Genomic DNA, 108,050 nt, shown 5'->3' on the forward strand with positions numbered 1-108,050 from the left:
TGACAAATTTTCCCCACATATTTATATGACAACCATGTGTATATATATACAAACATATATATATCATGTTGGACGTTGAAAAAAATACTAAATATTGCACCGAAACAAAACAAAACAAACATGATTTCGATCTCTTAATAATATTATTGTGCTGACAAGGCATGTGGTGTTCATGGTCTTGTCTTCTTGCTCTAGTTTCTTTTCAGAATTTTAATTTTCTTGAGTGGGGTGATTCTTCCCACACCTTTTGTGACTAGAAAACAACCTTAAGTCTGTGGACTTCCAAAATAGTAGGCCTTTTTAATGGAACTGTCTTTCCTTTTGCCCCCCACTTCACTATTGGAGGACTAGAATACCCACAATAAGAGAATGTAGGTTTTGACTAGATGGTTCTGAAAAGGGTATACAATAATTAAGATGCCTTTCAAATGTCCCTTGATTTATAACACACCATAATGAATCTTCCTTAATGTTTGAATCCACCTTAAGAAAGACAATTTAGACAACTATGATAATTTAGGAGGACATTGGTTCAATTCCTATTTATGACAATCTTAAATTGAGAATTGAAGGTCATGATGATTGTGGAGTCATACTAGTTTTCGATATAAAATAAAATAAATAATGATAATCTTAATATGAATGTTTGTTTCATTGAGGTTAGGAATAATATAAAAACTAACAATATTTAATGGCAATGAAACATTTATACAAGATCTTTAATTTAAATGTAGAGTATTCAAATAGAGGGAATTTAAATTACACACACAATTCCTCATAAATTACGCATTACTTAGAAACTATCAATGGCTTATTTATGCAATAAATTAAAGACTTGTTTATTAAACCATTCTACCATAGATTCATGCTGCTGTAGGACTCCCATGTTTTGGCAGCTGCAATATTCCCATATTCTTCATAATGCCGCTGCCAGTTGAAAAATAAATTAATTAAATCAAGTCTTAATTATGACATTGATTAAAACCTAATTTTTAGGTTAATTTTCAGATTATTTTTATATGGTTGTGTCTTGAATATTGTCCATATGATATGAATATGTTTTCAAATATATATATATATTATTGAAAATTGAAAAGCTTTGAATGTCAAATACACAATGAATGATGAGGTTTTTAAGTTAGATGAAAATTCAAAGTGTGTTAAGGACTTAACTTATCTTTATGTCAAAGAAGGGTAAAATAGTTTGTTTGCTTTAAAGAATTGTAAATTATAGTAGGCTAAGATTTGAGCTTATATCGAATAAAAATTGAGAAAGTTTTACTTATCACATTGTTGAAGTATTATGATTATTCAAATCCCTTCGTATTATAAGGGGTTTTGAGTATAATTTGGGATATGATAATTTATCTCTTAAATGACCCGAAAAAAGAAAGTAAAGATAGATGATGGCTTAATATTTGTCAAGATGCATGTTGTTGTACGTATATGACTGTTTTCTTTTAAATAAATTTATACACATGTACGTAATTATAGTTTATTATTAATGAGCCAAATTAATTTAGTTTTGTGACGTAAATTTTCTTATTTATTCCATTATTTCATGAAATATCTATAAAATTGATGACTAGTATTGGCCCAACCTTGTTAAATATTATGTAATTTTATTTTATCATATCTTTATCTTTTTAGATTACGGTTATTATATAGATAATTAACTATTATTATTGATTTATAATTCTGTTATTTTTTGAAATTTTCAATTCAAAGTCACATATAATGTGTGGACTATTTATAAATGACCAATCTCACTCACCAATATAAATGAGAAAATATTTAAATCAACACTTTAAGTAGACTAATTTACACGTAAAGATAAAGTTATAAGAACCTGTTGAAATGATTCTGTGTAAGTTTATGAATCATTTGTTAATTTTGAAAACTATCAATTTTTATTTGGGGTTCGATTATAGAATATTGACATCGTTTGCATTTGAATTTTGATCTCAACCCTAAGGGGAAAAAGATAAGTGTCTACACATACTATTGTTGAATATTCAATCATCAATATCATCCCGAGAGCGTTTGATGAAGCAATTTTCAACGAATCAATCGGTGATAATTGAGAAAATAATATGATGATAACTTCTCTCATCTCATCAGAATCCACATTTCCTCATGAAAAAAAATTTATTCACATTATTCCTATCAACATAATAGTTCGTTAGTGGGTAATCAAACAGACCCAAAGTTGTCTGCCTGTAAAGAAGAGGTCAGAGCTACATTGGAGTTTTCTCAAGAACTTGGAGATGATTAAGATCAAGTTTGGAGTGACAGTGTTGTTGATGGTCCATCTCTTATTCATACATGGAGAAGAATTCCAATCAATATAGAAAAATTGGGAGCTTTATCAAAAGTGGGGATTGTGTTAGATGTAGTCACAAAGGAATCAATGTTTAAGGTGAGAATGCTTGCTCGTTGAATTTTGCTTCATATTCATTTGTGTTGATTTTGTGTTGGCTTTGTAATTTTATTGTTGAATTATTATGTTTTTTTGCTTTCAAAATTAGGACAAAGGGTTGTTTTGTCCTAATTTCAAACTCTTGTATTTTTCTTCCGTTTTGGGATTTTAATTAAATGACAATAAATCATTTAAAAAAATATATAAGTCAAAGCGACAATGAGCAGTTGCACATGTCAAAAGGTTGAAATTTGGATGGCTATTGGATAAATAAATCCCCTCTCTATGAGGTGGCAATGGTGGGAAAATGTTTTCTTCGAAACACCAAATGATACTTTGAAAGAAAGAGTTGCTTTGGGTAGTTAAAACATTATTCAATGCAAAGATATCTATTGGTAAGATCTAAGTAAAGTTAACTTGTTTTCTTATAATTTGGTTTCTCATAAAATGGATTGAGTGTGGATTTAGTTGAACCAACAAGTTGTTATACCGTTCAATGTCATTGTTAACCTTGCATTCGGATTCCCTTCTTTGAGAGTCATTGTTTCGCATTTTTAGATAATGTCTCATTTTGCATTGTTGATTCAACAAGGGTGGTCTCATTTTCTAAACGACCTAGCTAGGGTGTCTAGGGTTATTCTTTCTCCATGGTGGTTATAGTGGTTGCGAGAGAAATTAAAATCCCCAATTATTCTTAATTGGGAGAGTTGTTTCTCTTCAACAAAATTGGGAGATCTAGTTGTTGATAGAAATGGAGTGAAGCGACTTTTGTAGAGTCCTAGCTAGAATGTGACACCATATAATTTATATTTATTGTACTCCTGTTTTTGGAGTTAGATTTGTTTCTTTTATGTTTGTTCCAATATACATACTTAGACTTAGATATTTTTAGATACATATACTATATGTGTTATTTGAATTTAGTATCAAAATATTCTAATTCTTTTTAAATAAATGTTTTTATTATATATGAACTCCTAATGTATTTTAATAATATATTTCTAATAAGGGTTTTTTGAAAATAATCTACTACAAAGCTAGTTATCTAGATATATAACCAAAGATAGAACCAAGCCCAATCATACTAAAATACCATTTCAATTAAAATGAAAAACAATTACCTGATTAGAGTCGCCATGCAGGTTTTGATGATCATCATAGTTGAAGATGATGGAAGAGACATCCGGATCTTGATCATCAACCGGCGCCTGTTGTTCATGAAACTGCATCTCATGAGGGTTATGATTAATTGAAACAGACTCTTTGGTTGTATCAAATGGACTCCATAACCCAAATCCTTTAGCATCAACAATATTCTTTTCTCTAGTCCTCTCTTTTGCCCTCTCTCTAGCTGCCTTTCTTGATTCCTTCGCCATTGGATCGTATGCAGATTTTCTTGAAAAAGCATGAGTCTTGATTCTCTCTCTAGAAACATTCCCAGAACCAGTACCCTTTGAACCTTTCTCTTTCAAAAGTTGTTTTTGTTTCTGTTTCTGTTGTTTCTGTCGGTTCCCATCATCAAGGGAAGAAACATCCATCCCAGAAACAACTTCACATGATTCAGAAGTCGAAGAATGATTAGCTGAAACCTCGTGAATAGCAGCTGTCGATTTCAAGAGAAGCCATTCGATGGTCTTACTCGCCTTATCAAATCCCAACAAATCTTGAAGATCAAAGAACTTGCGTGCAATGTCTAGTGAGAGTCTCATTCTTCTATCCCTCGGCCCTTTGGCCGTATTAATCTTACTATGTCTGTCTTTTTTCAAAGATCTAGTAGTAGTACTCTTGTTCGCCGGCGAGACCGGTTGTGGGTCGGCGGCAGGCGGAGGCGGTTGGTGGAGAATTAGGTCATGGATGTGTTGGTGAAGGAAGAAAGTGTGGTCTTGTTGTGGTTCTTGAAGGAAAAAGTTGTCATCTTTATGAGGTATGAAATTAGGGAAGAAGTTTGGATTGATATTGCTATTCATGGAGTATGAAGGGTACATGTTCATAAAAGAAATTAACCCTTTTTTTGGTGCGACAGTACTCCCTCACTAGGTATTGATCAAAGAGGTAAATAAGGACTGGTTCTAGCTTGAGGTGGATATAGATATATGTAACTTTATAATGGGTTCTAAATGGCAAGAAAGAAAGAATGAAAGAAAGCTAGCTAATTAGGTTACATCTAATGGAGGAATGCAGAAGAATAGTGTATTTTTTTGTGTGTGTGTGTGTGTGAGAGAGAGAGGGAGAAAAGATGGGATGGGAAGGGAAGTGAAGGGGATGAGTGAATACAGTACTATGATGTTCTACAAAGACCTATGCTAAAGCTTTTTAGATTAGGTTTATTTTCATATAAAACTACATTTTTTGCAAACAAAACAGAATTAAATAAAGCCTCAAAACAAGGTCTTTTTCTATGATGGAAAGCAATGGGTTTGAAGAACTTACTTTGAACTTTAGACCTAAATCTAGGCTTCCTTCGATATGGGTTATTTGAAATTATTCTACTCATCATTAGTCACATCGCTTAATGGACCCTATATATATTTTAATAAGTTTTACACTCACTAATAAAAAAAGAACAATTAGTATTAATCTCAAAACCGAAAATCGATCGTTATAGGCCATGGGTCATATACCAATCACCTTCAATCGGTATAACGTAAAAGGTCTTTATTTCTATGTAAAAAACATTTTTATCCGTCAAATTGAACTATGTGATGGGCATATTGTAAAACCCGACCATTCTTATAGATTGTACATATGAAAAGATATATAATTGAAATTCAACCCTAGCTTCTGTATTTCTATGATGTCTCATTTTCCTTATTTACTTAGTTATAATATTTAATTTTATTTTTTGAATTGTCGACTAAAAAAAAGTATCGTTAAAACACAACAACAAACCATAACAAAATAAACGAAGAACAAAAATGTAACAGAAAAAACAAAAAAAATGAGAATTTTAAGAAAAAAAAATTACTTAACAAAGAGATCGTACGCCTAGTCCACATTGTTACCAGATCTCACCTCAGACATAGTTGTAATAATACTGTTGTGAATATACTTTATCGGTCCTCTATAGTTATCAAAAGTTCTTCGTTCCGTTACAACCAAATAATTAAAAAAAGAATAACGGAATAAAACCTCACCGTTTTAGACTCAAAATTCTCAACAATTACCAATGGATTTTGGCATAACTTATTAAGCCCGATCAAGATCCAAATAAGGCTCCAAATTTCAAGATCGAACTACAATGAAAAGACAAAAAAAATTTATCGATAACCTTAGATCAATCAATCAATCAATCGAATATTGGACTACAATGAAAGAGGAGCTGGAAGGAGACTCCTACAATATTAACTCTCACTATAAAGCTCTTATGGTTAAATCTGTTATACGATAAGAACATAATGGATAGCTCCTCTCTATATTTGGGTATTTCTATGAGTCTCATATTTCCTTATTTACTTTGATTACAATTATATGGAGTAATTCTTCAAAGGACGTTGCTGTGTTTGAAATATGGATGTCTCCCGTGCATCAAATTAACTGAGGTGATGGAATTAGTTTCCTTTAACAATAGAATCGACGGTTTCTCGAGCATTAATGGGAAACACTGAATAATTTATTTATTTATTCTATGACAAGTCAGTTCATCTTGTTAGATTGAAAGATAGATCATTGCAGTAGTCAAGTGTTGTTTATATATATATATATAGGGTTTGTTTGGATCCAATCCCATAATATTAAATTAAAGAGTACAAAGGGTAAAACAGTAATAAAAAAATGGTATGTCGATCGTCCTCAATTGGTAAGATGATGATGAGCAGGAGAGAAATAACTCCAGCCAATGAAATTGAAATGTTGGGGGCAGTAGACAGAGAAGAAATAAAGGATATGATGTTTGAATTAATTTAGTCGTTCGTTCCTGTTCACGTGGGCTTGAGAGAGAGACAGCTAGATAATATAAATATGAAACAAATTACGAAAACAAGGTACTTGTTCCACATATGATCTTGTTCGGATCGACAGACAGAGTCATGTGTGTGTGCCGATGAACTAGGGTTATATGAAGAGGGAGGGACCACGTACGTGATAACAGTGACTAACCCTAGCCCTAGGATAGATGAAAGGACAATAATTTCAAGTTAGGGCGGGGCAGACAATGGCAAAACCCTTTCGATTGAGGTAATGGGTAAATGCCAATGCCAGCAACCAGCCAGTGCTACTACTTTGACTGGATATTTTACTCTCTCTCTCTCCCTGTCATCTCTTTCTATAAAAAGTTTTATGCTCCTCCAAAAACATATAATTAGGGTTCATACATGTTAGGAATAAATCCTTTATCTTTTTCAGATGGTAATTGTAAAAACTATTTTTGGATTAAATACTTAAAATGTATTTGATATATAATGAACATATTTTTTTTAAGTGATATGAATAATAAAATGATAAACAAATTAAATATTTATTCAAATAAACATAGCACCAAACAAGGCCAGGTCTGGTTTGATTTGTTATCTAAAATATCTTGTTTGATGAAAGTATAGGTATTTGAATTTTTAATTTGTTAAATTATTATAATGTATTTTTGTATTTAAAATTTAAATTTTAAAAAGATAAAGTAAATGTATTTTGATGATAAAATGAATGATTTGATTATTAGAATGTTAGTAAAGTGATTGAGAATAATCCCACAAAAATCTCTATATACCCACATCAAACCAGTTCTAAGATGTGAGTTGTTTAGAATAATTTAGGGTTTTTTTTTTTTTTAAATGTTATTTTTATGCATAAAGTGGATTATTTAGCTTATTTGGATAAATAATTCATATTTTTTATGATTTCATAAAGTTTTATAAATTATAAGTTGTACTCTATATGAGTTAAGATAAGACTATAAATACATTCTTACATGAATATCATTTTAGGGTTAGACTATGTTGTCTCAATTATTAGCTAGGTATTTATAGTATATTTTCTTCACTCTCAATTAGCATTATTAGTTAGGTATTTATGTTATCATAGATTGTGTGTTCAAATCAAAAATAAAAAACTTTGTTATAAGTGTGAGGTGAGTAAATAATATATATATATATATAATGTATATATATATATTCATGTTCTTTTTTAGGTTTAATATGGTGTGATACAAAAATGTTGCTTAGCGAGTATTTTTTTTTTAGTTTATTTTGTTTTTCTCATGAGTGTAAAGTATATGAGTTTGAAGTATTATAAAATGAGAATTCGAAAATATTTCTTACCAATCTATGCAATTCTTAATAAAGTTTAAACTTTACTTAATTCTAACCATTTATATGTTTTTTTTACTGTATTAATAAGTTTTTCACGGTAAACATGTTTTGGTTCATTAAACATATATAATTTCAATATGATTAACATATCTTGACTTGTTCAATATATATTTTACCCATAATTTTACTAGTTTATTTAAACATATATTTGAGCTAATTTCACATATTATAGTTGGGTATATGAATGAAAGTGTTATTGGGTTAAAATATACATTTATTTGCATTGTAAATTGATATACCATGATACCCATATATATATATATATATATATATATATATATATTAATAATTTATCAAAAATTCATTTATATTTTTCAAATAACCCTAAATTTATTTTAAAAAAATATCTCAAAAATCACAATATACTTCTTAAGAGAGAGAGAGAGAGAGAAGTGCCAGTACTGTGTCTTGTTCTGACGCGTGCCTATCGGTTTTCACCTTTTTCTTTTGAAAGACTGTCTCCTACTGCTACATTCATGGACACTTTTGATAAATATATATTATAAAATAATAAAATAAAACATGGACAGGATTAAAACCATATATTATATGACATCATTCAATCGTATAACGGTTACATCTCTCAATTAAGATCATTTGATAAGTACTTATGTTTTATTAATGCAACAGATCCGTTATTTATATTGAATATCTGCCAATATCTAGGTAAGGCCTTGTTTGAATAACCTATTTGAATAACCTAGCTAGCTAGGCTAAGATCAAACAATGCCCTAGTTTATAAATAGTCATTTTCTTTAGATAAATTTTCTGATTATTAAGGCCAGACTCGATCCCTATGATCTATTCTATGAATCATGTTTAACTAGAGAAGGGTATGGGGGTGTACTATTAGACATCCTTGAAACCCTAACCAATCACTTCTTTGCAAGTTGTAATCGTTAGGGTAGGTTCTGCTGTTGCATGCCCCATCATTTCATAGAACCCACGGACTTGTTTGGATTTCTATTTATGCATGCCGCGTTTTAAACTAAAATCTTTCCTTTTCTTTCTTTTCTATCTAGAGATCTATATATTTTGGTGAATGGAAATAGCTAGAAAGGTGAGTCTCTTCTTGTCCTTGGTATAGACCGGTATTAATGGCATGCAGGACCACTTTCAAAGTCTAGCTGGATTCATCTTCGATCTCTTTAGGGTTGCTTTCAAATAGAGAGGGATAACTATGGCAGCAAAAGGAGAAAGGGTTTAATGTTTGACTACAAAGAATCACTAAACTCTCTCTCTCTCTCTCACACACACATATAAAAAAATAAATAATAAATTTTCCTTCTTTAGTGATCGGTTCACGGGCTTATTGAAGCATGAGTTCCAAATCAAGTTGCTCTTGTTTAATTATTTGGATAATTAGTTGTTTATTTTTATATATTTGAGAAGATTTCAAAGTTAAGGTGAAAAATCAAACAAAATCAAGTGTTCAGGGCTTATTCAGTATAGATTCATTTGAATAAACCTTGAATTATTTAAAAGAATTTGATTATGAGGAGTGTTTTTTTTAATAAAATAGTTTAAGAGATATTATTATATATAATGATAAAAATAATTTGTTAAAAAGAAATAGAGATTATTTTAATATTAATGGTTAAAAAATTAAATGATGTAATGAATGAAAGAATTATGGAAGTGATTCTATTATACTCATGTTTGAAATAAATAAATATTGCTAAACAAATTCCTAAGTTATGACTAAAAGAATATGGTAACATTTCAATGATAAAAATACAACATTAGAAAGCTATACAAATCAATAAACACAAACACAATAAAAAAATTAAAAAAGTGATCCGGAAATCATCATAATACCTTGAAATGTACTTATATCACGACTATCTTGGTTAATCTTATGTACTCAACATTGATATTATCATTTGCATTCTTTATCCTTTTCCTAGTCTTCTCCATAAAAAAAATATAATGTTTTCACTTATTTATCAACGCAAGTATTTGCATCGAAATCAGATTTCCACAGGCGATAACGCTTTCCAGAATATGAGGGAAATTATCGATGCCCCTTTGGCCATAATATTGGGTCGACAGATCTCTTAACGTGTTAGATTGATTCAACTCATTCGCAATCATAACATTGACTACAATCCGTATGAGATAGAGAAAAAAAAGTTAAAATTTTTGACTAGAAGTAGTGGTCTAAAATTTAAAGCAAACAAGGTATAGACATTGACAAGAAAGTTTGTCCCACCCTTAGACATTCATGTGTTTTGGCCATGTGAAGCTTTTTTAGGTTCCATTATGGTGATGTGCATGCTGTTTCCTACTGCAGCTAAACTGATTTAACTTTTAAAACCACCACTTTGATGAAAAGAATTCTCACTATTGCTAATAATAATATTAATAAACCCATCTTATCATCAAGTCTTATCATAGTTTTTGTGCCACTACAAATATTGCTCCCACATTATTATACCAGTACTCTCCAATAAATTAGCTCTCAATATCATCACCAATATTAGCATTGAATTTAATTAAATCATATATATTCATCTTTTATTGGCCATGTCAAACATTAACATTTAAACTTAACCCTAAGTTTGAAAATGTTAGAAAACTCAACTTATTAAGATCTTGTTCGGTTTGTTACTATATTTTCATTTATCTTCTTCTTATCAATGACATTAATCAAATTTTTAATTAAAATATCAAAATAATTCAATTTTGTAAAAATAATTTTTACATTAACATGTTATAAAATAAGTACTAAATTTAATTTAGTCTTAGGTGGTATCTTTTAATTGTTTTTTTTATCTAGGGTTGACATGTCTATAATTAATTTGGACACTTTGGCTTTTCCACTTTGACCCATTTTTATTGATGACTAGTGTTTGGAAAACTATTCATTCATGTGAACATGTTTTGAAACAAATGGTATGTTTGTTGCACAAATGGAATTTTAATGTTAGATTGACATCATGAATAAGAAAATAATCATTAGTTTCATGTTTGTAGACCCTTTCAAACATAATTTCAACGTTTTTAAGAGAGATAGTTTAAGGAGAATTTTAAAATCCTATATATGTATATATATTATATTAACTTTAACATGATCAATTGCTGCTATTAACATGTATATATATTTTTTTCAAATTCATTAACAAAACACAAAAACAAACTCTCTTTATATATATATTACTAAGATTCCTTTTTGAATTAATTATTTTTTAAAATTCTCCATATATGTAATAATTTCTCAAAAATATATATGTTATAATCAAAATTGAATGAAAAATATCTCAAAAGTACCAAAGAGCCCAATAAAAGGCAAAGAATTATTGTCATCTAAAGCTTTGTATTGTGTGTTCAAAATAAAAGAGACTGATTTTAACCCCTCAATTATTGATATCAACTAGAATGTATCATGTGCATTTGTACGAGTAATAATATAAAAAATCGTGAAAAAATATTACGGTAAAAATGTTTATGGGCAGGTCAACCCACAATCCGACCCAAATATCCATGCATTTACTCTCACATATATCCAAATTAACCACAACTTTTGACCCGACAATCCAGACACTTTAAAAATTAAGCATCAATATATATATATATATATATATAGATTAGTTAGTTAAAAATTTGAACTTATATTGCTAAAATGTCCCGCGTTCATCAAATTAGTGTTGAATTTAAAATATAAAGTGTTATTAGCCTAGTTGGTTAAAAGGTTATACTTGTTTTTGTTATGTTGCAAATTTGAACCATACCTATAGCATTTTAAATTTTATTTTTAATTATTTTAAGTTTTTGGGCGGGTCAACCCACAATCCGACCCAAGTATCCATTTACTCTCATATATATATATTCAAATTAACCACAGCTCTCGACCCGACAATCCGGACACTTTAAAAATTAAGCATCATTATATATAGAGAGATTAGCTTCTTTTGCTTACTCAATTACTTATATATATATTTATTTATTTTGACATTCAAATTAATTTAATTAATTAATTGAAATAAAAACTTAAAACAAGATAAAAAACAATTAATATAAAAAACAGTTAATATAGTTATGTACGAAAATAAGATATTTTAAAACATATTTAACAAAAAATAATTTAAATATTCATGTATATTAAAATAAAATAAAAAATTATTTAAACACAACGACAAATAATGACATTAAAAGAAAACATAAAAAAAAAAGAAAAAACGGTACTTAATAAATTATTGAGGTCGTAAATTCTCGAGAATATAATAACAAACTTTAATAGCTCTCTTGAACGAATCTTAAAAAATGTCATAATAATAGTATTATGAATGATACACATAAAACGATTACGATCATTGAATTTTCGACGTTTTCTTTTAAACCAGATAGTTCACCAAAAAATAAATGAGATAGTAACCCAAATATGTAGGTATGTTATATCAGCCGCATCAATTCAAACTTTTTAGAATCTACTAAAAAACTCGGACAACATCCAATAAATCTTAGTAATACTTCATAAAAAGACTCCAAATACTAATTACTCATCGATAATGCAAAAGTATAAGAGCGGTTTAACATTTTCAACCCACCACAATGACAATTTTTTTGGTTAGTATCCATATTCATGTGTTATTTTCAAATTAGGTCAAGATTATAAAAGATTATTCATTGAAGAAAGAGCTTTATTGGAAAAAAAAAATCATACGAAAAAAAAATCATACGAAAAAAAAAATTAAACCTTCTAAATTGTTAAACGTGTTTGCACGCGCCCCCTTTCAGAACCTGCAACTAAACCCTTACCCCGCCATTATCTTTCCCGCCATTTGCTATTCTGATATAAGTCGGCCATTATTGGAAAATGGATAACTGAGAAGAAGCATACGAAGAAGACGAAGAAGAAGCGCTGAAAGGATCTATTTCTTCCCGTTCAGAAAACCTAGAAAGCTCCAACTCCGAGAATGGATGATAATATACTGGAGCAGAACAAGCTTCCTGAGCTAAAACTCGGTACATCATTAACCTATTCATCGGTGCTGGGAAACTTTACTGTTTTTGTTTAGATTTTATGAATCATCTACTGTTTTATGCAGATGCCAAACAAGCTCAAGGTTTTCTCACGTTCTACAAGACGCTACCCCAGGATTCAAGGTCTCTTCGGTTCTTCGATCGCCGTGTGAGTTGAAGTGCTAATTTTCATATTCACTAAGCATAGTTTTACTTCATGCATTGATGTAGGTGTTACAATTTTTAATCACTTATTATGTTCTATCAGGATTATTATACAGCTCATGGAGATAATGCTAGTTTTATTGCAAAGACTTATTATCATACAACTACTATTTTACGGCAAATTGGTAGTGGATCTAATGCACTTTCTAGTGTCAGCATAAGTAAAACCATGTTTGAGACTATCACTCGTGACCTTCTCCTTGAGAGAACAGACCATACCATTGAACTTTATGAAGGGAGTGGGTCTAACTGGAGATTAGTGAAAAGTGGAAGCCCTGGAAATCTAGGTAGTTTCGAAGATATTTTATTTGCCAACAATGATATGCAGGATTGTCCAGTGATTGTTGCCCTTTTCCCTAACTTTCGAGAAAATGGATGTACTGTTGGTTTTGGATACATTGATCTTACTAAACGGGTACTTGGTTTATCGGAATTTCTTGATGATAGTCACTTCACAAACGTGGAGTCTGCTCTAGTTTCTCTTGGTTGCAAAGAATGCCTTTTACCAATGGAGACTGCCAAATCCAGTGAATGTAGACCTCTGAATGATGCATTATCAAGATGCGGAGTTATGGTAACAGAAAGAAAGAAGGCTGAGTTCAGAGGAAGGGATCTGGTGCAAGATCTCAGTAAGCTCGTTAAAGGATCTGTAGAGCCAGTTCGTGATTTGGTATCTGATTTTGAATTTGCACCTGGAGCTTTGGCAGCATTACTCTCTTATGCTGAATTACTTGCAGATGAGAGCAATTATGGATGCTATACTGTTAGGCAGTACAGTCTTAGCAGTTACATGAGATTGGATTCTGCAGCAATGAGGGCTTTAAATGTCATGGAGAGCAAAACGGATGCTAACAAAAATTTTAGTCTGTTTGGTCTCATGAATAGAACCTGTACTGCAGGAATGGGTAAAAGACTACTTCATATGTGGTTGAAACAACCTCTGTTAGATGAGAAAGAAATAAATACTAGGTTGGATTTGGTACAAGCATTTGTGGAAGATTCTGCACTTCGTCAAGAACTTAGGCAACATTTGAAACGATTATCAGACATTGAAAGACTGATGCGCTATCTTGAGAAGAAAGGAGCTAACTTGCAGCATATTGTAAAGCTATATCAGGTGCTTAATTTAAATATCTGGATGCTCTATATTCTAGAACTTTTATTTCCTTAATCTTTCTAAATTTCAAGTTTCCTGTATCCCACAATTCAGATAGGATGTTAGTTCTGCATTATTGTTCTGAGTTTGTTAGTATGCATGCATCTTTGACTAGTAGCAGAATTTACGTGCTTGATGTATCCTGTTGAAGATATTATGTTCTAAGAGAATTTGTTTTTGTAATGTTACAGTCCAGCATCAGGCTTCCATACATCAAAAGTGCCTTGGATGGCTATGACGGATCATTTTCAACATTAATTAAGCAGAGATACTCTGATCCTTTGGAGTACTGGATTGATGATAATCACTTGAATAAGTTCATTGGCCTTGTTGAAGCTTCAGTGGATCTTGATCAGCTTGAAAATGGGGAATACATGATTTCACCTGGTTATGACACAAAATTGTCTGAGCTGAAGAGTGAACTAGAGTCATTGGAGGTGCAAATACACAATCTGCATAAGCAAACAGCTAATGATCTTGACTTAGCTGTTGATAAGAGCTTGAAGCTAGATAAGAGCACACAATTTGGGCATGTCTTCAGAATTACAAAAAAGGAAGAGCCAAAAATAAGGAAAAAGCTCAACACTCATTTTATTGTTCTTGAGACACGGAAGGATGGGGTAAAGTTTACAAATTCCAAGCTCAAGAAGTTGGGTGACCAATATCAACATATTCTCGAGGATTACAAGAATTGTCAAAAGGACTTGGTTGCTCGAGTAGTTCAAACTGCTGCCACCTTCTCCGAGGTTATTACTTGCACACTTTTTTTTTTCTTGCTTCTCCGGGTCTAAAGTCTTTGTGTAGTTCAAACTGCTGCCACCTTCTCCGAGGTTATTACTTGCACACTTTTTTTTTCTTGCTTCTCCGAGTCTAAAATCTTTGTGGATATTTATTTGCAGGTTTTTGAATCATTAGCTTCTCTTCTTTCTGAACTGGATGTCTTGCTTGGTTTTGCTGATCTTGCTGCTTGTTGCCCCACTCCTTACACAAGGCCTGACATCACTTCATCAGTAATAATTTACAACCTCTATTTTAGAATGGTATATAACCTCATTAACTGTCTGTCTGTTTCTAATGTATCGATGCATTGGCTACTACAGGTTGTTGGTGATATCATTTTGGAAGGGAGTAGGCATCCTTGCGTAGAGGCTCAAGATTGGGTGAATTTTATACCAAACGATTGTAAACTAGTGAGTCAGTCCCTTGTAGTCTGAAAAATAATATCCTTTTGTGATTAAGCTTCTGATACCATTACCATCTGATTCTGTCAATATAGGTTAGGGGAAAAAGTTGGTTTCAAATTATCACTGGACCTAATATGGGTGGTAAATCCACATTTATTCGCCAGGTTTGGTGTTACTATTCTACCACATCTTTTTCCTTATGGTTTATATTGATGTTCTACATATTTATCTAAGGTTCATGCAACTAGAAGTCTCTTTTTTAGAGATCTTATTAACATGTTGATACGTGTTAGGGTTTTCATAGAATGTAGACAGAGTGAAAGGTCATGACTGATGAACCCTTGACCAACTCAAGCTGAACATATAACCAACTCGCGGAGGACACGTGATATAACCTTAATTCCATATAGTTCAGCCCTCCTTTATTATCTTCTTTATTGTCTTTATTGTACTTAGTAATGGGCTGTAGACTTATTTAGCCCATTTATATAATTTCAATATTAAAAGGCCACTGATATGTATCGGTTAGTTTTATGTCCAATTCAGGTCGTAATTATTGTATTTTCTCATCTCCTTTAATTCCAAAAAAAAAAATCACTATTTTCTTTTATATTGGTGTGCTTTAAATTCAACACGCATCACATGTCTCTTGTTAGCACTTGCCTCATATCCTTCTGTTTACAAGTTCCATATTTTTCACATTTTACATGTTAGATTGTTGCACGGATTGTTGTGATGGTATTTAGTAATTGCTTGATGATGAGTCTTACCATTTTATTGTACATATAGGTGGGTGTGAACATCTTGATGGCGCAGGTTGGTTCATTCATTCCTTGTGAGAAAGCTAGTATATCTGTTCGTGATTGTATCTTTGCTCGTGTTGGTGCTGGAGATTGCCAGGTATAAGATTTGGAGCATATATTATGGTACTTATTGATCACTAAGAAACTTGAACAACTTGTTGCTCATTGCACAATTTCACTCGCAATAACAACTACTCTTGATGCATGTAATAAGACCTATACTATTTGACGGAGAATATATTCAACTTGAATCTTTTCATTTAGTAATAGTTTATAGCTGTACTGAGGTTGGTTAGATGGGTTCCGAATAACCATCCCGAAAAGATTCATCCTTGAGAAATCATAAGTTGAAGAATGGATCATTTGATTCAACAATAAAAATTCAACCTCAATTGAAACAAGTACTTTATAAATCAAGGCCTCAAACACACGTGAACTTAAAATTTGTAGCTGAGTTTCATTTCAATGTGATTTAGACAATAATTCTTTGTCCATATAGCATATTTGTTTAAGGATGCTACCTCCCCCCACATGTCATCAATTGATTACTTCTTTGATTTGTTTTGTATTTTTTCTTTTTTGATCTGTCACCACCTCACAAATTGTAGCCACATGAGAAGTTTTGACTGCCTTCATAGTTCATCCTAGCATTGTCAGCTGTTGTGCTTAGAGAACAGAGAAAATGAGTGACAATATACATATGGTAGATAAATGCTCTATTATTAAAGTAAACTAAGTCGCCTTCTTTGTGACCCTACTGACTTAAGTGTGGACTGTAATAATAACTAATATAATAAACCTAAGGACCTATTTACTATTTAGAGCCCTAACTACTAACCCTACTAATAATTTACACAATTACATCAGTATCCCAAAATCCAAACTGCAATTAAAAAAACATTTTAGAGTCACAATTTGATCCCGGCCATATTTCACTTTAAACACCTACTTTTATGTAGAAAAATGATTTGAACTGTTATGTAGAGAAAAAGAGCATCATAGAGCTAAAGAACCAGAAGTTCCAGATTTTGAGGTTCTGCTGAGTTGAGGGATGTTTGCACAATGGTTTAAAGCTAAGAGAAAAAAAAATATAATGTTAACTGATTATTTGACCCCAAAAGTTTTATTGCAGAACCAACAAATTTATATACTTATTTTGCAGCAACAACTTCCTTCAGCGCTTTTTACATGGTTCTTCACCAGTGTTGCTCACTTGTTTTGGATGAACAGTTGGTAGTTTTGACAGCTAGAAATATACCAAACCCAAGGTTTTAGTTAGTTTGACTTGATGGAATGAGCTTAACTTACAATATTTTGTTCATTTAGTCTAAAATTACATTGAGGGATGAATAAGAGTTATGGTATTGACTACTGTTTGTTCTTCCTTGATCTAGCTCTCATAAGAAGGCTGCGATTGAATAGTTTCATTAACAGGATGCTTAGAGTTGGCATCCTGTACTCTATCTTATTTTTGGATAAATTATATCTACAAATGAACTTACTTTACTGTGCATCTTCATCTGTTTTTCTTCTATGTAATAGCTACGAGGAGTTTCTACCTTCATGCAAGAGATGCTTGAGACGGCTTCCATCTTGAAAGGAGCTACTGAGAAGTCTTTGATTATCATTGATGAATTGGGACGTGGGACATCAACATATGATGGGTTTGGTGAGTTTTCTTATAACTTATGTTCCCGAGAAATGTCCTGAATACATCATGACTGTCATTACTTCCAGAAAGCTTCAAAATTTTTAAGCCATATTGGATTACTAGACAATTATATAGAGAGCTGACCACATGATGGCGGAATGTGAAATAAGTGAAAAATATGGCTTAAAAGTTCACATCCTATGCTTGAGATTCTGCACTTAAATAAGGTTTTCTATGTTTTCTCAACCTTTAAGGTCTTGTTTTATGAAGGGTTATTATTATCCCATCATAAATCAAATCATTTAATTTATTTGTATAACATTTAAAAATATTGAATATACAAGAAATTTTAGTCATTTAAAAAATAATTTGAACTACAAAACTGTATGCTAAATGACTAAAATATCCTTTGTATTTAATATTTTTAAATATTATTAAATATAAAGTAAGTCATTTGACCTAAATAACCCCAATCCTAAATAATCCACTTTTTCATCAACAAATTTGTTTTTTTTTAAATACCTAGGACTCATTTAGCTTATTGGTAGAGCGCAAAAAACTCATGTCTACAAAGTCATTGATTGATTCTTCATATCCGGACCATTTTCAAAAATACATGAAAAAACCACATCAAACTAACTCTTAAGTTTCTTTTTGTAATGTTGTATATCATAAGTCTTACAAATCTGTATAATGATTTGGAAAGCCAAAAACTTTTGATTTTAGTACAATGTTGACCCTTTAAAAAAAGCCAAAATTCTATGTCGTTCCTCAAGTCATCACATTCTTACTTGGTATTTGTTTAGACCACTTTCTATTCAAGACTCCCTAAGAGAAATGCTAACAGATTCTTCATCTTACGACACTATCAGGTCTGGCTTGGGCAATCTGTGAGCACATTGTTGGCGTAATTAAAGCTCCTACTTTGTTTGCCACCCATTTTCATGAATTGACAGCATTAGCTCATGAAAATTCTCCTGGAGATAATAAGAATAGTGTTGGTGTGGAAAATTACCATGTCAGTGCTCATATAGACTCATCCTAAATAATCCACTTTTTCATCAACAAATTTGTTTTTTTTTAAATACCTAGGACTCATTTAGCTTATTGGTAGAGCGCAAAAAACTCATGTCTACAAAGTCATTGATTGATTCTTCATATCCGGACCATTTTCAAAAATACATGAAAAAACCACATCAAACTAACTCTAAGTTTCTTTTTGTAATGTTGTATATCATAAGTCTTACAAATCTGTATAATGATTTGGAAAGCCAAAAACTTTTGATTTTAGTACAATGTTGACCCTTTAAAAAAAGCCAAAATTCTATGTCGTTCCTCAAGTCATCACATTCTTACTTGGTATTTGTTTAGACCACTTTCTATTCAAGACTCCCTAAGAGAAATGCTAACAGATTCTTCATCTTACGACACTATCAGGTCTGGCTTGGGCAATCTGTGAGCACATTGTTGGCGTAATTAAAGCTCCTACTTTGTTTGCCACCCATTTTCATGAATTGACAGCATTAGCTCATGAAAATTCTCCTGGAGATAATAAGAATAGTGTTGGTGTGGAAAATTACCATGTCAGTGCTCATATAGACTCATCCAATCGAAAGCTTACTATGCTGTACAAGGTTAGTTCATGCTTCACCCTCGGTTTATTTTACTGCTTCTGTTTCCATCTCAAAGAAGAATGAGTGTTAGCAATGGAGCTACTTGGGCTTATAACAAAGAGAAGCTAAAAAGCTCCACTAGTTAATTTCTCAATTCTTTGATATATAGTAGCATTAAATAAAGATGACAAGCTAACATGATATTTGATTACAAGAAGTCTTCATGTAACAAATTAATGTGTGGCCAAATAAGATGTGCAAAAAGTTCTCTTGCTTCTTAGGCCTTGTTTGATCTCAAAACATCAACCAAAATATCAGTTTACCCTTTATTTTTATAACGTCTTAAGTATTAAATACAAATAATATTTTAGTCATTTAACCCAATTAATCTACTTTTTCATCGAACAAAAATCGGATTATATCCAAAAAAAAATTCTGCATCAAATAACTCTTATTTCCTAATTTTATTGTTCTTACTTCAATAAGAGTTAATTGTATTACTCTTCCTGAACCATGTGTTTTGATTATGCCCTTCAAACCCAGTCTCATTGAATTTTTCCCTTTGAACATTTGAAAAAATTATGATTTTACCCCTTAACTAATTGATACCCTCAAACAATGTCAATCTTTTAAGTTTCCCAAGTTGACCTCGTTTGACGAGTAAAATTCAGAATGGGGTAAAAAATTGGGAATAAAATACCAATAATCTCCTTCAATAACTTTAGGCTATGTTTATTAGGGTTGGAATTGGTTCCCAATTTTGGTTGAGAAAATGTTTAAACTAGAATTAAAATTCCAATGACGACCTATACACTTTCTTTCACCCCAATTCCATTCTCCACTCATTGGAATTACAATTCTAGTGATCTCCATTTAAAAACACAGGATTTGAATAATATCTTATTCTATTCAGACTTGTGAGAACATGTATTTAATACTATGGCATTGTTCGATTTTACTAGGTTGAGCAAGGTGCTTGTGACCAAAGTTTCGGCATTCATGTAGCGGAGTTTGCAAATTTTCCTGAAGCTATAGTTAACCTTGCTAGAGAAAAGGCTGCAGAGCTTGAAGATTTCTCACCCATGTCTTCTACTATTGTCACAAAATCTGCACAACAAGAAGTAATTAAGCTCTTTCTTCTTCTTCTTCTTCTTCTTCTTCTTCTTCTATACATAGTGGTTTAGGAAGTTAGAATTTATATTAGTCGTAATTGATTTGCAGCTGGTTGGATTGAAACGGAAGAGAGAATTTGACCCTGAAGACGTGTCTAGAGGCTCTGCACGAGCTCACGAGTTCTTGAAAGAATTCTCTAAATTGCCATTAGAGAAAATGAGCAAAGAGGAGGCTTTAGAACAAGTAGGGAAGTTGAGAAGCAACATGGAAAAAGATGCTGCAGACTCTCTTTGGCTTCAGCAATTCCTTTGATAAATATATATATTATTTTCAATCAAAATGGGGCTTAGGAATGCTTTAACTTAATGATGCAATTTTTTGTATAAACGGCCTTTTTAATCCAAATATTATTAGCTTTTTCAGAAATTGACATTTCACACTAGTTTGTTTGTCTTATTCTCGAAATTCTCAGGTACGTTTAATCTCGCTCATTGCCTTGGCTTTGTTCCAGATTATCCGGCTCATTTCCTAATTGCTCAGGTATGTCCGAGTTATTCAGACGGGTCTTTCAATTCTGATCTCAATCAACCCATTACCTTCAAAATTTACAAATATCACCTGATTAATAATAAACACAATAATAGACAAATGGCATAGCTTATTCAAAAAAGAATGTGAAATTGAAACAACAAATAATAGTAGATAAATTCATGACAAAGTCTTTGGATTAACAAAACAAACTAATTCTCAAAAACTAACAAAAAAAATATAATAGAAAAAACCATCCAAGGTCATAATCCAAAATCTAGGTTCGCAACCACAAAAAAAAATAATCTAATTTTCGAAAATAGTCCCATCTTTATCTTCACTTACGGGCTGTTAATCCAAGCAACAAGCTCAGCGATGCACTCTTCACTCAAAACATGTTCAAACTCGTCTATATCCAAATTTGGACATGAACCTAGGATTGGAGGAGACATGACCGTTGGATCAATGAACGGTTGGATTGGAGGAGGCACGATCATTGGCTCAATCAACGATTGGTTACCAATAACTGTGTCGTCATTTAGTAAGGCATGCAGCTCATCGAAGAAATTGGGGTCTTCTACAATTAAGTCGAGATCTATTGGGCCTTGATGGTTAAGGGGGTCCTCCATTAATAACGTGTCAAGTTCGACAGATGGAGCCTCACTTATGAAATTTTGAAAAGAGATTGCCTCAATCTCATCTTGTTTTGGCTTCCCTTCAATATTGTCAATGTTTAAGTTCCCTTGAGGAACACAAAATCGCTTTTCCTGGTGATTCTCAAATACCTGGTTCTCGTTGAAACTTAAAACATCTAAAGTTGACCTCTTCGTACCCGACAACAACTGCCCATTTACATTTGGTTGAAAATTCTCAAGAAACATTGGATTTGTTCCCGATAACTGCTCAATTCCATTTGGTTGAAAATTCTCAAGAAACATTGGATTTGTTCCCGACAACTGCCCATTTTCATTTGGTTGAAAATTCTCAAGAAACATCGGATTTGTTCCCGGCAACTGCCCATTTTCATTTGGTTGAAAATTCTCAAGAAACATTGGATTTGTTCCCGACAACTGCCCATTTTCATTTGGTTGAAAATTCTCAAGAAACATCGGATTTGTTCCCGGCAATTGCCCATTTTCATTTGGTTGAAAATTCGCAAGAAACATCGGATTTGTTCCCAACAACTGCCCATTTCCATTTGGTTGAGAATTCTCAAGAAATATCGGATTTGTTGGCATTGCGTACATTTCATTACCATTATAGTTACTTTCTGGGGAAAAAGTTGGAGCGCCAAAATTATTGCACAATGCCGGTGAAAAATTCGATTTAAAGCGATGACTTAAGATTGAGCGTAAAGACGAGTCTTTGCCATTGGGATTTAACATCAATTTGGTTTCAAATTTTTTCTTGTGGAGGCGACTTCTGTATTTCTGAAAGATAAAATAATTTCAGTATAATTTAATAAACTATTATAATGTCACATTTTAATGTAATATTTGTACATAATCAATTATATATATATATACCTGAAGGTGGCTTCCAAGGTGACGAATAGTGAGACCCGGCACATTCATATAATTCAGGATTGCCCTAGGTGCAGCTCCTGAAAAGTTTTTTTTTTTTACCAAAAAAAAATATTACTAAATCATAAAAGATACATAAACATCAACTAAAGTGGATTGATGGATTGAAAGAGTTCAATCGATTTTAAAGTCGAAGAGATTTATTTTAATAATATAACACACAACTTACTTTCACCTAGGACGCGAATCGCCTCCATGAACATTGTCTCAAGTGGTGGAATCCACCTAATGCGAGGCATCTTATAAAGGGACGGTGAATTTTCTTGGTTTTCATTCTCATCTTCATCTAGATTCTCATCTTCATTTAGGTATCTAATTTTCCAAAAGCATTGAACTTCACTTAGGTCAATTGGCTTCTGAAAGATGAAACTTGCTCCTTTTCTAAGAGCTTTCTTGGGCAGAACCTCATTTTCATGGCTTGTAATTACTGTGTAGAAAGAAAAAATAAATGTTAGTATTTGAATATTAATAAACATTTTGTTGAGTATGTGAAACATAAAAACTTACAAATAATCATAAGATTCTTATTCATCGAACGGATATAACCCATGAAAGTGTAAATGTCTATCTCATTTATTTTCACGTCGACCATGATTTCGTCAAATTCTTCGCCTGATTTCTCGATTAAAGATAGTGCAAAAAATGCTGATTGAACTGGTGTCACTGCAACACAAAAAAAAAATTATTAGATATGATAATATTTATATAGAAGTATGAAATAATAGTTAAAATAAGAATATGTCTTGGCATTTTAGTGTGAATAAATTATTATTAAATTTTCTTTTAACATTAATAATTTTTTTTGTTATTTTTCTTCTAGATGTGTTTCTAATTTTATTTTATTTTATTTTATTTTCATATAAATACTAGATTTTTTTTAATAGAAACAAGCATTTTTAAAATGTTATTACAAATGTTAAACAATAACTATATATTTATTGAGCTAGTTAATTAAATATTTAAATATAAAACCTTTTTCTAACTTAGATTAAAAACTAAAGAAAAAATAAGAGGCAAAGTAAAAGTTAAGACAAAATTATCCAATAATTTCACAGGAAAAGAAAATAAATATCCACACATAAAACTCTAATTTATTTACTATGCATATCGGTTAGGGTGGGATGGCCATAATTTATAATTGTGGTGGGCTAGAATAAAAATTATGATTAGCTTAAAAAAGTAATAAATTTTTTTTTATAAAACGAATATGCAAAAATAATTTTTATTATTTTTTAATAATTATATAAATAATTTTTGATAACTTTTAAAAGAAATTAAGAATGATGTTACATTTCTACAGTAAAAAAAATAATAATAAAATAAAAAAAAAAATCGGAATGGGCTTCACCCGAATCCCTACATAGATCCGTCTCTGGTTGATTACAACCACCAATTGTGGTTTTGATTTCTAAAAAGCCACAATATTTTTTTAACTATTTGACGACGGTAACAAATGAATTTTGGGAAACAAAATATTATCTAAAGAGATGTAACACAACATAAATTTCAAACAACCAATATTACGATTTTTATAATGTTGATGTCTGATCTTTTATGGTAGAAAATGGAATGATATATATGTTAAATCAATATAAAGAATTAGGATGAATGTTAGAATTTTGTAACAAAATAAATAGATTGTAGAATTGTTAGGTGATATAATTTCGATGGCGGATGACAACTACGCTAACAGTCTAAAAAAAAATCATACAAAATAGTGTTATATATATATATATATATATATATATATATATTTACACATCAAACTAATAATAAAATGAAAAACAAAATGTTTAAATTAAATAGCTTATTGAAAACTACCTTGGAATGATATATATGTTAAGTAAATATAAAGAATCAGGATGAATGTTGGATTTTGAAACAAAATAAATGGAGAAAAATAGATTATAGAATTGTTAGGTGATATAATTTCGATGGCGGCTGACAATTACGTTAGCATCTAAAAAAATTATACAAAATAGTGTTCTTTATATACGCATCAAACTAATACTAAAATGAAAAACAAAATGTACAAATTAAATAGCTGATTGAAAACTACCTTTGGCGTGGTGCATCTCGAGCATTGATGTGGTGTATCTGAGAGCCGCCTCATCTTCATCTACTAACAATATATTGTAGATTCGAGTTGATGCAACCGTAGGAAGTCCTAAGCTTAAACTAACTCCTTCCATTTAGAATAAGCTTAAATTCTTTACCGTTTCAATGGAGGAGAATGAGACGAGACGAGACAGAGCGTAAGAGAAAGAGACGAGTGCCAGTACATATACTCTGGCACGCGATGCTTAAATATTTGGAATAAAATTTAAAAGGATTAATATTGTATAATAATTATTAAGCGTAATTAAATTTCTAAAAAAAGATAGGAAAAAAAGAAAATGCTTGATTAACAAAAATAAATAAATAATTATTGAATAATAAGTAAATTAGGCTATGTTTTAGTAATATTTTTTTTCAAGAAGAAAAATAGGTAACTATGATAATTGGGAGATTTAAAAAAAATAATATATGTACTAATGAAAGCAAATTAATAAGAGTGGAAATGTTTATTCTTTTTCATTTTAATTTAAATCTCTTTCTTTATAAAACATTTAATTTTATCAAAGTATATTGACACCTCCTTTAAAAAAATGTATTGTCTTCTTTTAGATAAAAAAAACAATTACGAATTGTCCAAATTTTGTTTGTGTATAAAAATAACATTCTAAATCCAAATTCTAACCATGAACATAGTACTTGACTTGATGAAAAATAATTATTTGGATCCACAAAGTAAATTTGAGTGTTAAATATCTCAAAATGAATTTTAATCTTGTAGGATCAAGACTTGCTTTCAACTCATACTTGATCTAGACTCCTCATTATCAAATACTCAATTTAAATTTATGGACATAAAAAAAAAGTAGTGTTGAGTTAATATATATATTTTTTTAATTTTTATTTTAATAAAAAAAATCACAAAACATGAAAATAATAAAACATATTATCTAATAGATTATCAACTCATAAATTCTCATCAAGAAAAATTAACTTTTCGACCGATTTCATCGATTTTCCATAACAAAACGGACAAATCGTCGTAATAATATAATTATAAATAATACGCATCAAACAATTTTTTTCAATTCAAATAGCCCACCATAAAATAATCCAGATGATAATTCAAATATATAGGTACGTCATATCAACCATTTCAATTCAAAATTTCCAACAACTCCCTAAAAAACTAAGACATCGTCCAACGAATCTCAGTCATACTAAAAAAAACCCTCAAGATATTAGTCATTCCTTTTTGACAATGCACAATGAAGTGAGTCATTATAATACATACAACTTATCATCTTGCAACCATATATAATTTTTTTTAATTTGATGATACAAATATTCATACTCTGTGTAACATCCCAAATTTAGTTACCATTATTCGCTAGAAAAATATACTACAATTATTCTTAACAAATTATTGAGACACTATCTCAAACTCAAAGTTATCTATAGTCTATTAATATTGTTCCTACTTATGAAAGTTCATCTTTAATATTTTCAATACTTTGGACACATTATTGATTATCTCCAAAATGATTCTACCATATAAGTAATTTATCTTATGATAGTCAACATGATTTTTTTATACATAAATTACAAATACCTCAAATAACTATTAAATCATCACAATTTAAGTCCAAAAAGATTATATTCTATTAGTTAACTCTTATAAAGAAGTGAATATTTAGTTTTCTTGATGTAAGACATCAAAATTTTCCAAATTTCATCCTCGTGTTTTCAATCCTAGTCATTTAAATTGTTTAAAAAAAAAATACAATTTGTTGTGATTTTGAGAGTAATTGAGATTTTTCAATGAAAAAATATTTAATATTCTATCCATTGCTCCCAATTTGTGTCATTTAAAAGAAAAAAAATTATAACAACAAAAATTAAATAAAACCAAAACAATACATTAAATTTAACAATCAAATATATATAAAAAAACACAATCATAACAAACACTGCACTAATATGATCAAACTTAAATATCTTAATTAAAAACAAATTTACAATTGATATCAAATTTACTTAATTTCAACATTTGTTTGGTAACTGAGATATACTTTATATGTATCAAAAAAACACAATCATAACAAACACTGCACTAAATTGTATTATTAATAGTATTTTGATAATAATAGTAATAAATAATAAGAAGAAATTTGTCTTATATTAATTAAATTACTAAGAATAATACTAATATATAGTAATAACTACTTTTTCTAAAAAACTATGTATAGTAATAAAAAATGCAGAGAATTTGAAAAATAGCTTTCGTTTTTTTTTCTTTTAATAATTAATTAAAATAAGTATAATTAAAATTATTAACTATAAATAATAATTAAAACTATATTAAGTAATGAATCTCAATGTTAGATATGATAATAATTAATATTACATTTATTAATTACTAAAAATAATTATATTATTAATAGTATTTTGATAATAATAGTAATAAATAATAATAAGAAATTTATCTTATATTCATTAATTAATTACTAAGAATAATAATATAAATAATTACATAAATTAATGATTTGGTAATAATAATAATATATAGTAATAACTACTTTTTCAAAAAAACAATGTATAGTAATAACTATTACCTTAATTAATTAAATTATTAACATTAAATAATGATAAACAATAATAGTATATAATCATAACACAATAATAGTATATAATCACAACTATATATATTATTTATAATTATTGCTATTTTAAAAGTTAAAGATTTTTTAATAATTATTTGTTTTAAAAGAAAAATAATCATATTAACAGATCAATATTAATATTATTATTGTCATTATAATAATAAATCATTTCTATTTTCTACAATACATATGATTAAAAATATAAAGAGAATTGAGACAAAAACATAATATATAATTATTACTAAAATCTGAATGAGAGAATAAAGTGACTTTCATTATAAGTTTCAACTGCTTATTTTTTTAACTAGATGATTTATAAAAAAAATATATAAAGAGGATAGAAGCCTATATATTTTGATTTTTTTATTATTATGTATGATGATATGTTAATATAGATGTGTTTAAATTATTTTCATTTTTTTTATAATATTTAGACTATTTTTATTTTAAAAGTCCACGTGAGAGATATTAGCTACCTCCTGCCCATAATCCCAAATAAAATAATTATAATCTCCTCATATCCTGAAAAGGTAATGGTAGGTTAGTTCATATAAAATTCAAGTAAAATATGAGTAAATCATGCTATTATTAAAAATTAAATAAATAAAGAATTTATTAAGAAATAAAGGTTGAATAATTGAAAACAAATATCTCTTATTTATTATTATAAAATAAAATTTTAAAAATATATAAGAGTTTAGTATCATTTCATGCAAGTTTAGTGCTCAAATTGGGCTTTCAGCCTGTTTTAAGGATGATATCATCACAATTCTATTGTTCATTATTGTGGCTTGTTATTAGTGAATTTTTCACTTAATTATTTTTATATTTTATTATATTTTTAACTATCTAATTATTCAATTAATTATTTAAATATTATTATTATTTTGTTTTAAGAAAATTTTAAATTTAAATAAAAAAATATTATAATAATTCAACAAATTATAAACCTAAACAATATACTTTTTATCAAATAATTTAAAAAAAAATCCTCAATAAAAGCCCATAAAATAAACAACATTAGTACATTGATTGAAGGGAGTCTATATATACTTTTAATATGTATCCACAACTATTAATAAAGTTTGTAAATATTTTTCTATGAATCAAATATAGATATATATACAAAATAACAAAAAAAAATGTTTTCAAATAGTCAAATTTTGTTCCAAGTTCCACCTATTTTATTTATTTTTCTTGAGAAAAAATAATACAAACAAACATTTTATATAAAACTAAGGCAACTTTTGTGTTTGGATGAAATGACTATTAACTGGTGATGAATAAGTTGTTTAATGTATACTAAATATGTTCATTATTTGAATTGTAAATAAATTTCTTTACAATTTAATAAAATACAGGTTTTTAAACAACTAAATAAAAGTTAGCTCAGTTATTTTCAGGTCACACAATTATTTTTTTAATAAAATTGGATTAATATTATAATTTATAGAGCTAAATTGCTCTTTTCATCCATCTTAAAATTAATTGTTATCAATCATACATTGCAGCTTATAAATTATAAATTGTAAGTAATAAAAAAATTAAAAAAATAACCACGGCATAATATAATATAAACGATATATTGATATTTAGTTAAATAATTAACTTAATCTTATTGAATATATTGATAATTAATTGTAAGACAAATTTTATTTTATTTCAACTTTAATTGTGTCTTTATCATTCTTAAAATAGCCAAACAAGTAACATTGTTTGTTTCCGATACTGTACCCGTTTTAGCAGACTAAATTAGAAATATTTATCCGACCAAGTTAAAATTTAATGATGATTTCTTACAAAGATTTGTAACTTATAATTAATATAAATAAATAAAAACTAATAATTCATGTGACATACATTCATTCTCTCTCTCTACATTATTTGCGGGTCAGCTACATGAAAGTTTAAAAATCTTATAAATTAAGTATAAGACAAAATTGAAATTGTTTATTTGAAAATAAAAGCTAATAATGTGACTATCAAAGGCATGTGGTGCATCTTATAGCTCATACTAGAAATGTAGAGAAGGCCACGTCATATCAAGAAGAGATATTTTCTTTTTTGGAATATTTATTTACTACTGTTTCTAACTCAAAAGATAAAGTTTATATTATATAGGTAAAAAATATCAGTAAGAATCTATTTTATTTAAACAATTTATAATATAAATAATTTAATAAATTTAAATTTTATTTTGTTTTAATTTATTTACTTAATATATAAAGTAGTAAAATATATGAATATAAATATGCATATTCCTTTAATTGAAAATATAAATTAAAATAATATTTTATTTTGTGTTTGATTGATTTTGAGTTTTGTTGAATTTTTGTTAGAAAAATCTTATATTATAGATTGTTTGATCTTGGTTTAGGTAGAATATTGCTCAAAGAGAATATTATTTCAATACCTTATCTTGCATGCTATTATTTTTTTTAGTAACTTGTTTTTATTATTATTGTAAGAATTTGACCCTTATCAGTTTATTTAAAATTTTACTCTTGTCATTTAGTTATGAATATTTCAATTATTATAAATTGTAATGAAAATTATAATGTAATTTGTGTTTTTTATTACAAATAATTAAACTATAATATATTTTTTTGCTTAATTATTTGATAAATATTATATATATATACTAAGAACATGACAACCACTACAAAAAGAAAGAAAGAAAGAAAGAAGAGAATCATTAATCACAAGTAATTCAACCATTTTTAATAGTGTTACTCTACATAAAAGAAACATAATCCATATGAAAATTTCTCAAAGAAAATCACAATTTAAGTTTTCATCAAGTAGTCTTTCACTAAATAGAATTATATACATACAAAAATAAATCAGAAAATTATCTTCTACCATGTTTGTGTAAGAAGAATGATCGCTAATTAAATCAATTCAGTTGTGTCTATCAAGCCTTGAGATCACCAAACCTACATCTTCGTTTGTAAAACTTACTTACAAAGCCATTAAATTGACACCCTTGCACTCCCAATTTTGCATTTGTAACAACAGAAATGAGAGGTACATACTATGAAAAAGATTCATGTTCCATTCTTCTATTATATTCAACTTGGTTAAGTCTTATTTGTCATTGCTTTTAGAAATTACGTTGTAGACAGATAAAAATAGTAAGATGTTTTAGTTTTTAATTAGTTTAATTAAATTAAGGTAAAGACATTTTAATATTTTAGTTGATATAATAAGTAATTTAATAATTATAATGATATTGATGTGAGAACTTATAAAACAAAATAATAAAACTCTCAAAAATAAAACGAAAAGCCCAAATCAAACTGTTCTAAGAGTTCCTTTGATTTTGATTTTTTGGAGTATTATAAAAAAAAAAAATTGGTTGATAAAAAAATTAATTATTTGAATTTTTAGTTAATTTAATTACTAAAATATCTAAAAAATAATTAGATAAAATCTATAAAATAAAAATAAAAAATCACATCTATTAATTTGTGTATTTTAATTTTTTTTCTCTATATAAAATATATCGAAGTAAAAAATAATAATGTTGTACTTGTCTACCCTTCTATATGTTGCTCCATTTCTCTTTCCACCAATTATATTGTTATGTTTTATTTTGTTTGACCTTTCTATTTAGTGAGATTTAAATTTATAGTACTTTTATAATTCAAATAATACTTCCAATTTTTTTTTGGGTTATCTAGGGATAACAACTGATACTCGATACTAGTGTATATCCGATGGTTGGGTTCAGGTATTTAAAATCTGGTTCGGGATCGGGGATGAGTAATATTGGAAACTTAAAGCCAATACTCAAATATATTAATATTAATATTCTTATATACATATATATTGTTAAAATTTAAATGACTTTTCAAATTCTACATCTTAACCATCGTTACAATAAATATATTATATTTTTTTTCTATACCCAAAATCATAAATCATGCTAATATATTATAATAAGTTTTCATTCTCATTATTAGTCACGACTCTTAATCTTCATTCTTCATTTTCTTTCAACATTTATTCAACTTTTATCTTCAACATTTTCTATAGTTTTTGTTCTAACTCCAGGTCTCCAATAATAAAATGATTGTTATATTATTAAACATAATTTTTTATTAGTTTTTTTCAAATTTCGATATTATTAGTTTTAATGTTATTTATTATTTAATAAAGTTATGCTTGTTCTATAACTTTTATAACTTTATACCTTTTATTAACTTAATTCCTTTTTCGTAGTTTTTTTTTTCTGTTTTAGCAGCAACAAAATTGATATTTCTATAATTTCTATGAGACTATTTAAAAAGGAGGTGCTTTTTTTGTGATGATGAATATTTTGAAACTTATGTTTAATTAAGGATTATGTTATATTGTGGCCACGTTTGAATTCTTTCAAGGCAAGGTGCGGCTCGAGTAGGTGCTTTGGTTGACTTTGATTCATCAAGGGTCCAGTCCCAGAGCTTCCGTCAAGTGGGCTTGCCCCGCCCGAAAACATTAGTGGATTGACTGCTTTACTCCTTAGCCTTGACGGCTATTATAGAAGCTTTTATAGGAGCGGCAACACGAGAGAAGAACTTTTCCCTCGGCTTGGTTACTTACTTCGTTTTAAGTTTATTTATATTTTGTAGTATGGATTAATTTATATTATGTAGTATGAATGAATAACTGTTGTTTAAAAATAAAATATTTTTTAATATTTTTTTTGTCAATTATATTTTGTAATTACATAAATATTAGTTTTAATTTATAATAATTTTAAATTATTTTAGTTAAAAAAAAATATTTTTTTTAATATTTAATATATTTAGAAAATAATAAATATAATTTCACACTTTGATCAGGTAATGGGGTATTCATCGAGTATCGGGTACCCTACGAATCGGGGATGGAGATATAAATAGAGATACCCGTCAGGTTCAGGGTCAGGTAGTAAATAAAAATTGGGTTTATGGATAGGTATTTTACTAGCCGAAGGGTAGGTACCCGTTGACATCCCTAGTTATCTGAGGTACATTCTCTCCAATCGGGTACAATGAAGATGATATTGTCGAATTTGTAGTTCTTTTTTATTTTTATAATAAAAAGTTTTTAAAATACATCTTTCATCTAGAGACCTTTGTACCAAGGTATTCTTTCACGATTTTTATGATTTTATGAGTTTCTCGTTATTTTTGACTATATATATATAGATCTTTATCAAATATTCTAACGTTATTTTTGGGTAGAGATTCTTTTTATTAACTTGTTTTTCTTCAAGGCTCATAGCTATGGAACTCAAATGACTCCCTCTTTTGAGTCATTCTTAAGAAATTGTTAAGAAATTGTGATTGTTGAATATTTTTATTTAAATTTTAATCTTTATAAATTTGTATTATTCAACGTCTAAAATTTTATTTAATTCATTTGATATTTTACATGTTAATTTTTATTATTTATAAATTAATAGTTTATACACCTATTTATTTTATTTAATGAAAATTAATTTATTATCATAATAATAAGAGTTCCAAATGTTTATTATCATTTTACTTGACCCTAGAGAAAAAAAATTACCACACCACTAAGGGTAATTAAAAAATAAAAATAAAAACAAGTAAAGATTATAGTATTTTTTTTTGTAATTTTTTTTATCAGAAATAAATTAATCTGAATACATTTTTTTTTATAGATGATGATAAGGTAAGAAGATAATCCAGAAACTTATTCTCAAACACATATTTAATTCATCTCCAACTCAAAATAAAAATTCAAACTCAAAAAAATATTCTTAAAATATTCATTTATTACCCTAATTTTTAACTTTCATTCCGTTTAAAATTATAAATTTATAAAATTTAAGTTATAAAATATATCGTAAAAATATAAAATATAATTAGATAAAATTTCAAGTATAATACAATTTAATAATTTAATTATACCTTTAAAAGATATTATAACATTTTATCTTAAAAGTAAAAAAATATAAGTTGAATGATTAATTTGCATATAAATATAAAAAATTATAAACAAATAAATAATTTAAGGACCAATTTTACAAAATTAATGGAATGAATGATAGAAGAGAGAATTGATGCAAACCATTTAGCGTGTTCGATTGAAAGAAAGAAAAGAATAACGGGTTTTTCATATCCGTTGGATGGTCTAAATTGGGTTAACCGAAAAAATAGACTAGAAATGATATTGCTAACACTTACAGATTGTTTGATATTGTTTTTTTATATGATTTTATCCAAACTCTAATATTTTCACTTATTTCACTTTATCTATTTCAATTATTTTATTCACTAAAATACAATTTATTTAATATTTTTTCTATCAATTTCTATCTTATTTATTTAAAAGGTAGAATGATTATTAATTTTTTTTAAATAGTTAAAAAAATAAAATAAAGCAAACAACTTTTTTTTTATATCAAAAATCAAAATAAACTTTAAAAATAAAACTAAAATATCTTCATATTGCCTTCATGATAAATGAATCATATGCAAACAGAACATGTGTGAAAGCATAGGGACCACTTCTAGAAAAAAAAAAAAGTGTTTTTTAGCCGTGTGAGCTTACATGCCCTATATATATATATATTCAAATATCCTCAGTTTTAAATGAATATGAAAACTAATATAACTTTTTGGGTATATGACTATTTAACTAATCCATTATTTAAATAAATTGTTTGGTAGAAATTTTGATATAAGTTCGGTTGAATAATCTAAATCTAAAAAACCATATTTTCATTCTCATTTTATATTATAATATCACTCAATTTATTAATTAAAGTACTAAATTTTTTATATTTTATATTTTATTTTAATATTTTTAAGTCTTTTTACCTTAAAATATTTTTTTTCTCAAAATCAAGACTAATTGTTATTTTTCAAATAATTCAAATTAATAAAAACACTTATTTAAGATCAAGGCCATAGAGTTTCTTTTGATGAAAATAATTAAAAGATGTTATTAATGCCTTTACATGATTACTTTCCTGATAAAATATTTTATTTTTAAATAAATAAATATATTTGTAAATATTTTAGTTAATAAATTAAATAATATAATTAATAAAAAAAAGTAAATCAAAATAAAAATAAAATTGACCAACCAAATTAAAAAAATTTAATTAGTAGTTATAATAATAATAATAATAATAATAATAATGTGATTTTTTATATGCTAAGAATTATTATTATTATTGATTTGTTTGTAGTAAGAGTGATTACTGATTACTAATTAGAGAGAGATTCCCTGGGCCTCATTACTTTTGGTTCTTCTCCTCAATCATTGCATTACTTTTCCCTCCTTTATGCATATATTCTTTCTTTGCCAATACAATTCAAATTCAAATGTTTTTTTTCACTAATAATATAAATAAAACCTAACAAAAACAAGAAAAGAGAAAAAGGAAATAAAGCAAATTAAAGAACAGAATAAAATATCAATTGCTAGATCTGAAAAAGAAAAATAGAAATGCCATAATAAAGAGTACCGACCGACATTTAAGTATCTTAAGCGACTTTATTTTAATCTATATATTTTTTTAAAAAGAATAAATTGAGATATATAATGCTATATCGTTAAAAAATATTATAATTGGTTAATATGACGTTAAGGTGGGTTTCGGGAATCACTTAGTTTGCATCACCAACCAATTATTAGAGTTTCATAATCTAATAAAAAAATTACAAGAAGCCTTGAATTTATTGTAAATTTTGAATAATAATAATATATATAATTGAACTTATGAAAAAAAATATAAAAGATACTAAACTTTTAGTACAAGTTTTATAAGTGTTATAAAATTTGATAATTTTTTTTTTAGCAAAGTTTAAGTTTATTACAATCTTTACATAGTTATATCTCTCAGAGTTCAGATAGTAATCAATCACTTAAACCTCGCCAGGTTATTGGTTATTTTAGATTATTAAAAATGGTTATTTCAAAAATATATTAAAAAGCTAACCTGACGTCCTGTATCATATATATAATTTTTATTTTTGTTTATAACATTTTAAGTGAGAATCAAACTCGTGTATTTAGTCTAAAAAGTTGAATCGTAATATTTTGTCTCGAGAATCAAACTCGTGATATTTGATCTTTTAGAATTTGAAATTACACTTATCACTCGAACTATTTGATATGAAAATAAAGTTATTAATTTTATTACATTTTTTCTATTTTATATATAACTGAAAAGATTATTAAATTTTGTGATAATTTGTAAGATATATCCTTAATTATTAGAGTTAATAGTGTAAAAATTAATTTAAATATATAATAAAACATACTATTACAAATTCTCACTAATAATATTTTTAATTTAAATAATGAGAAATATATTTAAATATATTATTAAAAATAAAATGATTCTATTTAATTATAAAAATAAAAATAAAAATGTCTTGTCCAATAAGTTTGTCATGCTTGTATGGCCATTTGCTTATGTTAACATAAGACATATCAAAAGGGATTGTCAAATCGGTTATTTAATAATAATCTCAACATTGTGGTGTCACTATATTAAAATTTAAAATAAGCTTAGGAAACAAAATTACATTTAAAGTTAATTATCTTACACTAATAATGAATTGGAATTTAAATGATAATGGAGGGTTTACTTTTAATTTTATTGCTGGTTTGAACATTTACATTATATAATTGTTTAATCTTCAATTTTTTATTGTATTATAATTAAATTTGTTAACTTTCATTAAACATTCGGTTCATTTAAATTAGACTAATATTTTCATAAAATCAATATTGTCATTTAAAATCTTAGTTCAATGTGTTCAAAATCATAAATTTTTATTAATTTTGCTATTTGTATAATTAATATAAATGAATAATATTAAATAAAATAATAAACATTTTGAGGTTTTTATTTTTGGTCTTTTACCCCCAATTATCATTTATTTCAAGTTAAAACAACAGGACCTATATGTAATTTAACATTCAAATTATTTTTCAGCCACGTCCACATCTCATTGATTTGACATAAAATACAAATATATACAATAATGCTAAAATTAAAAGTGGGACAGGGTTATAGTACATTAATTTAAATTGATATTAATGCGAACAAAAGCTTTAATTCAAAAACCTACCCTAAAACAACTTTAGACTTTGAAATGTTTCAAGTAGCCTCAATATATTATACACATGTCATGTATAATAATATAGTATTCATTAATTAAACATTTTAGCAAAAATTCAGATACAAATATCTAACCTTCACTTTACTTCAGTGTTCTCAGCACAAAGATGATTGGTTAAGTAATATTATATTAACATTTTTTCTTAAATAAAATTACATTTCATTAAAAGAAAATGATTTAAGCATAATATAAAAATGAGTTATAAAAAAGAGCTAAATAACCGATGCTTACTGTATAATTTTTGTGAGAGACGAATGGCAAAATGCGTTTTTATGAGTTTTCTCGTGGAGATCCCTAACATATCTGTAGCCCAAACTAACGATTTTCTGTTGACTCACCTTGGTGTCAAATACTTTTCATGGTGGATGTTCTCCGGTTTACTTACAACAAAACAATCCATTTATAAGCAAAAACAAATTAAAAAATAAAAAATTACACCAAATGTACTTACTTGACAAATAATATATATATTTGACAAGTGTATTCTAAAGTTATCAAACTTTACTAATATCTCTTTTTAAAAAGTTCATGCGCAATGATTGAAAAATGAAATTATAGTTTAAATATGTAGACTAAAACTTTGACATCAGAAAAATCATAGAATAAAAAATAACTCTACAATACAAACCATGTTATGCAAAGAAAAATAATTTATATCTAATCAATTTTTCCTTCGCATGACAATCAAGTCACCAACAAAATTTTGTTAAAAATAACTTACGATACAAAATATGGCCGTGTTCCATTGGGGTTATTGAAATAATCTAAAGAGAGAAAAAATTGACAATGGACGATGATTTTGAGAATGTGAATATATATATATTTAAAAAGACTTAAAAAATGTATTGATATATAAATAAAAATAAAAATAAAAGATATTTTAGTATTTTGATTAATTAATGCATTTATTTGATGGACGAGAAGGAGAGTGAAGTCATGTTTGATTTTTTTGTATTATTATGTTATAACTTACTATTTCTAAAAATTCAAATGTTAGAAATTTAATTCTTATTTAAAACACTTGAGTTTAAAAAAAAAATATTATAATTGTGAGGAATTATACTAACTTTGTAAAATAAAACAATTTATCTAGTCAACCCACCAAGGTAGCCTAATAGTAAGAGTCGATTTTAAATACTAAAATGTCACCGGTTTGATTCCATCTGAAATCTGAAAGCGCTTTAATATATGGGATGTTATTCTATTTCTCCTTTAAGTAAAAAAAATTAAAAAAAAAAAAACTTATCTAATCGAAACAAAATTTGTCAGAATCTGTTACACACCATAAGCCAAATTCACAAGTATATAACATTATGAATAAAAGAAACTACAATAGCCACAATTGTTGAAAATTCAACCATTACATTAAAACAACCCAGAAGAACAAATATTGACTTATTGTTTTTTCAGTCCCGCCAAACTAACTATCCAACATTTTTCAATAATATTCTTCATAACCCAATTAATCCCAGTAAAATTCAAATATACTCAAATAATACAAAATAAGATAAACATAGTCCCTCTTTAGCCTAAAAGAAAAAAAAAGTTGTATATATCCAGTGTCTCTCCGGTCTTGAGTTTGACACGAATAGTTAACACACGGGCTACATATTTTCCGAAAACTCTCTGTTTTCGGAGTGAAGACTTGAACCTGAAACCTAATTAATACATGAGTTCATAACCATGAACTAGGAGACCACACAACTTAATTATCTGAATCCCTATAAAATGCTTTTATAGAATAACATCATAATAACTTGTATAGTTGAATACCATATCGAGCATGAAAGTGTGAATGAGTATATATGTAAAATTAATGTCCTACTTACCATAATGTGGGTAAAATGATCAACTGAATTTAGTAACATGAATAGAAACAGTTGAAAAAGTTTTGGTCATCACACGCACACACTGACATGAGAGAGAGAAAGAGAGATTTGTGTGATGCACTTCGAATGTGACAAAACGACCCATCCCTTCAACCTCCTTCCTAGTGGTCCTATTCCATTAATACTTTTGATACCCACCCACCATCCTTATCTCTCTCTCTTCTCAAACAAATCACACCGATCCCCTCCCACTCTTGCAGCTTCACTGCAACCTCCATAGCCATCTTCTTCCTCACCACCAAAAGGAGGAGCGAAATTTTCAAATAATTGAAGAAACAACGGGAAACGGAACAGAGAAATCATGACATCAACAGCTGCTCAAACCCAAACCCCATCATCATCATCATCATCGGCTACAGTATGGAGCAGAGATGAAGAGAAGGCTTTTGAGAATGCAATCGCTACACACGACATTAATAATCTAGATACTGGTATTTCAAGTAAAGAAGAGAATCGTACATGGGAAAAGATTGGTTCTTTAGTACCAACTAAGACAATTGAAGAACTCAAACGCCACTACCAAACACTACTCGACGACATCAACGACATCGAATCCGGTCGAATCCCACTTCCTAATTACATCGGAGAAGAAAACCCATCTTCTTCTTCCACTAAAGACTCATCATCACATCACCATGGCTGCGCCGCCACAACCACCGCCGACAATAAGAGGTCATCAAGCGGCGGATATGGAGGAGTCTTTTCGGGTAACGATTCTGGAGGTGGGAAAAGTGGGTCGAAGTCAGAACAGGAAAGAAGGAAAGGAATTCCATGGACGGAAGAAGAACACAGGTAATTAATTTAGTCAAAATTAAGTTTGAATTTAAACAAATTTGAGTTAAAAATTCTGGTTTTTGATTTCATCAAAGGTTGTTTCTTCTTGGATTGGACAAATTTGGAAAAGGGGATTGGAGAAGTATATCAAGAAACTTTGTAATATCAAGAACTCCAACACAAGTGGCAAGTCATGCTCAGAAATATTTCATCCGTTTAAACTCCATGAACAGAGACAGAAGGAGATCCAGCATTCATGACATTACAAGCGTCAATGGAGGTGCTGACGTGTCATCCTCATCATCATCCATCGGACAACAACAACAGCAGCAGCAACAACCTCCCATCACCGGTCAGCATCCACAGCCAAACGGGGGCTTAATCGGACAACAACAGAGCATGATGATGAAACACAGGCCACCTCATCAACATGGGATGCCAGGTGGCATGGGTATGTATGGTGCACCAATGGGACATCCGGTGGCTGCACCGCCAGGTCATATGGCATCGGCTGTGGGGACTCCGGTAATGATTCCACCAGGACACCATCCTCAGTATATTATGCCTGTTGCATACCCAATGGCACCACCAAAAATGCATCAATGAGAGAATCAAGAATTTCAGTTAGTTCGTGAGGTAACTTTGTAGAAAAAAAGAAGAAGAAGAAGATGAATAAATTAATTAATTGAAATGAAATGAAATGACATAATGCATGGGCTGTTCAGTAAATTCAATCTGTACTGTCCATTTTTGTCTCATTCACATTCATGACACCATTGTTGAAATGAATGACAATCAATCATATGATTGATTCCATTTCCCACAAATGTCCAACCATCCTCAATCAATCAATCTGTTTTTCTAGAAATTTCATCAAATTTGCAAAAGTTTTCACTTTCATCATAATAGTAAGGAGAAACTGAAATGAAAAATGATTTGCCAAATAAAGGGATCCTTCAGGCCATATTGGAGTTTATCCCACTAGAATAAATGGGAAATTAGAACTTGTTAGATGAAAAGTTATTTGGATTTAATACATGGCCATGTTTAGGCTAGTAACTTCATCACAAAATATCTCAAAAAATCACTAATTTTATAATAAAAAAATAAAAAAAATAATAAGTTAGTCATCCAAATAACCTAAAGAAATCCCAAATAACCCTTTGTCCCATTAATCACCATCAACTAAATTCATTTTTTTTTTATCTTTTAAAATATTAAATATAAAGAATATTTTAGTTATTTAATCCAAATAGTCCATCAAACAAGATTTTTGTTTATTTTATTTGATTTAAAATGGGGTTATTTAAAAAACACCCTTCATCAAACAAGCTCTAGATTTTTCTCATGAATTAATGACATGACAAAAGGATTATCTCTAAACATGTTTTCTTGATGATGACATGACTGTGTTAGCTATAATTGAATTGGAGGATTTTTTAATAAGCTCTAGATTTAATATGCAAATGAATTTTACTTGTAACAAAGAGAGGAGAATATATAAAAGTGCAAAATTTTGCATATGAATAAATATTTCAAGAACCACAACAATTTGACAATCTTACATTATAGAGACTTAAGGATTCTACTATTTAACAAGTTTATTGATGGGAAAAAGAGAGGATTTGATAGAAAAAAAAGTGCCAAAGTTTGTCCCACTTTGAATACAGCCTTGAAAAGTTTGATTCCAACATAGGCCACAGGAGGTTCAGAACTTTCAAGAATAGTAAGTAATCCAAATTTGGAAGGTAAAATTTCCTCCATTTCACATTTACCATTTCATATTACAGAGATACTAATAGTTTAAGAAGAGGAGCACATTGGAAAGAATTGATGCCAAAAACATATATGTTCCCTTGCAAACAAAATCAAAAGTTGTTTAGGTAATAGCATAGCATGAATTCATAATTTAAAAGAATAACATCTCCCTTGACAAGATGTCCAATCAACTTTCTCTTCACTCAATTACTCAACTTCAAAGCCTTGTTCGGATTGGAGTTATTTGAATAACGAGAAAAAATAATAATTATGGTGATGATTTTGAGGAAATAGTGATTATTTTTGTTAAAATACTTAAAATGTATTTATACAATGTTTTGAACATTTTTATTGAAAAATATCCCTAAGTCCAAAATGGAAGATTTCATACCTAACATAAAGGCATCACTCAGTCCATTGTTTCTTGCTCATTTAGTTATGTGGGTTCCAAAATTAATGAATATATGATGCCAGAAAAATTAAACTGCCATGTCATATAGAATAGTCTCACCTATGACATATCAATAACTTTCTTAGTTACAGAGAACAAAAAATTTAGTTGGATCCATTCAAACAGGCCAATCATTTTAGCATTTTAGATTCAAATTAATTTTCACTAAGCTAAATGAAGATATCACCTCTACTTTATGTGGATAATTAAAATAATATTACAAGACCTCTCAATATATGTGAACTTAATCATATAACTAAACCAAATATTATATTGGCTTTCAATTGTTTTTAATGATAAAACACTTGTCACAAGTAATAGGACCTCAACTGAATCACATATTATAATTTTTGTGAAGTCAAATGTTATTTTAGTCTCTGTTTATCACTTGTAGCCTGAATAAGATACTTTTGATATTTTTAATACAATCACCTCTAATATTAGTAATATTATGTTTTTTTATTCTATTCTAAATTACTACAAACAATACCCTAAGAGTTATTTTAATTGATTGTTGTCATATTATTGTATTTATCCAAAAATGAAATGTTATCATTAATTTAGAAACTAATTTGAAAGTAGAAAATTCATTTAGCCAATATGCACAAAATAATAAGATACTTACAGACAAAATAACAATATTTATCCAAAAATAAAATGTTATCATAAATTTAGAAACAAATTTGAAAGTAAGAAAATTCATTTAGACAAGTTGCATACAATAATAAGATACCTAAATACAAAGAAAAGATAAATCATTATGCCATACCTATATAGCAAATTAAAGTAGTAAATTTAGCTACATAAGATCAAATTAGCATAGCAGAAAGAAGCCTAGATTTTCGGCCTATATATTTTTTTTAGTGATCTCATTGCTCTACTTTTCTGGGTCCGTTCAATTTTTATATAAGTAGTTGTTTGTGTTTCTTAAGTGTATTTCTACAATTGTACGGCCATGTGAGTAGTATAAAAATTGAGTTTGTGTTAATTGTACGGCCGTGTGAGTGGATAACAAGAACATCCAAATGTCTTTAAAAAATCATAGTCGGGAGAAGAGTTAAATATAGTCTCGAATGTTGAACGTTGTTGTAATGTTTGAGTAGGAAGACGATTGATAAAATATGTCATTGTTTCAAATGCTTCACTCCAATAATGTAGTGACATAGATGCATTAACAAATAAAGTGACACTAGTTTCTGTAATATGTCAAAATTTTCGTGTTCAGCAATACTTTTTTGCTCACTAGTATGTGGCCAAGATAAACGATGTAAAATACCATGATTATCCGTTAATGATTTGAAATTTTAATATTCTCCTCCCCAATCAGTTTGCAATATTTTGATTTTACGATTAAATAATTTTCAACAAGTCGAAGAAAGTTGATAAACGTATTCAAAACATCCGACTTTTTCTTTAGCGAATATATCCATGTGAATTTGCTAAAATTATCCACAAAATGTACGAAATAACGACAACCAATAGACGAAAATTCAAGAGAAAACCCCCAAACATCCGAATGAATTAGGTCTAAATGAGCCATAGATGTAGATTTTGAAACCCAAAAAGATAGTTTATGTGCTTTCTCATATTGACATGATCCACAAAAAGAAATAGTATTACTACCTGAAACTTGTAATTTTAAGTGTGATATAACTAAAGATGTAGTAGCGTTAGAAGGATGTCCAAGTCGTGAATGTCAATTTTGAGCCGGAGATCGAATACCAATAAACATTTATTTATTAAAACATGTTGAAAACGAACTTTCAGTAGGTTCAATGCAGTAAAGTCCGTCCTTGAGTAATCCCTTAAGAAGCACTATCTTTGTATCGCGGTCTTTAATAAGATAAACATTTGGGTGAAATTCAAAAAATACGTTATTATCTGATGAAAATCTCGCGACACTCATCAGATTTTTAGTAATATCCAGAACGTGTAAGATATTACGTAAGTAGAGAGATTTTTGTTGATTTAAAATTTTAGTGGTACCAATATTATAAATATTCAGAGACATACCGTTTCTGACTTTAATAGTTTGAGTAACTGTATAAGGAGCATGTACGTGTAGATTATTAAGATCGGAAGTAATATGGTCGGTATAACCTAAATCTGGACACCAGGTGGGATCTATAATAGTAGACGATGTAACTAACATTGTCGTAGGATTTGTAGAAGGATTAAAACGAGGGCACTCGAGAGCACTATATATGTCCTTGTACATTACATATTTGACAAGATGAATTATAAAAATAATTTTCGGAGCGATCTCCAATTTTATAAAAAAAAATACATTGCAGATGATTATTGTCTCGGTTCTGTCTTTGGTTCTTTCTGCCTCCATGCCCATAAATATAAGCAACATTCGCCGAAACGTTTGAGGGCGAAATATTTTCATAATGAAATTTTCTTTTCTTGAATATGAGTCGTTGTTAATGAATTTTCTTTTCTCAAACTCGTCTCCAAATCCGTTGAGTAAAGTTAGTTGCAGGTCTTGATCAGAAACATATTGTCCGACAGCGATAAGTGCATCTGACAGGTTTTTGATATGTTGAATGAAGTTAAGAAGAGAGTCACTACCTTTGTGTGCGTTTAGGAGTTGACTCTGTAACTGAAATAGTCGGCTCTTTGATTGAGAGACATAGATTTTCTCTAGGGTTTCCCAAAGTTCTTACGCCGAAGATGATTTTGAGACGTGTTGACGAATCTCGTCAGTCAATGTTGAAAAGAGTCATGCAAGTACCCTTTGATCTTGAATACTCCCTTTGATCATATGTTTCTGAAAAAAATTGGGAGGAGTTTCAAGATTCCCTTCTACTATATTCATAAAATTATAACCTATCATGATTAGAGTAACTTGTTATTTTCAATAGATATAGTTATGTTTATCAAGTTTTACGTTTCCAGGTATTATTAGTAGAACTAAGAAGTGATATTGTTCTTTCATTGAAATTGTTTTTGAAATATTTTCCTTATGCTCTGATATCAAGTTTGATTTCTAGAATTGATAAAATAAATAAAAACTATTTGATTTAAGTTCATACCAAGTTTGATTTTTAGAATTGATAAAATAAATAAGAACTATTTGATTGAGTTCTTGAAGAAAAGAAAGATTGAAATAATATGATTGATTGAACAAGTAATCTTATATTTATAATAAAAATAATAGAAAAGATAACTAATTTAAAAAAACTTAGGAATTAGTTATTATTTTAACTTCATTAATAGAATTAATATCTCCTTATTTATTTAATACTTTATTATTCACCCTAATTAGTTATGATTTATGTACTCTTAGCTCTGTTATATAATTTCTCATCTTTTACTCTATATTTTGATATGATACAATATGATGGCGTAAAATTTTTTTATACTAAATAAAGTATCTATAAATAAATTTGTTGTCACATATTTGTGATTATGTTTGCCACAATAAAAACAAGTTACTCTTTTGATACTATAATTAAATGTAGGTGCTTAAAATGCTCCTTAATTATGACTATTTGAATAAGCAAACTCCAACCAACCAACAAGATAAAATTTCTTTGTATTGAATTAAGGATGCATTAGTATGACTTAGTGATCTTAACAAACATTGGAGTAAATTATACTAAGGATGAAATTTAACCCTCTTTTTTAAGGATGCATTAGTTCAAGCTAAAGTGTTTTTTTTTTTACATTAACTTCAATTCAAAAGGTTTTGTTTTTTTAGATTAGGTCTACTAGAAATCATAATCAAACAATTTATAAATTCAATTATGATTAAAAAAATAAAATTCTACCATTTATTATGTTATGATTAAAAAATAAAATTCTGCCAATTTATTATGTTATGTACATAACAATAACACAATATTTAATTTAATAATAAAAATATTAAAATATATTTTATTTAAAAAATATATATATTATTTTATCATTATATACTAATAATTGTTTAAAACTTAATATATTTTTAAATATAATTTTGAAAAAAAATTAATATATTTTCAAATATAATTTTTTTCAAAATTTAAAACTTTATTTATAATTTGTAAAATTATATATTATTGAACTATAATTTTATAATATATTTTAGTTTTTTATAATATTGGTAAAACAATATATTATAAAGTTTTAAAAAAAATATATATATTATTTTTATATATTTAAATATATAAAATATATTTATTATAATTTTATTATATAAATATATATTTTAATAATACTTTTCAAATATATATTTTTTTTAAATTTAAATTTATAAATAATTATAATAATATTGATATTTTTGTTTGTTGTTCGATGTAATAAATAATTAATTATTATTTTTCTTTAATTTTTAAATTAAATTAAATTCTTTAAAATGAATTTGAAATTTTTATATTATTAGTGTAACAATATATATTCGAAAATAATTAATGAATATTTTCAAATATATATTTTTATCAAAATTTAAAATTAATAATTCATTTTAATATTATAATAATTTAATAAATATTTTAAAAACAATTATAAAAACTTAATTAATTAACAAACAATAGTTTAATAATATATTTTTAATAAATAGATTGATATTATTATTATATTATATTGATAAAAAATATATATTATAATTTTGTTTTTACGAAATTAAAAAATTTATAATATTATTGTTATTTAGTATATTGATAATAATGTAACAAATATATTTTAATAAAATTTTAAATTTTTTTAAAATATTTTATATTATTTCTTTTTAAAATATTTTGTTAATTAATTTGTTATATTATTTAAGAAAAATTAAAATTAACTAAAAATATTATTATAAACAAGTAGATTATATTATTAACAAGAGCCTGTTTAAATATTTAAATAGAAAAACGGATAATATTTAAGATACTTAATTTTTTTTAAATTAAAAAATGAATTTGTAAAATTATATTTTATTATACTAAAAATTTATAAAAAATAATTTAATCCATATCTTTATTATTATATTTTATACTTTTATATTTATTTAAAAAAATTAAACAAATTACATTAAAAAATCAAATATTATCTAATCTCATTTTAATCGCATTATTATTCATCACAATATTTAATTTAATAATAAAAATATTAAAATATATTTTATTTAAAAAAAGAATACATGTCTTATTTTATTGTTAAATATTAATAATTTTTTAAATATTAATAATTATTTAAAATTTAATGTAATATTAAAAAAATAATATATTTTCAAATATATTTTTTTCCAAAATTTAAAACTTTATTGATAATTTATAAAATTATATATTATTGAACTAAAATTTTATAATATATTTTAGTTTTTTTTATAATATTGGTAAAAAAATATATTATAAAGTTTTTAAAAAATTATATATATTATTTTTATATGTTTAAAAATATAAAATATATTTATTTTAATTTTTATTATATAAAAATATTTTAATAATATTTTTTTGAAGTATATTTTTTTCAAAATTTATATTTATAAATAATTATTATGATATTTATATTTTTTTTAATAATGTAACAAATAATTAATTATTATTTGTTTTTAATTTTTAAATAAATTAAATACTTTAAGTAAATTTGATATATTATTATTATAAGTATAACAATATATATTTGAAAATTAAAATAAATATATATTTTTATCAAAATTTAAAATTAATAATTAATTTTAATATTATAATAATTTAATAACTATTTATAAAAGAATTATAAAAATTTAATTAATTATTTATTTAAGTTTAAAAAGAAAAAAAAAATAATAATATATTTTTAATAAATAAATTGATATTATTATTATATTATACTGTTAAAAAAATATATATTATAAAAAATAATTAATAATTTTTTTAAATTTATTTTTTTTACGAAATTAAAATTTTTATAAATAATTATAATATTATTATTATTTTAGTATATATTCATAATAATTTGTTATATTATTAAAAAAATAAGATTATTTAAAAATATTATGATATGAACTAAAAAAAGAATAGACACCCGAAACTGTGTTAGCTCATTTTAATAGACAATAATCTTTATTTTTTAAATTAAAAAATAAATGTAAAAATATATTTTACTAAACATTTATAAAAAAAATTATTTTAGTTTTTTATGATATTATATAATATTGGTAAAATAATATAAATAACAATAATTATAATAATATAAAATTTTTAAAAAGTTACAAATTTGTTTTGTAATATTATAAATCACTTTATTAATATTTTATGTTAGTTTTTCTAATAAAATAATAATTTAATCCATATCTTTATTATAAAATTTATATACTTTTAATTTATTTTAAAAAAATTAAACAATTGAGTTTGTTTTACAATTTTCATTATATAAATCTTTATATTTACTTTTTTATTTTATAAAATAATAATTAGTTTTAAAATATATATAATTTATAATATAATAAATTATACATATTAATAATATTAAATCAAATATTTAATTATTTATATTTATTACTAAAATATTATTTAAATAATAAAGACTTTATTAATATCTTTTAATTTATTTTTTAATTAATATTTATTAAAGAATTGTATAATGATTATAATATATATATATATATATATATATATATATATATATAAACTATTTTTAATTTATATTTAAATTGAAAAATATATATAATTTATTTATTTTTTTGCATATTTATTATTTATATACTAATAACGTTAAATTTAATAAAAAAAAGTTATAAAGAAATATATTTTTATATTAGTAATAAAATATTTTTAGAATTATTTTGTATAAAAAAACACTTTTAAATAAACAAAAAAAAATTAAATATTTGTAAGAATTTTTTATAAATTAAACTTTAAAATAATAAATAATATTATTTTTAAATAAAAGTTATTAAATATTTTTTAGGTTTTTATATTATTAGAAATAAATTAATATTTATTTTCAAAATTTAAAATTAATTAAACAATTTAATATTATTTTGATGTTTATAAAAATTTAATAAATAGATAAAAAGTTAATGAAAATTTAATTATTTTTTGATTTTATTATTACATGACATTAAAAAAAATTAAAATTCTTATTTATATTATATATTAGAAAAAAATATAATCTTTTCAACTGATATTTTTTTAAAATTTAACACTTTATAAATAATTACAATAATATTTATCAAGTTTCTTTGGAATAATCTCGTTATGAAGAATATATATATAAAAATATCAATCTTTTTCTAATATATATTTTTTACCAATAATCTTTTTCTCAAATTATATCTAAGATTCACTAAATAAAGTAAAGGCAGATGTATAAAGTTTTTTATATTTTATGCACAAGATAAGGGAAAATGCAGTATAAAAACAAGAACACAAATATATAGATATCAGCAATACAAACAAAGTTGTAAATGCATTAGATGAATGAAATGCGTGAATAACAAACAAAAATGACAACATTTTCAGCTCAAAATACATATTTTCGAGCACAACAATTAAATAGCCTAACCACAGATATAACCAGATAGTCTAACTTGTCATCATGACCTGATCAATTCCCTGAAGGGCCGAGTTCGCAAAGTACCTGACATCGACATCTGGGTCTTCAGATAGCTCTACCAAGCATGGACGGATTGTCTTCTCAACCACCTGAATTTCAAAATTTTCCAATTATTCAACATCTTTATTTCTTCCTTCTCTGTCCTGTAACATTTCATAGGAAATAATTTTTTTTTAAAATAACAAACTTACAGAATGGTCCACAATAGGAATCAGTGACTGCAACACCTTTGCGACATTGAATTTGATGTTAGGAACCCTGTGGTCAATTGGGTAGTTGGGTAAGCAAAATCAGCAGCTTGACAGAAAGACAGACATGTTAGTAACAAAATGGGATAGTAAAAAGAAGATTACTTGTCTTTCGATGCATCAATGACTACTGGTAATAGTTCGGAACATGTTATTTCTGGACCCAAAACGGGCGCAAGGAGAGAAATGGCATGTAGAATGGTCATCCTATACAGATAATGAGAGTTGTTTATCATTTCCAGCACCTGTCAAAAAAAATATAATGTTACTGGTATAAAATGACAGTTACTTCAACAATCTCTATCAAATTTCCCATCCTGTTCCTAAAAGGAATTATCCAGATGCAGAAACCAGTGTGGTGTCGTACCTGAGGAACTATATGTTGCATTGCCCACTCTGGACCAAACTCCTCAGCTAGGCGCTTAACATTATTAGCAGCAGCATCTCGAATGGAGTAAACCTGGAGCAATATGTAATTATAAGCAAGTGGAGTAATTTGAAAAGATTTACTCTAACAATATTAAGAAGTCCACCCACACAAAGGATATAAATTTGATTTAAGCAATAAATTGTAGAAAAATGCCAGACCCCCAAAAGGTGAGAATCAAACTTAAAAAGCTAAAAGAGAACGCTCTTAGTGCCTCAGTCATATGGCAATAGCGATGGATACAGTAACAAAGCAATTTTCATACCTTATCCTTCAACCATTGCATGCAAAGGGCACCTAGTTTATCATCAAAAAACCCAACTCCCAACTGACTAGCCAACAAGGGAATGTATTCAATTATTGCAAGGCGAACTCTCCAATGTCTGTCCTCAGCGAGCTCAACAATTGCAGGTAACAAGGACTGGGATAACAGATCGATACCAATTACCTGCAGAAGAAGTCTAGTTTTAAGTTGTTGAGCAAAGTGAGAAAAAAGAAGAAAAATAAGTCTTCAGACAGTAAGGCTATAGCCAATATATTTTCATAAATAAGGTCATACAACCATAAGCAACTCAGAAATAAAGCTCAAAATTGTTAGCGGAATGTGACATTTAGACTTACCTGATTCACTTGATCAAGTTTGCTGATAATATTCAATCTAACATCAGGGAACTCATCTTTCAGAAGAGAAAGAAATATTGGCAAAAGCTGCTCTATTGTTGCATCCTGTAGTGAGATCAAGATTCTCTTATTAGATATTCCTCCATGGCCTAAACAATAATATTGATCTGGAAAGCAACGTTAAAGGGGAGAAGAACGGCTGGATAGAGTTCAAATCATCCCAATAACAAATTATTATTTATTTACAAAAATAACAATGCAAACTATTGCATGCAACTTCAGTTACACATATTATACATACTTCAGCATTCACATTACCACACTTCTGAGCATTATTACATGGGAATAATAAAAGCACATTATGCTTATTGGAAAATATTAGCACACAAGAAGCATCAAATGAGAATCACAACACTAAACAAGTAATATTCAGTGGATAAAGTGGAATTGTATTGTTTACTAGTGTGCATGTTTTTTTCTATTGTATTTAAAGTGCATAAAACCTTCTTTTTGTACTTGGGTGTCCACTCAAAGTTGTTCCTGCTCAATATATGTGTAATACAAGTCAATAATAAAGCACTTGTGTCCTCAAGGAACTTCAATACCAAAACAAAGTTAAATCTCAAACCATGAATAAAATTAAGTGTGCAGATATATACATATTAAATTCAGGCAATCACATCGATAAAAGAGGGCTTGGAAATGTTAGCTTGTTATGTCTAAAAGGGCTTTTAGGAAAAGGAGGAATATCAAGACTTTGTAGGAATGGAAGGGAAAAGGCCATAGTAGAGAAGTTGGCTAAATAAGGTCATGGAAATTAATGATAGGGCAAAACAGAAAGGAGAAGTGAAAACTATTGAGCAAAAGCCTTGTTTGATCTGGGGTTATTTGAATAAAAAAATGGTTATTTCAAAATAACATTGCTTGGTGTCAGAAGTGTGTTATTTGGGTAAAATGATCAAAATGTCTTAAAAAATAAAGTAAGGGTGATTTGGCATTTTTTTGTGATGATAGATTGGATAGTGAGTTATTTGGAAATCATCCCAGATAACCCACATCAATCAAGGACTAGATTATTTTTCTTGCCCACTAGGAAAAATGATTACAGAACTACAATCTAATTCTAAACCTAATTCAATAAAAATAGAAAACATAAGTAATTGTATGATTGATGTCGAATGTCAAGATATTGAACCCAATAATCAAAACAAGAACTATTATAGTTTTATTGTTAATTATCATCATCACCTTTCCAAGAACTGGTGCCATTCCCATTATAACTGAAGCCAAAGCTGAACGTACATGCTGGGAAGAATCTGATGAGAGTTCCTAAAAAGCATCAACCATTCAATAAGAGGGTAATAAACCAAGTTGAGAAAGCATACTGACTCGTATATGAAACTATTTTAGGTGTGAACACATATCATACTGAACTTACTTTCACACATGGAAGAATATGCTGAATTGCAAGTTCTGGACTCAGAATTCGACAGAACTTAGTCACTTTTCCAGCAGCAGCAATACGTACTTCAGCCTCATTGTCCCTTAGCAGTCTTACATATGCAGGAACTAACTCTGTCCTGAAACATCAAACCAATATAACATGAGTGAGAGAAGTTAGTAAACATAACTTATTCCAAGGCAAAATAAAGAGAGTAATTGATTCATCAAATGGAGGATGTTATAAAACAGGTGTACTTCTGAACTACCTGGTGGAATCAGGACCCACTGCCTCACATAACTCATATAGCTGATTGGCAACCATGTAGCGAACACGCCAAGATTTGTCCTGCTCAGTAAAAAAACAAATAACATATTAATCCTTGTCCTTTTGTGGGATCATAATTTATTTAACCGTAATAAGCAAACAACCATAGGGCTGCTACTTTATCACAGAAAAATTATGAGACATTTCACAGTTTAAAAATCATTAGATAACATGTTGTTCAGCTTACTAAAAGAAACAAGAAAATAATAAATTGAACAGATGTTGCAATCAAATTGATGCTAGTCTGCGCAAGAAATCTCTATTTGAGATGCAGGAAACAAGGCTTAGTATAGTGAGACTGAATGTCTTTAGCTCAGATATTCTTTCAAATAAAACAAACAACAGCATCTTAACATATTCAATTCAAGAATTCTAACCTAGTAGAAATATATTAAGTGAGAATCTAGAGAAGGCTCGTTTATCTCAGTGATTGAGTGCAAAGCTAATGGTCAAATGGTTGTGGGATTGAGTTTTAATGATCATTTTCAAAAATAAAAAATGAAGTAAAAATCTAGAACATTAAAGCATTTAAATTCTTACCTGTGAGAAATTAACTATCACGGGAAGAATATGTGCAACACAATCTTGTGGTTCCAACAACTTCCCAAGGGCAGCACAACCCTCTACAGCCAACAAGCGAACAGAATCTTGATCTGCACAGATTGACAAAATATCTTAATTGTAGCATTCTGATTTGACTAAAATAAGTGAAAACACAATCAATAGACATCCAAATAAGAACCTATCTGAGGAATTAAGTGTTAACCACACGAAGGCTAAACAAAGTAGAACATTAGTAGAAATGCGTCTATCACTAGATATATTCTACACATAAGTAATACACATTAGAATCAACAATAAGAATTTCGAAATTACAACTGGAAATACATATATCATAAAGCAACATACCATCTTGAGTCAGATCCTCAAACATTGTCATGACATCAGTTTTCAAATGAGAAGCTTCAACAGTAGCAGCAAATTTTCCCAGATTTGTTGCAGCAGCTCTCCTAACCATGGGCATGTCATCTTGACAAAGCTGGGTATAAATTGTCCGCAATTCAGTTTTTAGTGCCTCGGGAGCACTAGCGTAAGCAATGTGAAATAATCCGCAAGATGAAACCCGAGCTGTAAACCACTCTCCAGCCGCCAGTCTCTGTAATTAAGAATAAGATTAGAGTTTCTAAAAACCTAACAGTGAGTTTTCATAATAAAGAAGATATTATTACAAACCTTAACCAAAGGAATGAAGTGGTCGACCAAATCTTGTTCCTTCATTTGAGCTCCAATCCTGCCTAGGGACTCAACCGCTTTGTCTCTAACACACGTTTCCTCCACAGAACATAAGGTTTCCAACGGCACTAGCAGAACACTGGCGTGGTCAATTCCACCCACATAGGGAATGAAAACACCCAATTCTTCTGCCATGGCAAGGAGCACCTCGTCATCATCATCATTGTTCTCACTCAAGAACGGAATCAGCTCCTTCCGTGTCCTTTCCTCACCAAGGGCACGAGCAATCGTTGAGAGACGTCGGATTGAGTTCAACCTCAACTGAATATCTTCATTCTTCAGCTCATCGATCAACACCGCAATTGGGTAAAGCGGCTCATCTATCATAGCCATTATTCACCTCACGAGATCTGGTGGAAAAAGAAGGACAAGTGTAAATCAACAATAAATTATTCAACGCTAACATCTCGGATCGAATTGTATAATGAGAAATGAAATGGGGAAAACATAAAGGAACGAAATTTGGAGTTGGGAAGATCTTGGAAATGAAAGACATCAATCAACAACACTTGACATTTTGAAGACAAACCCAGAAAAGAAAACCCTAGGAAGATGAAGATTGGTATTGAACCTGTGATAGGAGATGCCTCCTCCTCCTGATGAAGCTGGGCAAAAAAGATGGATCCGCAGAAAGATGAAGTAATCGGGGCAGGTGAAAGTGAAGAAAATCCCTCTACTCCCCTCTTCTTCTTCTTGATTAGATTAAAGAATGAAGAACCAACTCCCCTCGTTTTACCGTATTCTCCCCCTTTCTGCCGCGTGTCTCCAAAAATCAACCTCCATCTCCTCTCCTTGCTAATTTTAGGCCTGGTTTTTTTCACTCTTTTTTTTTTTATTTTTTTTCAAGAGAAATAGTATATTTTAAAACAAATAGTAAAAATTAGAAATATGAAAAGTATTTTAAAGTCAAATTTAAAATTGAATAGTAAAATAACATAACATTACATGATTTAAAGATATAAATATCTGGTTTTTTTATTTTCACTCAAAAATATTATATATTCATGCTATATTTATTCGCATAAAATTTGAATGGTAAAAGTTTCTTTATATGTAACATTATTTTATTATAAATTATTATTACATTTGTAAATATATCATAATTTATCGTATGACAAAGATATAATAAGTTATCTAAAAATGTTTGTATCATAAATATCATAACTCAAAAGTATCTTCCACACCCTAAAAACCTACTTTTATAGGGTGACAGATCTATTTTTTTTTTTTAATTTAATAGTTATTTTTTCATTCTAAAAAATATGTAAAACATACATTAATTTTTTGTTTCCTTCATAATTTTTTTATAAAACAAATCAAGCTCACTTTAATTTTTTTTTTTTTAAGCTACTCTTCTTCAAATCCTGGAGTCATTCATTTATATTAGGTTAAGTAGTCTTTAGTTAACCTTAAAAAAATGTTTTTTTTATTTACGATGAGATGTGACATTACCCTATAATTTTCTTATTTTTTAAATTAAATTAATTATTTGTTATAATTTAAAAAAAAAAATTTACCTTTATTCATTAGTTTTATTTATAATTTTTTCTTTATTTTCTTAAATTCACTCTAAAAAAATTACAAATCCACAGCAACTTTAATCCGTCCAGATTTATTGGTTGGTAAGTTTTCAAATAATCAAGTTCTGGCTTTCATTAAGATAGTCAATAACTTCCTTCCACCTTTAGATCCTGGTTCCAAAAAGTGTCCATTATATTAACAAGTCTTCCTTTTGATTCACAAAGGGTTACTCCAAAAAAAATTCTTTTTTCCATTGTCCGACACATTTAGATGTGACAACAACTTAGACATTTTAGGTTCCAAACCCTTAAAATTGCCTTCCCCATCTGTATCCCACACTAATAATAGTCATTGGTATTTAATTACTTCCTTTTTCTAACATACTCAATGTCCACACGTTGAACATCTAAATTATATTCTTCTTATCAACAAACATTTATTCTTGAATGTCTCTTTACAAAGTTGTGAAATCTCACCCTTCATTAATCTATTTGCCCGTTATAACACTATCAATTGGTGGGTAAAGTAAGTTTAGATGATTAGACATCATTCTATAAAATAATCTCATTAAGTTCTATGTTCTTTATCAATGTGAATTAGATGTGAAGTAATAAAAGAGAACACATGTAATTATGAGTGGCCAATCTTCCTCCCTTTGAAAGGAATTTTACTTTTTGTGAAAGTGTCCAACTATATTCTATTTTCTCAAGTACCCCATTTCAATTCTCTTTTTTTTGGTAAGAGAATTTCATAGATTAGGTTATCTTCTATTTTTTCATTATCTTTTTCTACGAAGTTAAACAATATTTAACTTATGAAAAGTAATTTTCGGTCAAAAAAAACACCTAGCAAATTATCAAAATTCTTTTCAATGTCCTCAAATAATTGGGTACCAGCAATTACCATCTATTTTATATTCATACTTTGTCCATAGATAAACTTTAAACTATACAAATAAGTATATATGCTCAAGACTTTCATGATAAAGTAAAAGAATATATTATATAAGAGAGAATATTTACTTGTCTCAAACTTCTTAGAACTAATTATGATCATCAATTTAGTAATTTAGTATAATGTAAATTACGTATCCATGGTTTATATACATACATAGACATGACATTGATGAATTTAGATGACCTTACTAATTACCTAATGATGATCATATATATTCTAGACAGCAAGTTTCAATATGAGATGAGGATACAAGGTGGTTCCATGAACTAGCAACAAGCAAGGGAGTTTGTTCATGATCACCTTGAGGAACTTGATGATGATCATTGTTAATTGTCTTGTTATTATTATTACTATTATTGTTATTATTCATCTCGTTAGGGTTAAATTCCTGAATATCTAGTATTTCAACTCTTCGATTGGTTCTCTTCCTTATCTTGATCGCCACGTCTTGTGGGACGAATTTGCCAAACACAATCACCCTCTTCTGCTTCTTCTCTATCATATGTTGATCCACCTCTACACATAATCAAATATGGGATATTATGAAATCTATAGGAATTAAGATGAGCCAATATTATAGTGAATGATTTTCATCGATATTCAAAGACTTACCGCGGATGCCAAGAATGGTCTTCCTTACTTTTCCACAACACCCATTACAATCAATATTAATCCTCATCACCATGCAATAAGACTGCAAAAAGAAAGAATTGAATTCAATCATATATATATGGAAGAATATGTATGTAAGATCTATATATGAAGCTTAATTACCAGTTCTGTCATGAAAGTTGAGATCTAGAAAGAACATAAAGCAGGTCTTGAATGAATCAAAATGAGAATATATAGAAGAAGAAAGAAGGATATATAATGAGTTGGCTTGGCCTGGTTTATAATCTTTCTCCATGCACTAATATTATCTATACTTGGAATCTGATTCTCCATTAATTTCTATATAATTCTTGACTTTCTTCTTATTTATTTGTCATGGTTGTTTCCTTGTGATCAACTTCATGTTGATTGGCACATGTGAAATCATCCTTTTCTTGTTCATAAAAAATACCTTTTAATTTCATGGAACCTACCTAATTGTTAAGGCATTACAATCATTTGTCTTTAATTAAATTATATATATATTGAATAAGCTTAATTTAATTTAATATATTACTAAAATAATTAATTTAATTTGATATATATAAAAGTCTATTAATATATTTATATATAACAACTCTAAAGTTAAAATTTGGATAATGTAGGATCTTACTAATTTTTTTAATTTAGAATATATATATATATATATATATATATATAATTAAAAATAATAATAGATTCTGAAATTAAGGATAATTTGAAACGGATATTTATGAACAATGTATGTTACATTGATCTAAATCCTACATTATTATTATTATAAAAGAGCATAAATTCTTTCAAATATATATATTATATATATTAGTTGATTCTGGTTGCTTCCAAAAGTTAATACTTTTATTAAATAAAAAAAAAGCTAGATGCACTCCTATATATAAACAATTAGGATAATGAAATACTATCATATAAAATTTTGTGGTTGTTTTAAGACTGAAATAATCATATATTTCTACTCTAACATGGTTAATTAATTAAGGTTAAGGTAACACGTACAATATTGTTAAATTTTAGTTAATAATTTATTTAAATTTAAAAATTATCTTTATATTTATTAATGGAAGAAACTATTAAAATAATATAAATTTATCTTCTACTTACAATATCACTCAAATATTAATTATATTTGTTAGAATAAATGGAAGAAGATTGTATTAAATTATGTTTACAGTTACATAAATTATATGTATTATATATATATATAATAGATATTATAATGAACATATAAGAAAACTAATTAATATAATATTAATATTATCATAATTTATATATCTTACCGGGTATCAGGTATATTATCTTATATTGTAATAATATTTATTTAGTTAATATATATTTTTTATAAAAAAAAATTTATATTATATTTTGTTATATATATTAAAAAAATTTAGTTTAGGAAGTTAGTACAATTTATCTTATCTATTGAGAGTGATAAATAAGACGGGTGCAGAATAAGTTTATTATTCCTTTTAAATTTAGTTCGAAATTTTTTTACTATCATCCTCGTTTTAATTAGTTTCGAGTAATCTCCGCGGGACATTATTTATATCAAAATTTTTAAAATAAAAAAATAAATTATATAAAAGATTTTTTAATGTAATATATATGGTAATATATTAAAAAGACATATTATTATAAAAAAACTTAAAACCATTAAAAAATATAAAAAATAAATAAATATGTTAGTGATGTTATATATTTAAGGATGTTTATTAATGTTTATGACAGAATTAATGTGAGATTAGAACAGCCCAGGCAGGGACACAAATACCATCCCGTCTCAATCTCAGTCAAACTCGGAAAAAAACCGTTCATAACGGGACAATTAAAAAATCGTGTGACAGCTTATAATTCTCTTTCATATTTTAGGATTACGTAGAAATAAAATTTAACAAGTTTTAAAATTTTATTATTATTGAAAAAAAGCTTTAATTTTTTTAAAATCTATTTATTATTAATTTTTTTAATATTTATATATTTTTAAGATGTTTAATTTCTTTGTTGATAAATAATAAAAACTTTAAAATAAAAATGACTTCTTCATAAACATAAATTTTATAAACCCTGAAATTAATAACTTGGTCCTGCGACATTTGCTGAAAACTTCCTATAGTTGCACCACAATCGACTCAAACTCTGGTTCCTGGCCTCAGAGAATCTATAGCAAAAGGTCAAGAAGGTGTGTTGTGCTCTTTAGTTACAGGTTCATAGCATAGAAAAAAATGGTTTTGTTCCTGCTTTGTGATCTTCAAAATAAGTTTTCGTCTTGTTAATCATGGAAGGATCCATGAGGTTTTTTGATTGTGAATTAGTAAATATTTAACTTTAACTTGTGCATATTGAAAGCTGTTAGTTAGGACTTGGGAGAATTGCTTAATAAGTTGAATTAGGTATAACTTTTGTTAGTAAAAAGATTGATAATTGACATCTAACTTAGGAGAATTTATCATCAAATGCTAACAAAATGAATCATATGTTGCTTACAGCAAATGCAAAGTGATCATAACTTTATATTCAATTTTGTTCTTGAAAAAGCTAAAAGTTCATTACTTTCTGGAACTAGACTGTAGTAAACCTAACAGGCTAACATGATTCTCACTTCGCGTTCACAATGAGAATCAAATATTAAATCTTTGATCACTTAGGCGATACTTTTTTGACTTAAGTTAGTTGTATTGGGTTAGTTCTTTTTCAGTTATATATTATGATAGTTAGTCTTGTTTAATTTGTCTTCTATGATTTGGTATAAGTTTTACAACACAACCTTTTTTTTCTTTTTTTTTTTTATTTTTTAAATAACCCATATTGAAGGGCAGTTTACCTAATAATGAAGACACTTCAGATCTCGCTTGAACAATACGGAAGATGTTATCAATAAATAAAAGTAAGTCTTGTTCATTAACCTCTCTTTTTTATTTCAGAATCTCTATTTGGCTCATGATTGCCCATTTTTATTAGTTCCAAGGTTTCTCTAAATTTAAAAGTTATTGTTAGATATTTTGTCTTGAAAAATAACAGAAATATATATATAAATGATGTTACAAATAGATGAAATAAATAAAATATATGAAAAACAATATCACCGAATAAATTGTTGATTCGAGGCATGTGCTTAGCACATTTCCCTTAAAACAGTTCCACCGTCTCCCCATGTGCTAGAGCTTATCACAGATGGCTGTCTCCCAGGGTACAACGAATCTAGTAGTGATTCAGCACCGAAATCACTACACAACGAGCTTGATAAAGTACCTGAACTATCACCGGGTTTCAATGGAAAAATCGAACAAAGAACTCAAAGAACACTCACAAAACAAGAAGAAGACTTTTGGAATTCTAGTGTGAGAAAATATAAGATAATGTAAAATTTTGAGATTAAAGATGAGGGGTTTTATATTGTTGAAAAGTTAAACTTTCATAAAAATAAAATCAACCATTAATCTTTGATCCAACGGCTGACCTTGATTGCCTCTTCATTGCCCTTTGTATTTTCTCTTCAATAGAAAATACACGTTACATGATTTTCTTGCTAATAAATTGATAGCAATAATATCATGAAGGTTACAATGACAATTAACAAAATTAAACATATTTAATTTGATAATTGTTTTTCAAGCCATTAAATGTTAATTACATCATTAACAAAATAATTTAATTATTTGGATCAAATTTCACTTTAATTCACGTTTGAATTTCATTTGATTTTATTTACCCAAATTCTCATTTCCATTCATTAATGGAATTTATGAATTAGTTTAAAATTCCAACAATCCCCCACATTAATGGAAATTGAAAGATTAACCCGGTGAAAGGTTCAACAGTTGAATTCTACATAGGATAGGTAGGTGTAATCCTTTGAACCTTCCCTTATGAAAGTATATAACTTTACTAGCCGATTAGTAGACTCGATGTCCTTGAACTATTCTGCCATTTGTGTAAACGATTACACACTTTCACATAAAATTCTCCCTGATACATGTCAAGCTCTCATGGTTGTGTCCATTTTGGCCATGGAACACGTGCCTGGTTCTGTGAGAAGGTCTAGAATTGAGCCGTGCAATTCTTTCGAAGCGGCCCCACTTCTCCCTCACATAGGTGATCTCTTTTCTCACAAAGAATCATTAAAAGCGATATGCTTATCCTCGTCAAAATATATATTGTTTCGTTATAGGATTAATCCTCAACAATAACTTTCCAAGTTAGTACAATTAGGTTGTCCCATTGAACCTAGTTCTTGGGATCTCCAGTCTGCATAGGTTGGGTTTTCCTTCATACCAACTTATAGTAGGCTGATGTCTCATAAGACTTCAAACTATCTCTCTATTCAATAATTTGATTAGTGGATCCACAATGTTATCTTTGACTTACATAGTCAAATTTGATAACTCCATTAGAGAGTATAGTCTAATGACATTATGTCTAAGACGTGTATGTCTAGACTTGTCATTGACTCTAAGTTTATCTAATTTCAAATTATTATTACAATAATTAGAAATTTCTGATAATCTTGGAATATCTTCTAATAAGAAGCATAGTCATTCGTACATGCTTACCATTTAAACATTTTATTTTTTTATGAAAATATTGTTTACTTGGCTAACTAGTAGACAAAATGTCTTTGAACTATTCTGCCTTCGTGTAAACGATTATATATTTTACATAAAAATATTTTATTTTTCGACATAAGTCAAAAATATAGATTATAACGTTTAATCTATCCATCATAAGTTTATTAGAAGATTTCCATACGTAGATTGCACTTCTAAGTGTAAACATATTCACTTTAAGACGTAAAGTCTTTCATTTAATAATATCATTATATCATTTGATAACAACGTGATATTTCGTTTAGTGCAATTCATATCCTTTATGGATTTAACCATTTTTATCGTAATTTTCAACGATAAAAATATCGTACAAAAGACACGTAATGAAATAATTTTCATTGTCTTCATGATATATATAATTGTCACATCCACTTTTTAATAAAAGTATGATCAAATTTTCATATCATTATTATAAAATTTATTATAAGTCATATCAAGACTTTATAAACTTTCCTTTTCATTTATTTCATAAAATCTTTTTGAAGACATTGATTCTTCAAATTTTTTATGAAAGTAATGTCAAAATATGACACGATTCTTGATTTCAAAATCCTCAAATTTTAAATATCGATTTGAGCACCAACTCAGCAAATATAAACAAGACATTTTCTTGTTATTTTCTTTCTTTTTGTAAAGTTGCGCAACTTTATCTTTTATAGAGAACATATTTCTCTAACAATGAATTATCTTTTCATTTATCATAATATACACAATTATTTTTGTATTATAATCAATAAAAATATTTTCCCCCACATTCGTGTTGGTATCCTTTAAATCACACACATTTGTATGATTTAAATCAATGATTTTCTAATCAAGAAATTGTCACACAATTCTTTTACAAATTTCTTTTGTTATACTTATCATACATTGAATAAGATAACTATATTATAAATATTTAATTGAATAAATCATAATTTCTATACAAGAGATTAGAATGTTTATTCATTTATAAATCATTCTTCACATAATCTCTACATAAGAAATTAAAAATATTTAATCAATTAAAATATTTATTTCAACACTTAATTTCTATAAAAGAAATTAGAATATTTAATCAAATAAATATTCACCATATCACATGATTTCTACAAAAGAAATCATAATGTTTCAAGCACCTTTGACCGAAGTCGCTTAAACATTTATTTCCGGTTGCACGTTTGCATCCCGTAATATCGGCACGTTTGCCAAATTATTCTCAAATCAAAGAAGACTTTACTTGTAATTATTTGATTTCAAAATTATCAAATTAAGTAAGTCTTAATGATGCAATTGGACAATGTATATCAAGTATCTTATATTAAACCAAAATTAATATATCTATATATATATGATATTATATATTATTGCTTCTTTTATTTTAGTCACCAAGATGACAAAACAACTATAATATATAGTCAATAACATAGAAACGTAATCAGATAAATAATATGTCATATATATTATTAAACAAATATGTATACAACTTCATTTATCATTAAAAATATCGTTTAAAAAATATATGATAATTAATTAGAATGTTGATCATTTATTTTTAATCAAATATAAAACTAACTAATTATATAAATAAATATTCATGTCATCAATTATTCGTTTCTTAATTAATTAGATGACCTTTAACATTCTATAACAAATCTTTGTCAATAACACATGATTTGTGACAAATTTCAAAATTATCTATTAAAATAAAAATAGATAGAAAATAAATCTTAATTTATATATATATATATATATAAAAATTTCTAGATAATCATACTTATTATGAATAACATGAACCATCATATTATTAGCTAATATGCATGATTTATATTAATAATCAATTAGCACATAATCAAATTAAATATAACTACAAATATATTTCATATCTTAATCGAAGCACTTACATTGCCATGTTTTGAACAATAATCAACGTGAAACGACTATGCATGCTCAAAATAAATCTGAGTAGATTATTCTCACCGAGACTAATTTCCATAGTCGTGTCTCTTTAAATGAATGATTAGAATAAGTTTTAAAACAAATAACTTATTTAATCTCATTATACATATGACCTTCATTTTGTCATTATGAATCACATAATTTCTATAAAAGAAATCATTAGGATACCCATTTCATTTCATAATTTCTACATAAGAAATTGTAATGATTTCAACCTTCATGATTAATGTCATTTATACAAATCATATTATATATTTATATATATATATTATAAAAATCATTATGAACACATTAATCTCATAATTTTTACACAAGAAAATTATAATGATTTCCACATCAAGACCTGACTCAGGTCTGATTTCTACCAAGAAATCATTGACTACTCATTCATCAAATAATTTCTACATAAGAAATTAGAATGATTTCAACATCAATGACTTTAACAAGTCTGATTTCTACCAAGAAATCATTGACTACCCATTCATCTCATAATTTATACACAAGAAATTGAAATGGTTTCAACATCAATAACTTTATCAAGTCTGATTTCTACAAAGAAATCATTAACAATCTCATTCATCTCATAATTTCTACACAAGAAATTGGAATGGATTTTAACATCAATGACCATAGTCATTTTAACAAATCTGATTTCTACAAAAGAAATCATCTCATCAGCTAGATTGTCTAAACTTTGAACCACTGCGCCAATGCACCCTTTCAATGTTATATTACTATTTACGACATTTTGTCTTCTTTTTAGAGAAACTTAATTTTTCTCTTCTTTTTGACTTAAACTCTGTCAAACAATGAATATATACACATTTAAAACCATAACTTATTACCATAATAAAATGTAATATATAAAACAATGTATAAATAAAGATATCATCTCTCTTTATTTATTAAATCATCCTACCATATTCTTATTAATTATATTGTTTAATTAAAAAGAAGGTATATATTATAATTAATTATTTTAAAACTGAAACCATATGTTTCAATTATAATTAATTTTAACACCATGAATTTTATAAAAATTGAAAGCTAACATATTAGTTACTTTCTTATTTTCATTCATTATTATTAATAATTTTAATAACCAAACAAATCTTTAAATAAGACTAGAACAAATTAAATTATTGTGTTCTAATTTATTTTCTATATAACGTTTGTATAATGAATATACAAATTAATGTTTCTTGAGAAAATTTTCATATCAAAATATATTAGCTTATAAAACTAAGCTTTAACAGCATAAGAACATATGTGTTAATAATCAAACATATTTATATGCAATAAAGACTTATCTTTATTTGTTGATTCCTTAAGATGAATCTTTTTCATTTTTTCGAAATGAACATCATCTCTTCCGCAATACCGCGACTCGTATTTCTGAAACATCAAAGACAAAAAATATATTCGATGGTGCAAGCTCTTAAATAGCTTAGCACAAAAAGACTGTTTTAAGATTGTTAGATATTTTGTCTTGAAAAATAACAGAAATATATATATAAATGATGTTACAAATAGATGAAATAAATAAAATATATGAAAAACAATATCACCGAATAAATTGTTGATTCGAGGCATGTGCTTAGCACATTTCCCTTAAAACAGTTTCACCGTCTCCCCATGTGCTAGAGCTTATCACAGATGGCTGTCTCCCAGGGTACAACGAATCTAGTAGTGATTCAGCACTGAAATCACTACACAACGAGCTTGATAAAGTACCTGAACTATCACCGGGTTTCAATGGAAAAATCGAACAAAGAACTCAAAGAACACTCACAAAACAAGAAGAAGACTTTTGGAATTCTAGTGTGAGAAAATATAAGATAATGTAAAATTTTGAGATTAAAGATGAGGGGTTTTATATTGTTGAAAAGTTAAACTTTCATAAAAATAAAATCAACCATTAATCTTTGATCCAACGGCTGACCTTGATTGCCTCTTTATTGCCCTTTGTATTTTCTCTTCAATAGAAAATACACGTTACATGATTTTCTTGCTAATAAATTGATAGCAATAATATCATGAAGGTTACAATGACAATTAACAAAATTAAACATATTTAATTTGATAATTGTTTTTCAAGCCATTAAATGTTAATTACATCATTAACAAAATAATTTAATTATTTGGATCAAATTTCACTTTAATTCACGTTTGAATTTCATTTGATTTTATTTACCCAAATTCTCATTTCCATTCATTAATGGAATTTATGAAATAGTTTAAAATTCCAACAGTTATCACTTAGGAGGTTTTCATACAAAGTTTGTTTCAGGAGCAGAAATTGTCTCATTATTGTGAATGTAGAATATTCATCTCATTCTAATTTCAAAACAGATAATTGGGATTTAGCTAGGCTAAACCTTACAAATTATAATTATGTATTTGAGAACAATAAAGTATCATATTATGGTAAGATTAAAGGATGCGAGCTCAGCTTAAGTATGCATTAATCTTATGATTAGTTAGTACTAATGAAAGTTGATAAATTTTTGTAATTGTGCTTGGCTATTTTATTTTATTTTTATTCAGGGAGTTTACCATTACAAATCTTTGATGAGGTATGAAATCTGATGCATAAGTCACTCTTTATTAGTGGTAAAGAATTTTTTGTTTTGTTTTATTGTTTCTAATAAAAAAAAATCCAATATATTATTGTCATGTATTTGAGTTTATTGAAAACAATGAAAAGTATATATTATATATATATATATATATATATATGGTTTAGTGGAATTTGACTGGATACAATTGATTAGGCTAGTGTTTGGGGAGGCATGGATTAGAACGATTAAAAATGTGAGACTTAGGGCATTTGTATCAGCTTTCCTATTTTGTATCCCTAAAAATAATATAAAATAATAATATCTCTATTTTAGAGAATCAAAATATAAATTATTATACATCAGCTTTCTTATCTTTATCCATATATCATTTAAATATTTATTAAAACAACCAACTTTTTAACCACCTCAACCACTTAATTACTTATTCATATATATTTAAATATTCATTAAAACAAACAACTTCTCAACCACCTCAACTACTTAATTTATTTATAACCCTTAAATATTTATTCATAACTTCTCAATCACCTTAAGAACCTAAAATATATATAAGAACACATTCCCATAAGGAAATGGCTACTTTCACTTTAAAAGAAAATTCTGATTTGTACCAAAAGTTTTCAAAGTGTGTTGGATTGATTTTTGTATTTATTTTAATAGTTCAAACTTTATTTTTTTTACATGATTTGGTGATAAAAATGAAAGTAATTGTAAAACACATTTTTTTAGGGATGGTTAGCCATGAAAGAGAAAATATATTATTTTATTATTTAAGGATGCTACAGTAATCCCTAAATATAAAGATTCACGGTTCATTATCCCTAAAAAATTATAAGGATAGGTAATTTGATAAAACATTTTTTTTACAACTTTTATATTATTTATCTTCATAATAGAGATAGAACACATTTTAAGGATTCTGCTACAAATGCCCTTAGAAGATGAGTCTCTATCCCTATAATTTTCCAGTGAATTATCTGGTTGGAGAGAAGTCGGAAAACTTTTAACAACGAAAGTAGGCCGTTAAGAATTATTCACAATGCCATTATCATAACGATGTCGGAAATTAGATATGAAAAACCAGTGAATTCATGTGGAGATCTTATTGCCCTTCTTAAAAAATTTTGAGTCAATTAATTATTGTAATGTAATAAATTTGTACATAACTTTTTTTTGATGTCATACTTTTATTGTTGTGCTTAAACGATTTTTTATTAAATGAAACATTTTCAAAAATATATATATATATATATATATATATATATTGTTATTTTTAATTTTGTTTTGGCATGTGAGAAGACTCAAATTGAATCTAATACTTCTTTGGAATAAATGATAAATTTAGGACCGAAGTTGAAGAGTTTTGTCAAATTTAGGATTCTATTATTTAGTCATATTAAGAACTTCAACTAACTCTATTAAATATTTAACGTTATTGCTATATTTATTTATTTTTATTAACATCAAACAAATGAAATTATCAATTAAACAACCATCTCTCTATTCTCTACTCTCTATTCTCCACTCACTCACTGGAATTGAATTTCTTTAATGAAATTTTAATATAGTCTCTCCACATCATCATAAGAAATTAATTAATTGAATTATTTTAAGATTGGATATGATGATGAGCCAAACCTATAGGTATTCAAATTGATTGGACTGTGAATGTACACTATCGTTGTTGCCGTCTCCTTCTTTGCTTTCGTACCATGTATGTAGCGGTGGCAGACTTCTATTATGGGCCAGCAACAGTGTGTAGAGACTGACAAGACACCATTGAGAAACAAATCAATTCATCATAAGGAAGGGTGGAGACCCTCCATTGTTGAATATGTTACGATATAAAAAGCAGCGGCTGATCGAGGAGACCGCCGGAGAAACCAAGGCAGAGAAGAGGTGGTTTTCTCTGCGAACAATTTTATACCAACTATTATTAATTCAACAAAATCAAGGGGACTGTTATGTTCTCTTCTATTATGGATCGATCTAATATTGTTTGAGATTAGGATAATTAATAATTTATCAGAAAACATCGATTAACTAGCTAGTTCTATATTTATATAATCTCGAATAGAGGAGTTTATTTGAATCTAAGACATATTTTACTTTACTTCTAGCCATAATTCATCCACTTGTTTCTTATTTTCATTGATTCGTCTTCAGCATCAAGTCTTTACAGCAAGCGATGGTATATTCATGATCATCGTAGTTAGGGTCCTTGGAATCAACCTCATCATCAGCATCTCTAAGGATCCCTAGTTCCACCAGCGAATAACCATTGCCGGACCAGGTGAACTTGTTGTCGTGATCTCTCTTCTTTAGTGTACGTACCGTTCATCCCTGTCGTCGACTTCCAATCCTTTCTCTGCCCCGTAGTCTGTTAGGGTTTCCCTTAGTAGATGATGATCGATCGAATATGAATATCGTGCTACCCTATCTATTTTGGGCACCAACTTTAGCTCCTCTCTGAAACAAACGACTATAGTAAAAAAATAGTTTGGGTTAAGTTTTTGTTTTTGTTTAATAGTAATAAATAAATAAATTTAGGTTTTGTTTTGATTGATCTTAAAAAAAATTATAATAAAGAAATAAATAAAATAGAGTTAGTGAGGGTTAGTAAGAATTCTAAATATGACTAAATAAAACAAGTAGAGTCTTTAAGCGAAAAAAAAAATTTAAAAAAGTCTTAAATTTTTGACAAAACTGTCCAAGTATAATATTAAATTTATCATTTATCCATGCTTCTTTAGGTAAAAAAAAATCATTTAAAATATATATGTTTATTCATGATTATAGTATTATATAATTATAATAATAATATTATTTTTGGAATCATGAAAAACACTGTCTTACTGTTTTTTTAAGTTGATGAAGATTAAAGAATATTAATAATAAATTTAACAAAGCATGATTATGCATTGTCTTAAATAGTATACACTAAATAATAAATAATTGAGTTGCCTTCTTTTTTATTAATGTCTTTTCATAAAATCAAAAATAATATGTTTAGATAATGTTTATTTATAATATACAATACCTTTAAATTTAAAGTAATAATATATTAATAAAATATAGTTATTCCTAATTAGATCATATTAATATTATATACCGCGTCCAATTTCAAGTTTTGTTTATTTATTATACAATTTAAAAATTAATTGATTTATAATTTAAATGAATGTGATTTTTCAAACATTAATTTTACTCTTCCTAATTTTAAATTAATTTTTTTTATTTTTGTTTAGTTTCTAAACTTTTTAAACAAAATATTTTATTAAAATATTTTGATAATTGGATAGTAATTCGTTTAAAAATAATTAATTGATTTTTTTTTTCTAACCTTTTAAGATATTAAATACTAAATATATTTTTATATATTTATTTTTTAATCAGTTTATTTAGAATTAATCCTAAAAAAATGTTGTCCTCCACAAAAAAAAATTCTAAATTCCAATGGTCCATTTCTTTATGTGGACTTGTTTGGTTTGGTAACACTGTTTTAAGTTCTAACTAAAATCTGTATTTATGAAGTCTGCATTATTTTTATAACATATTTTTTATTTAAAAGGATAAAACTATTTTTTATTGATTTATTTAATATTATAGTTGAAATTATTGATAAAGATTAGTGGGGATTTATATGAGATTAAACCCAAATCCTTAGACCGTGGTGGCGCGTGGATTGTAGTACTTGAAATCACGTGGACATAATTTTAACGGCGTTGGTTATGGAGTTAGACAGTGGGGTCCACTGGTTTAGTTGCCTTTTTGCTTTTTTCTTTTTTTTCTTTTTTTCTTCTTATCCCAAAAATACTGTGTCTGACTCTACTAATGTCCCATCCTTACACTTTGTTGTCATATATCCTAACTTTTAAATATTAAAAATTAGATATTTCATATATATATATATATTAAATTTAAAATATATATATTTATCCAAATTTATAACTAGTGAATTTTGGTTTTCAACAATAATTCATGGTGGAGGTGTTTAGGGTAGTCAATTGAATACAACACAAAAACACAATCTATGAACTAATCTATGAACTGAACACGAAAAATTCAGATTGTATTTTTTTTGTTCGGGTTAAAATCAAGTTGACTTGTTTAACCTGATTTATAAACATGTCAAAAAATTGGGTCGATCTAAATAATGAAAAGTAGATCCGATAACTCGTTTACAAGTTTTATTTGTTGAGTTTTGTATATTTTTTTCATATACATCCACTCAATTTCTTTATTAATTTTTTTATCAAAATTCTAAAATTCATTTATTATTAAAATTTCTTATATTTTTTTTTCATATCATCTAATTAAAATGTTATCTGTCAATATCTTATATTTCTCCATTTAACACCTTAATACTGTTTATTTCATTTTAAAGGAACAATTTAAATAAAAGCAATGGAAAAATATAAGTTGAAGTCAAGCTTATTTTTGGAATTTTTATTCAAAATTTAATATTTTCCATTCACTTTTTTTATCCATTAAATTTTTTTAATATTTTTTCTATTTAATTTGTTTAAAATGTAAAATAATTATTAATCTTTGAAAAAATAATTTTAAAAAAAGTAAGTGGATAATTATTTTATTCAAAATTAAGATAAAATTATAAAAAAAAAAAAAACAGATCAAGCAAGTTCTAATGGGCATTTTTCATTTTAAATATATAATTATTAAAATATGTTTATTCATTAAAATATTCAGTATAGTAAAGATAAAACTGAAATATGTTTAGTGTTTTTTAATAAATTATTTATTAAGAATTATAGTTTTTTTTATTATATTTTTAATATAAATATTTACAAGAAATTTAAACTTAATTAACTATTTAATATAGATAAAAAAATATTTATAAATACATGATAAAAAAAAATAAAAAAAAATTATAAGTTGTATTCAATTAACATAAAATTTAACTTTACATCAAATATATGAAAAATATAATATTTGCTTTCATGTTGACAAATTTTCTACAGAATCTAATATTTGAGTCGAAGAGACTCAACATGTGTCGTACAAATTATTATGAGTGGATATTTATTTATTTACTTTATTATTAAATAATTAAAGTATTTATAAACAAGATGATAAGTGTTAAAAATATATAATTATTTAATTAATCCACAATAAAATAGCCTCCGTTCAATTCCTATCCTTTTCTTAATTTAATTATAAGGCCACGTTCTTCCTTTATTATTATTATTTTTTTAAATTCCAAGTGGTATTGAGTCAGCATTTAAGCATACATATCCTATCTATGATAATTGATAATGATGTAAATCTCCCTAAATTATTTAGGACACGAGTTTTTTTATAACAATAAAAATTAAATAAATATAGATCCACTAAATATTAAATAAATATATACTTAATTAAATTTTAAAATATTATTTAATTTAAATTAAATAATTTATAATATTTTTCATTCTAACTTAAATAAAATTTTAATAAAATAAAGTATTTTGTAAGGTCCCACACGAGGCAGGATTACGAAAGCCAGCCAAGATTGTTCAAATGTTCCCTTTCTCACGTGACCCACTATGTTACCCTCTTTTTTCCCTTTTTACTTTTTTTCTTTTATATTTTTTTAATAATTCAGATATTTCTTGAATTTTTTTTTTTTCTTTAGATATATGGGTTTGTTACGGGTGTGACTCCTTGCCTCAGTTTAAATATAACCCGCTAATATGCTTAACTATCTAATCTTACTAGTAAATTGCTACTAATTTTATATTGAGAATTATTTTTACAATTATTGTTATGAATAATGATATTTTGAATTTTGATTTGGATGGTATGAAATGAAACAAGATCAATGGAAATCTAAAGGCCACGTAGCCACCTTCAAAGATGCCTATCTTGCTCCATATCATAGGCATGTGCCCATATCCTTTCAAAATCAATCCTTATAATATTCTATTCTTATTTTTATTATTTTTATCCTAATTTGCTTGAATTATTATTTTAATAATATTAATAAGATATACAAATTTTAGACAAGATATTAATTTTAAATATATGACATCTACTATATTCATGTAGGGTATTTTAAATAAATTATTAATATTGTCTCATTTAAATTCTAAGAAAAATATATGAAAAAACAAATCATAACTTATACAATTTATAAATAATTTATTATTATTATTGTGACATGACAAATTAATTATTTTTTGAATAAATTTTAAATAAATCATGAAATATATTTTATCATTTAAAAAAAAAAAGTCAACTTGGAATTAAATTACAATAATAAAATAATATAAAAAGACAACATTATCAACAATGAAAAAGAGAAAAAAAGTGAATATACATCACTTTCAATCCCTAAACATTTTTTTTAACAATGGAAAAAAAAATGAAATATATAGTTCATCTTCATCTCCTTCTTTATTGTTAAATCTCTAAACCAGAATGAAATGCTTCTCAACCATACTAGATTTTTACTTGTAAGTAAAAAAAAAACTTAGGCCCCAAATCTAAAAAAAAAAAAAAATTTACCATAGTAAATGGACCATATTGATCATTCAACTATGTACAAACACTTAACTTTTCTCCATTTTTTCTCAAAGAAACCAAAATTTTTCACCTCATTAGTTTTTACCATTGATTCATTCTCAACATTGTCAAGAAGAAAGGGTAAATCATCCTTATCCCCATCCTCAACATTATCTTCAAGCTACAGCTGAAATGCTGCAATTGTCGAGATCTCGGCTCAAGCAATCGAACCCCTCAACCCTTTTGGCAGCCGGTTTGTGCACAAATTTCATTCGTCCACACGAAGATGGTGATGTTGCAAGCATTGTTTGTGCAGGGGATGATAATGGACTACTACTATACATGTTATTGACAAATCGAGTATCTTGTGTTATTGGATTGGAAGTCCTGCTTGGAGGAGATCCGTAAAAATATGGTGGCGATGAAGCCACTCCAGAACCAAAATTTCCCTGTAACAAACAATCAATCAATCAATCTCAAATCTTCAATAGATCAAATTGGATGATGAATAACCGCTAATCACATGAGATCTGAACTTCAGCAGCTAATCTAAACCTAAAACTTCAGCTAATCATTCAAGTACCTTAGGGAGAATAAAATCAAAAAGCTCGTTTCCTCCTTCAACCTCAGCCGCCTTCAATTGATGACTGAAATTGGATATATATAGTTCGATTTAACCTTTATAATTCAGTAAATTAACTGAATCTGAACAAATAATGTTATATAGAAACGGCGGAGAAGTAGCTTTACCTAGTTTGATATCTCGGAGGTTTGATCTGTCCATTAGTGGATGAATTTAGAGTGACGATGCGACGAGGTTTAGGGCAAACTAGTGCGTTCAAAGCAGAAGCGCTCATCTCTTCGCAAACGGACTGTTGATAGACGCAGCGATTCATCATCTTCTTCTTCTTCACTCAAGGTAGATCTATATCTCCTTGCTTAATCAAACACCTAAAAACAAAATTAAACACAGTATTAGTCATGAGAATACTAGATCTAGATTGGTAGAGAGAGAGAGAGAAGAGAGATAACCGACCTTTGGCAGCCTCAATCGAAGGGCTCTCCTCCCGACCAGAGAAGAACTGAGAGGATTTTCCGAGCAGAAAATGCGGAGGGAGGACCGAGGAAGAAAGAAAGAAAAGATAATGGTAGTATTGCTCTATTTATGAACCCTTATAACGCGCTAGTGTGTATTAAATTTTTTATTTTTATTTTTTTTTTGTTTTTGTCTAGTGTGACTTATTTAGAAATACATCAAATTGATTTTATTTGTCAAAATTTCAAAATAAAATTGATTAGCTAAAATACTTTTTCAATCATTTAGATTTAAAAAAAAATGGGAAATCAAGACACAAAACATTTGAAGTTTAGTTTATAGAATATAAAGTTAAATAGTTGGCCCAAATACGCGAAAAATCATTTAGGTGTTTATGTTGTAATTAAAAGCCCGTTAATGCTATAGGTTTAAGATATTTTGTAATGATATTATTCGAGATCGCCGTATAACGACAAAAATAGTATTTTCGTTTAATCATTATTTAGTGATATATTCTCTTAATGATTAAATTATTTGAAATATTAACTTTAATATTTTTTTTTATTAAATTACATTATTATCAATTGAATATTTTGAACAAATGATTCAATTAAAAACTTTTGTTTGGTTACTTTTTAATTTATAAATGTATTTAAATAGAATTCATTTGATATGTTGTATTATAATTGAATAAATTCAAATCGAATTAATAATAATGAGTATATGACACAAAATATTAATATGGACATATACATAAATCATACAATAAATTGAGGTTGAATTGTTTTAACCTGGCTAAAAGATGAGAAACATGTTTAGTTGAGTAAGAGACATTGGTAATTAAATCCTTCTTTCAGTCTCACGGGCAAACACTCAAGAAAAGGAATGGAGTCGTCGAACGAAGTGAGAGGATCGAAAAAAAGCTTGACCAAAAGGTAAAGATAGATGTAATTGAGTTCGACTTTCGAGCCCAAGCCCTTTAATAGGTTGGGTGCTGGAACGCATCTTTCTCATATCGATCAAGGCTTGAAAATTGAAATAAGGGATGCGTTAGCTAGGCTTTTTCTTACCGGAGTGCTAACTAATCCCTTACGTTTTTTCACGCAATAACTAATTAATTTTATTATAAATATATATATATTTATATATATTATTTTAAAAATAATTAATTTTAAAAAAATTGCATATGCACAAGTTTATCTTCTCGGCTGCTCATTAATTATGGTTTTTAATTGATTTTAATTACATATAAATACTTTAAAATAACAATATCACAAATGAGTGTGATTTGTTTGTGAATAATTTTTTTAAATAATCTTATTTGATAATAAGTAATATGTTTTTTTTCAAATCATTATATATATATATATATATATATATATATATATATATATTATCTTTATAATAATTAATTACTTATTCTATCAATCAAAATTCCTTTTTTATAAAATTTTAAATTAAAAAAATATATATTTAAATAACTTAACTCAAATAATTACAAATAATTTATTCTTTCATCAAATTAATTTTTAATTAATAATATACATTTTCAAATAATCCAAGACGAAATAGGCTAAGAACATAAATACTCTAGAGCTCCTTTGAAATTATTTTTTTAGTTCTTTTAATTATACAAATGGCTCTTATTTTGTTTCAAACATTAAATTATTTCATTAATCCATCAAAATTAAATTTTTTTAATAAAATTTAAATATTATAATAATTCAACTAATTAAAAATATAAATAATTTACTGTTTTATTATCTAAATAAAATTCTAAATATCTTGCCCTAAAACAAACTCTTGGAGTTAAAAAAACTGTATGTATCAATTAAAATATTTTAAAATGCAAAAATATAAGAATAATTTAATAAAAATATCAAAACATATTAACTAGTTTTCTGAATCTATATCAAACAAAGGTATGAGTCTTGCATTATTTTTAAAAAATATTATATAATCAAATATCGTTTTATTCCGCCTCTATTAAATCAAGTTATTACATTAGTTAATTAAAATATTATATACATATTTGTTTGAAATTTATTTTATAAATATATTAATACCTTTTATATTTTATTACTAGAAGATAATATTTTCTCAAAATTAAGATTAATTATTAATTTTTAAATAATTCAAAATTTATTAAAATAAATTCAAATTTTAATAATTTATGTGATTTGATAGCTAAAAAATATACTATAGAATGGTTAATTATTTTTATAAAATTATAGAAAAAGCACATTAAAATAGTTCTAGAGATGCCTAATGCCTTGATATGAAGTTATTTGTTTTTTTTTTAATAACCTCCATCAATAATCATTTAAAAATATCAAATTTAAATATTAGAAATAATTTAAATAATTTCAATGATTACTATTTTGTTTAACAAAATAAAGTTTTGTACAAATAACTAAATAAAATAAATAATATATATTGTTATTTTTTAAAGGAGAAGAGACTGATAATTCACTGCTAAAAATGATGTAACCAGTTCTTAAGTGAAGTGTGAAGCAGGTGAGATTGAAGAATCATATCATAATTAATACTCTGACATCAGTACTGTTTGTTAGGTCCAAGAAAAATATTTTATTTTATTTGATTTAACATCTTTTATAACATTATATTTTTTAAATATAAGTTGCATTGAAATTAAATGGTTAGACTACTCAAATCCAGATCCACTGTAATATAAAAAAAAAATAGAAGGAAAAAATACAATTAACTATCTCGAAAGTCCTCTAAATCTAAATGGGTAACGAGATCGCCAAACAAATCAACTCGGAGACGTTATCATAATAATAATAGTGTAAATAATCTTTAATTGCTTTTATTATTATTATTATATTGTGTCTACTTTAGATAGTTGAAATTTATTTCTATACATATAAAATCATTTTACTTTAATTTACTATTTCTTTTGACTGCTTTATAATTATTTGGTTGATTTGAAGATAATCTTATTATAGTAAATGACATTTAATATATAATAATTTATTGTATGGTTAAGCAATTGAATCAATATCTTAATAGGGATGTTATCATTTTGTTGTGATTTTATCTCATGTTTGAAATTTGAATTTTGAATATTTTCAGATTAAGGTTTTTTTCTCTTTCTTTTTCCTTGTAATTTTCTCATTCTTTATAATATAATAATTATTGATTAAAAATAAATATTTGGCTGATTTAGAAGAGATTAGAATGTCTTTTTATTTTTTATTATTTGATCTTGAAAACTAGCTGAATAACATGTAACTAATTAAATTAGAGTAATACATTAAACACTAAACTTTTGTAATAAAATCATATTATGTTTGATTTAGTTAGCATTTTTGGTATGGAGTTATTTTCAAAATTAATCATATTTGTTAAGATAAATATTCAATGTTGTTTTATCACAATGTTTGACCCACCCACCCACTCACAAAATTATTAAAAAAATATATAAAGTTTAAAATTGATTTTTTATAAGGTTATTTTTCTAGATTATTATCTAATTTATCATGACTCAAATTATAATGTTTATTTTCTTATGTTATTAAGATTTTCTTAGATTATGAATTTAGATTATTATCATATTTTTAATTTCTTTTTATATAAAACTTATTTTATGCATCAACTTATTTGATAGATTATTGCAATTTTTTACCTACATACAAAATTTCCCTGAATTATGACCTAAAAAATTAACAAATATGCCTAATTCATTTTTGATTGAAAATGAAATTAATTAAAAAATAAATAAATCAAACCTAGTAGTATAAATTTTAACCCAGTAATCATAATGTCAACAAACTCAAAATAATATAAAATATATGAAATCATATAAAAATGGACCCGAATTATCCACGCAACTCTTAAATCTGGATCACGTCAAGACATATTTTTTATAAATATTATTATGTATAGGCCGGCCTCAAAGACAGTCCTGCGCAGCCCAATAACTTAATTTAAAAAAAATATATATTTAAAAATAATAATAATAATAATATTTACCAACAAACAAAAATAAAAATTTAGCGGATGGGAATTTAAAGATTCTACAACTATTAATAAATTTATCGACAATCTTCATCAATATTTTTGAAGAGACCTCTTATTTTGTCATAATAATAACGTTATAATAATAACGTTGTGTACATGCAACAATTGATTGCAATAACTGAACGATCTAAAGTTAATTTTGAGTCAAATGGTACATTAAAAAATAACCAGGATATTGATCCATCCACTCAATTCATTAAGCTTACAGTTTTCTATCCAATTTTTTTAATAGTCAAAACTTAAATATCACTCCCTCACTACAATAATTCTCAATCACATTTATTCAATTGTAATGCAAAAACAAGTTAATACCTCGTTACAATTTTTCAAAATAAACCTAAAATACATCACTAAAGTATAACCAGTTAAATAAAAATAAGAATTCCGCCAAAGCCCAAACTTCATGGCCTAGTCTAAGTAAAATTATAATTGAGTTATAATTATAAAAAACATTATATTATAATTATAAAAAAAATATTAACAATTTTATTTTATGTTTTCTAGTTATTTAATATTAATATTATAAATAATTAACAAAAAAATATTTTTTTTTAAATTTATTTATTTATACTTTTAGTACCTAGAATCTTAAATTTCAAACCTATAGTCTAAATTAAGGTTCTATTTCTATTAAAAACAATAATTAAGATTACACATACTCTAATTTATATTCCACCTTATTGATATTAGAGAAGCACTGATAGATAAGGGGACCTTTAACTACATTAAGAGCAAAGAATTATTCCCAATTAATTAATCTTCTAACACAATATTTATACTTTTATTTGATCCCTGACGTGAAGTGGGGTCGATTCTAATCTCATTAATTATTATTTTTTGTAACCAAACTAATAAATTACCTCAAAAAATATATATTTTAAGCTACGAAAAATCTCGACTTTGTTCAAATTTTATTGAAATTTATACTTAAGATGAATAATTGTAGGGTAAAAAAGAGTATGAAAAAAGTGAAATGTTGGGAGATAGTATAAGATAAGTTTATTAATTAATTAATGTGTTTCTCTTTTACTACAAAAGGCAAAGCAAATACACACTTTAATGGAGGACTCACCACTTTGCTCTTTTGATGAATTAGAGAGATCTTGATTCATTTCATAGGCTTAAACTAAAGAAGATGCAATGCTGCCATGAAACCTATGGCAAGCTCTTCTACAATGTCTCAACCTTCTTGTTCATGTTCTTCCTCTTCATCTATTTCGCATCCTTTTTTCTTGCTAAACTCTTCTTCATTTGCGGAGCTCCAATCTTTCGAAGGTGATGATAACTATAAGGGGTTGTATATTCATATCTCTTTTTTCATTTGGTTAATTTTTGTAACAATATTGGTATTATATCATGGTTTCTCAATGTAGAAAACGAGATGAGTATTCAAATGATGTGTTTCACCGCGAAGAGGTTGAGGAGGAGGAAGAGAAAGAAGAAGGACAATGGTATTTTCACGACGATTGCATGGAGAGGAATTATGTTTTCGAGGAGGAAGAAGGGAAGATTAAAGAGCCATCGGATGATGATTTTAATGAGAGTTTCGGCTCGCCATGTTCACAATTTGATGAGGTTGAACCGAAGATATCTGTTACTATTTCAGATTCCACTTCTTATAATGACGGTAAATTTCTTACTAAGATTTTTCATACATTTGAAGTGATACCTATATATTAATATTTGTTGCCTAACACACAAGATACCACGATTCACAAGAAGGAAAAAAAAGAGAAGGGAAAATTTACGCGTGACGAAAATTTTCTAATTTTTGCACCACCCAAGATGGAAACAAAGAAACTTGTTGGAGAAAAAGATGCTATAGATATTCAAGTTGGTCAGTCTTCCTCTTCGTCGCGAAGAAGTTGTCCTAAGTGGGAATCGTACGCCATGTTTAAAAAATACGACGAAGAAATGTTATTATTGGATAAAATCAGTGCACAAAAGCTCCACCAAACAGGTCATTATCAATCAATAAAGTTCTCCATTTAATCTCTATAATAATAATAATAACAACCATGTCACAACTAAAAAAATGATTTTCAGAGTCACTCCGATCGATACATTCGTGTCCAAGATCATTATCCGAGAGAATAACAAATAAACTCGCGCTTAAAAAGAAGGACTCGCCGTCTAATTACTTTGTAGACCCATACCATGAGCTAGAGGCGGTTTATGTTGCTCAAATTTGCTTGACATGGGAGGCTCTAAGTTGGTACTACATTTATTTTCATCGAATTAGGGTTTCACGCCGTGCCTATGATCCAGGTTGTCATGGTGGCATCGCTCAACAATTTCAACAGTTTCAAGTTCTCTTGCAGAGGTACAATGAAACTGAGCCATTTGAACGTGGTCGAAGGCCTGAGATTTATGCTAGGGTTCGGATACTCATTCCCCAATTGCTTCAAGTTCCTAAATATGGAGGTTGAATTAAATTCATATGATCAATACCAATATTTGATAAAATTTCATAATCAAATTTATGTTGCCCTAATTGTAGACACTAGCAATGATAAGGAAGGGGAAGTTACATTTGGCTCAAGAGTTTCTTCCATCTCATTCCTTGTCATAATGGAGGAGGCCATAAGAACTTTCATGAAGTTTCTAGAGGCCGACAAAGAGAGTCACAACAAAATATTATCGGGTTTTTTCAAAAGAAAATCTAGAGGTTCCATCGATCCAACTCGCCTTCCCCGTCTCAAGAAAATAAACAAATGGGTAATGAAGTCAATTCATCATCTAAAATTAACATGTTTTAGTTTAGTCGAGTAATATTGTATGTTCTTATTTGTTTGATTTATCGTGTTAATACAATGCAGAAGAAGGTAAAGATAGAAGAACTTACTAGGGTTGGGAGTAATTTCTTGAGACGAAAAAAAGAGAAAGGATGCGAAGAGAAGTTAGAGGTTTTGATGGCTCACATTGATCTAAAATTGGTGTCTAGGGTTTTGAGAATGGAAAAATTAAGTGAAGATCAACTACAATGGTGTGAAGACAAGATAAGTAAAATTGAAGTCGTGGATGGAAACCTTAGGAGAGATCCTTCTCCGCTTTTTTTTCCATCTCATTAATCGCACTTAGTAGTGCAAACTAATTTTTCTTTTACTTGTAATAATAATAATAAGATTTAAAATTTAACATATCTCATATGATGTATAATATGCTGTAAATAATATAACTTAGCATCTTTAAAATCTTTTTTGGTTAATGTACCAAGTGAGGGCCTATGATGTGCCCTAAAGATCAAACAAATGACAATATTATTCTTTTCCTTTAATAAATTTGGAGGTCATGTATAATTTGACATATAATTAATCAAATATTGATTATAAGTAACATTTACTTTTAAATATTTTAATTACTCTTCTTTATTTTTAAATAATCATTAATATTGTTATGATATAGTTTATAAAAAGGATTTCAATTAGCATTCCAGCTTTTTAAAATTAGGGTTCATCTACTAATTAATCCTGTAATACTTTGAACTATTTTATATCTGATTTATTTATGAATCAAACTAGGCCTAAGTTTGAACCCATTGAAAGATGGACTGAGTCAAAAGAGAAAATATGTATAGAGAGGACCATAATTTCAAATTAAACCATCTTTATCTTTTGTATAAAGAATTTAAAGCTCTATTAAAAGATGCTGTAAACAGAGTAGTGCAATTAATTTTTTTTTATTATTATTATATATACTTAGAGCTTGTTAGATGTTGGGTTACTTGTGAATTTTATTAGATTTGTTAAAAAGATTCATGTTTGATAGTAAAACTAAATTATAAGTTTTTAATTGTTAAGTTTTATTATAATGTTTGTATTTATTTAAGATTTATAAAGTTATAAGTGTATGAATTGAGCAAGTAGACAGTAATGTGAGATTTTATAAGAAAACTCAAATATCAAATTAGCTTGATTTGCAAAAAATTATTTAAGTGTGATTGGATTGGTATTTTGAATAAATTTAAATTGGTTTTACTATTTTGGTTATAATATATTAAACTTTTAATCTAACATATATTTGTAAATATTATATGTATATTTTTAATGAAATGACATTAAATTGTTTTTCAAAAAAAATATTATATTTAATTGTTTTGACAATTTTTTAGGTATACAATTTTATATATTTAATAATTTATATTTGACCTGTCAAAAATTAAAATAATTAATAAAAAAAACAATTCCACAATAATAATTAAAAAAAAAAATCTTATTGATATATATATATATATACCTAATTCACGAGCTATTATTCTTCCACTTTTTTTCCTTAAAAAAAAAGTAACCAAAGAAATGAAGCCCAGCTTGAAGCCCAATACCAAACTCAGCTTGCTCAATCCGATGTTCGGAATGTCACATGCTCTCAAGTCTCAACTACTAATTGGTAAACAAAAATGTATAATTTTTTTTGTACTAATAATTAAAAAAGAAAAACTCCTAGATAATTAACTTATTTTAATCATTATTTTCAAAAGAAAATCCATGTTGTAGGTTTTTTAATTACCTAAAATAAAGTTATCAAATTCATAATTAAAACAACGATATTGTGAATTAAACTACAAATATATATAATCAAAAAAATATAGTTGAAACAAAGGACGCTGACCCTTAACCAATGCACAAGAAGCACCCATGTGGCTCGCGGACTGAATTGTCTACCAGGCGAAACCTTGCTGATGTAGGTGCCTGATCTGAAAAACTACGACCCAAAATCTTATTATTATAGATTATTTTTTTCCCAAAACTTGTTCTTTATCCTCTTATTTTCAAACTCAAACCCAAAACATGATTTATGAATATCAAATTTATTATTAGTATTATTATGTTGTATTTCCAAATAACTAGCTAAGTTATTTGAACTTTAAGAGTTAAGTTTTTTATAAACATAATTCATAATTTAGATCTCAAACCATGTTAAAAATTTTAAAATCGATAGAATAACTTGTTAAGAATATTAAGATGTTAATAAAAAAAATTAGACACATCTATCCATAAAAGATGTGTTTGATTTTTTTAAATAATTTATGTCTTCTTCCAAATATATTTTACTGTATATGATTTTAAGGAATAATTAATTATAAAAATTATATATTGAAACTTGAAAATAAATTATAATTATATACATGAAACTTAAAAAACTAATAAAATAAATATGTTTTAAATTGATTTATTAACATTATTTCTATAATTATAATTATATTCTTATTTTTGTTTTTATAATAATTTAATAAATATATTTTAAAATATTATTTTTATTATATTTTAGTTTTTATAATAAGTTAAATAATATATTTTTATAATATTATTATTTTTTATTTAGTTATTAATTTTAACTGTTTTATATTATTATTATTTATTCCATTTATCTATAATTTTACTATTAATAATATAAAAGAATATTAATATTAATTTTAATTTTAAATTAAATATTAAAATATTATTAAATTAAATTTATTTTTAATATTAAAATATACTTATAATTATATTCTTATTTTAGTTTTTATAATAATTTAATAAATATATTTTTAAAATAATATTTTTATTATATTTTAGTTTTTATAATAAGTTAAATAATATATTTTTATAATATTATTATTTCTTATTTAGTTATTAATTTTAACTGGTTTACATTATTATTATTTATTCCATTTATCTATAATTTTACTATTAATAATATAAAAGAATATTAATTTTAATTTTAAATTAAATTTCAAAATATTATTAAATTAAATTTATTTTTAATATTAAAATATACTTATATATAATTATTATTTTATATCAGATTAATCAAAACATTATTTAAGAGTTGTTTTTATAAAAATAAATTAATATATTTTATCAAATATAATTTTTAATGTAAAAAACAATTAATATTCGATTGAATCTATTATTTTTTTCAAAGTTAATAAATATTTTTAATATTATTTTTATTTTAAAATTTGATAATAAAAAAACAAAGTTTATTTAAATATTTTTATACAATTTTTATTTCTTTAAATTTTGTTAATTTTAAATTTTTTAACTTTAAACTTATTATTTATTTAAATATTTTTATATAATTATTCAAAATGTTAAATAAGAAAATTATGTAATAAATTTTATGTTAATTTTATTAAAATAGATAATATGATGTTTTAATTATATATATATATATATATATTTAAATACAATTATATTTTTATAAACAAACAATTATTAAATTTATTTTTAGTATTTATTATATTTTTATTATTTATTATATTTAAATTAATTTATTAATATTATATTTTAAATATTATTTTTCTTACATATTTTATTTTTCTTGTGGTTATCTCTAGCTATGTAAAAAAAAAAAAAGTTAGATATCTCTTATAAACTAGTTTTTTTGAAAAATTTGTTGGGTTAGCTAAAATTTTATTTTAGTTTTTTTATAATATTTGTATATAATATTAATTATTAAATATTATTATAAATAAAAAATAAAAAAGTATATTAAATAAAAAAAGTAAATAATTATAATAATAGTTTTGAAAATAAATAGAAATGAATAAAAATAAATAATATTAATATTTTTAATTTAATTTAATTATTTTTAAATATAGTTTAATAATAATTTTATTTATTTATTTTAATTAAAACTTATAAAAAAAATATATTCTTATAATTTATTTTAAAACAAATTATTTTTAATTTAAAAAATTTATTAATATTTAAAATTAAGTATATAAAAATTATATAATATATAATATCATTTCCTAAATCGTGATCAAGAGAAACATGCAATAATGAAGTATGAGCTCGACCAATTAAATGAAACAAGACATTATGAAAATATCAATGGCAATTCATTCAAATCTAGTAAACGAAAATTACTTAAAGAGTTTTCAGAGGTACGATATTCAATTTCGAGTATCGGTTGATCATCTCTTTTATTAAGTTGCTAGTTATTTCGATCAAGAATTGATGTAATATATATATGATATAAATTGATGACGTTCTTGGTTGGTTTAATATTATAGTATAATTTTAAATTAATTTAATTATAACAATTCAAAGTTTAATGCATCCTCATGTATATGTGGTGAACGATTGCGTCTAGCGAGATTGCTCAACTAGTTTAATTCAAAGTTTAATGCATCCTCATGTATATGTGGTGAACGATTGAGTCTAGCGAGATTGCTCAACTAGTTTAGGTTATGGATTATTTGAAAAATGGAAATGGAACCATTAAATTTAACAAATTAAATTTTATTAATATATAAAAAATTAACAATTAATAAGACATAAAATAGAATAGGATAAATAAAATTTGAAAAGTTTATTTTCAGTTATAAAAATAAATAAGATTAATTTTTAAATAATTAAAATTTTATATTATTATATTTATATAAAATTGTTTTATTTTTATAATTTTACTTTTTTTTTAACAATTATTATAAAACATTTTTCAATAAATTTATCAAATTTTTAGTTAGAATAAAATTAAAATATTCCAAATAAGTATATGAATTTAAATTCTGTCAAATTAAATAAAAAATATCAATTTATTAATTAAATCATATATTATTATACAAAATATTTATTTTATATTTTTTATAATATTTGTAAAAAATATATTATAAGTTAAGAAAATATTTTTTTAATATTTAAATGATATAAATAATTATAATAATAATATGAATGTATAATGTATATTTTTTACAACTATTTTTAATTTATATTTAAATTAAAAAATATTTTATAAATTTAAATATTAAATTTACACATTTATTATTTATATTAAATTTATATATTTTAATAAAATATAATTATAATTAAAAAGTTGTAATGAAAAGCTTTAAATGTTTCTAATAAAAAATAATGTTAAGATATTTTTTATAAAAAAATAAAATTTTATAAATATTTTAATTTTTTAAATTATGGTAATTTTAATTTTTTTTTAAATTTAAACTTTAAAATTATTATTTATTTTCATGTTTAAATATATATTTTTCATTATTAATAATATAATTTTTTTTTTAATTTAATATATTTTTTAAAAAATAAATTAAATCTATTTTTAATATTAAATATAATTGATAATTATATATATATATATATATATATATATAATTATTTAACATAATAAAACTATTAAATAAGAAAATTATGTTATAAGTTTTAATTTAATTTTATTTAAATAAATAATATGTCTTTGTAATATTTTTATATTTAAATTATATAAGTTATTATATATATCACATATATATATATATTTAAATAGAGTTATATTTCAATCTAATTATTTTATTTATGTGTTATATTATTATATTATTTTATAAAAAAATAAGATTAATTAAAAATATTATAATACTTAATTTTATTATATATATATATATATTTTTAATATTGATAAAAAAAAAAAATATTAAAAAGTTTATATAATTATACCACTCTAATTTGCTAACATACTACCACTCTAATTTATTAATTTTAAATATTTTTATTAATTAAACAAAATAAAGATTAAGACCAAACTAAATAATTATTTTGAATAATTATTATATTAATTAATTAAAATAAGGCCAAAATAAAAATATATAATAATTTGAGAAGATGATTGTATTCAATTTATACCAACTTAATTTTAAAATACTTAAATAAATAAATTGGAAATACCAAACTAATTATTTATATGACTTTAAAATATATAAAAATAGACCAAATAAATTTATTATTTATTAAAATAATTTTGTATATTTTGGTAGGATAAAATAAAAATCGGGGACAGAAAAATTAATTTTAAACTTGCTCTAATTTTGAAAAAAGATAGTGATCTAGAGTAACCAAACCTCAAACAAACGTTGGTTGTAGTAGGTCCCAGTCCTCGTCCAAAGGACGCGAACCTACCAAATCTCCCGTTGTAGCGAGAGTAAGATGCTTATGTGTCTCACAGGATAGGTTAACCCCCGAAGCAACAACCATCACACATTACACTAACGGAACGCGGATGAAATGCCCAACACCATGCTCATACCCACGTCCGCAATTGGAGGCCGTCTTCCTCCTTGCGTCGACTAGATAAACATTAGCCGCGAAGTTTGATTTTTCAAATAATACTCAATTAAACAACTTGATTAAAAAGGCAAATTATCACCTAATTTGGTGATCATTTCGTCTATCAATATAGTCTGAATCATTGCCTAAGAAAATATAAATCGGCTAAGCAAGACAAAATAACTTTTGTCTAAAATACAAACGACTTCGATATCAACTCGACCTTGGCGGTTTATAAATAGGATCTCCGGACCAAGACCAAAGACCAAGCTGGAAAGAAGATCTTATCTAATCAATCAAGCTCTAAACAAAATATTTCATTTTATGTCTTTATGTTTTTTTAGAAATATTGTATAAAGATTCTAAACTCGTTTCTGAATTATCCAAAAGTTTCAACAATAGGATTAGGATAAGAGTGTTCTCCGACTCAATTTAAACTTTCAATAATGTTGTAATTTATAACATCGATCAAAATCGAAAATCTTACAATTCAATTCAGGTGTTCTTATATACCGCTCAATTACTCAATTGCTTGATTTGAATTTATCCTAAAACTACCTCAGAACTTACCTCAGAACTTTCTATCGGAATCAATTTGAACAAATCAAAATACCCAAATTTAATTTTTGAACATTTGGGACTCAAGAAAAGTGACCTCAAAACCTCCTAACACATTTCAAATGGTGTTAAAAAATATTTTTAAATCAATCCCAATTGATTTTAAGCATATTTTTTTTTAAAATAATTGTTTCAATAAAATCTCAGTTTTGAAAATGGCTAAAACATATCCCCAACTAGAGGTTAATGCTTGATTTCAGTTCCTATAAACCAAAGGAACCTATTGGTAAACCTAAAACCTAAGCTAACACTTGTAAGCCTAAAGTCTATTTTTTTTTGTCAATCCTATAGAAGCTTCATTGACCCCCTTCCCGGTCGAATGACATTTTCAAAACTCTTTTTTCAATCCTCAACATTTTCAAAACTCTTTTTTCTAATGAGCAAATATGGGTTGTTTTGACAAATTGTTGTAATTTTAACAAAATTAAAATGTTGACACGACCACCCAAATAGTAATAACCCAATTTCAACCTTAATATTTTTTAATAAAATCGTCATTTACTTCAAATTATGGTATTTTTAATGAAAGCAAATGGATATAAACTAATGAATTATTATTATTATTTTTAATTTAAAAAATTAACGTACCTCCTAATATAGTCATTGATTTTCAATTTAAGGTGTTTTTTTATTAAAAAGTGTCTCTTAGTACCAAACAAATAAATATTATTATTTACATTAATATTAATAAATTATAAATAATTTGATAATGTTGAGTTTCTATAATAATCCTAGAAATATATTCATATAATTTATTTTAAAATATATAATTTTTAATTTAAATAATTTATTATTATTTTATATTAAATAAATAAAATATATATTTAAATACATAATATTATATATATATATATATATATTATTAAATATTCTGAAATGTTTATTTTTTTCTTAATTATTAATTATTTATGTATATCTAAATCTATTTAATATCATTAAAAATAAATTATCTAAATATATTAGTTTCTATAAATTTATATTAATATATAATTAAATATATATAGAATATAAAAAGTAGTGTATTGAGATATAATATATTATAGTTATGTATTAATATGATATATAAGTTTAAAATTAATATTTAAATCTATATTATGATTTATTAAATTTTTTTTTTTTTTTTTGATAATAATTAAGGTTGAGAAATTTTAAAATAAATAATTTAATAAAATATAAATAAAATCTTTATCAAACAAATAAGTATATTTAAAATTCATCAAATAAAATTTGAAAAATTATATTTATGATTTATTTATATTCATTTTTAAAACAAAAATAATAATAATTTTAAATTTTTTAAATTTATGTTTTATTATTATTATAATAATAATTTTATATATATAAATAAATAATTTAATAAATATATATAATTATTTAATGATTAAATAAAATTATATAAAATAGTATAAAGATATATTAAAATGAAAAAATAATAATAAGAGTTATATTTATATATAAAGGATGATGTATTACATTTATTTTATTTATGTTTATATATAGTTTAAATAATTAATATTTTTTATTATAATTTTTATTAATATTTAAAATTAAGCACATAAAAAATTAAAATATAAAAATTAAATTTATAAATATATAATTAAGTAATGAGTTATAATTAATAATAATTTATATAAAATTTAATTCATTAATATTTTAATTATATATAAATATTTAAACATATATAATAATTAATATAGTATTAATTGAATTAGAGTTGTTCCGAGTTATCTTAATTCTTAAATTTTGTGGTTGTTTTGGATATTTGTTATAACATAAATGAGTATGGTCATATAAATTATATTTGAATAAAATGAAACGCTGAAAATATATATATATATATGGGTAAATGGTAAAAATTGACTTTTATTTGTATACATTATTAATGAATCATGCAGTATACTTTTACTCATAGTAATTACACACCACTTCACAAGCTATTTACTAAGCTACAGATCACAAACATGTGCAATTTTAAAATACATTTATGGGGTCGGTCGATAATCGTAATAACTGTTTCTTCCCGTATCAATCATTCAGCCGCTTGAAGATTTCTTGCTCAAGGTGGGAGATGAATTAAAGATTTCCTGCCCAAGTTCGCTAATCTTATTGAGCAAGAGTTTCTGCTCGGTTTCTAGCTGGACCATATACTCTTCTTGCATATCGTAAAGGCTCTCTAGCTCACTTAGAGACGTTGAAACTTCATCGAGGTTATCATCTTCAACCAATGTCTGGAGTTTTATCATTATTTGTTTCATCTGTAAATTTAAAAAAAAAAAAAAAATGAATCAAAATAGCTACTACAAAAACCTGATCAGTTTTCAAACGTGATATTATTTAGATTCACCTTATCAGATATCTTATGTGCTTTACTCGAGCATGGTTCAGAATCCAGAGTTAATCTCTTTTCGAGTTGAGGATACTTTCTCGTGATTCGAATGTGAATCTCTCCCGTTTTCACCCCTTGGAGTGGTATCCAATTATCATATGGCTGGTTAGGAGGCAGTTGCTGATAATTCACAATGCACTCGCCAATGCTTGAAGTCGGTAATAAAGCGTTATGATCTTTAACATACAACACCAAAGAACCTCCATCGTCAGGGAATTTAAACTCTTCGTTCCATTTCGGTTCTAGAGTCTTGTACAATACCTGAAATCGACAGGATACAAGTGCAAGTATTGTAAAGATTTTCCAAACTTTCAAATCTCAATTTAATATTATTGTTAAAATATTTCCCAACAGAAATATGATAAATTTTATTAATACTGGTTTGAAGGAAAATGTTGATATATTAAATCTTATGTTTATAAGAATATCTTATATTATAAAATTAATTTGATTGGATTACAATGTTATTCAATAATAAGTAACATTCTCAATAATAAACTCCATTTTAGTTTTTCTTTTTGAAAAACAGAATTATCTAAGCATACAAAAATAATACACAATAGACATATTGATTGCAAATTCTAACCTTGGTTTTTATCTTTCTTTTACCATGGTGAATCCTTACATATGGATCACTTGTTCCTCTTAGATCCGCGGCAATAAGATCTTTTGCTTCTATGAGAACAAGTTCGATCCAACCATTCGCATCCGTAGAGCCCTGATATGTTTTTTAAAGATACGGGATATCATAATTCATTAGTTACATGATGAGTTATTCAAATTAGAAAGAAAAAAACAGCAAAATTAGCATACCCTCGAAGAAACATCGTCAGTCTTCGAGGCCTCTAACCGAAGCCGCAGTTCTCCTGAATCAACTTTCTCAAGAGGGATCCATACATCTCTAACGGATCCCTCAACAAGTCCTTCCAAGCTTACACGAGCATTTCCGAGTTGCTCGTCTCCAAATCTATCTTCGTTATAACATCTTACTTTCAGACACTCACCACTCGCTAACTCCTCAAACTCAAACTGTTTATCCCACACAGGATTTGTATTGTGCTTCAGGGTTCTTGTTCTCTGGAAAGCCTGAAAAAAAGGAATTGAATTGAATTTTTTTTCTAATTTGATCAAGAGAATGGAGACTATAATCAATATACCTTTCCATACTGAAGTTTAACGTAGGGATCATTTCCAATAAGGTTTTTTGCCTCGATGACAGTTACAGAGATTTTCCTCCCAGTGTTGGATGTTAAACCGGAGGAGGATCCAGAAAGTGATCGAGCAGAGCCGGGATGGAAACTGCTCAAGCTATGCGAACCGTCCGAAAAGTGCCATTCTTTTAAGATAAGTCCCACAGTTAACTGATTCATTTCAAGTTTAAAATGAGTTTCGCATTAAAACAGTTTAAGAAAAGACAAGTTTAGTATTAAGATTATTTACCATTACAGAATTCACTCCTTCAAAGGGCACAACCATTTCAATTTCATTCCCACAAAACATAGCATGCTGAGCAACAACTCCATTGTCGGATCCAAGTGCCCAATACATTACCGAATCATCAGCAACATGTTTCATCTGTTCATCATCGGTGGAACAAGACAAGTAATTAACGAGAAACATTTAGAAACAAACAAAAGTAAGATAATTACCTTAATTTCACAGCTTGTTAAGTAATTATACTTGACACTGCCAGGAGAAGATTCATAAAGATGAAACTTGAGAATCCCTGTCTCATCATGTAATACCATATTGAAAGTTGAATCCCATTTGGGACTTGATCCTGACCGCACATCTGTTCTCCTTGACAACTGTTCGAGTTCAACCTCCACAAATGTACTTAGATCTTTCTCAACAGGGTTATAACCTTCAGAACTATTATTACTACCATTCGACACTAAACTATATTGTCTTTTAGAAGGACTCGCCTTCATGTTACTACTCAAAACTTTACTTGCAGAAATTACTTTCACATAAAGAATTCCACCCGCCGCCTTTTTTCCCAAGTCAACCGGAGGCAAAGACAGACAGCGACGACGAGGTTCAACCATTGTCTTCTCTAACGTATCATTTAGAAGCTTGACCTGTTAGAATACAACAAAAATAATAAAAAACGATTCCTAACTAATTTCTGAAAATATTTCAAGAATTCAAGAAACATACAAGCCAAGAAGAAACACCAGGGAGTTCGGTTGCGGGCAAAGATTGGCTTCCACCACCTCCGAATGCAACATTGATTCTAACCTCGGGAGATGATAAGAAAGAGTACAAGACGCCTTTTCCATCCAGAATTGGCCTCAAAACAAGCTGTAAAAACATGGAAAAGAAGAACGATGATTTTGGAAACACGAAGAAAAGGAAATAAATAGTTAATACCTCTCCCTTAATGTGAATACTGTTTATAACTATCTTTGCCATCCCCTTCAATGGCTTGGCTAACTTGGCAGCTAGCAGAATACTCATGTCGTTTGTATCCCACTCAAAACCCATCTGCATAATTCTCTGCTAGGACAAAGAAAACATACAAAAATTGGGTTTTATCTTGTTCAATTGTTAAATTTGAGTAATTCCAAGTAATTTTGTTTAGGTTACCTGGTCTCCAGACATTGACCAGCGAGTTCCATGAAGACCCAAGCTAGGAGGACAAGAACCCAGTGAGAATTCTTGCAGTTCAATCTTCTCCTGCAATGTTTTTAATAGTTTGAAAATATTGTAATAAATATTACAGTCTTCTTCATCTTCATAGGTGATTCACTGCACAAGAAACAGGGGAATGATGAAATGACTTACTATAAATGGAGGTTTTCGATGCTTCAAGCGTTTCTGCAGAAGAAGAAAGCTACACATCCATATCAAAAACATTAAGAAGAAAAAAAAACAAAAAGAAACAAGAGATTTCTTCTATTGACCTCAACCATGGATGAGAATCTAAGAGAAAGCTTTCGATTAATGAAGTTAAGCCAAACTTCATTTAGTAATATGTTCAACCACTCGCAGTGTTCCAATGGGGTAACTGGCTGTATAAATTTAACCAAAAGAAGAAGATTTAATTATCCAAACATGGAATTAATAAATCAAAAGTAATAACTTGAAATACTAACTGTTTCATGTAACTTGATTTGGTTCAATCTTCTTTCTAAAACCTGAGCTTGGATCTGAGCCTGATGATTCCCATACTGAACAAATGCAGATCAAGATTTGGGTTTAGGCATTTTATCAAACACAACAGTTGCAAAAAAACCATTTTTTTTTTACAAAGAAAAATTACCTGATAGGTTGCCCAGACAGCAATTGCAAGAGGAAGGAAATTAGTAAAGCAAATGACCCATCTCTCGACCGCCCAACCGACCAGAATCAAAACAATCATCCATGGAAACAAAGGTTTATCATTCGACAAGTAATTCAAGAACTCTTTAGCCTTGTTAACGTCTATACCCCTCGTCTTTCTTCTAGCTCTAGTCATTTTTTCTTTCTTTTCAGTTCAATAAAAGCAGTTCTCCCTTTTATCAATTTGAGCTGCACATATGCCAAATTGACGAAGACCCAGTAATAAAGACACGACTTGGTGCAATTCCCAGGTCGCCTTAATCAATGGAGGTCAATATATAAACAGTACCAATTCAGGAACGGGAAATTGCATATAAAAGCTCGAATCTTTTTGTTAAAATTCTTAGCACGACTGAGAAGCTCTCCGAACCCGTCATCAGCAATCTACTTATCTCTCGTCCCTTCCGGCCGGCTCCGGTCAGCTGGAGTCTAGAAAGTGGAGACAGGGGATGTTAATTCTCCTCTTGATAAGTAAGTATAGGTGGTAGACATGAAAGATGGAAAAGTCAAAAGTCAGATGCAATTTCTAATTATTATAAAATACACACTTTTATACAATTATATTTATACAAAATAGTGTACTATTATTTTTAATCTATATATAAACAAACAACTATCATTTGACTAAACGGAATGTTAAAGTGCTTGTATCTTTTACAATATTTAAATCAACAAAACTAATAAAAATTTATATTTCAAAATTAATATAAAGTTTGATAAATGTAAAACATTGTATTTATATAATTTTATTATGATTTATATATATAATAAATGTATTGTTCTCTAATCAATCACTGGGTCATAGTATCACAACGCGCTATCTGTTTTTGTTTGAGTCAAGTTCTTAATTTGCAGGTTAATCCGTTTATAAAATTTAAAATAATTAAATTTAAAAAAAAATAAGATTAAAAATAATAATAAATATATATATATATATATAAAAGTCTTTATTTTCACATTAATTTTATGTTATGAAATATAGATTAAATATTTGAATATGAACAATTGACTCATAATATTTATTTACAATTTTCTTTTTAATCGGTAGAAATTAATATATATAATAATGTTTAATTTCAAAATGTCTGAATTGTTGGGTCGAGAGATGTGGTTAATTTGAATATATGTGAGAGTAAATATATATTTAGGTTGAATTATGAGTTGACCTGCACATAAACTTAAAACGGTTAAAAAATATTATAAGTATGTTTTAAACTATTAACCTAACCAAACTAAATACAATCATTTAACCAACTAAGATAATTAGTTGGTGTTGAATTTTGTTTTTAATAAATATGTTAATTATGATGACTATTTATATAATTATTTTATATTTGTTCTGGGATGGGTTATATATATTTAAAAACAAAATCAAAATTAACAACACCTTAACAATATAGTCAACTTAATGTATTTTAATTAAAATTAAAATTTAAACCTTTAATCTATTAAACAAAAAAAAAATCCACTTAAATTATCTAATAGGTTAAATTAGTATGTAATTAAAACAAAATGAATGATAAGACCTAACTTTTTTATTTTCTTATTGATTGCTTAAATTATGAAGTCATAATTAAAGGGTTTTACAATAGTAAATCATAATTTAAGTGCAGATTTTAACATTATAAAATACATTAGAGCTTATTTGATATTTTGAGTTATTCAGTTTTTTTTATTGGATTTAAAAAATGATAAAAAGATATATTAGTTAGGTTTTTAATGAGTTGAATTATTATAATATTATTTAATATTTTAATTAATAAATTAATTGAGTGTATGATTGATAATAAATCAAATATAATAGTTTTTCTTTTTTTTATAAAAACAAATAATAATAATTCAAACCAACTCTAGGGCTTGTTCATGAATTCACTATTAATTAATGTTAGCATACGTGTGAATTGTTATAATCTATTTAATTATCACTTAAAAAAACAATTTATTTATTTATCCATAGTTAGTGGCTTCATTAATTTAAGCCAATATCCTTACATTGAAATATAATTTTAAAAGGATTTGACTTCCATATGAAGTTGATAAATTCTTTCATAAATTACTTTTATTAAAAAAAAATACTTAAAAACTTATTTATATTATATATATATTATTATTATAAAAATAAAAACTTTAAGATTGGGTTGCTAGCTATACATGTTTTTTACACATGTATTTATTTTTTTACATTAGATTTTTGTGTATTTACTCTTATCAACCCTTTTTTTTTATTGTTTTATATATATATATATATATATATATATATATATATATATATTTATATTATTTAATTACAATTCGATCGTATTTAGTTATTATATAAATTCGAATTTGGATCATTGTTATTATATGACAGAAATTTGACAATCACAGAACTCAAACTTTAAGATTAAAGCTAAGTATTCATATTGTTTCTTTGAAAATACGTATAATGTGATCATATTTTTTTAAAAAGTTTCAAAAGGCTAAACTATTAATGTTTGAGGCCGACAATAGAATTCAAAGTTTCAGGCTTTGTATAATAAAAACGGTCCAAATTCAAACTCGAAATAATAATTTAACAAATTTAAAATTGAACTTTTTACTTAAAAATGTATAGAAGTGAAAATAGAGTTTGGTAAGCTATTTCTAAAAATAATGGATTCATTAATTGTGTTAGGAACAGCCAATTTCCAAATAGCTCCAATAAATAATACATTATTGTCTCAAAATATATATATTTTTTCATTTGTTTTCCTAATATTTTGTCATTTTCACCCACCAAAAAACATAATAATTAAGTATCCATTCTTGGTCGGCTGCATTATCTTATGAATGGGTACTATGATATGGCCACTTGTGTTACAATTTGGATCATTTATTAGACATATTCAGTGAATAGAAAATCCCAATAAATATAAAAGAAGAACCCTAATTGTTTGTATAATTTAATAAAGTCATTTCTTAATCTATTTATTTATAATCAGGTTGTATTTATGTCAAAATGTATTAATAATAGTTTAGCTTAATGCTAAATCATAAGATTTACAATCATAAAATAATGAATTAGAGTCATCATTATTATTTAAAAAATATCATTATCCAACCAAATACCCATCCCAATATAATGTAATTCAAAAATTACTTTAACCTAAGAAAATGGAGAATTGAACCAAAAAAAGTGACATTCACATTCTAGATTGGGGACCACTAAGCTTCAAAATTCTAATTCACATTTTAGATTGGGGACCATTAAGCTTCAAAATTCTAACCTTCTAGCTCTACTTTCCAAAAATTTAAATTGTTTGAAACCACTCGTAAATTTTCTCTTATTATTATTTTATGTGTGCTTAATATGATTTTTATATAATCAAGATTCAACAATAAAATATTAGGTAATTAGCCAAGGTGAAAAAAACAGAGGCTAAGTTTTGATGGGTGGACCTCTTCTCTATTGGGAACATTAGCTCGGTTGGTATTGGTTTTAGAGACTGCCCGAAATTGAATCTTTAAGACTACGTATATTGAATTTGATTATCACTCAAAATGTCTCGAAATTTAAATACGTGAAGAATTGTGTATATGTTCGGATGTGGATGTTATATAGTATGTTTAATCTTGAGAGAAACTCGTCATATTTAAGTTCAAGTAACCGGTAGATTTTAGAAGAGCACAATAACAAAATATTTAAGAAAAATCAAATATACATCACAATTTAAGGCATGAGCAACAAACTTCAAGTCACACAAAAATCATGAGAATAATTCAAATGATAACGTGTTTTACCTTATATACCAAATGTCTTATATTTGATTATAATTGACTGTTAGATGATTAAATGGTTAATGATGATAGTGCATATTGTGTTATCCACCGCCAATTTAAAAATATCTAACAAAGTAATCCAAAAGACATGGAAATTAAAGAAATAAAGATATAATAGTTTAAAAGAGGACCACAATTCCATTCTCAAGAAATCATGGAAGTAAGTAAGCATAAATAATACCCATGCAACATTTATTACATAGTTCTATATGGGTGTTGAATCATGATGGCAGTGACCTATATTATATTTTATAAACTTTTGTAACAAATATAATTGATTTTAAATATCAATTATAACAATGATATATATATATATATATATATATATAGTTGTGTTGCTTTCATTGATTGTTCTTGTAACATTTACATACATAGTTGGACTTCCCAGGATGGATTATATAACTTTTTGGTTTGCTAATAGTATTTAATTAAAAATTAGAAACATAAGTAATATTTTTTACATAATTAATAAAAATATTATTGATTAAAAGTTTGTGAATGGGCTTATTAATTAAAAGTGAGATATGTTTGTGAATGGGCTTATTATAAACAGTTCAGCAAACTTTTAAGCAGAGTCCAGACTAAAGTATAAATCTTCGGCCCAATATAACCAAGCAAAATTAATTAGTCGGAGGCCGGCCCATAAAAGGGCCCACACCCCTGAAAGCCCATTCCAACATTCTCTTAACTTTAGAAAATAACTTTTTATTTTGAAAAAAAAAATCTATTTTTCTTGACATTAATAATAAGTGTTCTAAAATAAAACTCTTCAAATTCATATTTAGGTCAAAACTAGAGACAGATGTGTAGATAGGGTTGTACTGGCCCAACTTAAATTTTTTTTATTATCTATCAAATCTGTATATATCTTTTTTTTTTAAATAATAATGATTATAACAATTGTCCTGACAAAAAAAACAATATTTTGATATTTTCATTTTAAAATAGGGTTACTAAAATAGCACAAATTCAATGAACATTGAGAAAACACATTATAAAATAAAAAATTGTTTATTAGTTACTAAACATATTTATGAAATAAACACCAACCCAAACTAATGATAATGACAATATACTCTCAACAACAAACCAAGTTTAATTAACAAACATATTATATATGCATGAACTGATTGATTAAGCCCTCTCTAATTATTTAGGACAGACAAATTGAGCTTAATTAATAATTAATAATGATTAGTAGAATCTTATATGTCTCACACAAAAAGTGCCATAATCACCTTAAACCATCCATCATTGTCTCCTTAATTAATCAAATATATTCTATAATTGTTCTAATTAAGAAAACAAGAAAATGACACATTTCAATCCAATTATAACTTCCTAGATATGATTAAAATATGGTCGAAAGAATATCTTGTTCTAGAGCTAAATATTTTCAGCCTCTTTAAGAGGTCCTGAGTTCAAGCTTGTCAGGTGACAAGTTTTGTTTAACTGTATTTGTAAGTTATGTGTTTAACTATTTGTGGCTACATTTTTTTCTTCCAAAAATATCGTTGGAAGATGGTTGCAGTAAGTTTAAATTCGGGTAAAAAAGTTTATTATCTACCGATTCTCCGTTCAAGCCTATCATTTTTAAAGTTTAAGCGGTGAACTCAACTTTTTAGATATGTCATTCATGTATCTGGATATTAAGTAATGTTTACTTTTCTAATGTTGATCATTATACGTTTGTTTTACGGTTTGTAGTACCGCGTAATGATTTATATTCCGATAGTGACTTTGGTGCCATTTTTATTTTTAAGGATAGTAATAATGAATTGTTTGATTTGGTTGAATTGATATGTTTGAAAGAATGCAATAATTTAGAGTGGTTGCTGGGAAACTATCCTTAAAACAGGAAAAATCTAAATAAGTTCAATGACTAGCTAACAACCCTTCTCTCTCTCAATCAAATCTTAATTAATTAAACAATATGACCAGTAAATGTAATAATATGAAAATATGATAATGATGATGATGATATTGGAAGTATGAGTCTATCCATTTTGGAGGTTAAATAATGGCGGGGCCTCCTGTCTAATTCTTCCCCTACATTACTCATCTTCTTCTCTTGGCCTTTGTTCATGCATTCAACCATTACCAAGTCAAAAGGATTTTTATTTTTTTTATGCAAGCTTTTTTTCCAACATTTAGTACAGTCTCTATTGTTGTAACTACCAAACAATAACCTATTTGGCCTGTTTGAAAACATAGAGTGTAATTGAGTTTTTTTTAATTATGAGAAATGGTGTACGCCATTAATTAAAAAAGACCCGCGAGCGGTAAATGAATACAAGAGCTGAAATTGAGCTTAGAACAATTTGTTCAATATCAACACATGATGACCGTGAAAAATTTACAGTTGAACTAGAAAACGCACACGGACATGAAATCAAAGTACAAAAGTGAATAAGGGATGAACCTAGGGGTGAGCATAATATGGGTTTACCCAAACCCAACCCTAACCAAACCCAAAATATTAATTTGGGTTGGTTAATATGGGTTGGGTTGAGTATGGGTTGGGTTGAGTATGGGTTGAGTTTAATTTGGGTTGGGTTAGGGTTACCCAAATTACCCAAATTATATAAATTTAGTTTAATTCTCTATTATTAATCCAATATAAACTAATTATCTTCCAACTTTAAGTCGAACACGTTTAACATATTTTTCACACGTTTAACATGTTTTCCACACATCTAACACGTTTTTAATATTTTTAACACGTTTCACTTATAACATTTTTTTCATACGTTTAACACGTTTTCCACACGTTTAACACGTTTTTCACACGTTTAACACGTTTTTCATACGTTTAACACGTTTTCACATTTTTGACACGTTTTCACGTTTTAGACACGTTTAACACGTTTTTGACATGTTTAACACATTTTCACACTAATAACACGTTTTTCACGTTTTTGTCACGTTGAACACGTTTTTGACATATTAAATACGTTTAACACGTTTTTGACAAGTTTAACACGTTTTTTTATGTTTTTGGCACGTTTAATACGTTTTAAACATATTTAACACTTTTTTGATAAGTTTAACACAATTTTCACGTTTTTTGGCACGTTTAACGCGTTTTTGACATACTAACACGTTTTTGATATATTTAACACGTTTTTCACACGTTTAACACGTTTTTACGTTTTTGGCACGTTTAACAAATTTTTGACATGTTTAACATATTTTCATACTAATAACACGTTTTTGTCACGTTTAACACGTTTTTGACATGTTTAATACGTTTAACGCGTTTTTGACAAATATAACACGTTTTTTTTTATGTTTTTGGCACGTTTAACACGTTTTAAACATAATTAACACGTTAACACGTTTTTGATAAGTCTAACACGGTTTTCACGCTTTTGGCACGTTTAACGCGTTTTTAACATTCTAACATGTTTTTGATATGTTTAACACGTTTTTCACACGTTTAACACGTGTTTCATACGTTTAATATGTTTTTCACGTTTTTGGCATGTTTAACACGTTTTTGACATATTTGACACGTTTTCACACATTAACACATTTTTCACATTTTGATACGTTTAATACGTTTTTGACATGTTTAACATGTTTTTCACGTTTTTCACATTCTTAACACGTTTAACATGTTTGTAACATGTTCAATATTTTGTAACATGTTTAACACGTTTTTCACGTTTATGACACGTTTAACACGTTTTTGACATTTTAACATATTTTACACATTTAACATATTTTTGACATGTTTAACATATTTTTTTTGCACGTTAACACGTTTTGATAAGTTTTAACACGTTTTTGTCACGTTTAACACGTTTTTGGTATTTTTGACATGTTTAATATGTTTTTCACACGTTTGACATCAAACGTGTGAAAATGTATTAAACGTGTCAAAAATGTGAAAAACATGTTAAACGTGTCAAAAACGTGTTAAACGTATCAAAATATGCCAAAAACGTGGAAAACGTGTTACACGTGCCAAAAACGTGGAAAACGTGTTAAACGTGCCAAAAACGTGAAATATGTGTCAAAACGTGTTAAACGTGCCAAAAACGTGAAAAACGTGTGAAAAACATGTTAAACACGTTACAAAACGTGTTAAACGTGTTAATAATGTGAAAAACATGTTAAACATGTCAAAACGTGCCAAAAACGTGAAAAATGTGTCAAAATGTGTTAAATGTGTCGTAGTCGTGAAAAATGTGTCAAACGTGTTAAACATGTCAAAACATGAAAATAGTGTCCAACGTGTCAAATGTGTTAAACGTGTTGAATGTGTGAAAAACGTATTAAACGTGTCGAAAACGTATTAAACGTGTCAAAAACGTATTAAACGTGTCGAAAACGTGTTAAACGTCTCAAAACGTGGAAAACGTGTTAAACGTGTCAAAACGTGTTAAACGTGTCAAAACGTGTTAAACGTGCCAAAAATGTAAAAAATGTGTGAAACATGTCAATAATGTGAAAAACGTATTAAACGTGTCGAAAACGTGAAAACGTGTTAAACGTGTCAAAACGTGTCAAAAATGTGAAAAACGTATTAAACGTGTCAAAACGTGCCAAAAACGTGAAAAACGTGTGAAACGTATCAAAAATGTGAAAAACATGTTAAACGTGTCAAAACGTATTAAACGTGTTAATCGTGCCAAAATGTGTCAAAATGTGTTAAACGTGTCGAAAACGTGAAAAAACGTGTCGGAAATGTGTCAAACGTGTCAAAAACGTGTTAAAAACGTGTTAAACATGCCAAAACATGATAAACGTGTTCAACGTGTCAAAATGTGTTAAACGTGTCAAAAACGTGTTAAACGTGTGAAAACGTATTAAAAATGTCAAAAACGTGAAAAACGTGTTAAACGAATAAAAATATGTTAAATGAGTCAAATATATGTTAAATAAAAATATAAAAATAAAATAATTTGGGTTACCCAATCCATACTCAACCCAACCCATACCCAACCCATATTAGTAAATAATATGGGTTGAATTATGAGTTGGGTAAATTTAATTTGGGTTGAATATGGGTTGGGTAATACGGGTTGAGTTTACCCGTTTGCTCACCCCTAGACTCATGAACCTAACCATCAATCAACAAAACCAAAACGATAAGATTAATACTAACATATTTAGGTACAAAATTGTAATTGAGTTTATCGAACAAATATTATTAAATTTGTTAATATATACATAATTAAAATATATTTTAGACTATTATTTCATTTAAATAATGTGTTTAAAAACAAAATAAATTAAATAAACTTTATTTTGTCCAAACTCAAATTCAGCTCATATAGGCGTTTGGAAATTGAATCATTATCTATCTACCTAAAATTGCAAATTTGGTTGAATTGATCGTTTCACTTAATCAAGTAACCAGTAGATTTTAGAAGAGCACAATAACAAAATATTTAAGAAAAATCAAATATACATCACAATTTAAGGCATGGACAACAAACTTCAAGTCACACAAAAATCATGAGAATAATTCAAATGATAACGTGTTTTACCTTATATACCAAATGTCTCATATTTGATTATAATTAACTATTAGATGATTAAATGATTAATGATGATAGTGCATATTGTGTTATCCACCGCCAATTTAAAAATATCTAACAAAATAATCCAAAAGACATGGAAATTAAAGAAATAAAGATATAATAGTTTAAAAGAGGACCACAATTCCATTCACAAGAAATCATGGAAGTAAGTAAGCATAAATAATACCCATGCAACATTTATTACATAGTTCTATATGGGTGTTGAATCATGATGGCGGTGACCTATATTATATTTTATAAACTTTTGTAACAAATATAATTGATTTTAAATATCAATTATAACAATTATATATATTTATATAGCTGTGTTGTTTTCATTGATTGTTTTTGTAACATTTACATACATAGTTGGACTTCCATTAGGATGGATTATATAATTTTTGGTATGCTAATAATATTTAATTAAAAATTAGAAACATAAGTAATATTTTTTACATAATTAATAAAAGTGAATGGGCTTATTAATTAAAAGTGAGATATGTTTATGAATGGGCTTATTATAAACAGTTCAGCAAACTTTTGAGCAGAGTCCAGACTATATAACATGGACATTATTAACGTCCTCGGCCCAATATAACCAAGCAAAATTAATCAGTAGGAGACTGGCCCAGAAAAGGGCCAATACCCCTAAAGCCCATTCCAACATTATTTTTACTTCAATTTAGAAACTAACTATTTATTTTGAAAAAAAACTATTTTTCTTGACATTAATAATAAGTATTCTAGAATAAAACTCTTCAAATTCATATTTAGGTCAAAACTAGAGACAGATATGTAGATAGGGTTGTACTGGCCCAACTTAAAATTTTTTTATTATCTATCAAATCTGTATATATATTTTTTTAAATAATAATGATTATAACAATTGTCCAGACAAAAAAACAATATTTTGATATTTTTCATTTTAAAATAGGGATACTAAAATAAAATAGCACAAATTCAATGAACATTGAGAAAACACATTATAAAATAAAAAATTGTTTATTAGTTACTAAACATATTTATGAAATAAACACCAACCCAAACTAATGATAATGACAATATAGTACTCTCAACAACAAACCAAGTTTAATTAGCAAACATATTATAATTTATATATGCATGAACTGATTGATTAAGCCCTCTCTAATTATTTAGAACAGACAAACTGAGCTTAATTAATAATTAATAATGATTAGTAGAATCTTATATGTCTCACACAAAAAGTGCCATAATCACCTTAAACCATCCATCATTGTCTCCTTAATTCATCAAATATATTCTATAATTGTTCTAATTAAGAAAAAAAGAAAATGACATATTTCAATCTAATTATAACTTCCTAACTATGATTAAAATATGGTTGAAAGAATCTCTTGTTCTAGAGCTAAATATATTTAGTCTCTTTAAGAGATTATGAGTTCAAGTCTATTAAATGACAAATTTTGTTTTTAGTTAAATGGTTAACTTTGTTGGTAAGTTACGTGTTTAACTATTTGTGGCTACATTTTTTTTCTTCCAAAAATATCGTTTGAAAATGGTTGCAGTAAGTTTAAATTCGGGTAAAAAGGTTTATTACCTACCGAGTCTAACTTTTCTTATTCTCAGTTCAAGCCTATCATTTTTAAAGTTTAAGCGGTGAACTCAACATTTTAGTTACGTTGTTCATGTATCTGGATATTAAGTAATGTTTACTTTTCTAATGTTGATCATTATCAACCTTTGTTTTACGGTACTGCAAACCGCGTAATGATTTATATTCCGATAGTGACTTTGGTGCCATTTTTATTTTTAAGGATAGTAATAATGAATTGTTTGATTTGGTTGAATTGATAAGTTTGAAAGAATGCAATAATTTAGAGTGGTTGCTGGGAAACTATCCTTAAAACAGGAAAAATCTAAATAAGTTCAATGACTAGCTAACAACCCTTCTTTCTCTCTCAATCAAATCTTAATTAATTAAACAATATGACCAGTAAATGTAATAATATGAAAATATGATAATGATGATGATGATATTGGAAGTATGAGTCTATCCATTTTGGAGGTTAAATAATGGCGGGGCCTCCTGTCTAATTCTTCCCCTACATTACTCATCTTCTTCTCTTGGCCTTTGTTCATGCATTCAAACATTACCAAGTCAAAAGGATTTTTATTTTTTTATGCAAGCTTTTTTTCCAACATTTAGTACAGTCTCTATTGTGGTAACTACCAAACAATAACCTATTTGGCCTGTTTGAAAACATAGAGTGTAATTGAGTTTTTTTTTTTTCTGAAAAATGGCTTATGTCATTAATTAAAAATGACCTGCGAGGAATAAATGAATTCCAAAGCTGAAATTAAGCTTACAACAATTTGTTCAACATCAACACACAATGACCACGAAAAATCCACAGTTAGCCTAAAAAACGCACACAAACATGAAATCAAAGTACAAAAGTGAATAAAAAATGAACTTAGCCATCAATCAACAACAAAACAATAGGGTTAACCCTAACATATTTAAATACAAAAGTGTGATTCAGTTTTAACTGACAAATATTATTAAATTTGTTAATATATACATAATTAAAGTATATTTTAGACTAAATTAATATTTAAATAATGTGTTTAAAAACAAAATAAATTAAATAAACTTTATTTTGTTCAAACTCGAATTCATCTTATACCTGAAATTACAAATTTGGTTGAATTGATCGTTTCATTTAATCATATTCATACCAATTGTTATATCTGACTGAAAAGTGATATCCTATACGCATGGAATCACTAGGTAATTCATCTTTAGGGCAACCTATTCCTCAAGTCAGTATTTATTTTAAATAGTAAAATGTTTAATTAAATCTATTATATTCTAAAATATCATAGATAAAATAAAATAAAAAATACCCCATCTTAATTATTATATATATATATATATATATATATATAATTATTTATATTTTTCTTAGTTCTTGAATACTCTTAATAGTTACACTTCTTAAATAATATTTTTTTTTTAAATTTGTGCATGTACCCATTTTAAAATAAAAGTAAGGAAAAAAAGAAGATAAAATAAAAATAAAAGGGAATTAGGGAGAGAGACACGTCAGCATTCCAACTAGCATCTGGGCTGGGCCTGGGGTGAATGGACTGGCCCACTGAAGCTGTACTCAAATTCCTTTTATTTTAAAATAAATAAATAAATATATCATGTATTATATAAGGTCGGTCCTCATGATGGGTTCAATGTACTTTGCCTAGTTTTCCCCCACTTGAATCTCATTATAAAACAAAATAGTGGTTGTGTTTACCGGAAAACAAACAGGACCCTAAAATCTCGATCTCCTAACATGCATAACTTTACCCCTTGTGATTTGATCAAATATTATAATTCCTCTAATAATAATAATGATTTGGCAACATCTGTGTTATCTTATAAGTGTCATTTATTTGTGGCTCCTACCTGTTTTTACTTCAATATGTTTTTGTTTTCCTTAAAGAAAATTATTTGAAAATTTTTAGATTCAAATCGGTTTAGTAATAACATTTATTTATTTTATTTGAAACTAGAATGCTAGATCATGATACTTACATTAACTTAATGCGTTCTGAATGAAAATAAAATTCGTAATTTTTGATCTCTTAAAAATCACTCTTGTCACTTAAACTATTTCAGTGAATTATGTTTAAATTAGTCTTTTTATTACACAATTTTTTGAAGATTTCATAGCTAAGGAGGAATTGTTTTATGCTGGTGCACAAAAAAAAGAGTTGATACATGTATGCTTATAGTACTTAGACCATATATGAAAAGAAAAAAATGATTCACATTATGTCTGATCATTTTCTTTTGTATTTATCTATTCAATTAGATAGTGTCACAAACAAACATTCCAAATACTAATAATAATAAAATAAAATGGAGATAAGTCACAAAAAATCATGCTTCAAAAAAAGACAAAATCATGTTTAATCAATCCTTTCAAATGAAAATGCATCATACTTCATATTCCATTCCTCTAATATATATAATTAGCCTATTATATAACAACCATTAAATATATATATATATATATATATATATATATATATATATATATATATATATATATTAAATTTTCTTTTTTATAAATTACATTTTTTTTCAACATAAAATCGTTAATTGAGAATCTTTAGTCCCGATTCAAAATATGACAGTTTAGGCCTGAACGGTTAAAGAATTCAAAAAATAAAATAAAAAATTATCAAAACTTTTTTTAAATTTTTTTTCAGTTTTCACATATTTTATAAGTACACGAAATGTACAAATTATTGTTTCTCCAGCGAGAAAGACGAATATGAATAACAAGCAGATTCATCTTGAACGAAATTCATGAAAAGCTTGATTTAGTTGTCACATTTGATCTTCGAGTTTTAAGCTCACATCTAAACATACACGAGGATTTTATCAACCATATCAACTGTCTTGACTAATAGGTTTGCCTAGACATATTAAATTTTTTTTTTATCAAATTTAACAAATATCTGAAATCAAATAGATATAATTTTTTTATTGGTAATGATGAAATTCTTATTGATAATAAATTAGAAAAAGATTATTTTTGGCCTATTGGCTTTAGCCTATTAACTAGGTTTACTAATTATTTTATGGAGTCTATCCTAGCTGATAGGCTTATAGGTTTTATCCTATGATAGTAGTGACTTTAAATTATGATGTTTTTTAAAATTTTAAAAAGTTCATAAACTATTTAGGTTAAGAAAATGTATTTTCAAACTAGAAGAACAGATGATAAGTTATCATGAACACATGACATGCATAACTTGTACTTATTTACCTTGTTTTTTTTACTATGGTCAATTATTTTAATTGGTTTTAATGTTTTTTTTAAAGAAAATAATACGAGCGCGTGTGTGTGAGAGTTGCGTTCTTCTGAATTGTTCCCACAGATGGGATATTTTTCTTGAGAGTTACTATTGGTTGATGATGGTGATTGGCCCACACGTGCTGTTATCCTACTAGTCGACTTCACCTGATTATTGTTCCTACAAATGTGATATATATATACATAAATATATAAATAAATAAGCTTATTAATCAAGGATTAATTAATTAGTGGACTATCATTATTTAATGAGCTCATTTCAAACAAAAAATTATGTTTCTTTTTTTTTTTTACTATTTGTAGATTTAGAATGGTTGGAAGTCAACAAGAAATTATTAGAAGTTTTTTAAATGGTGGGAAAACATTTTATTATATTGTAGTTATTCCGAATATACCATCATTAGACAAAAAAATTTTTTTTACATAAATTGTCATAGTTATAATCAACAAAATAAAAAGAGAAAGACAAGAAAATGAGTTATGAAAAAAGTTTAAATTTTCTTTTTCTAATTTTCTAGTTGTTTTTCATCATCAATATTTTAACTTAGGTTTTCGAATGAATTTAGATAAATTGTAAGAAGAAAATAGTTTTTTTAATGTGTTTAAGATTTTATCATAGTCTATGATTTTACTTGTTAAGCTTTGATTTTAATATTTTTAATATAATTTTTAATCTCGTTGAGTGTAGTGCTTATATTTAGTCTTTTAAACCATTTTAATAAATTCATCATACTTATTTTATCAATAAAAAGAGAAAAAAATTCACTAGAAAGAACTTCCTATCAATGTGTTGCCTCTCCCAATTATTAATTCATTGCTTATCGAATAGATGGAAATGGTTGCTCTTGATCTCCTTATTCTATTGAATGATAATATCATCATTCATAAAAGATTAACAACTTCATAAACCGGTTATCCATGTGAATCAATATCTTAAGACCTCAAACATAAAGTCATGTTGTATTGAAGTGAACAAATCTTCACGTAAGAGGTTAATTAACATATAACATTTCAATAAAGTATTAACATGTTTATCATGTGAATTGGTTGACCTAAGAGTAGGTTAATATATATATATATATATATATATATATATATATATAGTATTAATGTGTTTTTGTGAGAATCAAAATTTTAACATTGTAACTAGGTTAAGATTCTTTTAACTTGATTTAACCTAGAATATCACTATTGTATTTATCCACTCCAAAAAATATGTTTTTAACTATCTTGTTCACCATGCACTATGTGGTCTTAATTTTGATTTTAGTTGAAAACACCTAAATTAAAGTGATTAGTGATTGTAATGAGTTATTATACTATTATATGAGGAGAATGATTGTGCAAAACGCAAAGTTACGTGGACTTTCGGGCTGTTAAAGGATATCACACTTTTATTTTTCTAATGAACTTTTGAGCCATAATTTTTTGATTAAATTTTGGAAAAGACAAATAATTTTCATATTTTGTTTGTTAATTTTGTTTTTGAGAACGTTGGGTTCCGCATCTTAAACACATAGTCTGCAAATTTACTTAACTAATTTAACTAGATGAACGAA

At 26.7% G+C, this 108,050-nt stretch overlaps 8 protein-coding genes across 8 annotated transcripts; 3 read left to right on the top strand and 5 right to left on the bottom strand.

Annotated features, from left to right (window-relative positions):
* Window positions 1–852: 852 nt before the first annotated feature.
* LOC124935587 (transcription factor TCP18-like) lies at window positions 853–4,632 on the bottom strand. Its single transcript, XM_047476011.1, has 2 exons — window positions 3,541–4,632; window positions 853–927 (listed from the first exon to the last, which is right to left on the bottom strand). The coding sequence occupies exons 1-2, from the start codon at window positions 4,402–4,404 to the stop codon at window positions 853–855; spliced, it is 939 nt and encodes a 312-aa protein (XP_047331967.1). The 5' UTR covers window positions 4,405–4,632.
* Window positions 4,633–12,498: 7,866 nt separating this feature from the next.
* LOC124934445 (DNA mismatch repair protein MSH2) lies at window positions 12,499–20,884 on the top strand. The gene is made up of 12 exons (XM_047474980.1): window positions 12,499–12,684; window positions 12,768–12,850; window positions 12,950–14,023; window positions 14,254–14,808; window positions 14,962–15,072; window positions 15,163–15,252; window positions 15,339–15,410; window positions 16,036–16,146; window positions 17,592–17,718; window positions 19,138–19,334; window positions 20,276–20,434; window positions 20,535–20,884. Exons 1-12 carry the CDS (start codon window positions 12,636–12,638, stop codon window positions 20,736–20,738), a joined length of 2,832 nt encoding a protein of 943 aa, XP_047330936.1. The 5' UTR covers window positions 12,499–12,635; the 3' UTR covers window positions 20,739–20,884.
* Window positions 20,885–38,325: 17,441 nt separating this feature from the next.
* Window positions 38,326–39,958, top strand: LOC124936793 (transcription factor MYBS1). Its single transcript, XM_047477321.1, has 2 exons — window positions 38,326–39,070; window positions 39,148–39,958. Exons 1-2 carry the CDS (start codon window positions 38,580–38,582, stop codon window positions 39,656–39,658), a joined length of 1,002 nt encoding a protein of 333 aa, XP_047333277.1. The 5' UTR covers window positions 38,326–38,579; the 3' UTR covers window positions 39,659–39,958.
* Window positions 39,959–48,554: 8,596 nt separating this feature from the next.
* On the bottom strand, window positions 48,555–53,858 carry LOC124933926 (serine/threonine-protein phosphatase 2A 65 kDa regulatory subunit A beta isoform). Its single transcript, XM_047474370.1, has 13 exons — window positions 53,693–53,858; window positions 53,062–53,471; window positions 52,738–52,984; window positions 52,369–52,481; window positions 51,770–51,849; window positions 51,499–51,640; window positions 51,309–51,389; window positions 50,061–50,165; window positions 49,705–49,887; window positions 49,380–49,472; window positions 49,118–49,257; window positions 48,956–49,022; window positions 48,555–48,853 (listed from the first exon to the last, which is right to left on the bottom strand). The coding sequence occupies exons 2-13, from the start codon at window positions 53,452–53,454 to the stop codon at window positions 48,734–48,736; spliced, it is 1,764 nt and encodes a 587-aa protein (XP_047330326.1). The 5' UTR covers window positions 53,455–53,471; window positions 53,693–53,858; the 3' UTR covers window positions 48,555–48,733.
* A 1,791-nt stretch (window positions 53,859–55,649) lies between these two features.
* On the bottom strand, window positions 55,650–56,451 carry LOC124936836 (rRNA methyltransferase 2, mitochondrial). Its single transcript, XM_047477357.1, has 3 exons — window positions 56,374–56,451; window positions 56,212–56,293; window positions 55,650–56,115 (listed from the first exon to the last, which is right to left on the bottom strand). The coding sequence occupies exons 1-3, from the start codon at window positions 56,383–56,385 to the stop codon at window positions 55,805–55,807; spliced, it is 405 nt and encodes a 134-aa protein (XP_047333313.1). The 5' UTR covers window positions 56,386–56,451; the 3' UTR covers window positions 55,650–55,804.
* A 15,209-nt stretch (window positions 56,452–71,660) lies between these two features.
* Window positions 71,661–73,019, bottom strand: LOC124936309. The gene is made up of 4 exons (XM_047476798.1): window positions 72,909–73,019; window positions 72,623–72,823; window positions 72,456–72,519; window positions 71,661–72,321 (listed from the first exon to the last, which is right to left on the bottom strand). Exons 2-4 carry the CDS (start codon window positions 72,769–72,771, stop codon window positions 72,049–72,051), a joined length of 486 nt encoding a protein of 161 aa, XP_047332754.1. The 5' UTR covers window positions 72,772–72,823; window positions 72,909–73,019; the 3' UTR covers window positions 71,661–72,048.
* A 4,951-nt stretch (window positions 73,020–77,970) lies between these two features.
* LOC124936618 lies at window positions 77,971–80,162 on the top strand. Its single transcript, XM_047477132.1, has 6 exons — window positions 77,971–78,227; window positions 78,326–78,579; window positions 78,655–78,912; window positions 78,999–79,376; window positions 79,453–79,670; window positions 79,772–80,162. The coding sequence occupies exons 1-6, from the start codon at window positions 78,088–78,090 to the stop codon at window positions 80,021–80,023; spliced, it is 1,500 nt and encodes a 499-aa protein (XP_047333088.1). The 5' UTR covers window positions 77,971–78,087; the 3' UTR covers window positions 80,024–80,162.
* Window positions 80,163–88,436: 8,274 nt separating this feature from the next.
* LOC124933954 (extended synaptotagmin-1-like) lies at window positions 88,437–92,777 on the bottom strand. The gene is made up of 14 exons (XM_047474405.1): window positions 92,239–92,777; window positions 92,072–92,146; window positions 91,880–91,987; window positions 91,761–91,793; window positions 91,563–91,652; window positions 91,347–91,472; window positions 91,134–91,277; window positions 90,623–91,054; window positions 90,414–90,548; window positions 90,131–90,334; window positions 89,787–90,059; window positions 89,560–89,691; window positions 88,932–89,234; window positions 88,437–88,842 (listed from the first exon to the last, which is right to left on the bottom strand). Exons 1-14 carry the CDS (start codon window positions 92,431–92,433, stop codon window positions 88,621–88,623), a joined length of 2,472 nt encoding a protein of 823 aa, XP_047330361.1. The 5' UTR covers window positions 92,434–92,777; the 3' UTR covers window positions 88,437–88,620.
* Between the last annotated feature and the right edge of the window lie 15,273 nt (window positions 92,778–108,050).

This window comes from Impatiens glandulifera, chromosome 4 (genome assembly GCF_907164915.1).
Source record: "Impatiens glandulifera chromosome 4, dImpGla2.1, whole genome shotgun sequence".
NCBI lineage: Eukaryota > Viridiplantae > Streptophyta > Magnoliopsida > Ericales > Balsaminaceae > Impatiens > Impatiens glandulifera.

Excerpts from the sequence above, each read along its gene's own strand:
- LOC124934445 (XM_047474980.1), top strand. The coding sequence starts at position 12,636 with ATGGATGATAATATACTGGAGCAGAACAAGCTTCCTGAGCTAAAACTC. Across the intron at positions 12,685-12,767 it reads GCTTCCTGAGCTAAAACTCG|ATGCCAAACAAGCTCAAGGT; the intron begins GTACATCATTAA and ends TGTTTTATGCAG. Across the intron at positions 15,411-16,035 it reads AATCCACATTTATTCGCCAG|GTGGGTGTGAACATCTTGAT; the intron begins GTTTGGTGTTAC and ends TTGTACATATAG.
- LOC124936836 (XM_047477357.1), bottom strand. Across the intron at positions 56,116-56,211 it reads GACCATTCTTGGCATCCGCG|AGGTGGATCAACATATGATA; the intron begins GTAAGTCTTTGA and ends GATTATGTGTAG.
- LOC124936309 (XM_047476798.1), bottom strand. The coding sequence starts at position 72,771 with ATGATGAATCGCTGCGTCTATCAACAGTCCGTTTGCGAAGAGATGAGC. Across the intron at positions 72,520-72,622 it reads CCTCCGAGATATCAAACTAG|TCATCAATTGAAGGCGGCTG; the intron begins GTAAAGCTACTT and ends ATCCAATTTCAG. Across the intron at positions 72,322-72,455 it reads TTGATTTTATTCTCCCTAAG|GGAAATTTTGGTTCTGGAGT; the intron begins GTACTTGAATGA and ends TGTTTGTTACAG.
- LOC124936618 (XM_047477132.1), top strand. The coding sequence starts at position 78,088 with ATGCAATGCTGCCATGAAACCTATGGCAAGCTCTTCTACAATGTCTCA. Across the intron at positions 78,913-78,998 it reads ACAAAAGCTCCACCAAACAG|AGTCACTCCGATCGATACAT; the intron begins GTCATTATCAAT and ends AATGATTTTCAG. Across the intron at positions 79,671-79,771 it reads TCAAGAAAATAAACAAATGG|AAGAAGGTAAAGATAGAAGA; the intron begins GTAATGAAGTCA and ends AATACAATGCAG.
- LOC124936793 (XM_047477321.1), top strand. The coding sequence starts at position 38,580 with ATGACATCAACAGCTGCTCAAACCCAAACCCCATCATCATCATCATCA. Across the intron at positions 39,071-39,147 it reads TGGACGGAAGAAGAACACAG|GTTGTTTCTTCTTGGATTGG; the intron begins GTAATTAATTTA and ends ATTTCATCAAAG.
- LOC124935587 (XM_047476011.1), bottom strand. The coding sequence starts at position 4,404 with ATGTACCCTTCATACTCCATGAATAGCAATATCAATCCAAACTTCTTC. Across the intron at positions 928-3,540 it reads TGCATGGCGACTCTAATCAG|CGGCATTATGAAGAATATGG; the intron begins GTAATTGTTTTT and ends TTCAACTGGCAG.
- LOC124933926 (XM_047474370.1), bottom strand. The coding sequence starts at position 53,454 with ATGGCTATGATAGATGAGCCGCTTTACCCAATTGCGGTGTTGATCGAT. Across the intron at positions 51,641-51,769 it reads GTGGGTCCTGATTCCACCAG|GACAGAGTTAGTTCCTGCAT; the intron begins GTAGTTCAGAAG and ends TTGATGTTTCAG. Across the intron at positions 50,166-51,308 it reads TGGCACCAGTTCTTGGAAAG|GATGCAACAATAGAGCAGCT; the intron begins GTGATGATGATA and ends ATCTCACTACAG.
- LOC124933954 (XM_047474405.1), bottom strand. The coding sequence starts at position 92,433 with ATGACTAGAGCTAGAAGAAAGACGAGGGGTATAGACGTTAACAAGGCT. Across the intron at positions 90,549-90,622 it reads TAACAAGCTGTGAAATTAAG|ATGAAACATGTTGCTGATGA; the intron begins GTAATTATCTTA and ends GATGATGAACAG. Across the intron at positions 89,692-89,786 it reads CTGACGATGTTTCTTCGAGG|GGCTCTACGGATGCGAATGG; the intron begins GTATGCTAATTT and ends AAAACATATCAG.